This window comes from Asterias rubens, chromosome 12 (assembly GCF_902459465.1).
Source record: "Asterias rubens chromosome 12, eAstRub1.3, whole genome shotgun sequence".
Taxonomy (NCBI): Eukaryota; Metazoa; Echinodermata; class Asteroidea; order Forcipulatida; family Asteriidae; genus Asterias; species Asterias rubens.
In genome coordinates this window covers 15,719,347-15,840,671 of record NC_047073.1, presented here as the reverse complement: position 1 = coordinate 15,840,671, position 121,325 = coordinate 15,719,347, and the positions used below count along the sequence as shown (strand labels likewise).

The window sequence follows — 121,325 nt, the reverse complement described above, 5'->3', positions numbered from 1 at the left end:
TCATGTAATGGGTTTGGGCTCCATTTATACAAAAGGGGGTGTTAGTAAATAAATTGAAAAAATCTGAAGAGTTGTGCTTAATTTTGATTATTGGCTACAATAACATTTAGGCCACATGCTGGTAATGCAAGTCAATTTTTTAATAAATTAACTAATTTATCTTATTTATATATATATATATATATTGGGGGGGGGGGGGGGGGTGGGGTGGTCTTTCACCTTTTAAATTACATATACATTTGTAAACCTGACTAAACTTGGGAAAGACATGTGTGCACAGTATCTGGCACTTATTTTAAAAGATAGGTCTTGAATTCTACCTCCATGCTTAAAGTCACCTCGAAGTGGTATTTTGTCAAAATAAAGCTGTTGCCACTAACACGTGTTTTGATGAGTGGAATACGAATAAATAATTAACTAAGGTTTAAAAAAAATTAGTTTCCATGTTATTTACAAATAAGCCCTACCCGAGAGGGCGCTGTTCGTGTCGTCAATCGAGGCGCGGTTGCATTCAAATAATTTGTCCTTGCAATTTAGATGTTGGATAGGTTGGGTGGCAGTGGGTCAGTTCCATAAATTTACATTTGTAATCAAGAAGCCAAAATGATGTGCATAACACAATATTATTTGATTCAGACACAAAGTACAAGTTCAAATAACCAACAACCAAAACAATCATTATATTTTTTTATTACCAATGTTACAAAAAAATACATCTTTTACGTATTTACAAACACAGATATGGAAAAGTATTTACATCATTTAAAATATACAGCATGGGAAAATAACATAAATTAGGCAAAAGACCCCATGGACCTTTCGCAAAATACCCATTGCTCAAGAACTATTTGTTGAATGAGATGCATGCGGGTCTAGCTAGCGATCAAACTTGAACAGCATGCACCTCATTCCACGCATCACGATTGCGCAAAGGGTATTTGTGATAAGGTCTTTGCATATGTCACAAGCTCAAACAGCGCCCCCTATTGAGGTCAAAGGAAGCAATTTGTGAGTGGTGCGTACACACACATAGGGGTTTCTACTGTTTGTCGTCAGTGATGATGGCAGCCTATATGTGGGGGCATACATTTAAAGGCAGTGGATACTATTGGTAATTACTCAAAATAATTTTTAACGTGATGATAGTATGAAACATTGTGAGAAACGGCTCCCTCTGAAGTAATGTAGTTTTAGAGAAAGAGGTAATTTTCCACGAATTTGATTTCGAGACCTCAGAATTAGTTTTTGAGGTCTCGAAATCAAGCATCTGAAAGCACACAACTTCGTGTGACAAGAATGTTTTTTCTTTCGTTATTATCTCGCAACTTCGACGACCAATTGAGCTCAAATTTTTCACAGGTTTGTTATTTTATGCGTATGTTGAGATACACCAAGTGAGAAGACTGGTCTTTGACAATTACCAATTGTGTTTAGTGTCTTTAAACAGTGTAAGTTTAAAGTAAAGCTGTGGACCTTTGTGTTTTGTGTTGTACAAAAGTACCCTAACCCTTTAATTGAGTGACTGACAATCCAGTGCCATCTAATTAGTATGCTGCCACTCAAGGACTTGACCCTTTAATTGAGTGACTGACAATCCAGTGCCATCTAATTAGTATGCTGCCACTCAAGGACTTGACCCTTTTTCTAAATTTGAATCTTTATTAACCTGATGATAATAATGTGTATTTATGTGCGCGTCAGGTATGCCCTTTAAAGCCATTATACACTTTCGGAACAAAAAAAATAAAATAAAAGTTCACAGATTTACAAATAACTAACAGGGTTTACAGAAGGTAAAGGTAAAAGACTTCTCATGAAATATTATTCCATGAAATGCTTTACTTTTTGAGAAAACATTGAAACAATTTTCAATTCTCGACAATGAGAATTACGGATTTATAGTAAACACGTGTCATGACACGGCGAAACGTGCGGAGACGAGGGTAGGTTTTCCTGTTATTTTCTCTCGACTCCAATGACCTATTGAGCCTAAATTTTCACAGGTTTGTTATTTTATATAGAAGTTGTGATACAAGAAGTGTGGGCCTTAGACAATACTGTTTACCGATAGTGTCCAATGGCTACCGCTTTAAAGCACCTTGCATTGTTATTGCCATAAGCAATCCTAAAACCATCTTGTAAAACCAACTGTGGAAATAATGACATCTCTTCTTAAAGATGAATCTTAGCTGCTTGGTGTTGTTCCTTTGCATAACTTGGCAAACTCCAGAGGCAGTGACAGTCCAACCACAGGTCCCACTGAGCTCAGCCATGTCACAAGGTAGTTCCTGTGTAGAATTAAAAGAAAATAACCACATGAAGTCAAATTGTCTGTTTGGTTACATTGAGTGTGGGAATGGCAAAGTTGTATCCAGGTTAACCCTGAGCTATATTAAAGGAACACGTTGCCTTGGATCGGACGAGTCGGTCTATAAAAAGCGTTTGTACCCCTTTTTTATAAAATGCATATGGTTGGAAATGTGGTTTTAAAAGTAGCATACAATAATCCACACAAGTTTGCCTCAAAATTGCGTGGTTTTCCTTTTACTGTGCGAACTAACACGGTCTATGGGGATGGGAGTCAAAAACTTGACTCCCATAAATGGCCGACCGTGTTAGTCGACAAGGTAAAAGGAAAACCGTTCAATTTCGCAGCATGTTTGTGTGGATCATTGTATTCTACTTTTACCAACATCTTTCTACCCATATGCATTTTATAAAAAACGGTTACAAACGCTTTTCAAAGACCAACTCGACCGATCCAAGGCAACGTGTTCCTTTAAGGGTCACTTCAGAGATTGTTAACAAAGATAGTCAAATAGAGAAACTGTCAACATTAGGGCTGGATAGCTCAGTTTAAAGAGTGTTGGTAAGTTCATCCCGAGGTCACAGGTTCAAATGCCACTGCCCAATTTTTATCTGTTCACCCAAAGAATTTAAAAACAACTCAACAAAGTGATAGTCACAAACAGTGTACAGTATGTGACATTTTAACCTTTATATACACTGTGCCTTTTTTTCTCATTGAGGCTTTTAGTTAATAATAAACATAACAACAACTGTATTTATTTAGCGCAACATTACCACAGGATTATTTATTTTGGTTTTTACCCATACACCGATGTGTGTTAGCACTGTATACCCAGTACTTTCCCCGAGTTCTGTGAAAAAATATCACAGGCATATTACTCGGGTGGGATTCGAACCCACGACCCTTACAATTCTAGAGTAGTGTCTTACCAACTACCGAGGTTGCCCGGTAGCTAGAGGCAGTTCGAATCCTGTTTTGGCAGCGGGTACTGCAACGATATTATAATAGAATGTTAAATTTGCACCACAGGATTAAAGAGAAAAGACAAAATAATGGGGACAACCAGCTGCAGGTTGGGGAACAGGTGAGTCTTGAGACCCTTTTTGGAGGACAGATTAGTCTGAGCGTTTTTCTTTCTTTAAAGTTGCTGTGTGAGGTTGCCAAAGGGCTAGGAGAAACATCCCCTTTTTTCAATTGATTTACTTACTGATGTGATGCCGAGAACGTTCCATCGTTGGTCTTCAACAAATTTTTCATCAAGTCGGCTGTGTGGCAGGGATGAAGTTGGAAAAACGGACGGCCAAGTATCGGATGCTCCTGGAAACATGTAGAAACAAAATAAGTTATACTTTTTGAAATAAGATCTTCAAAATTTGTTGGAACATACTTTTCTAACAATTGTAATATGTAAGCCTAGTAAATTAATACTCAATATATGTTATACTTGCATCAGGAATAAAGAATATTACTTGAGTAATATCAGACATGAAGATGACTAATTGTAAAAAAAAAAACCAAACCCCCCCCCCCCAAAAAAAACCCCCAAAAAACACGACTTTATACAGTAAGAGACTTTCAGGGACACTAGGTGGCAGCAGACGACTAACCAGGTAAATCCATCAAACTCAGAAATATGCACATGCTCGGAAACTACACATTCAATGGAAAGTTACCTAGGGTGTCTGCTGCCACCAAGAGTTGCAGAGTCTTCCTCTATTGGATGGATTATCAAATGAAATATTAACTAATGAATGAATATGCTGTTCATTATCTGAAGAATAGAGAGAAAAAGAAGGCAAAAGGAATGGGAACAATCTTTCTTCATGCTGCCTTAAATGACAACACTGTATCTTAAAATCACTTATTCAGTACAGTCATTTCTTAATCAATTGACTTAATCAATTGACATACACAAGTGACAAGATAACAAGTGCTCATTTTCAAACAAAAACTCTACACAAGATTTCAGTTTGTAAAAGAAATATTAACACAAAATTTCAATGTGCAATGAAAACCACTCTTTCAATCGGCAATACACGTAAAGACATTTTAAGTTTAAGGTAGAAAAACAAACTTTATTTTGCAAAAGGAAAACCAAGTTTCTTTCTACAATTGAGAACGCCATACCTCAATGTGTAGTAGGAAAAAGTCTATGCAACAAAGGATTTTTTTAATATCAAAGTTCAGAGTTTAAAGGGAGGATTCAAGTTGAATTTACTTTTCAAAAAGGAAATGAAAAAAATTGTACACATAATTACGCAATGCAAATACCAAAAACAATTAAAAATAAGCTCCAGATTGTTGGCGATATCTTAAAAGTCTAAAAGTTTCACAAGTTAGTTTTATTATCTACATTTATATAGGAATGAACCATCGAATGGTTCAAAAACCCAAGGTGCTCAGGAAGTGATTTCACAAAACGCTCGAGTTAAGACGAGTAAATCGTCCTGACTGAGGATGGGTTCCATGCATCCTAACATCTATAGATACAGAACTTATGAGATAGGAAGAGATTGGTGAAATACACGGCAATGTTTTCTACCTGCTGAGTGATGAATGACCATCGTTCATTCTGAAGTCTCTCCTGATGATGTGATGGAACTGAACGCCAGACCTCGTCAAGGCTCAGTAACTTGCCATCTGTGATGAGAAAACAAAAGCAATAGTCAACAGTTAATGCTGTAGGCAAATAACCACACGATCAGTCTAGATATAATCGCAGTTTGTAAATAATATCATCAAAAATTTTACTTTTAGGGAAGGTAGAGCCTACGCTTGGTTATCACTCTTAAAATGAATGCCAATGAAAACCTTTGATTAGAAGCCCACAGCAGCTATCAACAAGTATTTTGTGAAACATTTTACTTTAATTTGAAGAAATGTGCATACGTAAAAATGATATCGGTTTTGATGCACCAAAACTTTGATCTTTGCATTAGGCTAAAGCTTCTTAGTTAGTGTATTCATAAGGCATCATCATTCTTTATTTGTGGACATTACATGTATTCACTACGGATTTTCGGTAATATCTAAAAAACGTAACCACAATTTGAAATGAAATTTTCACATGTTAGTTTTATTGAATAGATATACATTGATGTAAGATTAAAATAATCTAACAGTTCCACAACTGATTTGGGGGTTGAACAAAATAAAATTTACCAGAGAAGGATTTGACCAACAACCTACCAACTGTGCTTTCTAGAAAGCCCTATATCATGTTTGTTGGCGGTATCCCTCATTTATGTATTATGACTTAAGTTACATATTATGTATAATATTTTACCTCTTGGTTAATTTTCCCACAAAAAGATACTGACTAAAAGGGATTCATAATGACATGTACCAGCGCATGGTAAGTGTCTTGTTTAAGCTCAGTTACTGGTTAAATAAAAAAAAAAACAGTTTAGATTTCACAGATGATGTAAATTACCAGGTAATGAGGTATTATGCATAAATTTGTAAACTACGATTCCAACATGTACAAAGATGCATCTACTATTCAACAAGGGAATTTTTTAGTTGACTTTCCATGAACGAACCATTCATGCATAACACTGGCTTTGTTTTCCAGCATTGCAAGCCCTTATGCTAAGTAGCAATCCAATCCAAGCTTACTCTTCCTGGCTTTGTTTTACCAGACTCTTGCACAGTGTGATGCAGGCTGGTGTGATGGCCCTTATGCTAAGTAGGATTCCAATCCAAGCTTACTCTTCCTGGCTTTGTTTTACCAGACTCTCTTGCACAGTGTGATGCAGGCTGGTGTGATGGCCCTTATGCTAAGTAGGATTCCAAGAGAGCAATTGGGAATTGGACCCTGGGCAGATGCACACTGGAACAGCCATTCTAAATATAGCTACTTATTTGCATATTGCCTGGATAGGTTTTGTTCCCCCTCTCTCTCCCTGTATCTAATAGAAGAATACATAAATTAATGCAGGGTGGCAGACACCGAGTCCTTTCTCTATGCTGAGATACATGCTAAATATTTAAAAGGAAGGTACATTTTTTTTACAAGTTTGATAATCACTCTTAAATTTAATGACCATATACAATTTGTGTTAGAACATGGAAGCAATGAAGCATTTTCACTTTGAAGCAATGTGGTTATGGAAAAAGAGAACCCCCCCCCAAAAAAAAAAAAAAAACCCAACCCAAAACCCCACAACAATTTTGAATCTGAGAATTAAATAATATCAGTAACTGCCTTAGCTGTTTTTTTGTCTGTTTGTTAGGCTGGGTTTTTTTTTATCCTGGAGGGTCCAGGATTCGCATATTTTGCCCGCATTTTTTATATCAAAATATAAATACTGTTTTATAACATTGTTTTTCTAGACATGCTTACACTTCCCTGTTTATTTTGGCTCCCACATGTTTATTTTAAATGCTCTTTGCTTTTACTAATTAATTTTATTGTTGCATATCTTATTATTCATATCTTACAAAATAAGTAGTAGATGGCCTTAGCTTTCGATCGAAACAGGAGCTTCTTTAGAGGATTTGAAGTAATATCTTTATGTAACGTGCCTAGAAGCATTTTTAATATGGATTTTGTGCCAGCTTGACTATAGTCTTGATTGTTGACGTTCATTTTGATAACGAAGTGCAATGTTGCAAAACTAATTATCGGTACTGGAGAAGAGATATGTATATGTATCACACAAATATTTGGGCTCAATTTCATAAGGCTGCATAAGAACATATGCACAAAATAACAAACCTGTGAAAATTTGAACTCTTGTTTTGGTCGTCGAAGTTGCGTGATAATAATGAAAGAAAAAACACCCTTGTCACCAAAGTTGTGTGCTTTTCAGATGCTTGATTTTGAGACCTCAAATCTGAGGTCTCAAAATCAAATTCGTGGAAAATGCCTTCTTTCTTGAAAACTATGTTACTTCAGAGTGAGCCGTTTCTCACAAAGTTTTATACTATCAACAGCTCCTCATTTCTTGTTACCAAGTAAGGTTTTATGCTAATAAGTATTTTGAGTAATTACCAATAGTTTCCAGTGCCTTTAAGCATCTCCTACTTAAAATCTCCTACGGAAAATCACTCTTTCAACAAACTAGCAGATAACTAAATCTATTTGTGTCAGGAGTAACCGTTCCCCAACCATGTCTTCCTTGATGAATGTTACCCAATGATGCTCTCATGAGATTTAGTAAATTGACAATGAATTTCACCGTGGTGGTTCAAGGATTGCTAAATTGGGACATGGGATCGCTCCAAAAGGTAAAACCACGTCAACTGCAAAAACAAATATGTTGTTCTGATAATCAGCTTTTATAAAAACAAATGTGTTGTGACTGCATGAACATGATGAATGACAAGACCGTGACTTCCGTAACATTTATTCCATGTATTGTAAACAGGTAGAACAAATGCACTCTCATTCTTGATGTTGACCATTAACAATTTTTTCAAATTACTTTATAAGTACTCTTTTTATGGATAAATTTCAATCATAGCAATCATACAGAATTCTATGGTTTAAGAGCATGTCATTCATTGCAACTTTGTTAGGGAACGACTTTAGGCTGGTTCATACTTCATATGAATGCGAAACAAATTTTTACGTAGTACTCGGTACGCACTGTTTTTGCAACAGCGACTCAAGAGTATTCACTTTGCAAGAAGCATTCGGAGGAAGTATGAACCAGGCTTTACCCGTTCATAATCGCCAAGCCGAGTCTCTTCTGAATTTCAAGGCACTTTTAAAGGCAGTCGACACTATTGGTAATTACTCAAACCAATTACTGGCATAAAACCTTTCTTGGTGATGAGTAATGGGGAGAGGTTGATGGTATAAAACATTGTGAGAAACGGCTCCCTCTGAAGTGCCATAGTTTTCGAGGAGGAAGTAATTTTCCACGAATTTGATTTCGAGACCTCAGATTTAGAACTTGAGGTCTCAAAATCAACCATCTAAACGCACACAATTTTGTGCGACAATGGTAATTTTTCTTTCATTATTATCTCGCAACTTCCATGACCGATTGAGCTCAAATTTTCACAGGTTCGTTATTTTATGTACATGTATATGTTGAGATACACCAACTGTGAAGGTTAGTCTTTGACAATTACCAATAGTGTCCACTGTCTTTAAAGGGTAAGACTCATTTATTTGGTAGTCCCACTTTGGAGCAGTTTCGGTTTGAAACTTCTTGGAACACTACAGTTTTTTAATCATCTTTGTAAATTTCGTTTTCTAATTTTGGTTTTTTATATTTGATTGTTTTCTTGTAATTTTAACTCTTTGAAATATGTATATTTTCTTATCTCTGTATAATTTGACTGCAATTCAGCCTCTGGCTGTGATGGTTTTTGTTTTTAATAAACCATTTTAAATATCCAAAATACAAAAACATTTTGTTTTTGTAACAAATTGCTTTATATATTTCTTGTCATTGCTTGTGCATAGAGGCTCCTGCATTATGCGCAATGTCTAATATTATTATGATACATTTTTAGTCTATCATAGTGATTATGTGGAATTTCAACTAAAAAAAATATAAATAATCAAACTTCATTCAATTACATAAACAGTAATAATGCGATTTAAAAATGCTACACAGTGTGAACTGTCTCAAAGCAATGTACTACAAACCGACAACTATGTTAAATATAAACCCTAAAACTGTTACAAAGACAAGAACACGAGAAAACCTTAAACAGGGAAAACAACAACACAAAATTAAATTTGTATGTGTAGCCTTGTCAAGTCCTTGTTTTAAAAGTAAGTGTTGCCACTTAATTTAGGAATTAAACCAATTTCAGTAGAAATTACTTGAATTTCAAGCAAGTCCTGCCCTGTCTCCTTTAAGATTTGTTAAGGAAAATGTGAATCTATTACCCCCAATTTTGTTCTTCCCAGTCTGCTCCAAGGGAAAAGAACACCGTCTACAGTTCTACATGACAAGCGACTACAGAGGGAGTAAGTTCCACTGATGGATATTGGCGGCATCTCCCCACAGGGCAGAAGTCAACAGGTTGTAAATGCATACATTGACCCGTTTCCAGCGGGGAAACTGTGTGTCTACAAACCTGACAAAATGCTGCTGGCACTCTGTGCCATCTTCCACCATATAATTGACACAGATAATTCTTCAACCAAATCTCAATTTTTTTTTCTAAATTATATTTTCTTTAAAAAATTGTTGTTCCAGTAATTATTTAACTAGCGAAAATTAAATAAACAGAACGCCAACCAATCTGGGAAACTGTGTGTCAACAAATGCTGCTAGCTCTTGGTGCGGTCCTCCACCACATTATTGACACAGCTAATCTTTCAACTCAAATCTCTATTTGTTTCCCTCAAAATTATGTTTTCTTAAAATTATTTTTGTTTTGAGTAACTATTAAACTAGAACAAATTAATTGAACAGAACAACAACTATTTGGTAATAAACACTATAAATGTGTCATAAAACAAATTGCACGCTGAAAGTATGATTTGAAACAGCAAAGAAGAAGAGATTAACACAAATGTTAGTTGGATAAAATTGTAGAATTGACCTTTTTCAGTATTCAGATAAGTGCATACATTATCGACAAATGAACTTAATACCATTGTTTAAGCATCCTATGAATCTCTTGGAATAAAAATTGTTACTTTCAGTCTGGCACTAATTTTGTACGAACAACTTCTCTATTCCTTTAATTTTATCTTCTGACAGCAAAGACATACATTGTACGGATTACAAATGAAACAAAGAACATCAAAAACTAATGAAATAACCAAAAATATGGTCCCAGGAATCATCAACAGTAAGAATGTAAAGATGTACCATGGATATATTCAACATAATAAAAACAAAACCCTAAAAACAACCCTGCCCCCTAAAAAACAAACACAAAAAACAACACAAACACCTTTTTGTTCTTAACACCAAGATTGTCATGGCGTTTTATTATGAAAGGCATTAACTTGTGCAAAATGTAAAGAGCTTTATAATGACTGACAAAGAGGGCGCCCAAAACAACTTCAGTGCACCGTGTTGAGAGTGAGTTGTGAATAGGTGCCATAGCTTCATACATGCATGCATGCAAGTAAATACATGTCTGTATACTCTCCAGGGAGCTGAGATGGTTTAAGGAATGATTTAAGGCCCAGTGACCAGGGGTAATAATGTCGGAAGCGCTTTGAGACACCCCGTGAAAAAGCGCTATATAAAAACCGTGTATTATTATTATGTCACACCATGTGGATCTTCATTGTATTCCCATAGTATACTGGCAATGGGAATCGATGAGTCAAGTTTTGATTATCTCTTGTAGATGTTTTATGTTGCGCCCTCTATCTGCACACTGTGCACAGAGAAGAGTCAGTAACAGACAAGCAGGCTTGCCTTATCATAATGGGGCCTTTTCTAAAGGAATACAAGTACATGTTTACAATCTCATTAGGAGATATTTGGACCCAACAATGTAAAGAGATTCAAGTATTGGGTAAAAATTACTTCCTTCTCTAAAGCTACACTACTTCAAAGGGAGTCGTTTCTGACAATGTTTTATACTATCAACAGCTCTTCAGTTTAAATGGTCATTATCCTGTAGAGTAATTACCAAACGTATACTCTATCTTGAAAGGCAGTGGACACTATTGGTAATCACTCAAAATAATGATTAGCAGAAAACCATACTTGGTAATGAGGGAGAGGTTGATAGTATAAAACATTGTGAGAAATGGCTCCCTCTGAAGTAACGTAGTTTTTCGAGAAAGAAGTAATTTTCCACGAATTTGATTTAGAGACCTGAGAATTAGATTTTGAGGTCTCGAAATCAAGCATCGGAAAGCACACAACTTCGTGTGACAAGGGTGTTTTTTCTTTCATTATTATCTCGCAACTTCGACGAACAATTGAGCTCAAATTTTCACAGGTTTGTTATTTGATGCATATGTTGAGATACACCAAGTGAGAGGACTGGTCTTTGACAATTACCCAATAGTGTCCACTGTCTTTAAAGCCAATGGACACTTTCTGAACAGAACAAAAATTAAAAGTTCACAGATTTACAAATAACTTTGTTTACAGAAGGTAATGGTGAAAAACTTCCCTTGAAATATTATTCCATGAAATGCTTTACTTTTTGAGAAAACATTAAAAGAATTATCAATTCTCGATATCGAGAGATTTATTTCAAACACGGGGAAACATGCGGAAACAAGGGTGGGTTTTCCCGTCGGCCTTTGGACAATACTGTTTACCGATGTTGTGCGATTGCTTTAAAAGATAAATTAATGCGAATAACCCAGAGATGATAATACAATGTCTGTTTGGGTATTACTTCATATAACTAAGAGAGGAGGATACCATGTCTAATAGATGTTAGTATTATTATTTTGTTATTGCATCGGGGATAAAGAATGTATTTTTTTAAAATCCTTACACTGATGTGTATTTAGCACTGTATAATCAGTGCCTGTTGATTTTTAACAGAACTTGGGAAAGTACCGAGTATACAGTTCTCAATATGTCCGTGTAAGGGTAAAACCAAATTATAGGATATGCAGCGCTTAATTTTTTTGATCATACGAAAAATGTAAGCAAGTCTTTCTCGAGGGCTAAATGACAACACAACAACCACGATTGAGCAGGTAACACAAAATGCAGGCCATTAACTATTGTTAATATTTAAACTATAGGTCCTTTTGGTTGGTAAGCAGTTTGCAACAGCTGATTCTATTTTCTCAAACTTTATGACTTACCTTCATGGCAGGCTGAAAAATACAAGGTAGGAACACTGTAGCTGGAGCTGAAGACAATGTGGTAGTCAAATCTGCATAAGACGCCAGCTGTCTGGACATCTGGTTGATTGAGAACCTGGAAGAATAAAGATAGGTGTCGGTACATGGTCCACTGATTATAGACCCAGGCTTGTACATTATGCTTCGTTTTTTGAATGGACAAGGGCACCAGAGGTTTTTTCTCCTCGTGGTAAAGGGCACCCTATGAGGAAATTGTAAATCTCTACTGGAGCATTTCAAGGGCACCAAGGCAATGACCAAGGGGCATGGAGGCAATCACCTTTGTTGCCTCCGTGAATTGTCAGGCCTGGCAGTAGTACTTGTTATCTTATCACCCTAATGTTATGAGTGTGTAACACTTGTTTTTGACATTACACCACAATGCTCCATAATTGCTGTACTAATTATAAAATATGCACATGGTCATTGTAACAAAAATGCAATGGTTGGTTTCACAACAATCACTGCCATCGGTCGCCTTGATCTTGGGCCTTTAGGTCTCAGTCTTCAACTTGGTATTGGACCTTCAGGTCTCGGTCTTGCTCTTAGAAATTCAGGTCTTCATCTTGGTCTTGATGTTGAAGTTTCAGGTCTTGGTATTGGTTTTGGACATTCGGGTTTCAATCTTTGTCTTGGACCTTCAGGTTTCAGTCTTGGACCCTAAGTCTCCCCCTTTGTCTCGGAACTTCAGGTTTCGACATTGGTCTTGGACAGTCAAGTCTTGGTCTTAGTCTTGAACCAAAGGGCCATGGTCTCAGTCTCCAACCAAAACATTCAGGTCTTGAACTTCCAGGTCTAGAAAACAACACTGGTACAAAGGAGAAACAAAATGTACATGTACATCCTCTCCCACCCACCAATAATTAAATATGACTTTAAAAAAATGAAATAAAAGATGACTGCATTAGTTGAGTGAGTGGGAGAGGAAACATCCTAAACGCAAGGTCATCCAAAGTGTTGGCTCGGCACCAAAACAGAAACAATGCCAAGATAAATCCATTTGTTGCACTAATTGTATCACTTAGAATAAATAATGCATTAAGAGTTATTATTCTGGAAGGATTATCTTATTATTTGTTTGAGAGTTACAATAATCAAACGGAATTGTCAAATTGCCAAAAAGGATGTCCAAAGACACAACACTTATATCTTCCTGTCAAACACATGTGGACCATCTCATCATGTTTTTCCATTTCCTTTTGTATATATAAGCAATCAATGACAATGATTATGATTATTAATTTCTGGTAATGAAACTAAGGATGCCCCAAAGCAAACTTAATCAATGAACCCAAAACATATTGTGCACAGATTGCAAACAATTCCGGCTGGACAAAAAGCAAACCAAATAAATAATTACAACTATTTTTTAAAATTGTTTTTATTTCATTTTTTAATTTCATTTTTTTTTTTACACATGTCATGACACGGCAAAACATGCGGAAACAAGGATGGGTTTTCCCGTTATTTTCTCCCGACTCCGATGACCGATTGAGCCTAAATTTTCACGGTATGTTATTTTATGTAAAAGTTGTGATACACTTAGTGTGGGCCTTCGGACAACCTGTTTACAGATGTTGTGTGATTGCTTTAAAAAACAAGATTTGTGTGCTTTAAAGCAGCTCTATGATATTTGGCTCAATTTCAATGAGCTGCTTAAGAAGAAAATTTTCTGCTGAGCACAAAGGGAACAAGTTGCCTAACATCATTCTAATAAGCAAAAATAAGCAGGACACCAGTTACTGTACGTGCGACATAGTATATTTTTATTTGACTGGTAACCTTATTCCCGCAAGCATATTTGATTATGCTTAATAGCTACTTCTTAGTCTCAATGTCATAAGCCTTTTTGAGGTAAGGTGTCCACTATAGGAGTACACTGTTTGGTTTGGGTGTATACAGACAAATTACCCAAACGAAATAGTTTAGTAGTGTGTCCACCATATCTCAAAATGGCTTATTGGGACCAGGACATCTTGAACCGGATTCATCAGGGAGAAGACACATGTTTGGTGACTTTAAACACTTTCCTCTCAGTCTTACCGTGTCTTACCACATCTTCAATCACACTTCCGGCCTTGTCTTCCTCCTCCTTCGTTCTCCTCTCATCATTTCCAACGTCTTCACTCATCCTCCAATGCTTGATCTCGAGAAGGCGCCTTGCACTCGTAGTGCCGTCTACGTCTAGGACCCTCAGGGTGTTCCGCTTTACAAGAAATGTGCAGAACTGTTGACTGTAGTTCTGTGGAATGAGAAATAGAACCATGTTAAATTAATTTTATTTTAATTCATTGACCGAATTTAAGTGAGAGGTGAATGCAGAATGCATGATACAAAAAGCTTCCCGTTGGTCATGTTGATAGGCAAGGTTGTCTTTCCGCATTTAATGGTACAGATCCAAGTCAAATGCGTGATTGTTGAACAATTTAGGGTTAACACAGTATTGTATCAATCCGCAATCTTGACTGTATATGTACTGTACTTTACTGACTTAAAGGGATTTTATACCTTTTGTAGATCAAGTTTTTGGCCATAACATTATCCCCTACTCACAATGAATGAAGATGTATGTAGATTATAATTTACCAGTAAAAGGTTCAGCTTCAAGTTGTCAAGTTTTTGAGAAAAAAAAGTGAAAATCAAAGAGTAGTTGTACATCCTAGAATAATTTTCGTCTCATGAGACAAAAATTAGGCAAGGTTGTCTTTCCGCATTTGTGAAATTGTTTTCCTTGTTTCTCAAAAACTACAGCACCTCAGCAAGTAATATTTTTAAGGAAGCTTTCTGTCATCATTATCTTTAAACCGTGTATGTTTATTGTAAATGTGTGGAGGTTTGTGCTCGTTCGCACAAAAAGTACCCTAACCCTTAAACAACATACATGTAGCTAATTAATATTTCATATCCATCACCCAAATGCGTTAAAAGTAAAAGTCTCTGATTAAAACAACATTAACATACTGATTTAACTTTAGGTCCCCAAAGATTTGTTTATGGACATGATGGAGGTTAACAGCATACATGTATGCACACACTACATCACTTGGGTTTAGACTCAAAATTGTTTGCTTGTAAACTTGTATATCTACTTTGCTTATATATTTTTACGGGTGTACTTTTTAAACTTTTCACTTATTGTATGTAATTTTCTTAATCTTTTCTATTTTTACTGTCATGCGCCCTCGAACAGGCTGGTCCTGGAGAGAGCGCAATATAAAATCAATAAATTATTATTATTATTATTAAAATCTTGACAGTACAGTTTGAATCCTATATTTTAGGAGAAAAATATTTAGTCCACCATGCTTTACACAAATTGGTATTTGGGTAAAACAACATTTTATTATTCTTTATCCCTCATGCAAATTGGTGTTACACACATGCTGTTACAGCAAACCATACAAAGAAATTAAAAAGACTAAAAACACACCATTCAAGTGAAACTTTCAGATTACCATCCTATCATGCACTCTTAACTGTAAACCAAAAGTAATGCTATCGGTGCCACCAACTGATAACCTGTTCAACACTGAATGATCAACCGTGTACAAAGAATCACTAATCCACATAAACTAAACCTTTCATCAAACCATCTTCAGTACCATCATCATCATCTTCATTATCTCTCAATCGACAACATCGTGATTCCCAACGCCGACGCTGAGAGAGCAACCTCCGAAGATACAACCCTGTACCCGAGGGGTTAGATATTTCAGCTTACGCCTGTGATAACGCAGCGTTGGTTGCGCGTAATTACATTACACCATAGCTCTAGGGTAGCCTTATTTGGCTGGTAACAGATTGTGGTTAGTATTGGCATGGCTAATATCCTGGTGGCTGATCTATTGTGTGTGAAATGAGTACAGAGCAACTGGGTACATGGCAGGCTTTCTTGGACTGGGTTCCATCTGAGATCTGGGGTCAGGGGAGTGGTTAAGTTCAACAATACTGGGACAATAGGAACAAATTTTGGTTTATACTTTGTGCCATGCACCCAACACATGCACTTGTAAGTACAACATACCCTGGGCTCAATTTCATAGAGCTGCTTAAGCACAGAAAATTGCTAAGCACAACAAAAGTATGCTAACCAGAATAAGGTTACCAGCCAAAATACTAATTAATATGTAGCATTTTTGACTGAGTATCCTTCTCATTTCTGCTTAGCATAAAATTGCTAAGCAATGTTTTCTGCTTAAGCAGGCTCTATGAAATTGGGCCCAATGTCTGTGGCATGTTGCCATTACCTATTTTGGTTTAAAACCCTTAAGAAATTAATAACTGTTAATTTTAAAGTTCCATAGTTTTGAAGGTTAAATGTCACTGAAAACTCCACTTGACAACAAAACTTGTAGCTCCAAACTTTCGCTTGAAAACATTTTTCATGAAAAGATGAAAACTTCTTCCTTAATGTTCTGTGTTTTTTCTGCCATTATTATTTGGAGAAATATCAATCATTAGACATGTTTCAAAAACTTAAATGTAAATATTTTTATCGCATAAGAATCATCAATTAGTATTACATAATGTACCACAAAAATACATGTGTTATTGTTGTTCTAAGAACACTGTGCATTAAAACAACTCTGATTAATTTTGCCTTTTCAATACTGCAAGAAAAATCACATTGGAAAAAAAACAGTATTAATTTTAAAACAAATAATATATATTGTATTTATTAGCCTCCAATAAATCATCTCAAAGAGTCAACTACTGCAAAACTTGTTAGAAATTAAATTAAGAAAACCTTCAGAAGGAAAACAAAATGTAGTGGTTAAGAAACAAATATTTAGTTTTGTTTGGCCTTCTAGCTTCAGTATCTTGCCTCGACAGGGCAGCCTCATCCAAATGCACTGCTCTTGAAGACTGAGAATACATAATTTATGTGACCTTTAAAGAAAAAAACACGCTGGTGGGTTTTCCAGGGAAGTAAAATACATGAAATCCTACCAAGAAACATGACAATCAGTTGACGACTAATAGGGCCTAAGTTGCTTTAAATCTAATAAATATAATGAGCAACCCTTACTGTGTGCTTTTGTATAGGGTGCTAAGTGGGCAAAAATCCTTTGTATGGGGTGCAAAATGGGCAAATCCTATCACCCACCACCACTTCATTATGGCTAGGTGTAAACTGTTGTACATTGAGCTAACAAAAAATAACTGATAGTTTTGAATGAAGGTACATTTTAAAAATGATTTCCATGTGTTTTGATTTAGTGAAAACAAATCACGGAATAAAAGATATAATTAAAGTTGTTTTTAAAAGAAATGTGTTAGCATTGAGCAGTAATTCACATTTTATCAACAAAGTATGGCTGGCATAGCATATGTGCATAGGGAGAACCACACAAAATGTTATAAATGATTCTCAAAAACAGAGTTTGCTACTCAATATTAGCATTCAGTACATGCACAAAATAAGTTCAGTCTTTAATTTCTTGCTATACAAAATTGCTGTATGAAATCGTTCCCTGATTATGCTAGTTTTTAATAATGATAACTTTACTTTAGCATAGAGCAAAGAGCAAGGACCAGTTGCTCTGCATGCTTGTAGCGAGTGCTGCGGATGAATTATAGGATTTGTATACTGTATGTGCACAGCCAAAATCAATGACAATTTTCAATAGTGTCCAGTGTCTTTAAAGCCATTGGACCCTTTCGGTAAGCAGTGTTGTCCAAGGCCCACACTTTGTGTACCACAACTTCTATATCAAATAACAAACCTGTGAAAATTTAGGCTCAATCGGTCATCGGAGTCGGGAGAAAACAACGGAAAAACCCACCCTTGTTTCTGCGCGTTTCGCCGTGTCATGACATGTGTTTAAAATAAATCCGTAATTCTCGTTAAAGTTTTTTCTCAAAAAGTAAAGCATTTCATGGAATAATATTTCAAGAGAAGTCTTTCACCATTGCCTTCTGTAAACCCTGCAAGTTATTTGTAAATCTGTGAACTTTTATCTTTGTTTTCTGAACCGAAAGGGTCCAATGGCTTTAACAGTGGTCCACTGGCTAAATGCCAGTTAAGATGTTAGTCAAAATTTTCTCAAATGGGGTCAGACTGGCTAACTCACTGTTGAAAATGGTTTACAAAAATATTGACAATAGTGAGTTGACAAGCTAACCGGCCCTGCTGGATAGTCACTAAAAAAGTTGAGGGCATACCCCTGTGGACACCTATTCATTTTACTGAACAAAACAGAAACTACCAAGAAACTCATATCCCTGTAAGTCACCTTGGACACAAGTCCATTAGTTTGTGTGCAGACAACTTGATCGCCTACTCTTTACATTCAGTCTGTTTTCTAAATTCTCTGCTTCTTTAAATTTTGTAATTAATGTAACAAACTAATACGTAGTTGCCATCACGCTCAACTTTTTTTTAAACATACACCTATAAAGTGACAATAACTTGTCTTAAACATTGTTGAGTAAATGGTAATACTAATGTCAAAGGTTTATGAATTATGCTTTCCCTTTTTTAGTCAAGCTAATGCCAGCATCTCCTATATAGCGCCCTCTTTGACTTTCATGGACATTTATTCCAAATGTTGGTATCCTGCTACCATTTTTGCAATCATTCGTTTTATATGAAATAAATAGGGGAATTGGTATAATTAAATCAAAATAGAAAAACATTAATTCCTTTTGTTTCCAAGGAACAATTATAGAAAGCAGGTCCACTCCACTATATATCCACGCATCCCAGGCTGCGTGGATGCAATCAGGGTTAGGGTTAGGGTTAGGGTTAGGGTTAGGGTTAGGGTTAGGGTTAGGGTTAGGTTTAGGGTTAGGGTTAGGGTTAGGTTTAGGGTTAGGGTTAGCCAAGTGTGGCCTTGTATTCTATAGTTTTACATTCCCAAAATGAGTGGCAGGATCCGAAACAGGTCAACTCGTACCCAAGTCAACTCGTACCCAAGTCAACTCGGACCAAAAATATTGTACCCCAGTCAACTCGTACCCAAGTCAACTCGTACCCAAGTCAACTCGTACCCAAGTCAACTCGTACCCAGGTCAACTCGTACCCAGGTCAACTCGTACCCAGGTCAACTCGTACCCAAGTCAACTCGTACCGTATAGCGTACGTTGTATGCGGATACGGAGATTCCGTGCGGCGTGATTTTATAAGCGATGGGAAATAAAATTTATGTTCTACTCACTTTTATTAGTAATAATATCGTTTTTAATAATGCACAATTTTTTTTTTTTTTGGGGGGGGGGTTGATTTCTTTTAGATGTTTATGGTAGTATACTTCCAATGTTTTAAACAGTCCATGCTCTAATTTCGTTTTTAATGTTTGATGCTTATTAAGACACTGAGACAAAAAGGGTTAACTTTTGTTTGATGTTTCCTCTCTTTTTTGCTTAAAAACAAACTCATTCAATATAAAAACATACGATGTATAATACGCAAACGTTTCATGGTAAAAATTCATTCAATTAATCCATTTGCATTAGTTCTGATTATCTTTTTCCGAAAGAAAAAAAGAAACTAATTCAAACAAGCCATTTAATTTTTTTCTTCTTAAAAGTGTTAAGGGAACTGCTCCCAACCAAGTAAAAAAAAAACCCCATAACATTATGCCCATTGCATTATTCGCTTATTCTGTTCGTTACCTGCAACATGAAAAAACAAAACAAAAAACAAACAAACGAAATCATTACAACAATCAATGAATAAATAAATGTACGATTTAAATAAATAAATAAATTAAACCACAATATTTATCAGTACGAATTGAAACCCCAAAATTGGGTAAAAATTTGATTGGGTACAAGTTGACTTGGGTACGAGTTGACTCGGGTACGAGTTGACTCGGGTACGAATTGACTCGGGTATGAGATGACCCGATTTCGCAGGATCATGACATGAGGATGCGGAAATCATTCCCGTTCATGAACTTTTTGATGGAGAAATAGAGGACGGAAAAGTTTCCGTATGGCGCCACCACTTTTTCATTCGCAATAAAATAATATTATAGTATCTATTCTAATTAATTTACCTGATTGATATATCCCTTTTTGTAAAAATGAGTGAAAAAGTGGTGGCGCCATACGGAAAGTTATCCTAGAGGACAGTTACAGACAGTTTGACAAATATTATTTACATAAACATAATTTTGTAACTCAAGTTTAATTAAGGATAACTTTCCGTATGGCGCCACCACTTTTTCACTCATTTTTACAAAAAGGGATATATCAATCAGGTAAATTAGATACTATATTATTTTATTTCGAATGAAAAAGTGGTGGCGCCATACGGAAACTTTTCCTTAATTAATGGTGATGTGTAAAGTTTAGTTGTAAAAAGTACGACCGGAGCACTTTATCACGAAACTGGTGCAGTCATATTGATAGATCAATTGCAAATTCGTACACACGTAAGTTTAATGCACTAACATTGAACACTTCAACACCAAATATTCATGAGCTTTACACAAACCTTAACACGCTGTAGCTCCCAGCCATCTTTCAAGCTATCAGAAACTTGCATGAACTCTAAAATATTTCTGTCAAAATCTTCACCACACAAAGTGCCATCCGCCATCTTTTTCTATGAAAGTCACGCGCGAGCACATTCTAATGAAACTTTGCATACGCGCGCGACGCGACGAACGACGAGAGTCCACACGTTTCACTGAACATACAGAGGGGGTAGGTGATTCAAAAGTAATACCAGGGGAATCTTTGCAATGGTTGGTAACTCCGCCCATTTTTTGTTTCATAACGGTTTCTATTTTTTCTTTATGTGCTTTCGCAACCCAGGTTTGGGTATGATACACTTTATAGGAGGCCTAGGTCCTTTGTTTCAAAAGACATTGCTGACTCGATTGAAAATGATTAACAGTGAAAACTCAATAGTGAAACCAGGTTTACTCTCGTGAATAAACTCTAACATAAATTGTCCATGTACATTTGAAAATAAGAAATTAGTGTCTTGCATATGTTGTACGTGAACCACTGTGAAAACTTTCCCAAACATTTTGTGCACAATGATAATGTTATAAAAAGCTTTTATTCAAATTACAAGTTTATGTTTATGTTACTCCATGGAGGTAGACTACCTCCATGGTTACTCACAGTCAACATAAACTATGCAATAATTTTATTTTATAAAAAGACAAATCATATCTGAAAAATCTACAATCTATTATGTTCTCGAGTTGCTCATACATCTTAATTTTTTTTAATGATGGGTGTACTCTTCTTTCCAGGGCCAATATTAAAAATATTATATTAGTTTCCTAAACGAATAATTTTTGGAAAGATCCATATTAATTGTTTTCATATTTCGTAATTAATTGTTTAAAACAATTTTATAAAGTTACATTTTGGTAACCAAAAGGAGAAGAACAAAACATTTACAACAAATATTGCCATACAATTATTCTTTGAGTCGAAACAAAGTTTTGATACTGTATCTTTTTATAGGCCTACAAATTATTATGAATGAAAAGCGTCTTACGATAACTAGCCTGCATCCGACGGTTTCTACAACCCCATAACATTCTTATCAGATGACCAATCATGGGCTGAAAATGAACGGGTCATCAACTTGTTGCCATGGGACCGGGGTCATAGTCAGCCCTGATTACTTGACAGGTGCGTGACATGACAGTTCAGCTCCCCAGCATGTTCCCTAAAGGAAAGGGTTCTACGGTACCTTCAGACAGCCAAGCCAGAGAAAAGTAAGTTTCGGTGTATTTTTTGTACATTTTGACCGTAAATTGTGAATCTACGGGTCCGATTTGATGTGGTTTGATGCCAAAATCGTTGCGATTTGACCCAAGAATCGTACAGAGAGACGTGTTTTGAAAGGGATGCCCCCTCTTCGCGCTGTTCCGTTTACTGTACGATACCCTATTTACTCCCTCTGGTAAACGATAAAAATAACCCATTTTCTCTCTTTTTCTTACTTTTTACAGGTTAGCTCTCTATGTATACGAATATTTACTCCATGTTGGGGCACAGAAAAGCGCACAGACATTTTTGTCAGAGGTGAGTTGGCGATATTCCTGGGTTGTTTGTCTCTATGTGATGGGTACTCTTCCATTTTGGATCGCATTGACTGCACACACTTCCATAGGTTTTGTGTGCATTCAGATAGCGTAGCAAATCCATGTGTGCATGAGTACAATGGCTAACGCCATCTATTGCCCACAGAAATCCAATGTATTGCTGTCTGTGTAGTAAATTCTCCATGTGCATTTCTGCTACATAGTACAGTTACTGTATCAGGGAGAAATTCTAGATCTTTTGTGTTCTGTTGTTGAAGTCAAGGAAAGGGATTGGCCAAATTCTAGCTTTTTACCCCTTGAATTGAATTCTACCCACACAGCTTAGTATAAAACTTGAAAGTATTCAATGTTAGGAATTGGCACATCCCAACAATAACATTCAAAAGTTTCTTTGAGTTGGCTTTTCAAAATGCTAACTGTAACAGGCATTAACAAATTTATAACAATATGCATATATAGGCCTAACAAACTCACCACAAAACAACTTTGTCCCATGTACAATGTCATGACAAACACAAAAATAGGCCTATTTGGTGTTCTTGACACAACTGTTAGTGTTAAGAATAAAACAACAATTGATGAACGGTGAATTTTGATCATCAACAGTAACACAATTGCAATCTTTTATTAATGAGACTATTTTGTGCACAATTAAGCCAATGTCGCACCAAGATTCCAGAATATCTCATGTAACAAATGTGTTGTAAGCATACTGAACAAAATTCAGTGGAAAACAAGAGAACACTCTTGTATTTACTGTACTTTGTAGGCTTGTTTAATTCTATTCAATGGATTGTTCGTACAGCTATGGCTGAAAGGTTATAAATGTTTTGGAGGGAAACTAAAACAATGAAAATTCAAGCGAAGTTGTGTAACACTTACAGTTAAGCCTGCCCAGCCAGTTGGTCAGTAAGTCAGTGAGCGACCACAACTATTTATGCCAAACCCTTTTCACACAACGGAAAAGTTGAGGGGCTTAGGTATCATTTTGAAATTTCACCATTTAATTTATTAATTTATTTATTATATTATAATTTTTTTGGGGGGAGGGGTGGGGTTGTATATTGCTAAGCTTAGGCCTATAGATGGATTGCAATACATGTAGTCGTCATCGGCCGCCATATTTGATGAATTGTGCACGCGTGAAGAGCTATCATTGGCTGAGAGTTACAACAGTGCTATATACGCGTGTACTTTTCCATACATAACAGTCTGATTTTGGTTGTCAAATGTCTGGTCCATTAAATGTCTTTCAGAGCTAAAGTTAGTGTTCTTGTGAATTTTCCCCTTAATAAACTTGAAAAGGAATTTATTTTAGTTCCTCAGCCCTTTTGTAGTTCAGGCCTTTCGACGATTTAACAAAACACTAGGATTAATCTCGAGTTTAGGATGGGTTCAATGTGTCCTAACGTTTTCGGATACGGAACTGAACTCGACCTAAAGGCAGAGTCACACTGCAGCGATAACGAAAACGATAACGATCACGATGCAAAGAGAACGCATTCTATTGGTTGAATTGCTCTACGCAGAATACGCACACGCTCATTCAACCAATAGAATGCGTTCTCTCTGCGACGTTATCGTTATCGTTCTCGTTATCACTGCAGTGGGACTGGGCCTTAAGTCCTAAGATTAATCCTAAGTTAGGAGGAGTTTGGTGAAATTGACAGCTGACCCTTTAAATGTTCCTGTACACAATGTAAAAATATTCATTTCCATCATAAGGTGCCCCCACAAAGGTAAAATACTGCCTTGTATTTTAAGAACAAAGTGGTCAACTTTTAAAACAAGGTGTCCAAGTACAAACTACTGTGTAAAAAGATGCTGTTGACAAATTCTGTGATCATACATTAGTGAACTATTCATGTGTGAATTAACGGTAGACAGGAGTTAAAGCAAAGGTTTGGAATAAAAAAAGAAATCGTGGAGGAGTTGGTTACGCTGTTTACTGTTTGTGTAGCTCGATTAAAACATGTACCTAACGTTGCTTAATAGTTTGCTTTTAAAGCATGCCTTTTTAGGGAGGAAACTTAAAGGACAAGTAAAGTTATTGTCAGCTATATTGCAGTAATTCATACTAAATTATTGTGTGCCCTGGTAGGAGTTGAGATGATAATTACAGAGCATAATGTGACTTGCTGTGGTACATCCCTTCGACCAAAGAGCTAAACTTTGTGCTAACACAACCATATTTTTTATTTCAACTGGAGATATTTAAAATGTCGGAAGGATAGAAGGTTTTGATAAGTTTTGTTTTGAGATTCGACATCGGTACAGCACTCATTTTAAGGGACACTTAAAAGCACGTTCGACTGTTCCTGGGAAATAATAAAATTATGATAATTCTAAATTTGACTTAATGGTGACAAATTTATAGGGGTCGTTTATGGCAGCAGACCCTTTAAAGGCTTTAAAATGTTTCAAGTATTTTCAATGATTGTGATTGACCTTGAAAAGAGTCTGGACCCCTTTTGTTCAAAACAAGAATTCACAATTACAGTACACAGGGAATGTGACAAAGATGGCCGTGGCTGGATATCGGATAGTGGTTGTAACCGCCTCTTTAATATTACCACAGTCTGCTGGTCAGTCTTGTGTATAAAACATTCAGTGCCAAGTGGATGGTGCCACTCAATGATTTTACCATCTGGTCACTAGCAACATGTGGATTGTTGAACTGCATACACCCACCTCTCTATACATTACAATGAAAACCTGCAGCCACTGACTGGCTATGAACTAACCTAGAAATTAATTATCTAGTCTTGCTGGTTGTATTATTTACCTATGTATCGGACAATATGGGTGGAGGACGATTTTATGGTTACATTTCCCCTCCTCCAAATCATAATTTACAGTGATATTGATAACATTTGGAATTGCAGATAGCTTGTTTGTGAATACTTTTTAGGAGTGTTGTTAAGTCAAGTCAGTGAATGACTGCCCTTATATTAGAAGCAGAATGTCACACAAAATGTTGATACTAAAAAAATCATGATTTACTACTCAACTTAGGGATTCAGTGTGCACAAAACAATTCTTAATGTTTTGCTTTGCAGCATTGCTGGATAAAATAATTCCTTGCATTACGTACAGTGCATTTACTTTGTGCTGTGATTATCAGAATAAAAATGTGGTTTTCAATCAGGATGTAGTTCACAACCAATAGACCATCGGGAATCTTTTAATTATGCTGGATTGGATAATTAAAGGCGTTAGTCTAAATGTCATGTTCATAACATCCACATTCTACAGTTTTAGTCGTGTTCCAATCTTGTGTGTGTTCTTACTAACACTGATTCTATTCATACCAAAAGAGTCCAGACATTTTTGTAATTTTAACCGCATTGTGGTTACATGTACATTGACTTAATCAATTTAAAAACAAAACAAGATGGCTTCCACAAGTTCCAGTCTTGTTTAACTAGACTAATTTTGATAATTTTCTGCATTGGTATTCAATTTCAGTCACTGAAACAAGAACAAGAACTCGTGTAACAAACCACAAAGGGAACTGACTGGATTTGTTATTTTATGCAATATTGGGATACATGAAGTGAGGACACTGGTCTTGACAATATTCAAAAGTACATCCTACCTTTAAATGAAAACAAAAAAAGCTGGGAAAATGCTAGGAAAAACATGAAATGGCAGGCCTGTATGCTTCGTTTTTGAACGGGCAAGGGCACCAAGGCATTTTCTCCTCGATAAGAGGCACCCTATGAGGAAATTGTATTCAACTGGAGAATTTCTAGGGCACCAAGGCAATGTCCAGGTGGCACAAGGGCAATCGCCTTCGTTGCCTCTGTGAAGTATTAGCCTGAAATGGACCAAAAATGCGCCGGCTTTATCATAGTCCTTGGTGTCACACCCTTACTAATGACAAAGGAGGCAAATTATTGGACAATTAATGTAAGCTAGTTTTGGTGCGTAAAATGAGCGTGAGACCTCAGCATCCTTGTAGCATTTCGCATTAAGTGCAAGGGGTCTTTAGTTTTTTTGTGGTTTTACCACTGACTGTGGGTACCGTACATTCTGGAAACTGCTGTAATGTATTTGTTTTGGTTTACTGGAAACAATTACAGAGTTTTACATTTGTGGAGTGTTTTAAGAGTATTTTTTGATTCAGCGAACTCATTGATTACCTTATTTCCCCCTTTCTCGTATTCTTGGCCTCGCAGATTAGGTGGGAGAAGAATATAACGTTAGGAGAACCCCCGGGGTTTCTGCATTCATGGTGGTGGTAAGTCAATGATTTTATTCACTTTTTCATGACCAGCATAAAATAGTTTGTATTGTTCCATGAAGATGACTTTTCTTCAAGAAAATTGTCATCACATCATTGAAGACGACTCCTGTCAAGGGATGAGCGAGCAAGAACATCTAGATGGCAGTTCTACAGTTCTGGGCCAAATTTCATGGCTCTGCTTACCAGAAGCAGGGAATTCTGTGCTTACGTCAAGCGTATTTCACGGGTTACAGGGGAAGTACGGCTTGTGCGCGTGCATACTCCATGTTGCTACGCATTCTTCCCTTACTCAGCTAGCGCAGAAATTCAGCGCTTGCTCGTAAGCGAAGAATGGTGATCGTAATTGCAGAATTCTGCAGTATGCAGAGCCATGAAATTTGGCCCAGAAGGGACCGAATATTTGTACAGTTTGGAAAAGTGTAAATCAGGCCTAGATTTTTATCTTTGAGCTCAAACATGTTGAAAGGGCAAGGCCATTTTCATTTTGCAAAGGGCACTTCCATTGAGAAATCTTAAAGTCAAAGGGAATATTTTTATGGGCACAAAGGCCAAGACCAGGGGCAACGGAGGTCATGTCATCCGTGACCTGCGTGTAATTCCAGGCCTGGAAATAGAGAGAAAATAAATGTGAGGGGAAAACAGGTAGCTAGCTTGACTTCCTGATAAACGTTTGATGATTTGGGATTTGAAGTCCTCGAGGGGAAAGTGACTTCCGAATTATTATTGCTACTTTCCACGGGCTAAGGGAATAAACAGCATTGGCAACATGTGTTTGTAACACTACTCTTTTGCATACATGTGAAGCACACGATGTACTTTTCCTGCTTGCATAATTAGAGGTGTTGAACATTTTCAAGCAAGGTATGATGTCATTTTTGTTTACCTTGATACCAGTGGTAAAGCACTGTGTACTCGGAGGTTTTTGAATCTTGGAGGGAAAATGAATATGTTGTTCGGATGGGATTAACAACCCTGACCCCCTCTTTCTTGAGCAGTGTCTGAAACGCTAGACCACCGGGGCTGTCAAGAGGCAAGTTCAAATTCGGTAATTGGCTGAAGAAATTACAAACAAAGGGATGTTTATTTTCTTTCTATTAATTTATTATCACTTCACGGATAATGTGCAGGAAGGGAAAAAATTATTAGGTTTAATCTGAAAGCTGTCTCACTGTAAAATTCATAGCTAAATTTGAACAGATACATTGTACTTATTTGTTCAATTGGAAATTAAAATCCAGTTCCTATTTGAAACAATTCAAAATCACATTGAAAACGTTCAATTTGTTTTATCATGATATAAAGTCACTCAATAATAACAGTCAACACAATTGGATTCAAAACAAAAATTCCACATTTTTTAAAACATACTTTGATAAACTGGAGCTGGTGTAAATCTTGGTTCTTTTAGCAGTTGCCTTTATGGAGAGTTGTAATCAGTTGGTGAAACCATTGAAATTTGCCAACAGAGGGCAGTCTATAAACCAAAGCAATCTATGATAAAATATAGAAGGTGTTGAGTATACTTTGCTGTTGCAGATGCCTGCCACAGTTGGCCAAGTTCAATGCATAATGTTCAGTGCATGCAGACGTTGTGTGTACAAAACTCAATGTACAGAGTCACAGACTTAACCATGGCTACATTGTACGAGATATAGGCCTACTGTACGTATGTGTGCATTGCACCACTTTTCTCTATGATACTGGCAGTAGTAATGTTATGTAGTGCAATGGTTGTACGTACCCCTAGTGCTAGTGAACAACAGTGAACTGTTGGCAAATGTGCCTTTACAGGAATTAAATGCAAAAGAAAGAAGAGATTTATTAAACAAAATGAAAATGGTAATTGTAAAATAATGAACTTGAAGTGCATCTCGTAGAGATTAGAGGCTTGTCCATGTTTCTTCCTATGAAAATCAAGTGTTTAGGTCACACAGACTCTTGGTATCCCTTCTAACATCAGAGAAACTATTAGCCATCTTGAGGATACGGTGAACACCATTGGAGTACATTGTTTGGTTTGTGTGTATTCAGACAGATTTACACGTAAACCGAATAGTGTAATTATTTTGTGTACACCAAAGAAATGGATTTTATATTTAAGTGGTAAATGGATTTTGTATTAAAGTGGTAACTGAAAAATAAAAGGATGTGTAGTGCTTATGGGCTAGGGAGAGACAAATGTACAAGTGTATAAAATGTACATGTATAGACGATGTGACCTATGTTTACATTCAAACCGCCCTCTGTTGACAAAACACTGTATACGTCATGTTTCTCCGGGCAAAAAGACGCGTAGTCATGGTAAGATTGCATACACTTCCTAGCTGGCTGCCAGAACACAAAGGTTTTGCCCGGCGGTATGCGCGCAAATCATGTTAATGGTTTTCGAGTGATGTCAGAGGTCACATCGTCTATAGACATACACTGGTTGATTAGGGTTTAAACTACAATCATGGTTCCTCTATGATCTACCTATCTGGTTATGACCTATCACACAGTAATGTTTGGTATGGTTAGTTGAGTCAGCTCCAACTGTAAACGTACCCGCTTGTACAGTGTGTTGTAATGGATAAATATTTAAGCAAACAACATGGACGGACTTGAGTTTATGTTAATGACATTAGGTCACTTTCTCTTCAAGGGAGGGTATATCTTTGGTAATTACTCCAAAATTAATGACTGTAAAATCTAACTTGGTAAGAAGCACTGGAGCTGTTCATAATATATAATATTTTGAGAAAAAAATTTCCCTCGAAGGGAATGTGGTTTTAGATTAGGGGATTCAAAATTGCGGTCTGAGAATTTTTTTTTTACGATTCCAATAACGTACATATGTATTATTAGATTTAACCACTCAAGTTTTTCAGGAATATCTCAAAATCTACCACCTTTTAAAATGAAATTTTTATGAGTTATGTTTGTTGTATATATACTACATGTATGTATAAAGCATCAAAACAATCAAATGGTTACAAAAACCAAAGGTATAATTTGTCTTTAAAGACCAATGATGGCTGCTGCCTAGACAAAAATTTAATAGTATTTGGAAAGAAATACAATGTAAATGTACAGTACAACAAGAAGTGACTGACAAAAGTATTGATCTGATGTCCCCCCCCCCTCCATTGTATACACATACCTTAGAGAAAGTCCTTTCTTTAAGGTAAACTACAGTAGTGCACAAAGTTTTGCAATGCAGAATTGTAAAGGTACGAATCAGTGTAGCAGGAAAATGGCTACATCATGTACACTGTATGCAGTGGTTGTATGCATTTGTGTACAGTATGCAACTAAATGATCAAAATGTACACAGGTACAAACTGCATTGACCTTTCTGACATAGCTTTTCAGACCGAGCTGACAATTTTCTGGAAGGATGTAGTTTTGAAGGTTGAGGATGGTGGGTCGGTCTCTCATTCCTGCCTATGCCCTAAAATATCACTGAACCCCCACCCGTCCCCCCTGGGAAAAAAAGTAAAGTAGAAGACGAAGAAGACAGAAATCCCAGACATTACTTTGCTGTTGTTGCAGTAAACTTTGTAACAGAGGACTCTGTTTTGATTATTTAGTCGCAAGTGTGGTGTTTGGAACCGCTTTTTAATCTGATCCTAGACACAATTGAAAAGAATAATTTTAAATGCAAATATACCAATTAAATTAAGATTCAAATGATGAACATTAATGACAAATTTTTCCTTGCTCACTTTGATTTGGAAAAACTAGAGCGTGAATATCCAAAAACTGTCACTAGGTCCTAATTTACAGATAATTGTAAGTGAAGGATAACATTTAGTCGGTACTTTAAATATGTAGAAGATCATGTAAAATATGTCTTTTATTTAAGAAAAAATATTTTGAGATTTTTAAGTCTCTGAAAATTAGTTCAGTCTGCCCTATAAATTTACTCTGTGTAACACACATGTTTGAATTTAAACAGATTCACAAATTCAAACGTTTCTGTTTATTTGTGGGGGGGGGGGGCTTCAAAGTATGAAATGTTGCCGTAACCATGGGACTCAATACAACACAAAATGTCAAACAGACTGTTTCGTTGCAAATGTAGTCAGAGATGCAGGGAGAGGGGAGAGATGGAGAGAGAGAGGGAGAAGAAAAAAAACTACAAAGGGTAAAAAACCTTGGGAAGCATCTGATTATAAATTCTGCTGTTTGCTCCACATCTTGGGCGACACTACAAATACAGCCACGGTAGAATCCTGGCTGGAGCGCCGCGACAGCGGTACTATCCCGCCTGACCTGTGTAGCTCGAGATCGAGACAGTATGCAAATTATCCAGTGGGGATAGGAGAGTCTTTAAGGGCAACGACCCCCGTTGTCATTAATCTTTTAGGGCTGCTGTTGTACATGCTCTGGTCCTGCGTTCCGGAGGTGGGGAGAAGTATTGTCCCTTCATCATCCCTATTGACCAAAAACCTACACCATATTTTCAGACAAAGATTGGATTAAAAAAGAGGTATCTATACAGGTGGGAGATGAAGTTGTATTAAAAACTGTACACAATTCTGAAACTTATCATCGTGGGAGTTTGTTTTTGCTGCTGTCAAGTTTGAGATGATCACAGGTGATTTTCTTCCTACTGAAGTCTGATATCAAGAGTTGTTTGGCCCTCAGAAAATTCAGTCACTTTTTTATTAAATAGCCTGAAAATTTGATAAATCCCATGTTCATATAGGTCCATACACTTAATTCCGTTGAGTATCAAAAGATATCAACTAAATAAGACAAATAAGATCAATCTTCTCTTAGGCATTGCTCAAATAAAACATTCGTAAAACAAAGCTCTTTCTCATGAAAATTTTAGCCTTGAGAAATAATTTCTCATCCATTGTGGAATTTTACCAAAAATTCAAGCCCACCACATATTGCCGACCTTAGTCCAGATCAGCTGAAGGTTCATGATTTTTTGCTGCGCGAATCTCTCTGGCATAATGCTTTCATCTTTGCAACGATTTTGATCCACGCAAAACATAACCAAATACATGTAGTCGGCGTCGATACAACCTTGAAATAACCCACAACACACCCTTGGGTGCTGCTCGCTTTCGAAATGTTACCCTGTACAACTTCAATTTGTGTACCCATCCATTGTGAGGTTTCAGTAGAAGTACATATTTTTCTCATTGAAATGCCATTTACCAAACATGCAAGGGTTACAAATTGCTGTGTCCCTTCAAGAATGAAGTTCAAGGACTGTGTGTTCAAATTTCTTAGCAAACTGTGTAGTCATTAATTTATATGTTCACAACATGCACACATCCCTCAGCAACTAGATTCATTGAATAAATACATTCTACATAAACTCGTACCATCACTTTAGCATGGAAATCATATATGTTCAGATTTTTTTTCTTTCAATTTGTTGTTTGCTGTTTTTAATTGAACTTTACTTTCTTGATAACGCAAACAAAAACTGAGCAAATTATTTTTAAATGCGTGAAACAACACATGCCTGATATTTCACGGAGCCTTTAGAGGTAATTGCCTCCATGTCAATGCTCCTAGTCATCGCCTTGATGCCCTTTGAAATGTTCCAGTACAAATTCTCTATATGCACTTTATTCTGAGAAAAAAAAAATTCTTGCCCTTGAAACAAAGTATCGAGCCTTGCATAATGCATGCATTGTCCTTCTCATCATTATTTTGGATTAACTCTTGCTTGATAACTTTCACATCATTTCCATTAAATTCTTATTGACATTTCGTACATACTGCAAATAAAATACACAGGAAGCTAGATAATGTTTGTCAATTAATGGATAAGATACAGTACATGGCCATAAAACATTGTCATTAAGTCAGTGTTTCCCAGAACTGGTTTCGCTGGAGGCACTACTGTGAAACTTAAAGGAATCTTTTCGGACATCCAGTGTTTATGTTAACTTGCCAATTCAAGGAACCGTATTCATTATACATTTCATGAATGATTATGAACAACTTATTTGTAATACTAGGGTAGATTTGTCAGATATGTGATGCAGAGTTAGGGTGGATTTCAGGCGTGGAATTGTCCCTTTGTACATGTACTTGCAAGGCCATTTTCATTTTGCAAAGGGCACTTCCATTGGAAAATATTTTAATCTTGAAAAAGTCTATAGGAAACTTTTGAAGAGGCACTAGGGCTAGGGGCACAGAGGCGATTGCCTGCATTGCTCCTGTCAGGCCTGTATCCTTCATTTGTCAAAGGGCAAGGGCACCAAGGCATTTTCTCCTAGGTAAAGGACACCCTATGAGGAAATTGTAAATTTCTAAGAGCATTTTAAGGGCACCAAGGCACTAGGGGCATGGAGGCAATCGCCTTGGTTGCCTCCGTGAAGTATCAGGCCTGCCGTCGATTTCACAAAACTCTTCCTAACTTAAGACTAATCTTAGGACTTAGGACGAGTCCCAACCCTGCACTGTAGCATGCAGACCTTAAGATTAATCCTAAGTTAGGACGAGTTACTAAGACGAGTCCTAACTCTTTGTGTAATCGACTGCTGCCCTGTGAAGTATCACAGGCCTGTGTAAAGTTTCACGTACAGTACTTTAATAAGAAGTAGATTCATGTTGGGGAGCTCTGTTTTAGTTGGATTGCTCAGTGAGCCAAGCAGCACATTCCACATGATCTGACTTTTGAGACGCTCCCTAATGTTTCAGCCTTCATTCTCTAGAAATTCACCAAAATGTGCACATCCACCATGCAAATGAAGCAATCATGATGAATATAGAGTTCATATCAGTGTGAAGTCATCAAGGTTAGTTTGGCTAGCAATGGTGTTAAAGGGACTGCACCAATGAGAACAAGAGGTTAGTGTCAACTGTGACCATTGTTTTGGCACAGGTTGCATATTTGTGACTTTAAGTGGACTGACAGCCAGTCTACCTGTGTTATCGATTTAAGTGGGGAGACTATTGGCTTGTCTATGCCCTTCATAGTCTATTTTATAGGGAGACTGGTGGTAGCCATCACCCAGCCTACATGTAGGCTTACTGACACTGTCAGAAACATTGAGGAGGTTAAACCAGTATAAACTAGACACAATCAAGGTATCTGAGGAGACTGGTAGCAAGTCTTAAGTACGATTTCTTGAAGTTGAGAGCAAGGAGGTAGAAATAAAAGAGGTCTTTTAGAAACATGCAGTTTGGATTCATATTGTTTTCTGCAGCAAACGGTGCTTAACAATTTCTTTGTTGAGCAAAAACTTCCAATACACTGTTGGCATTTTTGGCTTGATAACCTATTTCTGATGGACAACCGTTAATGTTACATGCTTGACAGTTTTGTGAAACAGTACATGTAGGTCTACATCTAGGTCTACATCTAGGTCTACATCAAGATCTACATATATAGGCATTCAGTTCAAATTAATTAGTCCTAGTCTCACTAGTCTAAGTTCACTTGGATTTCATGTGAAGAGAGTGTTGGCCATAACAACCAGAAAGGCATTTACGTTGGGAGATTGGTAGCCAGTGTACATTATCTTAGGGCAAAGCATTGATGCCACAAGACAAGTAGCCAGTCTACACCCATCCCTATCCAAGACATTCAGAGAAGCATCCATCATATATCAAAGCATTGATGCCACAAGACAAGTAGCCAGTCTACACCCATCCCTATCCAAGACATTCAGAGAAGTATCCATCATATATCAAAGCATTGATGCCACAAGACAAGTAGCCAGTCTACACCCATCCCTATCCAAGACATTCAGACTAAGCATCCATCATATATCAAAGCATTGATGCCACAAGACAAGTAGCCAGTCTACACCCATCCCTATCCAAGACATTCAGAGAAGCATCCATCATATATCAAATCATTGATACCAGGAGACTAGTAGCCAGTCTACACCGATCCCTATCCAAGACATTCAGAGAAGCATCCATCATATATCAAATCATTGATGCCAAGAGACTAGTAGCCAGTCTACACCGATCCCTATCCAAGACATTCAGAGAAGCATCCATCATATATCAAATCATTGATGCCAAGAGACTAGTAGCCAGTCTCCTATCATCCCTATTTAAGAAGTATCCGTCATAATGTAAAGCATTGAAACCAGGAGGACTAGTGGCCAGTCTACACCAAACACTTTCTAAGGCATTCAGAGAAGCACCATTCATAATGTAAAGCATTGGTGCAAGGAGACTAGTAGCCAGTCTACACCCATCACTATCTAAGGCATTTCAATGCCAGGAGACTAGTAGCCAGTCTACAGCCATCACTATCTAAGGCATTCAGAGAAACATCCTCCTCTCTTCCTCTCCCAGGAGAGCTAGTATGTCAGGAATCCTGTTCATCTCTAAGAAAACACATGTGCTTTGGGGTTACACAAAGGTGCCGCCGTACTACTTAACACCACGGAGTAGCCATTCGAGGATTGTTTATCAAAACTGGAGCTGGGCCGATCGCTGTCAGCTCTTTTTCTCTACGCACTTTGTGCAGATATTAAAAAAAACAAAAAAGAAACGCCTTGAGGTTTTTTCTTTGTGTTGCGTTTCAACGCCCACCTTGTGTATTATTAGTGACCCAACTCCCTGCCTGCTGCCAACTAATTTCAGAGTGGCACTCTGAATTTTGGCCTTTTTGTAACTTTGGACTTTTCCACTGATGCAAAGTTCAAAAAACAAAAACACTATTGTTTTTAACTTACTAAATTTCAAAATACAGATGCATTTCCTTTACTTTAAAGTTGAAAATTCTAACCTTCAAATAAACTTCTGCCGATGCATGTAGGTGTGTGCATCTCCTATTTATTTTCTTTGAAATGTTTTGAGCTAATGGGTTATCTTTTGAAGCATTTGTTGCAATGTTTTTGATAGGCAGAAGTCTTTTTAATGTTAATAAACCATTACATTTTGGGGTACAAATATACTTGCATTTTGGGGTACAATACGTTTACAATACACATTGGGGTACAACACTTTACATCTTGGGGTACAATACATTTTGAGTTAGTACATGCATGGAGGGTACATGTAAATATAATACATTTTGGGGTACAATACATACATTTTGGGGCACAAACATCTTTGGGATACTGTTATTTTATAAACCATTACTCCTAAGGCCCACTTGCCTACAGGTGACCTCAATCCTCCAATATTCTCTTCCCTTGTGTCACTCCACACCAACGTTGTTTGGACTTGGATGTGATTGGAATGCTTGACTCAGTGATAAGCAATTGTTATCAAGGGTCTACAGCCATCTTATCCTTCAGAATCCTTCATTTCGGCAAATAGTTTATAGAAAAATTTGGACGAGCAAGGTTTTCAATATTGTTATCACTGGTCAACAAACTCAAGTTTGCACATGTTTTTGCGATACAAATTGCGAAAGCTTTTAGCCATAAAAAGATATGTGTGCAATTAAAATAATTACAAATTTTGTCATTACCCAGAACAGCATGCAATTCATTTTGCAGCTAAACGTGCATGTAATTTTTGCGAATTAGATTATGGTACTTTATGTTAGTGCACCATGATGGATTTGATGTAGCGTTGTTCATAGCTGTAGCCTATCACTGGTTTGCTGGACTTTTTATTAAGCTATTAATGGCAACTGATTAGCCTTCTAATTATCAATGTCAGGTGCTAGGGGCATTGTACAATGATGGATGCTACCTTTTGGTAAATAACATCAATATTTACCTGAATTGATATTTCAGTGTGTGCATCACACATCATTATACTACTACCCTTAAGTAAGATGGATGGTGCATTGTTACAATGGATACAATCTTCGGCTTGGTTTATGGTGAGAATGTCCTTGCCCTGGTGAAAAGATTGTACTCTTCAATTGATGAGGAGTTTATACTCATGGGGGATGTTACTTTACAAGACTGAGATTTTAAGATGAATTGCTTAGCATACCTATAGTGTGTTTTGGTTGGGGGAAACTATTTTATAGAGGGTTAGTGTTCCTCTGGGTGAAGGAGGTAGTAAAAGGAAACTTGCAAAAAGTCAGACCTTTGAAAAATCTCACGCATAGCTGGCCTCTGGACTTGGCATCTCTGAAAAGTGGTTGTTCTTTATAAGTGATCTTTTTAAAAGTTATACGTGGCTTTTGAGAAAGACTCTGTGGGGTTCTCCTCAGGATCTTTTTAAAACCAAGGGTGTATTCTGGACTGACATTTTTGAAGTTTGGCCAAGGTTGCTGAATTTCATAAAATTAACTGTGCCTTATTTTAAAGTTTTCTCAAGCTTTAGAATTTATTATGGATTCATATTTCATGTGATAAATAAACTTCTAAAATCTACAGCATAGCTGTTGCAAATTGCTACCAACCTAAAGAACCGATGGTATAAATGCAAAACAATAGTTAATAGCCTGATGTTTCAACAGTTTTAGCCTTCGAGAAAGACCCTGCTAGGGTCGAACTGTCAGGCCGCTATCTATGTTGTTTCCTTAAAGTTGATTCAGATACACCATGTACATACGTTTCCATACGGACATCCACATGTGCCAACACCTTTGTTGTCCTTGCATGCTGCTTACTTGGTGCCCTTGTTATGTTATACCTTACATGTGTGTTTAGTCAGCGCATGGGTAGATGCACAGCTCTAAGAAATGTAGATGATTTGCCCTTTAAAACCCGATGATCAGCATTGTATTAAGGAGACTACACAACACAGTAGGTGCACAAGTGCACTATGCGCAATGAGCAGCACTACACTGTACAGTATGTGCCCAATCTGTGGTTAGTACATTGATGTTTGTATACAAACATTGTCCCTGTATTTCCAGGAAATCCATTTGTTACATTGTGTTACATTGTAAATATCTCTGCTAGTAGTAGTGTTTAAATAAGTACAGTAATACATTTTAGGTAAATTATATATACTTTATACATTATGTAAATACATTGTATACATTTGTGCAGCTCCTGAGTGTATTACATGCATACATAGTACCACTGTGTTACACACAACAGTACATGTACCAGCATGCTATGTTTTCTCTGTGGAGACATCTTTTGTTCTTTCCTTTGTCCCTGTTAGCATCCTCCCAAAGACTTTGTGAACAAAATTCCATATGGAGCATCCCAGTCTTCAGAATCCCCCTATATGGGGACCTTGTCTGTTACATTGTTGGTCTTGGTTTCCAGAAGGTACTGAAAAACTACTGTAGTTTTTGTACAATAGAATGATATTGTCATTTCTCCGACAGTACAAAAATTATCTAAGCACCTAACCATTTTGCTTACTGGTGCCAGCCAAAATACCATGTTTTATGTGCACATTTTTTGACAGGCTCCCTGCCTATTTTTGCTAAGCAGAATTTTGGTAAGCAATAATTTCTGCTTTCAAAACTGCATAAAAGGTTGGGCCCAGTAGAGGTGGACGTAAGCATGCATCATGCACAGCTCCTCCAATGATAGGCTGTTTTTCGAAACTTTAGCTGAGGACTGTTTGAAGCAATGTACTGAAAGCCAAGCTGACCATGAATACAGAACTTGTTTAAGCTGCACACTAGACCCTGTTTTGAACAGTATAGTGATTAAGAAGAACTCTTAAGCCCGGTATATATTTTCTGCGAATGGGATGCGAAATTTGGTTGAAACAATTATTGGTACTCTCTGTCTTTCCTATTGTGATACAAGAAAGTTCTGTTAGTACAAAGAATTCGCAGGAAGTATGAACCAAGTTTATTAGTCTTAGATTTTGATTTAGTCCTTCTATTTGTCTTGCTTGATTCCTATTTAATGATTAATATAAAGTTATAAATTTATACACATAAAATGTTTAAAACAATTTCTGTAAGCCCTACCAGTAAGTTATTGAAGTATGTTTTTTGATCCATAAGTGTAAAGAGCTTTCAGTGGACCTGCTGACAGTTTGGATAATAAAGGAACAAGCCTATTTCAACAAAGTACACATATTTTTCAGTTCGTTAACCCTGGACAATTTTTCTTGTTTTTTTTCTCTGCAGTGTATTCTGGGATTTGTATTGTGCGGCGCCCGAGAGGAGAGAGACGTGTGAACATTCAAGTGAGGCGAAAGCTTTCCACGATTACGTGAGTACTCTTTACTTAAATTCATCAAGTCTCTACACCCCCCCCCTCCTTACAGTCGGCATGCTTCAAGTCGCAGAAAAGCTTGTGAAATTAAGTGTGTTCCCTGCAGGAGTCCATCGCCCCTGCGAAAGTGGAGCGTCGTATTGTAGTGGAGGAATTCTCTCCAAGATTTGCAGGCATGGTTGTCTTGTCTTGGGGAATTGTCTTACCGTTGTTTTCTTGTACTCTCACTTGAACGATTGTGTATCTGTTGAGTGCAACAATCCATGTTGAGAAGTGTGCTAGGACAAAAATGCCTAATGCAGTTAGGTAACGGTCCAACTTTTTTTGTTCTTCGAAGTAACCTTTTTTTCCTGGCATTATTTAGTACACCTCACTGAATGCAAACTGTTTCCGCCCTAATTCTTTGAAGTGCATCCAACATATCTCAACAGTGAAATCAAGTAAAGCATTTCATCTGTGTGACTGACGTTCTTTTGCTGTAAAAATTGTTTATCAACTCTTGAGTTTACCTCATGGTCTAATTCCTTGTGGAATGCTTGTTGGCGTTTTTAACAGAAACTCTTATTAAACGGTGGTGACTTTCTCTACAAGCAATCTATTAATTTGTTTCTTTTGCAGGGAACATAACAAGTTGTACTGCAGTTTAATGTACAATTAGTGTACACATATTGCCCCCATGTGCCAATCGAGATCCTGCATTCACAGTTTTTCTTGTCATACGTAAAATACTGTTAAAGGAGTACATGCAAATGTACAACAGACTGACACTACAGTTTCCTTTAACTTTTGTAAGTTACTGGGGTGGATTTCACAAAGAGTTAGGACTAGTCTTATCTCGAGTTAGGACCAGTTACTCGTCCTAACTTAGGACTAGTTACTCGTCCTAACTTAGGACTAGTTACTCGTCATGACAATTTGTATATCTCCTAGGACTAGTCCTAACTCTTTGTGAAATCGACCCCTGGTTTGGTACATGTGCATTGTAAACAAAGATAAACAAATGTGTATGTTTACTGTGCGACCGGGGATGCTTCGCCCAGCTCCTGAGATGGTGGTTGGGGGAGTGGGTAGAGTTTGCCCTTAACTTGTTCAGTGACTATCCAGCAGGACAATGTAGCTTGCTGTCTCAGTAGTCCACCAGCTTTTTTGCCTAGTCCATATTTCATATTAAAAAGGAACGCTTTTCAAACACTGAACTAGCCAGCAGGACCAACACTAGCCAGCAGGACCTCTTGGAGAGAATTTTGACTGGTCCTCACGTGTTCTAACTTTCATTTGGCCAGTGAACCACTGTTAAGACAGAACGCTGTTGGGGGGATCTAGGTACATATTCGATCTCGGCATTTACTAAGCAATTCCCCTTCTTCATTCTAGACTGGCAGTACTTAGTGAGCATATGTAATGTACTTTTGTGTACAGTTTTCTAGTAATGATAGAGATATTGTAAAACTTCATTGTTGCTTCAGACTTGTGATCTATAGCTTCTTTTTCTTGCAATTAGACATGCCATCTCTAAAGATGGCTGTGATTGTCATCATCGGAGAGTTGGTGGATAAATCCTGAAATCGTAAAACAGATTATCAGCAAAATTTGAATCAATTTCCTTTGACATTTCTTGATATTGAAGAATGATTGATTTGAATGTCTTATCGTTTGAGTCGGAGCTGAATACTGATACAACATCAGCCTGGAATTACAGGGAGACCTTAGTGGCTTTGCCCTGGTCCTGGCCTTGGCGCCCCTTCATAAGTGTCCCATAGACTTAAAAACCTTCTAATGGAAGTGCCCTTTGAAAAAAATGAAAATGGCCTTGCCCTTTATAAAATGAAATGCTAGACCGACATCAGTAGACAATGGTAGATATATGAGATGATAAACAGTCTGACACCTCATTGTACTCCGCAAGAGCAATGTGCTTTAGGCAATATTGGATTTTGCTCTGAAAGGAGTGATTTGCAGTAAAAGGTCGTGTCCCACTCATGTGACTTTGGCTTCAGCTCTATTTGTAGCCGATGGCTGCAGCAACAGTATTGGACTTGTCAGAGATCTGGCCATAGCCACAGCCAATCAATTTAAAGAAGGGTCGTACTGTACCAAGTTCATATGCGTTAAACAAACTTGAAGTTAAACCTTTTTTATATTTTTTTATTGTAAGGTATGTGTTTTCACTTGACGACATACCAGTACCTTGTGTGGAAGAAATTAACGTGAATATCATTGTTTTATTGTTTTAATGGAATGATTCCAAACTTATTCAGATAATTTGAGTTTGTTGCTTTCGACCTTGTTCGTCGAGTCAAAAAAAAAGAAGTTTTGTTGAGAGTGTTGGTCGTGTTTGTTGATTACAGACTGTATACTAGACATGTTGGCGTCATTTGCATGAACTAGCCGTTTTGGAAACTGTATATGCTAATTAGGCCATGTAGTAGGTTGTCTTCCCCGCATACACCTCATTTCTCATTCCACATGTTCCATTCCAGAAACACCCTGGTTCAAAGCTTAAGTCTGGTATGATACCCGATGCACCCGCTGAGGTACGTTTGAATATTCATCAATCCTAACAACCAATCGGTTTCAGTGTTCTGCCCAACTCCATGAATATTCATGTAATCCCAAGGCTCTCGCTGTTGCATCCATAGTGAAGTGGGTGGGAGCTTACTGACTCGGAGATCACCCATAGAGATTCCCGTCTCCTTGATAATCACACAACACTGAGTGAATTCCTACCCGGAAAAACCCAGCCGAGCGCGTGGGCAGAACACCGAAAAGGTTACAAATTTTAACCAAATTATTTTGGCTTGGAGGTGTAACTAGCCAGATAACACTGCACGAAAACTGTACTAACCAGACTCCATTTTGAATGAATACAAAGCAAGGAGAATGCACACGACTTAACCACAAATTGCACTAATTAAACAAAAAATATCATTTAATCTGGATATTAACAGCTTACCTGACAGTTTAAAACCATGTTGGCAGTTGAGTTTGGAAACTTCAAGCAACAGGCATGTTCGTTGTTCTTTGTACTATAAGAAGATGTATTATTTGAACAAAAATATAAAAAGTAGCCAGGTTTTTTGTTTACTGTATGTTGTGAAACAGATGCATTCTGTATGAAATGTTAACTTGAGATTCATGATTTGTACGATGCACTTTGACATAGCTTATGTCCACTTCCCACTTAAAAGTTTAAAAGTTCCATATTCGCAGTGTATTTATACTTACAGTTGTACATTGCTTTCCTTTTAACATCCACACATAAAGAATAACACTCTGATGCTCTGCTATTCAACGTCATTAGTATTCATGAACTATTAACATATTTACAACTGTTGAAACCTGGCAGCAGGATAACCTCAGGATTATGGAATTTAATGATTCTGCAAAAATTAAAATGATTCTGAAATTATTCCAGTTGTTGTCCACCTTCTTCCGGAACTTTTGACTGTTCTTGCGGTGAACAAACATAATTATGTTCCACTGGATAGCTGACCCACAAAATGGCTATTATTTGTCATCGCTGGCTGCTCATCCATGGTGTTATTTCTCCAAGTAAAATCCCACGTCTTGAAACGGAGGCTTGAATGACAATACACTGTAGTCTGGTACCTTAATAAATTGCGTTCCAGGTACCGCCATTACTCAGTGTACTGAGAACTTAACAAAAATGGCCAGTTGGCCACATAAAGACACTACGAAGCTCTAGGAGTGCAGAGAAAGAGTTCTTTTTCTAGGTGTTTTTGTTTCACCCCTTAGTATTGGGGGGGGGGAATCTGTTCACTTCTCTCCTTTCTACTATCCGACATGTTGGAATTCTTTTCGTGGTAATGGACCATCTTGCACAGGGGCAAATTTCTGGTTTTCAGGAACTCTCGTTGATGGCTTTGACCCAGTGATTATACCCACTCTTTGCGGGGAGGGTCGTCTGTGATGTTCCTGAACATTTTACAATAAATTCATATTCTGGACATTCCGTTTTGGAGAAAAGAGGGGGACCGAAAAGAAAAAAAATGCACTAAATGCAAATATGCAAAAAGTAAATGCGAAATCGTTTTAAATATTTGTTTAATTGGGAACAACTGTGCAAATGGGTTTTCTGTGATTTTGTTTAAAAAAACAAATTGTTTACAATGACCGATTGTGTTTCATTTGGGAAGTTTCCCAGTTTCTTTGAAAGGTTGTTGGAGCTTTGCGTTTATAAGTTCAATTTCTGAAAATCAGCTGGACAAAATGGACAACCACCAAACAATAGAACTAACCGCAATAAAATCAAAATGTATTTTTCAGTGCTTCTTGTTGTTCAGCATTTGCTGTATACACAAGAGAGGTTTTCATATATTTATTTGGAGATTAGAAACTGGCAAATTGTTGGGGAAAAGTGAGACAAATGTGTGTTTATCACTGATTGTTATTGGCAGATTTTAAGTGTAGCGGTCAATAGAGAAACATAAAGAATAGAGATTGCTACTTTGTTTTAACAACTGGGACCAATTTCATGGAGCTGCTTAAGCACAGTATTGTCCTTAACATGTTTCCGCTAAGCAAAGATTAGCAGGACACCAGTCACAAATTGTACATGTGGCATGGTAGTTTGGCTGGTAACCTTATTTTGTTGTGCTTAGCTACTTTGAGCTGCTTTGTTAAATTGGGCACTGGTGTTGTATTTTGGTTGTCAAAAAGAATCCATATAACCTCTTAAAGGTAATTCTCCCAGCCAACAGGGGACGGGAAGACAGGATTTCTTTGTTTGTATTCCACAAATGCGTCTCCTCTATCTATACTACCCTACATAGTCACACACCATCAGTCACTTGCTTTAAGGAGCCCCTTTAAAATGCAGAGCTACATAACAAATCAACTGCAACAGCAGTCCACAAACAGTGCAAAGATGAGGCCAGTGTTACTATGGCAACCCCAGTGTTCATGTAATAAGGAAAACCTTACTGCTCCTCCTGTTGGACATAAAAAGGGGGGGGGGATTTGTGTCGCACAAAATGCAACCACAATTTATATTTCATAGTACACATTGTAGTCTTACAATAACCTGGGAAATTGGATACCTTGCTGCAGCTCCATGTAATGAGGATGTTAAAATATCGAGTGTCAAACAGTTCATTCATTTCTGGCTTGAGCAGGTATCATCCTGGAGCAAAAGTCGAAAATGTAAACTTTGGAGGATTTAACCGAAAAAAGACAAACTTGGGCCTTTATCACAGTGCAGATATATCTTGTCTTTCCTCCATCCAAATTGATGTCTCCAGAACACCCGAGGACCCAAGGTACTAGACCAAATATGGTGGGCAACTGATGCACTTTTATTCAAATGTTGGTCCCTTTTGGTGTAGTGAGAGTGGTTATTTGGACTTAAACACTCATATTTTTCCCCAAAGTTTGAATCAGAGAAATGTTACTGTCAGTTTAAGATCCATTTTGTGAATTCCACATAATTATTATTCTTCTTGCTTGGGCCTAAATGCTCTGGATTTTCGGTGTTATCTCCAAAAACGCTTCCACCTTTTGAAATTAAATTTTCACAGGTTAGATTTATGGAAGCCTATTTATCCACATTAATAGGATTAAAACAATGGAACAATCCAAAAACTCAAAGTATACTTTGCCTATAGGAATAACAAAATAATTTTATGTAAAAGTATCAATCCATGACGACGACCTGTTGTTTAGGCTGATAATTGAGCATCTTATTTTCACAAGGTTAATCATTACAGTGAACTCTCCACTGACTTTGGCATATTCTAATAGAAGCAACAAAGTACTTTGTACTTTGTATCCATTTTCTTTTGTTGATATCCGTCTACCAACCATTACATTGTCAATTACCCCTAAGCTGCCCATCCAATCATGTGTGTTTGTTGACAATCTAGTTAGGTTTTCTTTTTTTTTTTGGGGGGGGGGGTGTTTCCAAAAAAGTGTGACGAAATTGACACTCTGTTCCAGGCCTGTATGCTTCGTTTTGGAAAGGGCAAGGCCACTAAGGCATTTTCTCTTTGGTAAAGGGCACCCTATGAGGAAATTGTAAATCTCTACCGGAGCATTTCAAGGGCACCAAGGCAATGACCAAGGGGCATGGAGGCAATCGTCTTCATTGACTCCTTGCAGGCCTGCTGTTTTGATACAGTGTTACTCTAAAAGGATCTCGTAGTTTTTTATTACCTTTTTTGGCTCGATTTTTGTGCAAAAGACCACATGGCTTATTGCACAAAATGTTTAGGCTCACTGAGCAAGAACAGATTTTCCAAGACCAGAGGGAAATACAAAGATGTGATGTTCTAAACTCTCTGTGGTTTCTCAATGGTTTGGATGTGTAGTATAGGATCTGAAAATCATCTTTCAGGTAAACACGCTAATACTTTGGTTCAGGGGTTTTATTTCTAGACTGCTCTATTGTCAGGATTTATTTCTGTTTTGTACAATCCTACTCTTGAACCAAACGAGCCAATGCCTGCGCTCATCTTGTTTGAATGAGCGGTAAGGTAGAATTCTGAGTTCTTTTCATCTTAGATTGTTAATGAAACTGCAGTGTAGTTCATAATCCACAGCAGACAATGTCCATAGGCGAGATGGTCTAGAACTAGACGGAGGTATTTTATTTGTACATCTGTACAGGTAGCTGTAGGCTGACTGGCAGTATCAAGGTCAAAGTTGTATGCGGCCTACATTTTGTTTACAGTATCACATATTTTTTCAATTTTTCAATTCAACAACATTCATTTCCATTTTTACATATGTGCTGGTATCATGCAAAATTGTGATTTACATAAAAACAGAATACACTAATGTTTTATAATAGGGCAGAGTCAGTGAAATGGAGGCAATCCCCTGTCAGCTTTTGGTTGATTTGGGAATGCCCTACAGGACAAGACAGACAATGGCACAAAAGACAAAAACAATCATCTTTGCTAGAGCAACATTGGGGGGTTTTGTCAGGTTTTCACACTCCAAAGTATTAGGTTATACACATGTATCTCTGCATGAGAGCATCTTGTTTCCTGTTTACTGCATGATGATGATTTTACCCTGTGCAGAGTCTGCTCTTTTGACATTATTTCTAGGGTAAATTGATTATTCTTAGCACTTCCGAATGAATGGAATGTTATCATTTTTGACCTGTGTGAATGAAGGGCATGTCTAATGCATGTTTTAAAAAGTTTTCTTTTAGGTAATTAAATTAATTTTGAAATTCTCAATCATTTTGTTATTGGCTGAATTAAACACATGCTCTATTGACAGTTGTTTTCCAGAAGTGTAATTTTAATTTTAAAAAGCATATTCGAGAAAGCTCATATTATCAAGAGAAGTATAACATACAGGCAACTCAGAAGTTGTTTGTAATTGATAAGGTACATTTGTGAATACTTTTGATATAGTCGCATTAACCTTTGAAATGTAGAAGTTCCTGATCTTTGGTTTAGTAATGAAGAGCTGCCAACACTCCACGATTCTGCTTGAAGTTCTCTGAAAAAATATATATATATAAAATTCCATGTTCTTATGAACTCAGAGTATCTATAGACACTAACTTAAAGGGTGTATGTACTTTTTGTAGGACAAAAAGCACAGAATGTCCACAGATTTACACTAAACTTACACAGTTTGAAGATAATGATAGTAGACAGCTTCCCTGAAAATATTACGTGCTATCTGTGCTGTAGTTTTTGGGAAATGAGTAAAACAATGTCATGAAAATAGTGTTGGTCTCATGAGACCAAAATTTAATTTTAAGCATTTACAAATGTATTTTCATGACATTGTTTTACTTATTTCTCAAAAACTACAGCACCTCAGTAGGTAATATTTGACGGGTAGCTTTCCACTATCATTATCTTCAAACCCTGTAAGTTTAATTTTGAAAAAGTAACCAAATCCTTTAATAGAAACCTTTCCCTGTTCTAAATATCCCCCTGATTGTTGTTCCAAATCTCCCTGATTGCAAGATGTTAATGTTGACAGCTCTGTAATCGTTGCACAAAACCAATCATTACAGAAAGAAATAGACACAACCATTGCAAAAAGTTGTAAAAAATAAACCAATTTCGGTTCGTTGGGGATTTCAGGAGTAACCCTTAGGCAATACACAATCAGAACCATACGACTGCAATCCAACCTGTTAGCAAAACTCACCAATTTTCCCCCATGTCTCATAACAGTAGTCTTTGGACTAATCCCTATATCGTTGTGTGAGGTTTAACTATGACCCAATGTAGAGAGACGGCATCATACCAGAATTTTGTGGCCAGATTAAACATAACCCCCACAGACGCCACTCGTCAAAGCTTTCTACAACTGTGAATTGTACACTGTCTCCTGCCATAAAGGGCATGTAGTACTACTGTATTGTAGAGGGAGAGTAGACTTCTAATAATTGTCAAAGACAGTGGCCCAATTTCATGGCTCTGCTTACCGAAGCAGGGAATTCTGTGCTTACGGCAAGCGTATTTCACGGGTTAGCGGCTAATTTGGGCTTCTGCGCGTGCGTACTTCACGTTACTAGGCATTCTACGCTTACGAGGCTAGTGAAGAAATTCGGCGCTTGCACGTAAGGGGGGAATCGCGATCGTAAGCACAGAATTCGGCGGTAACCAGAGCCATGAAATTGGGCCCAGATCCCAACATACGTGTATACATAAAATAACCAAGGAAGGGGTTTATGCAAGGGGACAAGGCTTATGTTGTTGGTCTTTCACTGTAAAGTTTGATACTGAGTATCCTTGCTCTATGATGTGACTGAGTGTGCAGTTGCCTGCAAACTCTCCCCTCATTTATCCCCCTTTTAAAAATTCATATGTTTGTCTGTTTGTTTGATATCACTGCACCAACAAGGATGCCTAATATATATCACTTAGATTCAACCTTGTCAGTGAACAACATCATCCCTTGTATAGGACAGCAAAATGCTATACAAAAAGTATCAGCTGATACTCAGAAAACATCACATGCTACTCAGTAAAGCATTCAGTGTATATATATATTCATATAAACACATGTTCAATCTATCATTCCTGGCTCGTTGAAGTTCCATTGGTTGCAATGTGCACTATTCTAAGGTCATTCACAACTACTGCGAACATTCACTGCAAATTTAGTGGCTTGAGAAACGACTTTTACTGGACGAAAACCTGATGAATCCAGTGTGTTTTCAATGAACTGAGTTGCATGTCTGTGTTGCAGTAATGCAACAATGTACTGATATATCTGGTCTTTTTTTCCCTTTTTTTGAGATTACCTAGCATCACAAAGCCACAGATGGCCACTTCAAGGTGAGGGCTATACACTTCACTGATTTGGGCTGTCAACCCAACCTTGCCACCTACTCCTAGGGCTGAAACAGGGTTATTCCCTTCACAGTACATAAGGATGTAGGCATGGGTATCATCCACTAGGAGCCGGGCTGGTAGAGCAGAATGCACTACCTTCTCAATGCAGTTATGGTAAAGTGCATTACACAAGGGCACAAGTGCCATGCTTAAGGGCACAAGTGCCATGCTTAAGGGCACAAGTGCCATGCTTAAGGGCACAAGTGCCATGCTTAAGGGCACAAGTGCCATGCTTAAGGGCACAAGTGCCATGCTTAAGGGCACAAGTGCCATGCTTAAGGGCACAAGTGCCATGCTCTTTTCTCAAGCCACTTGCTTTATTTGCACTAGTCTCCCATGCCTAATCATTTTAAGGGGCACCAAGGCAATGACCAAGGGGCATGCAGGCACTGTTATGTATCAGGCTAACTATTGTGGGTGGACTTTATTGTGCCAAAACTTCTCTAGGTTTGAGGCCCTTTTCATCGCACTTGTGTGGCGGTACAGACACAATGGTACATGTATGCGCAACGTTCATAATTATAAAGTTTACACACCTCGTAGTTTATGTCTGCATACGTACATCACACACTGAATTATATCTGAAAGCTTATAGCCATAACACATAGTATCTCATTGTTGTAATGTTGCCAAGCACAGCACTTCACAGCCGATAAATATAAAACCGGAACAATACCAACAAATTCTGGGCATTCTTATTGTCTGGCTGGTGAAAGAGGTGCGTAGGATGACCTGCTCAGGCGTGTCATTTGAACATTTGACCTACAGCAAGCCCTTGCAGACTTTGACACGGCTATTGTTGGGGGCTGCATAAAGTGTAACCGGTATTGTCAGATTTATCTAGCAACCTGTGCATACTTGGTGCAGTCTCTGCGTTATTGCTAGTGTGTTACACAGAACTTGTAAACCCCTTTTCTCCCCAAGTGTAACTTTGGCTTTGTACCGAAATATATGCAGGATGAGACTTCCATTGATAATTGTAATACCGTAATATTTTAGGTTGAACATCAAGGGACAATTTGTCCTGTAACTATGAATTGATTACCTGGGTAGCTAATAACATGTGTGCCAGACAACTTGTGCTATGCCTCAATGGCAACCAGGCCTTAAAAGTCGCTCTTGAAGGGGTGCAGCAATTTCCCTCTGGCAAGGGGCACCTCTACGGGGGAAGTATAAACTTGTACAGGCACCTTGCACAGGGCACCATGGCAATTGTTGTGGGTGCTGTGGGTTACTTAGAGGCCTGGGCATTGAACAGTGCTTAGACCATAGAGTACACAAGGGTTCTTCCAGTTACCTGCCCTTCCTCTTGGAACCTGTGGCTGCCTGCGGTTTTTAATATAACATCATTGACAGAATCCCACTATCTACAAGTTTGTATAATCTCAACCCAATGTTGAATAATATGGATGTCATTTATCAGGCGGTGGTCTGTGTGGGTTTCCTATTTGGGGAATAGTGGGTGTTTAAGAGCAAGTGTAGCTGTGTGTGTGTGTAGTGTACCTTATACCCCTGTGGTTTTGGGAGCAAACTGACTCATTCAGTGATAATTTAAAGAAGGGATGTAAGCCCTGTGACAAAAATTCTCTGTAAAATATTTGTTGGATAGAATTCAGTGGTATACATAATTCCTTCTGCCTAATCGCTTCCAAATATCTTTTTCGGATGTGAATTTTGATGCATAAAAGGATAAAAGGCATGCGGATCGAGTCAAGTTTGTGAGCACAAACAGATTTCACCTCAAATTAATGTTGATCACATTTAAACAGACGAGAATATTTAGACTGGGAGGAGGGGGGGGGGGGGAGACTCTCTCTAAGCATACTGCTACGATGAATAGGAACAGGATTAATCCAATTCCTTTAAGACCCAACAGTAGTAAAGAAGCCCTGTGATTTACAGACTCTTACCCAACATGGGAGCCTTATAGGAAACAAATGTTTCCTGATTCTGTCTTGAGATTTCCTCTGACCTTGGCATCGGCCAAACACTGCCTTCCATCTTGCGGTGAAATGTCGAAGTCACAAAGTTCTCGGTCACCGTCACACTGCCGTTTGAGTCACTAATCAATGTGTACTCTTCGCGTTTGTTTGAAGTGGGCCAGGGGTTCATAGGGCATTGGTGAACAGAGATTAGTTACTCACCACAACTTTGTGTATAAGGGTACACTATTGGTCTTTGATCACTCACTCACTTACTTATCCTGTGAGTGAGAGCAATACTAGTTGTTGGGGTACCATGAAGGATGCATCTCTGATGTCAGGGATCGCCCCGTGCAGGATGCATCTCTGATGTCAGGGATGGCCCCAGCTCGCTGTCCCTTGTCCTTCATGAACGTACTAGGGTGGAAATGTTTCGGGGTGTTCAGTCTGGTTTTGCAAGACCTCATTGATTTCCAATACTTGAAGATGTTTGGTCTGATCATTTTGTGGCCGATTTGACCCCAAAGTTTACGCTTTTATTATTATAGGTTTGAGATAGTTGTAAGCTCTCATCTGAGGTTTTGAACGAAAAAACCCCCCACCAATGACAAGTGGTAGCCTGTTGATTAAAAATTAAAAATTTATTATTGTTGGGAAATTATATCGTGCCTGTCAGCCATAATATGTACAAACAATTTTGCATGAAACTGTAGTTATCACGTTTGCTCAGTGGTTTCTTTCCCTGCTTCTATACGTGTATGTATGTATACCACGCTGATCTATGGCACAGAGGGAGTCAACACAAAAGTTACAATAACACACACTTTCTTTCTTGTATGGAAGTACCCCCCCCCCCTTCAAAAATCCCCTTCAGAGTTCATGAGTTTCCCAAAACACAATACAGAAATAATAAGGCGGGAGGGGGTGTCTTATATTCGGCATGTTTACCAATCCAAGTTGGCTTGCGTGGATTAACCTCTTTTAGGGTCTTCTTCCCACATCTGAAGCTTAGCATACCTTCGTCATCTCTTATTCATTTGTTGGTGTTTGTGCTATTCAATGTGTAATGAATAAATAATGTAACATTTTCAAGGACCAACCTGTGAAAAGCCCATTGAAACCTGGTGCTTGAATCTCTGGTGTGAATAAATAATTGTTTTGTTGTTCTTTCAGTTTGTTAAAGCATGTAGCTTCTCGGTGGACCAGCTGATCTTTTCTTTGTTTTTTTGTGCTTTAGAAAAGTGAAAAGTGAAGGGCGCTTTAAAATCTGTAAAATGTAAGCTTACATTTATAAACCACCCGGCATTCTCAGGGATTTTCAACTCTGCATCGATTTGTATAAGAAGTTGTTTTCAGATATGAAATGTTGTGATTCTGTAAAATAGACAAGTGCCACCAAGCAAGTCAAGTCTTCATCATACAGGAGACTTAGAAGCAATGTTGCATCAGAGCATGGATTTATTTCTACCTCCATGATCAGAGCATCATTAGAAGGACAGATGAGCGCCGTTCAGGTACTGCTAGTCCTTTGCTGTGACTTTTTGACATCAAAAGCGGTAGAACGCTGCCTTTAAGTTGAGTAGGAACCACGCTTAATACTAAGTGGCAATTTTTCTTCTTGAGTTTGTTCATATCATTCTCTTGGTATGTACGCCATGTTCACAGGCGTGTTTTATTGAAGGTACACTCATTGTGCATGATGGAAAAACCTTATCTGTGAACTCGACTCAACTGAGATAGTGGTCATCAAGGAAGCTCTTCCTTTCCTGTGATTTCTTTTAATACATTTCCGGTACACATGATTGAAGGAGTACTTGATGTATGAATTGTGCAATCCTGAAGTCAGAGTCGTATGGGGGATATCCTCTGCATGCTCTCTGTCCTGTGCTGTGTGGGTGCGTTACACACCAGCAATTAGTGCACAGTTCTCCCAGCACATTGTGAGGCTATGATCCTTGTGGGCTTGGGCCATTCAGAACAAAAAATAATAAAAAATTCCCCCTCTAAATGAAAGGTTGGTGGGTCAAAGATATGACAGAAAATGTTAATGTTGTGTTTAGTTGTGGAGGAAAACTCCACGTGGGGAAAACCAGAACCATTGGGCAAGGAAATACATAATGCTGAAATTACCAAATGAAACTTTTGTTCAATTTTCTTTATGTAATATATTTACAAACACAGAAGAACACAAGCAACCCAGCTGGCCAAGATCATTAAAGTTCATTCCTAATTAAACTACAAAGTAAAAGCTGTTTGTTAAAGCCAGGAAAAGCACTTGAAAAATACTGATGTTGGAGATCTTTGATCTAAAATGTCTGGTTCATTTGAGGTACTAATGACTGTGTTCTTATATTCAGTCAGTCATTCAAACTGATATGAATAGATTACTTTAAGAAGCTTTGGCCAAAGTGACTATCCACCTACTTTTGTTCACCCCGCCACGTAGCGACCATTTTCTCCAATGTCATTGACAATCTATTCAACCCTGAACGAAACAGACAAGTTAGAAACAAATACAAATTTATCCAACAAGTGAATGGAAATCTCATTGAATTTGCATCTTGGCCACTTCCTGTTTGCTCAGTTCATTGCCCCTGCTTGATGTCTGCTCAAATAAGAACATTGTGGTTTTCTAGTGGCTGAAACATCTTATGAATGATGTAGATCTGTAGATGTCATGGGTTCGAATTCTGCCAAAGGCACTTTTGGATTTGTCCCTTGGGCCTCTTGAAAAATCATGCAAAGGTTGAAGATTTTATTTCATTTCAGTTCATTCCGTTTGTTCTGGTTGTGAAGCGAGGAATCTCAGAAAAGCGAACTTAAACACTGTATATTAGCCAAGAATATATGGAAAGCAGTTTCAGTGTTAGATGTGGGAGGAAAACGCCACAGAATTATTTCTTGGAAAACCCATGTGATCGTTTCGGGACTAACATCCCAATCCACGTAGTGCCCCTGGTGTGATTCGAACCAGGGCCCCCAAGATGGAAGGCGAGGAAACATACCACTACGCTATTCTGACCATCACTTTGGGCTAAAACTTGATTATTACATATTTTTCTGCAAACATGGGTAGAACTACCCTTTACCCAGCAGCAAGTTTTTCTCCCCTAAAACCTCCCTTACCAACCCCCACCCTAACAGCCACTGTGCACTATAGTCCGTGGCCTCCGTTGCCTCGGTCTTGGCCTTGGTGCCCCTTCAAAAGTTTCCCATAGACTCTTAAGTTTACACTGGAAGTGCCCTTTTGTAAAATGAAAATCCCTTACCCTCTCAAAAATTAAGTCCCAGGCCTAGCACTATGTACAAATGTCTAGCACATTGCAATTAGCATCTTAAGCTTTGGTTGATACCAGGGGCAGTAACACCTGACCAGGCTGCGGCATTTCTCATTCATCTCTTGTGAGGGGAGTGTTTATGCCCTCTAGTGACTGCCCAGGCGTTCGCACAGACGTGGTGGATAATTTGATCCTCTGGCGGAGATGTTGAAATGGATGGGTGTGTTATTTTCATGGGTGCTTGGCTACTGTGTACATCATTGGTGAAGTGTTTGATGTTTTTTTCTCTTTACATTGCTCCCTGTGATCACATTTTTTTAAGGTTGATTCATGTGCTTTATTTAGGGACCCATGTTTGGTGTGTAAGCTTTCTTATTCCTCAAAAGTTTTCCTCCTTGGTTTAAAGGTAAAGTATACCTTTGGCTTTTGGAACCATTTGAGTGTTTTAATCCTATACAAATTTATGCATTGAAACTAACCTGGAAACATTTCATTTCAAAAGGTTGTCATGTTTTTTATGTTTTTTTTTTTATATATAGATATCACTGAAAATCTAGAGCAATTATGTCCCTGTAGAAAAAATAATCAATTGGAATACAAAATTTGAGAACCAATACTGTCACAAAGTCTTCTCAGACTCAAACTGGGGATTAAAAACTGATAAATTTTTGTAACAGCGAAATAATGCTCCAAATTAATGCTTTAAGTTTTGAGAGCTGCTGTACTTTAAACCAATTAGGTTTCCTTCCTAAAATATTTTGTAATAACTGTGAAGATATTTCTATTAGGCGGACTTGCAAAACCACATAAACTGGGCAGAATGAACGCAATGAATTGTTGTGTATTCAGAATACAACAACCATCCTCCACTACCCTGAAAATAATAATTTTTAAACACAGTTAAACAACATATGGACAATTGTTGTGATACGGTGGGACCAAAAATTTAATGCATTTTTGGGGGTCCTGCAGGCCGGTTTTGGATGAAAGTTAAGGGCAAACCTTTCCCACACATAATGCTCGCAGAGAGAACAAAATGAGTAGCGTGATGCATTATGTAGGATTCGTTCATTGGCTGTGTATGGGGTTTTTATTTGCTTCATTACATGTGCAGTAGAATTCTGATAGCCTCTTTGCAGTTGAGCAAATAGTCAGGTGACTATCGCAGCATTTACACATAAACAAGCTTGTATCTTCAGGGAAGAAGACTTGCGTAAAGATTGATAATTGATTGCAAATCAGGATTGCATGGTCTGCTCAAGAAGCAATGTATTTATACATTGTACAGCCATATCTTGTTTCCCTGTTGACCTTTGACACAACGCAGCCATCTTTGTCTGGCTCCCAGTCTTCACACAATGAGGGTTGTTTAATTCACATTTTATAAAAAGGTTACTGGCCACAGTTCGTTTATTGGTTTGAATGGAAGAAAAAACAAGTGGCTGCCATGACATATTGAGGTGAGAGTCTATTGGAATCAATACTGTACATTCAAACTGAGACTGGATTGGTGCAGTAGTCTGACCCCCGGTTGTGTAGAGAATTGTTATCAATAGTACGTAGGGCCTATGACAATTGACATCAACGATAGCAATTCTCTAACAGTATTTTGTATTTCTAACAGGCACAGTACTTCACCCAGTTTCTGACCTAGGATTCACTTTCACAAGCACCCATTAATCTTCAATTTAAGTCAGTACTATTAGTACTGCATATATTAGTCATGTTATTTTGTGGTGGCAAAGTAGTCAGTGACTGAATGCACCTAATGTATGCATTATTAGCTGGTTCCATCATGAACCATGTCCACTGTGCAAGAAGTCAGTACTGTTGCACACTTTTCATCGTACATGTACGTACAGTATATACGAGCTTGATGTATACAAACTGTACACAGACTATACGTATATTATATTAGATGCGTTTCTATGGAGCTGTGTGCATTGATCCCTTTCCCCTAGCAGGGAAATCCACTCATTTCTACGGGCACCTTCCATACATACACAACATAATGTGTGGCATACACAGTGCTAGAAATGGTTGGCAAAACATGTATACTGGATCGAAAGGGTCAATCTTTGTTGTCTACATAAACATCCTATTTTGGAGTTACTGTCTCTACATATCAAAGGTGTTTTTTTCTTGTTAGGGTCATCTCTTCACCCCAGTCTGGATGCCAGAGGCGCCCCGACCCATGCTTGAAATGCTTTGTTCCAGGCTAAAGGACCCCAAGGTCAACTGGAGGCATGTAGGGTTCTTTTGGGCTGGTTCCATTCACTGGGAATAGGGGTGAATATTTTATGTTAAGCTGGGAATTCAGGGATGTGAGACTGTGTGCATTTGTTTGTTTACTTATTTATTTATTTACTTTTTCTTCAAATCCAGCATTACGTGTTGTAATATCCACATGTGTATTGGGATGCTAATTTATAATTTATTGGTTTTTAACCATGTTTAATCTTACATTTATATATTTGTTGCTTAATTAATTTTTTTTTAATCTTACATTTATCTCTTTATATTTATTGCTTAGTTTTTTAAACAAGTAGCTTTTAATATAACAATTACTTTAGCACAGGCAGTGGGAGGCTGAGTGTTATTTTACAATTGTGCATCTTTTTATATTGCACACTTTCAGATATTTAAAGAATATTATTTGTTAAATTGGGTACAACATTTGGGTACAATTTTACTGTGTTTTTAGGAGTATTATTTTCCACTGTTCTGTTTTGACATACACTTACAGGGTGCACACAACATTGGTTAGATTTTCACATATTTCACATCTAACCACATGTAAAAAGATGGCCATTCCATAAAACATATGACTGCTTGAAATGCATAGTTTTTGAGAAATGAGTAGAACAGTTTTGATCTCACACATCCAAAACCTGGGAAGCTATATATCCTCCATCAGAGGAATATTTAGTTAATATAGTTTCAGGTATTGTAAGAAGTAGACATATACTTTTTGTGAAGAAATAGTGAAAAGTATGTATTTTTGGTATCATGTTGCCTTAAAAAGCACCGTTGGCTTAGCTGAACATTCTCTCAGACAGTCCCCCTGTAGGGGTCATCTGCCGACGATGGCTGAATATATTTTACTTGCCTAGAGTCTGTTCTAGATTCTATTTCAACATCAACCCGGTATTGTGGAAGAGTATAGTGAAATGTTTGATATCCATGGCAGCGAGGCGTGAGTGTGGGATGATGAAATGAACATGATGGACAGAGCAACCCTAACATCCACCCTCCCCCACCCCCTGACACCCAGTTGGTTTTCTCCTGATGCATTAATGAAATGTATTCATGAACTTGTCCCACAACTAAACACCAAACGTTGGTCTACATGAAGAGGCTTTTGTGCTGCTAACATTCCCCCTACAAACCAGCCCCCTCCTACTCTGAAAACCCAGTTGGTATTTCTTCTATGTAATAATGAAATGTGTTCATAAACTTGCCCCAATTTTAGCGCAACTGAACACCAAACCTATTAATTTAGGCCCTACCCGGAGAGGCTTTTGTGGTTTTGCGCTAACAAAAGTGCATCTAACTGGTCAACTCATGGAGGTATTATTTCTTTTCTCCATGGTCAAATATTGACACACCAAAGTATCAGATCCACGCTAGGAGAGTGTCACAAAAATTACAAAAGGTTTTTCAAAATGTTTCATGAAAAACATGAAATGTCACAGGGATGTTGCTGGTCCCTCTAATATTATTTCATAGCAGATTGGGGCATTTTCCAAACGCCAGCTTACGCTCAGGCTCTTTGACACAGTGTGAAATGAACACTGCTCCAAAATCAATGATGAGCCAGAAAAAGGTTGCTGGTCTGTCACAGAGGAATAAGAAGATTCCTGCATGGTTAAACAAAGACTTCTTTACCCCCAACTTAAAAACAGTTCTTCCAATAGCCATCCCTGGGCTAAAATTCATTGAGTTGCAAAGGCAGAAAATGCTAATGTTATAAATATCTGCTTTAAGGTGAAAATTTCCAGGGACGAGTCCTAAAGAGTTTTAACACCACCATAGTTTAGCTGATAACTGTTTTTTTCTGGTAAGCGGAATTGTTTTTTGCTTAGCTGGTTTATGGAAATTTAGTTGTTCTTTGGATTATGTAAGAATTGTAACTAGAAAAGTGAAAGAACTGACAATAATCAGCATGTGGCCAAGTTGAAAGAATCAATTTTCAAAGTTTTTGAATGATAAGTTTTGGAACTGTTTTGGGATTGTCAGTTTTGTCAGGGTATAGATTCGCAGCCTAACCACCCCTGGGGTGAATGCATACCTTAAATTGTTATAATGCAGTATTAACACAAAGACACAAACAACAATACCCACAAAGTATGCACTAAACACATCGTTCTTCGTTGGTATAACTGCACTGTACATGTGCTTACTGGACATGCTGTTTGACACATTATGTACTACACAAAATGTAGGCCTACTGTGTACTGTATTGTAATGTACAGTGCGTATTGTAGATACAATGTACCTTGCTTATGTATAGATCTACATTGCAATTTTATTCACCAACGTGTTCTTCACTTGTACTACCCATGGAGGATGGCCTACTACACAAAAAACCCTTCATTTCAGTGGAGTATCCATAACAAACCAGAAATTTTAATAAAAACAATAATATTCTGTTGGCCTTTGGTGAAAATGTTTCAATCTTTTTTCTAGCATTTTTTTAACGACAAATGTGACTAATGCAAACAGTTTACACTTTAAAATCCTAAATAAATTACTTACAGTTTTATAATACATCCATTTTGAAAGTAAGAATTATCTGAAACCTTTTCATAATGAATTGGTGATTACTTTCTAAAAATAAACATACCAGTAGACTGATTTTTTTTATTCCACACATAATTATCATAAAATGTTGCAGTAGTTTCCTTTAAAATTCCTACTTTTTGAACTAAAACAACACAAGTAACATCCGGATTTTATTTTCTTTGAATTGGTTGACGGATGAATTCAAAGCTCTCTTTTGTTTCCGGAGTTTTCACTCATAAAGGAGGCAAAAAGTACCATTGAAGAAGCTATGCCTAGACGTTATGCCTCAACCAGTGAATTATCAAAATCACCCTGAGTCACGTGACAGCGGCATGACATTTTCCAAAGGTGGGCCCCAGGAGTCAGGGCTATACCAAAATATTTTCAGTAAAAGCAAAATAAAATGTGAAAACAAAATCCCCCACAATTTCATCAGCGTTGGAAGTGCGTTTTCTTTCCTCGTCCGATTATGCTGGTGACATCAGTTGACCTCATTTTTTTTGTAAAGTCTTGTGAACTTCCCTCGCCTAAGTCACAGTCAGAGAATTAACTTAACCATTTGTGAGAAGAAGTACTAAAAAATGGAATACACATGCACACACACTGCACAAAATAAAACGCTGATTGGGATGGAAACACCCCTCCAAGGAAAATGCACTGTCCCTACTTGGCACGCATCCAGATTCTCTGACCAGCGAAGCCACCTTCTGTTTCCACCATGAGGTTCTACAACAGCATCAGACCAAAAAAAAAAAAAAAAAAAAAAAGGATGGAAACAAAATTCAAACATATCTCTACGAGTCGCTTTTTCTTCTCCTCAAAACATATTCCCAATTTAAAGAAATTATACTTGAAATTATCCACCTCGTGAGTAACACAGGAGTTATCTCTGCACATACAGCACAGTTGTATGCAAATTGTATGCTAATTATTTCATTGTGTATTCACCAGTAATAAAATGCAAAGCATAAGCAACTTGTTACAAATCATGGGGACATTTTCATAATTTTGAATATCTGACCAAAGGCAGTTCTAAAAGTGGAATGAAATTCCTGCAGATACTATACAAAGTATTGTCTGTAGGCATTTAATTAATAATATGTGTGGGGACAGATGTGCTTACCACCTATAAATATACTATGCTAAATGATTGTCAAGTATAAATTTTAACCTATTGTAGCAAAAATGAAAGATGATACCATGAAACACAAAAAAAACACCCCAAAACACCTTTTATTCCTTAAAGGGGATGGGAGACAATTGGTACTTTTGAAAAATTGGTACTTTTGAAAAAATAAATCATTAGTGGTTATAAAGATATGGTATTAAATTTTGTATAAAAAAATTGTCCCATGTTTAAGTTTGTATTTTCTCTAAGTGCATAGTAGTGTTTTTAAAGTCTCTAGCCAGTCAATTTAAAAGAAAAACTGGACCTCATTAAATTTTAACCAAAACATTTCAGACATCTATTTTCATGGATGTTTAAAAAAAAAAAACATATCATGCTTTTTAAGAAAACATAATTACATTCTTTTTTTCCATGCACAAGCTATCATATCCGGTTTATACATTGGTTTGGGAGCCAATGGCATATACAGAGCATTTATTTAAATGGTTATTATTATTGTGATTATTTTGTATATAAATAAATAAAAATATAAAATCATGAAAAATCCATTTAAAAAACAATTCCAGATTGTACTGTACAGCTTAAATCAAACATAAACATCTGGTGAAAAACATTCACAGAACCTCATTTTAACTCAGGTTAAATAAAGGAAAACAAGGATATCCCTATAAAGGCAGTGGACACTATTGGTAATTACTCAAAATAATTATTAGCATAAAACCTTACTTGGTAATGAGTAACGGGGAGCTGTTGATAGTATAAAACATTGTGAGAAACAGCTCCCTTTCGTGAAAGAAGTCATTTTGCACGAATTTTATTTTGAGACCTCAGATTTAGCATTATTTTGAGGTCTCAAATTCAAGCATCTGAAAGCACACAACTTCGTGTGACAAGGGTGTTTTTTCTTTCATTATTATCTAGCAACTTCGACGACCAATTGAGCTAAAATTTTCACAGGTTTGTTATTATATGCATATGTTGAGATACACCAAGTGAGAAGACCAGTCTTTGACAATTACCAATAGTGTCCAGTGTCTTTAAACCAAGTGAGCTTTCAGAATACAAATATATGTAATAAAAACATGAGACATTTTCTTTTCATTAAAAGAAGCATAATTCTACTTTTTATATTTAGAAGTAGAATATTTGAACACTTCAAAATACTTAAATTCTTTGGTTAACATAGAATTAAATGTTTATTGATATTTAATTTCTTTCTGAATTTCAAATAACTAACGAATGACGATTCTACTTTGAAGTAATCAGTAAGCTGTGTTTTTGTCTTCTTTTTCTACACCATATTTTGAACAGCTATCAACATTTACAACAACCTTATTTTGTTTTTATGGGTGCAAATCACTTGTAGCGGAGCTGCTTATGTTCGTTTGGTTGCCGATGGCCTTTTTGTTTTTCTTCTCATTGTGGTCTGTCTTTTACTTTTTATGAACTGAATGACATGGGCGTTTGACTTTTGCTGGTAGTGCATTAAGTGTTGTACTATTGTAATCAATTACTATTTCAGAAAACAATAGACATTTATGGGAAGTATTTACTTCTTTCATGGTCTATGAACTTCTAGGTGTTTGAGTATAACTCTAACAAGTGTGGGTTCCCTCATTGAATATGCAAATTTTACAAAGACTGATACGTTATATTGTTGATTATTTTTATTTATTTTTTAGTGCCATTGCCCAGAGTGAAAAAGAAAGCGTTTTTAGAATCTTGGTTTCGGAAAAAAAAGGAAGCTGGAGAAGAATTTTTAATTTCATTTTTTATTTTAAAGATGGTCGCCATTCATTTAATTTTTTTTTAACAACCATTGATTTAGTATAGTTTGTTCAGTTTTACAAACCTCCACTTTTACAAGAATAAATGTAAGCGTGTAACTCAACAATCTGTTTTTGACCCTATAACCGACACAGACTAAGATGTATTATTTGCCATTTTATGGTTTTTTAAATCTCACTTTAAAGTGGTGAAAATCAAAATCAAATTAGTGGGCCCCTAAAAAAAGTGAGCTGGCAGGGACACTACAGATATTTTTAAAACTTTGCCTTAAAAAGAAAAGACGAATTATGAAGCACTCAAATTTTGTTTAAAAACTGCACTGTTCATCAATACATTGTATACTACAAGCCACATTGCATAGTTGACTGACATACAATTTGCAAGAACTAGTTTTTGTGGAGACAAAAGACAGGCTTTAAAGACAAGGCTCGCCAAATTCCGCCCATCTGGCATTAGGTTTGGCAAGCTTAAAGGTGTACTTAATAGCATAGCTGTGAAATAATGATGATTCACTAACGCTGTTGAACTGTGCTAACACAGAAAGGAGTTTACACTTCTCAGTGGATTTTTCTACATTTAAGAAATGTTTCGGCTAGAAAGCTTTTAAAATACACCTTTTGAAATAAGCATCTTTATTTCATTTTTTCTATATTCTGTAATTTTAAGCAACTCCAGGTATGTGTTTGTTTAAGCACATTGCTTTTATAACTTGATTATTAAATGGGTAAAAGATAAAATTATGCTTATTTGTTGATAGAAAAAGGCATTAATCATCTACATTTCAAAATAAGACAAGTTGTCTTTGTTTTGTATTCAAGATGTTCTTAAAGAATTGACAAATCATTAGAAAAATAATTGTAAAAGAGATATTACTGAAGCCTGAATGTCTGCTCAAAAAACTTGTAGCACTCTTGAAAAAATAATAAGCCTCTTTCACCTGATGAAATCCCCGTCAAATTTCAAGGATAATTTGTTTTCCAGACATCTTAAAAAAACTGAAGTATACTTTTTGACTACTCAATTTTCTGAAGCAGTTCAAACCCTGGCCCCCTTTTTTGAAAGAAAAGTTCTTTACGACTGGAAAACATGCTGCCTCACTTCATTAATGAGGTTTAATCACAAGATGATGATATTTCCTTTAAATTGCTTCCCACCAAATTCTCCAAACACCCTTGAATCATAAGTATGACTCCCTGGTCATCTGAGATTCTTCACTTCTTCCTTCACACACACAAGAAGAACACCCTAACAAGGGAAATCTGCCAGGCATTGCTCCTCACTGATTATGTAATCAAATGTAGATATTTTTTCCACAATGATTTTGAATATGAATGGGACCTATGGGAGGGTTACATGCTAAGCCTATTACTAGGGCTGGTTATTGTTTGCATGCAAGAGCCACTTAGAGCTATGTGTGGTTGTGGCCAGGTTGGAAACAAAGGATTCAGTAGAGCGTACAGTGATAGCTTATCTAGACTTCAGCTTGTGGTTTGTTTTTGTTCTGGAGATTTGGAATTTAAGAGAGAGGGAAGACAGAGAGAGCAAAAAGACATTTTCAGTTTGAAAAAAAAATGCCCTACTTCGTCATACTAAATACTGATCTATTTTTAATGGATTCTTTCTTTGTCTTATTCTTTTTTTACATAATTGTTAAAATTTTGTTTAATCAAATTTTTTGCAACATGCCGGACATTTGAAAGAGGCTTTTGTCAGAACTGCTTTAAAATGATCTTGTGCTCTTCTTGATTTTCCAATGGAAGTGTCCTTTGCACAACGAAACTCCCCCAGCCCTCGCTCCCTTAAGACGAATTTCTGTTATTGTTTCTACCAAAGAATATTGTTTCTACCAAAGAATATTGTTTCTACCAAAGAATATTGTTTCTACCAAAGAAAGATTTCCCGGATCGACCAAATTTATTGAAGTTTCATCTGCAAACTTTGGATACTAAATGTTATTGTTGTTCTCTTTAAAGCCATTGGACCCTTTCGGTAAACACTATTGTCCAAGGCCCACACTTCGTGTATCACAACTTCTATATCAAATAACAAACCTGTGAAAATTTAGGTTTAATCGGTCATCGGAGTCTGGAGGAAAAAAAACGGGAAAACCCACCCGTGTATCCGCGCGTTTCGCCGTGTCATGACATGTGTTAAAATAAATCCGTATTTCTCGCTAACGAGAATTGATATTGTTTTACTGTTTTCTCAAAAAGTAAAGCATTTCATGGAATCATATTTCAAGGGAAGTCTTTCACCACTACCTTCTGTAAACCCTGTACGTTATTTGTAAATCTGTGAACTTTTTGGGTTTTTTCTGTACCGAAAGGGTCCGATGGCTTTAATGTTAAATTTGTTCATAGATTTTAATTGCTTTTGCTTGTAAAATAGTGGACAAAACTAAAGGGTTCCCCTTAAAAGTTTTGTGATTATTTGGCAATGTCTTCAATAGTTTTCTCCAATGATTGTGTATCCAGCCGTCGATTTCACCAGACTCTTCCTAACTTAGGATCATTCTTAGGACTTAGGACGGGTTAAGTTCCGTATCCAAATACGTAGGATGCATTGAACCCATCCTAAGTTAGGACGGGTTACTCGTCCTAACTCGAGTTAGGATTAATCCTAGCGTTTCGTGAAAGCGGCTGCAGGAATGCTGTCACTATTAAATAGAAATAATTTCGGCTTTTAGTTTTGTAATTGTATTTAATATCTACAATTCTACCTTCTTTTGAGGGTAATAATTCTGGTTCGAACTGTATTCACCAGTTACATTGAGTTTGTATTTAGCCAAAATATGTATTTTGTTTTGAAATTACTTGAAAAACAGTTATGGGAAGTCAGTATTTAATTAGCTTTGATAAAACCTTATCAAGTAAATATCACCTTTTCAAAAACATGGAAAGTACTAAATGTCATCCAGGAAAGGTTCACATAATTTTCTCTAAAACATGTTGCCCTGATCTGGCCTTGACACCCCATGAAAAGTTTCCCATAGGTTTGAAGGTTTTCCAATGGAATTGAAATGAAAATAGCCTTGCCCCTTTCAAATAAGAAATTCCAGGACTGGTTTCAGGACAAATGTTGACAGAACAGTACTGAGTTACAGTTTGCTCAATTTTTTAAAAAATCATTACTGGGTTGTTCCCAGAAACAACGGGTGCTTTCTAGAAGTGATTATGGCATTGTTATCACCCGTGGACTACCAGTTTCCTCTGGATTTTTGCTCAATGACATGCTTTAAACTACTTTGCTATTAAAGGTTTGCTACTGTTCTTGTACTTCAAAGTGTACATTGTATAGTAGTGACTGGTGGTGAAACTTTTCACTATGACGCTTATTTGTTTGGGGGTTTTCATTTTAGATAACTTGATAACTTTTTTTTTAATCCAAACTCATTTGAGCGATTTTGTAGGATCTTTTCCGAACTAGACAAAATCCAACACCGTATTATGGTAACCAAACACCCAAACTGTTGGACTCTGATTACGGCAGTATGCGAGATCCCATATAAATCACTTATTTATTTATTTCATTACACATCCGACATTTCAGGTGCCGATAACAGGATATGAACCAAGAATTGAGTAGAAATAATCAGTTTTAGATGTGGGAGGAAAACCCCAATTGGGAACACCCATGCAATCAGTTAGGGACTGAAAACCCAGTTCGCATCAGGCCTGGAATTTCATCTTTGAGAGGGCAAGGCCATTTTCGTTTTGAAAAGGACACTTCCATTGGTCAAATCTATGGGAAATTTTTGAAGGGGCACCAAGGCCATGACAAGGATAACAGAGGCCATGGTCTCCATGTAATTCCAGACAGAGGCTGTTGCCTCCAGGGGCCAATTTCATAGCGCTGCTTAAGCAAAAAATTTGCTTAAGCACGAAAATAGCTCACTGATTTGATACATGTTACTGGCCAAAATTTCACGCCATATACATTGCTAGTGACTGGTATTTAGCTGTTGTTTACTTAGCATAACAATTGAGTGGAGTCTTGGCCGGTAATCTGATTTTACTAAGCAGGGATTTTTTTGCTTAAGCAAAATTTTATGCTTAAGCAGCTCTATGAAATTGGGCCCAGGGCCTCTTTGTAATCCAAGGCTCTGGTCTAAGATGGGATTCAAACCTAGGTCCATACAGGTGAAAGGCCAAGAAACCACTGAGCCAACCTGATGCCCATTCAATCAATTGTACAGAATGCAGTCAAACAAAATCAAACAGGCTTTTGAAGAATTTTGGTGTTTAGGGTTCATTGATACTGACAAACGTGACAATTTGTAATACGGTAAACAAAATATTTGTGTGGGAAGGGAAGAGGAGTCTGTAAAGGTAGTTTGTATTTCCGTACAACCTTCCTAATTTTTTGAAAACTTTGCCCCAAAACGATGCACATGTGTAAAAAATGTCCCACCCTATTCAAATCATGGAGATGCTATGGGCAAATTGGGTAGGCCCCTATTTCTGTTGCAATCAGAATCTTTACTTACACAGGGAACAAGACAAATTTACTGCAATTACTGTTTGAGTGCACCAAAAACCATAGAGTAAGGACCAAACTCACTGGATATCACAGATCAGCCAATATATCCAGTGTTGATAGAGGGCGCTCTTCAAATTTAGTGCCCCATTGATAACTACTGTGCATCCACTGACAATATCCATAACTGGCAGTTACCCCATTATATTTATTTGTGCACATCACATGGTGTTCATTTTGTACAAATGTAGAACTAAATTGGGTCCTTATTTTCACATGGAAGTGGATTGAATAGTTTCCAAGTCTTTGGAGGGTGTTATATAAATGTTTGTGTTGTTTTCATTACATCTAAACAAAAATTTAGTGTTGTGTTGTTGTATAGACAATCTTGACTTATTCATTGAGATATCACATTTTCATTGATTTACTACAAATACGCACTTCTCTATTTGAAATAACTTGTTGTTTTCAGACAAGTCTAACCCTACTTTTGATTGTTTTTTCTTCTTAATTTAAATTTGACTTGATATATTATTGATGTATATCAAATACATCAATAACATTGTGTATTTTAATTCCTTCGATAACTTTTTATTTGATTGTTGTGAATGAAATAGATTTATTATTGTTGGAACTTAAAGCAGTTCCAATATAGCTTGGTATTCAGAACCATAAATTTACGAAACTGACTTCAAACACATCTAAATTATTCTGAAACTGTCATAGGATCTAAAATAAATACAGAGAGACTTGAGTTTTCCAAAATTACATTCGCCAATATCCCAGTTGAAAATACTGAAACAATTCACAGCTCTTCCGGATTATATATTCAGAGTTGTACATTTGGCATTTATTTGCTGTTGATTTTGTTTGTGTTTGCTGGGGACAAGCCAGTACACATGGATTCCCTATGCACATACTACCTAGCCAAGCCAGTGGGGTCACTTCCAAAGCTTGTGCATATATAATAAGCATTGGCCACCAAGGGCAAACCAAGGCTCTTGAATTCACGGTGCTTACTCCCCTGTGTGGTTCATGCGAAGCTGAGGCCTACCCACCGCTCAGAAGGTTTACGTTTTCGTAGTTCAAAGGGTCAGCTCTGGGACATGTAGTACTAAGGGTGGTATTACATAAAGTAACATAAAGTTAAATATTGCCCTGCAACCTAGCATGGTGGATTTGGGGCTATTGTTATGTGTAAATGTACGGGAAGTTGACTAAACTAAGCTTCGGCCACATGCTACAGTGCTGTGCTTGAAGCAGCCTATTGTTAACGTAGTATTGATTATTATAAAAAAAAGTAGCCAGGATTCAAGCCCCTGGATTTTTTCTGTCTTCATTGAATGGGTTGAGCAAAGTATAGGAAGTCACTAGTGTTTACTTAGTGGCCCTGAATGGGGCTCCCAGTATTGTAATCTCTTTTGTGTGGATAGAACAGATTTTTAAAAAGGGAGTGAGATCCATGCTGATCCTAGGGTTATCTTGTGGTTGGGTGAATGCCTATGTGGCCCAGTGCCATGAGCACCAAGGTTACACCTAGACAAAGTAACTGGTATGCTGAGAGGTTCAATTGAATGGTGGAGTAGCAACTTCCCAGTTAACTACAGACTCCCTGTTTTTATTTATTCAGAACGCTGTTTATGTGTGATTAGAGCAGGCTGATATTGATTTTTTTCACTGACTTGTAGGCAGACCCCTGTAGTACAAGGTGTTTGTAAGCTGATTGGGGTCGGCTTTACTTAAGGGGACTTGATGGGGTCTTCAAAATTCCTCCGCAAACATCTTAATCAAAGAGAGCGGGTCTTTAAGATAAATTGTCCGAAATGATTTATCTCTGGTTATTGTTGTTGCTACTCTGTCACTTTCATTAATGTAATAGTGTTACTAACAACCATGATAATCTATATTTCTACAACATTCACGTCAGTGTTTTTACTTGCAAATTTAGGGTTTGAGTTCTTAGTTTTTGTGCAAAGAGGCTAATTTAAACCTGCATATTACAATTAAGTTTGTTTTAAGACATTACATTTGAATTTGAAACCTTGATGGTACATGTTTTGGGGATCACCCTTATGTTGTTTTTTCATGTTTTCTACATTTTCTTTGAACAAAACACAAATTTAATATTCTTTTACTTGTTGATTTCTCCTCTATTCGTTATTTTATCAGGTAGTAAAATACTAGGGAAAGTGACTGACTGAGTCTTGAATAATTTTGGGTTAGACAAAGACAAATTGGTTAGTGCTGGATATGAACCCGCAACCTCCTGATGAAAGTTCCAGTGCTCTACATATTAATGTTATCTTTTGAAATTAAGTTGATGTCTTCGGGTAAAAGGCTTGTCTGTTATGAAATAGGCCTAAAAAATGCAATATTGAGGTGAATCGATGGTAGTTACAGTTCTGTTGGATATTAAATTAGAGAATTGCAGTTTGACTACAAATTTAAATGCAATAAGGTGATTGTTCCAGTAATTCACAAGATGTGGGAGTAATTTCGCACATTGTGAGTTAGTGCGTTTTTTCACCATAATCATAATATTGGGTGCCCTTTGTCTTGTGTTGAATTTAAATTAGAAAGTGAGATTGGTTTGTTGTTAAATTCATTATGCTGACTTCTTTTTTGCTCAAGTCGGAACCCTGTTAGCGTTAAAACACACTGTCGTCCCCAAATGATATATTGATTACCGGGTATGTAGTACCCAGAAGTCCTACTTTTGGTTGCACCATGCTGATTTTCTAGGTCAACGTTGGTACTCCATGTTGTCAATGACCATACTTGTTGCGTAGGCCCACATCTTATCTGCACACTTCTTCACAGTGGGGTAATTTTCTTTGCCGTCAACTCACTACAAGAAGTCCTTTGCTCTTCCCCCTGGATTACTTCCAAATGCCCCGAGGGGGTAGATATTATTCCTGGACAGTATTCAGTGCCAAGAGGCCCTTAAATATATAAAATTACATGCCAAAGTCCGTACCGATGAAGCCATATTGAATTCAGTGTTTCCCCTGCATTATCTTTGTGTTGCTGACTTCTTTCTTATACTTTATGATTTTGGCTTGTTTTCTGATGAATCTTTAGTTTTTGGCTTGTTTTCTGATGAATCTTAAGATTTCGGCTTGTTTTTTGATGAACCTTAAGATTTCGGCTTGTTTTCTGATGAATCTTAAGATTTTGGATTGGTTTCTGATGAATCTTAAGATTTTGGATTGGTCTCTGATGGCATGTCTTCTTATGTTAGTATTACTGTTACGCTTTCTATAAGTTTTGTTACCTCAAAATCGAATATTAATTATTACTAACAGAAATATTTAAGGTCAGATAATTGTTTTCAGATCTTAACATTTTCCTGATTATTTTGGTTTAAATAGTTGCAGGCATCAAGTTTGTCTGGAATTTTCTTTGATGTCCTGTAACATTAAGATTTTCTGTTAGATCTTTGTCTTGCTTGTTTGGGTTACCAGTCAGATGTAAAACACCATTGATGGGGATCTTCATTTTTTTCATGACTCTCTTATGACTTATCTTTCACAAGTTTCTTATTTCAGGCATATGTTGGTTCTTACAAACTGCAGATACTGGTCTTTGACGGTTACCTATGATACGCCTGAGTGCTTCAAATTTAGGACCCAATTTATCTGCATATTGTCGATTGCCTTAGTCTTGTCACATTTAATGATTATTTGTTGCTTTTTCCCCTGTTTGGTTATAGAGAGGGAGGCCGAACCCACACTTGGATGTCAATGGCGAACAACCCGTAGCACCATTTCTTCACAAGGTATAAACTTTCTCTTCAGTTTAGTTAAAGACGTTTTTGGGACTCTAGGTGGCAGCAGACTTACCAAGTAAATCCATTGTTCCCTGTAATGTGCTCATCAGAACTCTGAAACAATGGAAAGTTACCTGGTAAATCTGCTGCATCCTAGTGTTCTTAAGTCTCCCATTGATAGGGAGGAGTTGTGAAAATTTGTGAAAGATTGCTATACATCACAAGGCCATGGATTGCCCACTTCAAGGTGAGGACTACAACTGTTACCAAGGGCCACGTTGCCACCTACTCCCGGGGCTGACACAGTCCGTAAGGATGTAGGAAGGGGTATCATCCACTAGGAGCCACCTACTCCTAGGGCTGAAACAGGGTTACTCCCTTCACAGTCCATAAGGATGTAGGCATGGGTATCATCCACTAGAAGCCACCTACTCCTGGGGCTGAAACAGGGTTACCACCTTCACAGTCCATAAGGATGTAGGCATGGGTATCATCCACTTGGAGCCACCTACTCCTGGGACTGAAACAGGGTTACCCCCTTCACAGTCTGTGTCTGTAAGGATGTAGGTAGGGGGATCATCCACTAGTAGCCTGGCAAGGATTATAATCATCTGTTTTTTACTTTTCTTTCTACATTGCTCAAGTTGTCGATTGTCAACAACAACGTCAAACCCCTTTTCCTTTGTAAGCGAAATGCCTGGCTGTTGTTTGTTATGTGTGTTTAACAGAAGATAATGTCACATTCCTCACAGCTGATATGTTTTCCACGTCAGTTAATATTGTTTTCACATTTTGAAGTAAATTAGTCTCGCCACAAATTGCCCTTGGTGCCATCATTAGCTTTTAGTTTTCTTGTCTAGTCATGTTAGTGCGTCAAGGTCGTATGTAGCTTTTGTTTGTATACATGTGAGGCTCTAACATTAAATTTGTTTCCCAGTCCAATGCCATTAGTTCCTTGCATGCATTATTTGGAAGGGTTGACAAAGATACGGCTTTGTTGCATATCGCAAAATTACATGACTCCAAAGGCCACAACTTGTTGAATGCAATGACCTTGTTGCTAAGGCGGGAGGGTCTGAGAACAGTCAAATTTATATCATTACCATGGTTACCAATATGGGGTTAGATCTCATCAATGCATGTGAATGATTCTTTAGGGCAGTAAATGTTCCTATTTTTTCTCAACAATTTTTGTGCAACCAAATAAGGAGATCATAGCACCATTTGTTATGTTTTGGTTCTTTTTTATTCAACAGATAAATATATTGAATCATTACCAATAACTTTATACTTAAGAAAAACTTGCATGTGTGCAATCAATTGACCATATGTACAAACAAAATTTGAGGAGGGCTCCCTCATTGATAGACAAAATGAGGTCAAATGAAGATTGCTCATTGGTCTGTCCTGCACTCTGCATTTGTAGTGTTCCTTCATCATGATATCTCTAAGATTGAGAGGTTATGACGTCAGCGCATAAGGTCTATAGCAAGTTTTCCTTTTTGACAATAGGAAACAATTTTGTGAGTTGGTTAAAATTTTAATGAACATGCAACAGGAACAAATGTTCTACCTAAAGACCATTCTATCAATTGGTACCCAGTTTTGCACCAGTTAAAATAAAATGCTTGTCTTGGCCGAAACAACTCTTTTTTTTAGTATCAGAGGCTCAGTCTTATTGCAATAAAAATTCACAACAAGAACAAGCACCAAAGTCGAAGGAAAATAAAAAATTCCATATTTGAGTTTCAAAAGTACAGCATAAAAAAGCTGCTGACACTTCTAAAATACCTTGTTATGTGTGGAAAATGTGCAGTAGAGAAGAATTGTTATTTCTATTAACACAAACACTACACTAGGGGGATAAATCGCCAGCTTTCAGTAAAACTGGGTCACCATCAAAATGAAAAACTGTGGATTTCCCTTAAAGTGCATCCCATCTGTGAGGTGGAGCTCTTACAAAGCCAACATGGCAAGCACATAATCGTAAGCTTTGTATTTGGCAAGGTGCACTCAACCGACGGCCATTTTTGCAGGGGGGGGGGGGGGTTGGAGAACACTTGTGACGTCAGGACCTCAAATTGGCACAAAGGAATTTCACATGGTACAGACACTGTATCAACCTTTGGGATACGTCTTTCTTGGCAACAAACCGATCGGCAATGGCGAATTAGAATCAGTGACGTCAAAACCTGAAACTAGCACAAATGACTTGTGCAATTTAGGACACATATTAAGATATCGTCAGCATTTTCTCAAAGAGACAGTTTGGACAAAATGTTTGTAAAACTTGTAATTTACACATTTTTGAGGTTTTTATTTAAATTCAAATCAACATTTTTTTCAAGTTTCTTGTTAGTCCAGTTTTCATGAAGTAAAAGTTCTGATAATTAAACTAACTGATATATAATTAATAAGGTTAGGTGACAGTTATCGAAACACTGATATAAAAAATAGCTATTTCAAAGAAAGTTGTCCGTCATGACTGTTTCTATACCATACAAGTTACAGGTAAATCTGTGAACATTGATTTTAATAATCTTACCAATGTTGTGCACACCCTGTTACCCACGGTGGGAAATATCTGTTTCTATTTTCACACATCTCTAATTCCATATCCACTGGATAAGGCTGCCCATGTTTTAGGTGTCTTGAAAGTGACAACCAATCATCATAAACAAAATTATCTTAATAAGAGCGAGAGATACGAGGGCCTCTATTAAACGTTGTTGACAGACCATTCAATTGTCGTTGTCGGCACAAGCCTTGACGCAGCTAGAAATGACGAGATGCGGTCATCGCATCTAGGCTGTTAGCCTAGTTTAGTTTAGCGCAAGTAAATACAACGATGTTAGCGTAGATGAGTTGCAGGCCTGACACTTCACAGCGTCCCCTGGTCATTGCCTTGATGCTCCTTTGAAATGTTCCAGTAGAAATTTCAATTTTGGTCGATGAGGTGCTCTTGCCCGAGGAACAAATCGCGGTGCCCTTGCAAGACCAAAGTATCCGGCCTGCAATGTATACGCTTAAATATGAGCTGTCTTTTAGCTGTTACTTGATAACGACCAGAATGGCAAAAGGCTTTTCATATTCATAATTTTGTTTACTTAACATCATGATAAAAACTACCTGAAATATTTGTCTTTGCTTAATATTCAAATTGATTTGGCAACTGATGATTCCAATAGGAGACTTTTCAGACGCTGACGGTAGCAGACAAAACGGTTCTTTTTTTGCGGCTCTGAGCATGCGTGCATGCTCAGTACTGCGCGCAGATCTGAGTACGCGCAATATTATGAAAAAAGGACCGTCTGAAAGTCTCCCATTAGGTGAATGACTAGCAGTTTTTGTTTCTCATAAACACATAAAAAAGCAAAAAACCCTAAACATGTGTAAGATATGTCTGCAAGTCCTTCACAACAGATCAAATATGTTCAAACATTTTTCTGTCAATCTTTAATACCTAATGTCTTTTATCATGATATTTACATGTCCTTGAAGAAAAATTTTACCATCGCTGTTGGTAAGAGGAAAGGAAATAATGTCTGCATAAAAAAAAACCTTCCTTTGAAATGTACACTTGCAGACGACAGAATTAAATTATTTTATTTGAACATTTCAGGGGGCCCCGAGGCAGTGACCAATTAGGGGCAGAGAGGCTTTTGCCTCCAGCGCTTCCTTAGAGTTCAAGGTCTGCTTGGAGACAAAAAAATTGTCTGTTTATGCTTAATTCAAAAGCAAATTTTTAGCAATTGTCTGTGAAATCGCCCGATCTCAAACATCCTTGGTGTTGTGAAATTCTTTTTATATTCACAGAAACCAGCCAGACTTTAGACTTGCGTTTTACAAGAAATTTATTACGGCTGTTGCAAAGGTTAAAAAAAAGAAGATACAAAAATCACACACACTTCTTCACTCCAAAATAACCTAGCACTGTATACTCAGTACTTTGCCGAGTTCTGAGAAAAAAAAATCATAGGCATATTACCGGGGTGGGATTCGCAATTCTAGAGCAGTGTATTAGCAACTAGAAAGTACGGAGTATTCATTGCTGACACGCAATGGTGCAAGGGTAAAACCAAAATTAACGCCCGTTGCAACATTCAAATTGAATCTCTTAACAGTCACAAAAGCCAATATTCTTTATCACCAATGCAAGTTTAACATCTACGAAATAATGTTTTGTTGCTGTTCTTTTTCCAGAGCGGAGCAGCTCCCAGTCCAGTATTAGGTCAGATGCCCCCTAATGATGGAATGCCTCCCAGCGGTCCAATGCCTCCAGGCTTCTTTCAGGTACGTTGATCTCTTGACCTCTGACCTTTGACATTTGTCCTCATTCCATCTCCACTGTATGTAGTACTTGATGTTATTTGCATGGTTGTCTTAGCAACATCCTGTTAAGTAAAACAGATCATATATTATTTCATTGTAATTACATGTCATTAATCTCATTAGGGATTGAGAGATATTGTGGTTTTATCTCTTGCGGTTGTAGGAAGAAACCCAAATTTCATTCAGTACAATTTTGGCTTCTTCTTGTAGTGCTACAGAGCTGTTTTACCCAAAGTTAATTTTACTCTGGCAAACAATTTTTTTGAAATACAATCACATTTTCTGACTTGCTGGGTACAAAGAATCATTTTTACTTTTTGAGGATGGCTAATAGCTGTATATTCTTATTATTTTAAATCGGGGATTGGAAAAAATTATCTCTAGTAGGTTAATCTCTAGTATTGAACAAGGGCGAGCTTTTCAAAACAGGAAACTGACTGGGTAATCTTTAAAAGTATTAGGAATTAATGGTGTTACAGTGCCTTTGTCTACCTATTGGTGTCAAGTTCCTAGTATGCTTTGGTAGAATCATCACATCTACAAGTGAGAGGAACCAGTCTATTTCAGCTTCTTTCTGCATTTAGTCTTTAAGCATTGTGAAAATCCCAACTGGGATTCTATACCCAAGTTAAGATTTAACTGTTGTGGCATTCCATAGTCTTTATGACCCAAGTGAGAAGCTCAACTGGAATTCTATTTTTTATCCAAAGTTTAAAATGTAGTTGCTGAACATTTCAGAATGTGGGGCTTGTTGTTTTACAAAAAAGGTTTTGGAGCAGGCCAGTGTATATCACATGTATTACATTGTAAGAATAAGGCTATTCAAACAGTTTGGTGTACAAGTAATAATAGAAGGAATCGTGCTGTATCCTGTTTTTATCCACATACCTATTGTTAGGATTTTGATAGTCGCCTTGCCGAAGCTTAGGCCCTATGTTCTGCAATTTATGGTATAATGGTAACAGGGTTCTTAGAAAACCGCCCCCCAATTTGTTGATTTGCTACTGTAAGAATAAAGGTGTTCAAGAAAAAAATGGGTCGAGGTTGCAGGGCACGTTGAAGGTTTGAGAAGTTTGATTTAAAGTGGGCTAAACATTATACGACTCGTTGTGCTTTGGGCCGATATTTGTTGATGCGTTAAACATGTCCCAGATAGTTATATGTGACAAAAACTGTTTTCAGAATATTTATTCTTCCACTTGATTATGTTCTGGCAAACAAGCAAATAAAATTATACTTGTTAAAAAAAATTGTTCAGCATTTTCTTTTCCTTCAGAAATTTAAATAATACCTGGAAGTGTCATGTTAACAGAAGTTATTTTGGTTGCTTGATTGATGGCGTTTCATCAACTAAAAAAAAAAAGTATCATATCATGAATGTGATACTTTTTTACAGTTTTATCTTCGGCTGGCAGTGTAGGGCCTATGTTGTTCTCCTGTATCAACTGGCCAAATATATAATAATTAAAATAATAAAAATATTTTAATTGCTTGCATCAGGTAAATTAGGTTTTACACCATGCCTGTATGTATGTGATCAAACATACTGGGAATTAATAGGAACCTCCTCAAATAATAAACTTAACTCACAGAACTAAAATAGTGAGATAATGTAAGCCATTTAGCCATTTACCCAAACAACACCGAATGTCATTTTGCGACTGATTGAAGAAAATTTTCAAAATCAGTACATATTTTTGGGACTAATTAAATATTTTAGAAATTCAGCAGTGCGTCTGCCGTAAGATCCTGGTCATAATGAAGAACCCATTATACCATTACAGAGAACGTACGCATAGACCATTAAATTATTAACCGTGCAACATACAAATAAAAATCGCCACTTGCCGACCAGATCCCCATCTTAGGTAATCAGCGTTCTCAAAACAACCCAGCTTATCGCCTGGCCACGGTGCCTGCCCAGCCACGGTTTCCATGGTAACTGTGACTCAGCCTTCTAGCCCCTAACGGCAGCTCAGCAGTTCATCTGACGTAATACCAGGCTGCCTTGGAATTACTCTTTATAGCTCTTGTCCATTTTTTCCCCCTGTCTCTCTCTCCCTCTCTCCCTCTGTTTCTTTTTGCTTGGCTGGTGTTCGTTGTCATAAACCGTGATCATACGGTATGATTTTTGCATTCTGCTTGAGTTGGTTTACTGCAAGAAGAGGAAGGTGGAGCCTTGTTGACATATTTAAAATACATCCTGGAGGAGACAAATTTGTGTTTTGTTGTTGTTGTTGCTGTTGTGTTTTTTTCACATCAGTTTGGTTTAGGGTGCAGAGTGGTATTTTGCGCGCTACTGTTTAAACCCAAATTAACCTGGTTTTAAACACTTGAATTTATAATTTCAAAGACGTTTCCAATTGTGCCTATTTCCTATTTTAAAAATGCGTTGAATGCAATGAGTTGAAGATACATGGACTTGAAATGATGATGATTTCTTTGGCAGGTATCCTCTTTGATGTGTTATGTACATCATACACTATTATTCTATTACTAGTTCTGAACAGTATTGTATGTTGACTAGCAGTGAAGACAGCTAGCTCTGGGAGATGGGGGGGGGGGTGGGTGTGTTGTATTCCCTTGTGCATTACCGTGTGCTTAAATACTGGCATGCAATATTTGTTAACACGCTGTACAGGCAAGACATTCAAATAAAACATTTCAAAGGGGGTGGGCTATTCTTGTGTAACCTGAGTATAACAATTAAGAGACAGTGCCTGTGTGTTCAAAGGATAGCATGCTTGCTCATAGCATGCTTGCTCATAGCATGCTTGCTCATAGCATGCTTGCTCATAGCATGCTTGCTCATAGCATGCTTGCTCATAGCATGCTTGCTCATAGCATGCTTGCTCATAGCATGCTTGCTCATAGCATGCTTGCTCATAGCATGCTTGCTCATAGCATGCTTGCTCATAGCATGCTTGCTCATAGCATGCTTGCTCATAGCATGCTTGCTCATAGCATGCTTGCTCATAGCATGCTTGCTCATGAAATATTGTTCTGAGTACTTCTAGCCTGTCGTCAGTGAACACTACCATGTGACAGTGTTTAGCCAATCAAGGTAGAGAATCAACTTGAGGTGTTATGTTAACAGAAATAAATCGTTGGACATTCATGTGGAACATTAATGTTTGTGACAAACAGCCAACATGTCAGACACAACAGAAGTACATAAATGCATAATCATCGACGTCGGTTTGGTTGGGGAGAGAGGGGGGGGGGGGCTTTATCCTTACTGAACTATTAGGCATGCACGGCGTCGGGGGAATAAAGTTCAAGTCGCCCACTTGTCTAGCTAAATGTTGTTTTGTCTGTCCACAGGCAAACCCTTCACAGTAATTCGACATAGCTAGAGTTAATCGCTCCCCTGTACAATACAGGGTTGTGTTTCTTGAGCGATTCAAAGCAGAACTTTCCTCTACCGCTTACCATTCTAGGCTTTTGTACTAATTTTGTCTGTACTCTCGAGTATCAGGGGAACAATGTCTAGAAATTTATGCAGATATCCTAGATTAACCCATTGAAAATTTTAAAAACTAAATTCAAGGCACAGTTTTGGCAGGACCTGAGTTAGGAGGGAAAATCTACGAGACCACAAGGCTTGCAGCTCAAAGTGTTTTTTGGACCAGGGTTCGGTTTCACAAAGAGCTCAGATTGATCTTAACTGTGTATGAATCTTAATTTCATACCATTAAGCAAAGTGTGGTGTCACGATACAAATCACTGAGGCAAACTTTGTGGAAATCATCCCCAGAAATCTTTATACACCAGAATCAGCTTGGGAAGAATACAAACCTACACAGTTTGTACACCGTGTAGGTTATTAAAACATAAACTGTATTCATTTGAACATAACACTATGGGAAGATTTCTCTCATTATATGGGAAGTAATTTGTTACTCGCTAAAATTGAAAGACTACACAGAGTGAAATATTATTATGCAGTTCAAAATCACAAGACTACAGGACTTGTACGGTCTTGTGTTGTCCAGTGTTGTCCAGTGTTGTCCAGTGTTGTCCAGTGTTGTCCAGTGTTGTCCAGTGTTAATTTCGAGCCTTGGCTTTTGTCCTCTACACATCTGGAAAATAGTGCCTGGCTTATAGATTCAGAAGGAAAAGTAACAAGTAAATAAAATTTTCAGCCAATCAAACCCGTTTATTCTGACAAAGTATTGTGAAGAATAAGTATGAAACCTTTCAGCCGATGAGTTCATTTCATCATTTTTCTTTTTTGTTTTTGTATAGAGTAAGCCTCATGTGATCTTGCACATAGCCCCCGGTCCAACAATTTTGTTTTCTTCTCAAATGTGACCACTGAACTTGATGACTTGTTTACAGTCAGTCTGCTTGCATGGCGTTTTTATTCATAACTAGAACATGGTAGTTAATTTGTTTGTCAAAAAAACCCTTATGTACAATACCCTTTAATGACACTCCACAAATAGCGCTTTGCGGTCGAAAGTGAAAGGTTTTAGGGAAGGGTCTAGAAGTTCCGATTGCTGAGGTGACTTCCATACAGAAATTATGTTATGAATCTCTCTTTCTTAAAACACACATTAATAAGAAGCAGTTAAGTATGCCGGAACCTTCCAACGTTCAGTGACCACCTCACTAATTTTTTTTTTTTTTTTTTTGGGGGGTGGGCAATATCACCACCTTGCTGTGAAAATTTACTAAAAAGAAAATACTAGTTTATCAAAAGATATTCTTTTTGTGTAGTTTTTTTTTGCTTTTTCTTTACATGTGTCACCATCTCATAACTTGGATGTGGATATTGGTGCAGTTTCAGGGCTACTCTTTTTACGTTTTTTTTTTACATACTTTTGAATTTCCTGAATACAAAATATTTGGAAATCACCTTTCCACTTGTAAATTAGGCACTTTAAAATGATTATTAATCAAAACATCACTTGGTATAAATTTCTTAAGTATTTATCAGTCAAAGGCAACATCTAGGTTGGAATCTTTCATCTTTCATACAGCAGGAAATTGGCACGTCTGAAATTGTTTCAACCTGACTGACTTAATTACAGCTTGTTGATTTTTTGGTATTTTATTTTGCCCAAAGAGAGCAAAGGCTGTGACTTGCGGGAATGGTGCAACTTGTCCTCTTTACTGCCAAGTTCAAGGACTTTGCTTGAAATTATTGAGGTTCTAATTAACGCACTTCCATGGGAACATGAGTTTGGCTTGTCGATGGTTAAAAGAAAACCCACTCTGTTGGCAGATCAAAGCCACAAATCATGATTAAGAAAAAAAAAATTGCAAATTAGGGTGCTCCTCCTCCCCAAGCCACTACTTAGTACATTACAAAACACTTCTGGAGTTGATCCGTAGCCCGTCAGGGTTCTCCCTGTGCAAAAGCTAGCGTATCCGGCAGGTGCCCACAATTGGATGCTGATACACGCACATTTCAGCCGATATGGCCCCAAATCAAATCTTAAATTTGTATTATTTTTGTTATTAATAATTTCACAAAAATTGTCAAACCGTTTATATATAACCCTCAAGTGTGCACATTAGGGCATGATATCTATATTAAAACCACAATAAACACCAAGTAGAGTTTTTTTGAAGACCTCAATTTTATTCAGCGTCCTTTGGCCAAACTTCCAAAATTTGCGTCCAGAATGGGACACAGGTGAGAACCCTAAATGTCCAAGTATGATTACACACGACTGGGCTCCAGGACTATTTTAGAATGTCAGTCAAGGTTTGCTTGTAAATACCAATACCTGCTAAAATGCTATTGGGGTATGTTGTTTGTTTCTGTTTAATGTTAGCTTGAAAACAAAATTATCAATGAGGCATTTCTGAGCAGGTTAGTGGGCCCACATTTCCCCAAAATGCTAATGTCAGAACTGGTGTTTTGATGCCCACCACCCCCTAATGAAGAATCCCGCGTGAGCAGGTGTCGCTTGAGACAGCCAGCCACAATGGTTGGGGGCTGTTTCCTCCGTCGTGCTGCCCTATGGGCAGCAGGAGGCATCAGCAGTGAACTCTGACGCATTCTTATCATCCCGTAACACCTCGGACAATGAGAACGACCGGTGCGGGATGACACGCTTGGATGCGACCCCCACACCAACCCAGTGGCCTTCGGGGAGGTGTTGGATAAATTAAGTGGCTGTGTTTTGCTTGAGCAATCTCCAAAGTTCAGCTGCTTCATTCAGTACAGTGCTGCAGGGCCTTCGTAAAAAAATGGCAGCTTGAACTGTTTTTGAGAAAGAATAAAATTCTCTGAAAAAAAAAAGGTGGAAATAACATATCCTTAGGCGAGCATTAGTTTTTATTGTGTGACGTTTTGCAAAAATTGCAGCATCTATCATTTTGAGAAAGAATAAAATTCTCTGAAAAAAAATGTGGAAATAACATACCCTAAGGTGAGCGGTAGTTTTTATTGTGTAACGTTTTGCGCGCCAGCTTTCAAAAGATCACATTCATTGAATGAAATTATAGTTTTCTAAGGAAGGTCAAGGTTTGACATGAAGGGCAAGCCTGTTATGGTTATGGTACATTGAGCACATGTTTTCATGTGAATGAAACTTGAAGGAGCACGTTGCCTTGGATCGGTCGAGTTGGTCTTTGAAAGGCGTTTGAAACCGTTTGTTATAAAATGCATATGGTTAGAAAGATATTTTTAAAGTAGAATATAATGATCCACACAAATGTGCCTCTAAATTGCATGGTTTTCCTTTTACTTTGCAAACTAACACGGTCGGCCATTTATGGGAGTAAAAAAATTGACTCCCATACGTAAATGGCCAACCGTGTTAGTCTACGAGATAAAAGGAAAACCACGTAATTTCGAGTGATACTTGTGTGGATCATTATATTCTACTTTCAAAATATCTCTCTAATCCTCTAATCATATGCATTTGATAACAAACAGTTACAAACGCTTTTCAAAGACCAACTCGACAGATCAAAGGCAACGTGTTCCTATAAAATGGAATAGCATTCTCTAATGTTATATCACAAAGCTGGAATTGGGAAGAAAATAGTCTGCTTCCATACTGCACTACAGCCATAAATTTAAGGAGACAATATTGGTATCAGACTGATTGGTATCTTGGAACTTCTGCAAATATCCTAATGTAATAACAAACCAACTTAAAACCTAGACTTCTTCCCCTTCTTTTAAAAATGTGAATCCATAATTATTTATTCAAAGCGCTTTACACAAAGTATGACACCATGTGACCATTACTTTTGTCATAAACCAAACAAAATAGAGTTTACTGTATTTTTTAATTCTGTCGGTTATTATCTGGTTTTATTAAAAGTTAAACCATTCTTAGAGATTTTTATTTATTTATTTATTTGAGGGGGAAGGGGAGAAATGTTTTTGCACACAATATTTTGTATGGAATAGTGCATCTGTTTTTCTTTACATTTATAGCTGCCAACGTTAAGTTTTGCACATGCTAAGAACGCTGTCAACTTCTGAAGCCATTGCCCCATTCTTTAACATCCTCTTCCTAATCATATTTACTTCTAAACTTACTCCTGTGGTTTCGGACTTAAACCACACCCCTATTTCATCATGAGAACATGTTCTTCTGGCCCATTTTATGGTTTGGTTAGTTGAAGTACAGCGTTGGTTTTGGAAGTGTGTTTCACATTTGTCAATATCAAGTTATTGTTGAGCTTGTGATTGTATTTCTAGTTGATCTACAAGTATTTTGAGGGATTGTGATAAGATGTTGCCATGTGATAAGATTTTGCCATCTTGGTATGTGTTTTTTATGACATAACACTGTTATAGGGATTCTGTAGATATTTTTATGTAGCTACATTTAATAGTAGATTCATGAAAATCTGCAATTTAGCATCATTTGTTTTATGTTGGTCACAAATCTGCAGAAAAGTTCTCTTTAAAGGGAAGGTACACATTTGGTCATCACTCTTTTTAATTGCAATAAAAACCATTTTGTCTAACTTTAAAATTATCTTGTCGCCAAATCACTTGGTACTGGAGTAGCTTCAGGTGTGTTACCTTTGTTATATTTATACCAAGATGTTTGTGATATGGAAAGGTTTGCGGTAACACCATGTAATGACTATCTCTAAGTGAGTTTGGGGGGGGGGGGTTCTGAAAGAACCGCTGGTTCAACTCTCATTTATAGTCACCCCACCCCAATCAGAACCAAGAGGCCAGTCAGTCCAACTCTCATTTAAAGTCACCCCACCCCAATCAGAACCAAGAGGCCAGTCAGTCCAACTCTCATTTAAAGTCACCCCACCCCAATCAGAACCAAGAGGCCAGTCAGTCCAACTCTCATTTATAGTCACCCCACCCCAATCAGAACCAAGAGGCCAGTCAGTCACATGAGTTTTTTCTCCCTCAATCGTCAATCAGTAAGTTTGAACTACTTCAATCTAACAGCATATTTCCTGTGGACAAACACGAGCCCCAATTGTAAAGAGTTATTCACACAACATCAATTTAACTTGGGTCCCTTGCTTAATTTTAGCATGGTTGTAAATTGTAGCAATGTTTAACAGGATTTGGGAATGAATTGGGGTTATGTGGCGTGGGTTTGGTCTCTGGTAGAAGCAGTGTCAGAATCGCGGCCCCCCCCCCCCCCACCACCTGCTCAGATATATCACATACAATAAAACTAACTTGTGGAATGGGCGGCAGCATAGATATTGCTAATAATCTGCAGCCGATTTCACGAAACTTTACGCAACTGTGTAAGTCCACTTGCGCAACATTTATGGCGTAAGTTGCGCCATTATCGTTGCGCAAGTGGACTTACGCAGTTGTGTAAAAATTCGTGAAATCTGCTGCTGGAGCGGTCGTGCTCACGCGGGAAGAATAATCCACATGGAATAATATACTATTTGAGAAAAGTTTCATGCAGAAACTTTTCTCATACTAAAATGTTTTGAATCTCTCTCTCCAAAACCTTTTTCCTATGAAGGGAATTATTTCTCAAAATGTTATGCCTAATCCAACAGCTCCAGTGCTTCATTCTTACCAAGTAATATTTTGTGGTCATTAGTTTTTGGAGTAATTACCAAAGGTAAACCCCTTAACATCCAAATCCTCCGGATCAACCCTGAAGTGTGCTGGCAGTCTCCCATCCCCAACCCTAATCTTAATTCAGTCGGCTTTGATGTCATACCCCTTCAAAGTTTGTTAGCTTTTGCTGCAAACAAATAATTCAGACCTGTTTTTCGATCAATTTCACAAGGTTCTAATGACCTTATTGTAAAAGTACATGCAGGAACATCAAAGTTGCCATTTATGTGTAAATCTGCATCCGTGAAATGAAACACTGTCAAAAAACAGACACCTGAGAATTCGGACATTTTTGGAGTCATGCCCTCACTCAGAAATTCCTGATCTACCTTTCGATAAAATGTGGATAGCGAATGTGCCATTTTTAGAATAAGCCCCTGCCGAGGTCTTTCCCGGACCAACACATTAATAAAAATCTGTGTGTTTGTGGTGTACTCTGTATCTTGGTGTTTGTAGTTCATTGCCCGTTCGGTCTTTAAAGTGGAATAGTCTAAGAGAAGGAAATTTGGAACATCCAGTCTTACGACCGATTAAGTATCATCCATGCATGTCAACTAGCGAGACTATTTTTTTCTCTTTCGCTCTTTCTTTTTTTCATATTTTAATAAGGGTAGATGGGAGAGCGAGGGAAAATGAGTGTACGATATAATGGATTGAAATGTGGAATATATTGTGTGTATCGGGACAGATCGGTTCATTACTTTGGGAGTTTGTGTCAGTCGCGTGAGTTTTCCTTATTTCAAAGAAATGCATTATTGGATTTTGATTCACAAAATGTTCTCAATAGTTGAGTATAAGGGTGAAAGAACAAAAGTACTGCAGACCCTTGATGTTGTTCTTGAGGGGGGTGGGGAGGGGGTGGAGGGCATGGATTTCCCCTTTTCGTATCAAGAATACAAATAGTTTTATATTCTACATTCTACATTCAAGGTATGAGGAGCTATGTTCAAAACATGAGACCCGTTTATTTACATAGCACCAAGGTGCTGTAGTGCAATACAGTAAAAAAAACAAAAACAAGGCACAAACCTTTCTCCTAATGACAAGTGTATACTGTTTACTTTTACGTTACACTACAACCCATCCAAAGTATGAAGCAATAAGCGTTTTAAAACAAGAAAAGGTCTTGCTTATCAATTTATTTTACAAATTGGAATCGGCCCATGACAATGCTGGCAGTTAAGTTAAGCCCTTTGAGGGTTACAAAAGAGTTGTTGAGTACTTTGTTCATGGGCATGGCCCGATTTCAACAAGTTGTGAAGCAGAGAAAATTTGCTTGGCTTGTCTGATTACTTTACCCTGCTAAACGTTGTGCCAGTTGTACCAATGTTTTATGTATCGTGTATTTTGGCTAGTAACTTGCCCCAGTTGTGATTGAACTTCTGTGACAACATGAAATTTGTACTAGATTTGTGTGCTTTGAGGCTCCATTGGTTCGGGGGGGGGGGGATGTACTCTGTCTTGAGATTTACTACGTAGACTTAATGTTCGTGCTTGTCTATTAATGCCTTGCACCTTTCTAGTTCAGTCAAGCCAAATATGGTAGTACCAGTGCCTTAGTAATGCAAGCCCGTTTCTGAAAAACATGTTTACAAAATATCATACATTTCCCCAAAGACCTTTGCACACTTTAAAAACCAACTTCCTGGTTGCACTCTGTACGCGACGTCCCATGGGTGTGTGTGAATAACTAAATATCCCATTCGCAAAAAGGGTATTTCTGAATAGTTAAGTTGATAGTGTTTTCCTGGCGGGGAGATGCTGATGAAATAGGTAAAGCGGTGTAAGATTTGCGTGGTGTCAACGGGGGTTGCTGAAGAGGAAGTTGGTGGCTAAGTTACTGGCGCCGACGCCTGGTCATGCGTGACCTAAACAGCCAAAGTGGGACACTACCTGAGAGCACCATGATCAGGCGTTGGTTGCGAAGCAAACAACAGGATTCCCTTAATGATTCTTGAACTATTTTTTGCTCTCTTTCTCTTTTTTTTAACTGTAAAAGGTCACAGGCTAGGTCTGCGCTTATAAATATTGGTCAATCTGCGTTAGGTTCTGGAAAAGGATTCTCAAATTGGTTTATCTGAGTGGCGTCAAGGGATAGTCTGATCACGGTAACTTTTGCTGTCTTGAGTTTATGATCAACAAGTAGGTCTATGAGGTTGAGAATGAGGCAACTTACCCAATTAGGCTGGTACCCACATCGTGCTGACCCATTTTGAATAATTGTCTGTTCCATGCCTTCAGGGTGCTTGACACACACATGGCGTGGTGTGAACCGCTTTGCTTGTCCAACAACCAGGACCTGTGGTTTCCGATTCGTAGCTGTTTTGGGGTTCCGAGTTTATTGGCATCAATAGTATCAGATCCTGCCAAAAATAAAATGTGAAAGATTTCTTTGTTTAGAAATATCAAATCTTGTTCCTGCATGGGGTGGCAATTTTTCACATGATTGTAATCTACAACACACTTGATCCGATTGTCTTTAACTTGACAAGTTAAAGTGCTGATGCACTGTAAGTGACAAATCTTAAATGTCAGAACTTGTAAAATATTAGGAAAAGCCCACTACAAAAAACTTTGAGCAAATTATGAATTTTTTTGGGGGGCGGGGTTGAACAAAGAATTGACTAGAGTGGGATTCGAACCAACGACCTTGGGATTATGAATTTGTTAAACATTTGTTTAAATTTATTGAAGTTTTTCATGAGAGATCAACTAACCACAAGCCTAGACAGTCAGTTCAATGCGAGGGCTACAATTAACTGATTTAGGCTGTCGACCCAAATCAACAGCTATACCAGGGGCAAATTGCTACCTACTCCTACTACAGGGTTACCCTGATTACAGTCGGTAAGGATTGTAGGCATGGGTATCATCCAACAGGATAATAAAATAGGGTACTTCCCTCTTGAACTGATAATATCCCCCCCCCCCCCCCGAAAACCCTCTAAACCTTCTTCTTTGAAATGATGCCAACAACTCTTTTGTGCTCAAAGTGATGAGTGAGATACTGTATCAAACCTCCATGTTTTATCTCCCAGTTTTCACCCAAAACAAGATCCTATTTTGGGTGAATAAGAAACTACTTTAGGTCACAGTGGGATGCAAAAGTGTTTGAATCGTTGGCGTCATTTCCAGAGTGATTTATAAACATTGTGAACCTTTTCACCTTTTGGTTTCTTGCTGAATGCCATGGTTCTAAAATACAGAATGAAGTTATGTGTGATACACTACCAATAGGTTATGGAATAGGCTTAGTAAAATTGGTTGCGATCCCTGGTTATATTGCAGTCACAGGTTGAATTTCTTCTGTCTGGTACCCCAAATCACAGATATTGAAAAACAAGGGAGACCACCAACTTTAGGGATAGGCCTACTTGTTAGACTGCTGGCATCTTAATCCTGAGTTTGCTTGTCAAATTCCTGCTCTAGTCAATTTCTCTTTGTTCAACTTAAACTTTACCCTGTCAGTTTCCTATATAGTTTATTACTTGATATTTGTACTGGGGAAAGCAAAGATTTTCAATAGCAAATGTGATGTCTGTAGTACCTTTACCTTTGCTATATCAATGCCGAGTCAAAGCAATGTGATTTATATTTGCACGGATATGGTACATGTAGTTGTATTTGTAGAACCATTGGTAGAAATGTAACCTAGAAAAGTTTGCAGTGGATCATGTAGCTATCTTTGAAGAACTAGGATTGGATCTTTGGAATGGCAGATAAAACTATTACTGTCAAAATTTTCAGAAAAGCAATTCTCTAAATTTTACAAAAGATTGTACATCACCAGCTCTTTTTAGTAACAAAAATAAGAACTGGTGATGTTCTCTCAAAATTGTACAATCTTTTGTGCTTTTGGTTTTTGTGTGTGAGTGGTAGCAGATATGTTTCCATTGCTATGTGCCTTCATTTTTTTGAGTGCAGATTCAGTACTGCCCTTAACCTTGACTGAGAAGTGCAAAAGATAGCACTCCACACAATTCCAAAGAGATAATTTATTTTTGGAAAACAGGAAGTGAGCAGGATACCAGTCACAAATTGTACATGGGACACTGTAGTTTGGCTGGTAACCTTATTCCTGCTGAGCACGTTCTTTGTGCTTAAGCAGCTCTATGAAATTGGTCCTTGGTGTTACTGCATTCCTTTCTAGGTGTTACTGTTTGCATGGTGTGTTTTCATTTGCATGATTTGTATAATGTGCATGCCATTTTCTTTTTCTCTCTCCTTTTGTTGAATCTCCTGTTCCATGCATGGCTTCCTACATTGCATGTTCATCATCCTCCAAACTGTGTGTGCGTTCAACATCCATCATTTCATCTCCATCGGACATTTTGTTTTTTCTATTGAAAATACAAAAAAACCTTAAAAAAAAAACCTTGCATCCCCTACATGATCCATTGGTAGAATCCCATGCGTCACTCACCCTCACACCAGAACCCCGGCCCGGGGGGTCCCCCTGGGTCGCAGCCCTCACCCCATGCTCAGCATCATCACCACAGCAATCCCATGATGCAGCAGAATCAGGTGGGTACTACCATTATCACTGTAGGGGAGTTCACAAGACATTATCATTTTTTTCAGCCATTGATTTGCATAATGTGAGTGCTTCTTTCAGACATTATAAGTAGATGGAACAAAACTACATTTATTTTTTGATTGTGCATGGTGATTGTGTTTTGTAAATGCTACTTGTCTGTTTCATCTACATATTTTTTTGCGTACAGGATAGATTTTCACTTCATGTAAGTTATACCAGCATCATCCATATAGTGTATCAAAGCAAATAAAGAACAACAATAAAAAACCTCAAACACATATATTTCTTCCAATGATCAAAAACTGATAATGTTGAATATGCAAATGTTTTTAATTGAAATGGGCAGACTCTGATAAACTCAATTCACAACTTCACACACAAATTGATGGCAAGTCTATTCGTATCATTTAGTACCAGATTTCTCAAGATTTTTTCCTGATTTTGTTGTTGTCAAACCTCCTTGAGCATTGAAATAAGTAAAAAGCAGTTGTAAATGGCAGAAAGAAAAAGTTGACACTGTTAAAATTTGCACTTTTCTATTTCTGTTGATGCTTAGAGTCTTTAATAAACCCCTGTGAATTGTACATTTTGGGAGGCTTGGTGTATACGATAAGGGGGAACCCAGGCCTGCAAGCAAGAGCAAGTTCTAGTGTGCACAATGGTTAACTAAAGGTTGACCATTTTGACTCGAACCCAGGCTGGTCGACCATTGGTTGACTACTGTGGTCGACCATTTGGAACCAGCCTCGAGCCCATGGTTTCTTCACTGGTCCCAACAGCATGTTACATTCTAACACGTGTTAAGCGCAGAGGGGAACCAGTGACACTTTAGTGAAAAGGTGGAAGGTTGACTAGTATAGACTACCAAACGAGTCGTTTGGGTGAGTACGTCACTGCGCATGTGCGTTGCTAGTCTGTGGTCGACCACTGGTGGACTAATGTGCGCACTCGAACTTGCTCCAAGAATGGCCATGTTCTTTCAATATTATCACTGCAGTTCAAACGTCACATAGGACAAGTTTAACAGGCAACTTGGGAGGCAATCATCGACACTTAAAGATAATAGGAACACTTTGAAGAACTACAGACCTTTTTTTAACACTTATCTCACTGTCCTACATGTCCTAAGAAATGATGTGGAAGTTAACATGTGAATGTTACCTCTTCTTGGAGATTGCCTGGAACTGGTTGCCTGTTAATTGCCTCATGTGACATTTCCCTAAAGAGTGTATTTTCCTGAATGCCTTCAGACCACCAAGAATGTTCTGGACTTGTTTGAAATCTTACAGGTCTGTCTTTGTTCTTAAGAGACCGCAGAACCGTAAATTGTTACAAAACTGCCTTGAAAGGTTAACGATTATGGCTCCTCTGTAACTAGTTTCCGTTCATGGACACTTATAGTTTCACATAATCTGTCTTTGAGGAATGTGTTTTCAGTCAATCCTCAGAACACATAAATTTCTAATGTATAAATGTTTTCCTGTTTTATCGTTTCCTTGCAGTTACCTCAACATCACATGGATGGCAATCAGGTAAGATTACCTTTTTAACAAGCAGACCAGAAACTCAATGGACAAACAGTTTGTCATTGATTGTGCAACGTTGAAAACAGAGATACCAGAAACTCAATGGACAAACAGTTTGTCATTGATTGTGCAACGTTGAAAACAGAGATATCCAGTTGAATAACTTAGCAGGGCTCAAATTTTACACTGGAGGCCAGTGATTTTTGTGTTGGGCCAGTAAACTCAAGTTAGGACAAGTCTGGTGGTATGTTTTGTTAATTGTTTTTAAACAGTTTTTTTTTCAATGGTTGAGTTTTGAGTCTCACAAATATCTTTCAATCGTGGTGAGTGTCACCCATAATATGGAAGAGATAACTCTTTTCTTAGTGTCTCATTGAAATAAAACAGTTTAGTAGATAAAATTGTGTTCTCATTTTGATTCTAGTCTCTTTTCATTTTGATTCTTGTCTGGTAAATGAAATTTCGTTCCAGTAAAGATTCTGAGCTATAAGTCTTGCGGTCTTGTGGATTTTCGCCTAAACTCAAGCACTGCTTAGGCAATGTCCAAATAAGGCTACAGCTGTAATAGAGCTTGAATTCTGGGGAGAAGACCACCGGACTTGTAGCTCAATTCTTTTCAAGACCAGAACTTATTTGCACGAGATCAGAATCTAAATGAGAAAAAGACTTAACACTGTTTTTATTTGAACACTATCAGACAAGCGTTCTCTCATTTGTCTTATTGGTCATACTTAACAAAATTGAAAAAAGATATATATATTTTTTTCAAAACCAAGATCAAAATTTGAACATCGTTCTTTTATACTAAAGTTTGAATGACTTGATTTATAAAATTGTTTCAGTACCCGATGCTAAGCATTCCAACTGCCTCTAGTCATCGGGCTAGCTTGGTGGTGACATATCTGCTCTAGCAATACAAGCAATAGACGAATCAGTGGTCAAACAATTCTTAACCTGATCGTGAAGAGGAGAAAGAAATAACTTTAGCAGAAACGAAACGCAAACTTCAGAGACTATTTCTTCCTCATATTTGCCAAGTTGTGCATTCACCACTTGTTATATGAACTTTTTTGGAGTACTGAAAAGTCACTTACAATTTTGCCTGTTTCATCCTTTTATTCCCATCTGCTCAGTTATCACCTCACCGGCTGGATATGAATCAGGTAAAGACATTGCTCAAAGAACAATCATCCCCCCTCCCCTCGCCAGTAAAATTCCTTTCTTCAATGATGATATTCACCATGTTTTAAAGCTTTAAGTAACCCTTGTTGTGCCCTTGTGCTGTGTGTTTATTTGCTACAAATACAATGTAAATACATGCACTGTGTACCTTAAAGTCACCTGGAAATAGAATTTGTTTTCTTTCAAACATAAGAGTATATGCTTACGAACAATAAAACAATTTTTTTTAGTAATTGTTTGTCACGATTTATATGTTTAAAAAATATATAAAGTTGTTTGGGGGGCTGACTCAGCCTACCCCTTTTGTGACGTCAATCGAGGCAGACTTTGCCTGCAATGCGTATAGTAAACACACGTGTAAAGTACATGTACGTCCAAGTCGTGAGTTTACTTTAGAGACCAGGAGATCCAAAATATGCAAACACACTTTTATGAAATCCGTACCAACTGCACTAACAAACTTATTGTCTTGAGCCGATGATATGTATTTATGATACTTAGGCAAATTTTTGGGAACCATTTTCCTAGAATTTGCATTCCTGATTTTAAGATTCCTGGAAATGGAGGTAGGCAAAAATGCAGAGATGCCCAAAACAATACAATATTTTGCAAATCATATTTACTTATTAATTACTTGTGAAAAATTCTAGGAGAGCTGTTTGTTCAAAGAAAATGGTATTTGTTCATGTGAACCTGTTTTGCAACATGCTGTGCCTTCTGTGAAATCTCAACTAGCTGGCACTGTTTGAACAAAAGAGGGCAGTATGTACAAGATGCAGTGGTTGTATTGTCAGTGCTTGTGGCTGTACTTTGTGTGAAGCCGTGTAGTAGGCAAGCATCTCAGTTATGTTATATAAAGACTGAAGTTGCTTATGTAAGAGTTACATGTTGCTAATAATCGTGTCTGTAGCATATGTTATGTAATAATCATTTATTCATAAATACCCCAGACAGTTTCGCTACTCCTATTGGTGGAGAGCGCGTCACGTGGGGGTGCTTAAACGGTTGATAATGACCAGCTGGAGCTGTTTATAATCGGCTGGCTTCCGCGTGTCAGGCGCGTGCGTATGCCAATGTTATCACGCGGAACGCACAATTCACTTGTTGTGGGTCTAAAACTGTTTGATACCAGCTAAGTTTGTGTTGTCTATAGCCTAGTAAATCACTGTGGGGAATTTGGGTAAAAAATGAAATTGCAGTTGAGGAAATTATTTTAGTTTGTATATGTGTGATGCGATTAAGCAAAATAAGCTGTTTGTCGACCCATGTCATTGGTGTTTGTTATACATTTGAAAAGAGCACAATCTATGCTTTAATGCTGTTAAAACAACAGGTTGATACATTTTTTGGTTGGAAAGTTGTGAAGGAGTAACACCAAGAGAAACAAGAGCATGAAACTGAGATGAAAGAGTTTAAAGTAGAGGTGTCTATGAACAGACATCGACTCATTTTCTCAATGCTAATTGAAACCACCTTTTGATGTTTTTTTGTCAGGAAGGAAGTTGCCAAAATAAGACATAATTTGGCATTTAAATTTAAAACAATATTATTTTTGGTGAATACTTCCCTGCTTTTGGCCTTTTTTGGCTTCTTTCTCCATAATTTTTTTTTCCACAAACGACTCATTTAACTTGATTGACTCACATAATGACTAAGAAGTAAAGACATCTTACTTTCTTGACTGATTTTGGTTCTTCTTTCTGCTTTCTTCCAGCCGTTCATGTCACCCCGTTTCTCAGGCCCGAGAGGTCCAGTCCGAATGCCAGGCAGTCAGGTGAGAGGAACGGTGCGATCAATATCTCCTTCTCTTTCTTAATTACTAACAGTTTAAAAATTAACAAATAAAAGTAGAAATAAGTAGGATTTTAAACTTTGCATCCTGGTGGAAATCTGATACAGTAAGGTTTGCGGTAACACCATGTGATGATAATCTCTAACTAAGTTGGGGTCGTTCTGAAAAGAAGCGTAGGTTTCAACTCGACGTTTCTCAAGAAGACAATCAGAGCATATTTATCAAAATGTTAAAACCTACCGTTCTTTTCAGAACCACTCCAACTCATTTAGAGATTATCATTACATGGTGTTACTGAAAACCTTACGATAAAAGTAGAAATACTTGGAACAGTTTGAAACTCGATGCAATTTCCAGTAAAGACCACTGCAAAAAACCCATAAATTTTGATGAATACCGAGACATAGAAGATCTTTTCTTAGGCTTGAAGCTCAGCATAATAAATAACTTGATTGCTACTGCCAGCAGAAACTAGTCATTTATCAGGCAGTTATCTTCTCAGCTGATTGCTCCGCCACCCATTTTTAAGTGCAATGGACAGTTGTTAATCACCGCACAAAATTAAGTGTTCCCTTAAATTAAAAGTTCCCTTTTGAGAGTGATAATTGCTGAGTTACTCTGTTTAAAAATAGCTAAGTGAACGAATGTTACATGTGGACTTCCTCCTATTAGGCAACATACATTTTATTTTAATCTTGTTTAAGATCATTACTTGTTCTTGATGAAGACAATAATAGTTAGCATACCTGTCATAGTTTCTTAGAGCTTGTCGTCTCAATCTAGGTTTGTTTTAGTTGCTGATGGGATGGCAGATAGAATCCAATGTACCGAGAGTTCCACTAAAACAAAAACAAAACATTGGGGAAGTAAATATCCAAGACATGACTGCAAAATTCAAACTTCGTTATTTGTGCTGGACTATGTTGAACAAAATAATTCCTCAACAAGTCCGAAAAAGTTTGAATTTGTCTTTCTCCAAGGCTATACCACAGGTCATTTTTATTGGTTAAGAGTTTGCTGCAGCAAATTTGTTCATAGGTCTCCACCGCTGTAGTTCATTAAAAAGTGCAAACAAGCTCAAAGTTTTCAGCTCTCCATTGTAATTTGTTAAAACTCATGACCAAGTCGTGTTTGGTGATGTCAAACACCTAAGTTATTCATTCCGCTCTGTAATTAAATTCTCTCTGAATAGTAAAAGGACTAGTCAAATAATTATTTAGACCATTAGACTAATTATTGCTTATCAACTTTCACATTTTAAACATTTATTGTTCAATATATTAAACAGAACTAATTTTAGCAAAAGAAAAATATCTCAAAAGTTATTTTATAAAAGCTTAGAAGAGTACAGACTGTTCAAAAACTATAATATTGTTAGATTTCCACTCGATGTTGAATTGTTATTCTCATGAATATGAATTACCCCCTCTGTTGACAGAAAATGGCAATGTAAGATGATAACAAAATCTCAATCAAAGTGACTGCTGCCCTCTTTTGACAGTAAAATAAAATTAGGAAAGTAAGGCACAAGCACTGACAAAAGTTCTTGAAGTCCGCAAAACCTAAGTACTGGATTGGTTTGCAGCAGCACTGTAAAAATGTCTCCCAAACTAGTATTCACTGATCAATGCTTCAGTTGGCGTATTTTTTCTTACGTTGAAGATGATCTTAACATGGTGATAAACCCGTTAAGCTCTTCACACTGAGGCCATGGAGACCATTGCCCCTTTTGTCCCGGGTCCTGGCCTTGGTGCCCTCTGAAAATTTTCCTATAGACTTAAAGATTTTCCATTGGAAGTGCCCTTTGCCGAATAAACATGGCCCTGCAGCCGATTTCACAAAACGCTGTGATTAATCCTATCTTGAGTTAGGACGAGCTCGCCTTATTTAGGATGGGTTCAATGCGTCTTGACGTCTATGGATATGGATCTGAACTCATCCAAAGTCCTAAGATTAATCCTAAGTTAGGATGAGTTTGGTGAAATCAATGGCTGCCCTTTTAAAGATGAAATTCCAGGCTTGGAACCACTTTTCCGTAGACAACATCCAACCTGCAGTGTGAGAAGTCCAAGGAATTTCTAGCGCTATACAAGATTAGTAATTTGTTGTTACCTTTTACTTTGTGTTGTACAGCCTCCACCGGGTGGTATTCCCAATTCACAAGGAATGATGCCCAACTCCATGGATCCCACGAGGCCTGGTAAGTCATCTCATCTCTTCTGCATGAACAAAAAACAAGTCAATAAATGTACATAATAATGCCTTGCAAACCATAATACTCTGGTGGTTGTTTTGCACGTGTTGCAAGTGTATTAGAATGTATATTGCAAAACACTCAAAATTTGACTTCGCAGAAACATGTTGTGAGCTGAAGGTCTTAAAATGTGCTAACCTTAGAGCTGCCAACACACCCTGCAGCCGATTTCACGAAACGCTGGGATTAATCCTATGCTCGTCCTAACTTAGGATTAATCTTAAGGTCTGCATGCTACAGTGCAGGGTTGGAACTCGTCCCAAGTCCTAAGGTTAATCCTAAGTTAGGAAGAGTTTGGTGAAATCGACAGCTGTTCTGCTAAACGTTCACCCAAATAAACCAATCTTTCCATGTTCTGATGAAAAATTTTACAAGATCTCCCTGATTATAGAAGCTTTGTGGCACATGATATCAAAGCAGCATGATACAAGTTTGTGGAATTTATACATTGTTTTTCGAGATCTTTGTACAGGTAACAAAAAGATACAAGTTTAAAAAACTGAGTGCTATTATTAAACCCTTTCCTGGTCTCAGATTGAATCTTCTAATTAAAGTTGTTGTTCTTTCTTTGTTGATAAACAGTTTGTCTATTTACTTATGAATGAAAGTGGATTATTGTTCATTATTTTAATTATGGTCTTTTCGTAGTGGGACACCACAACAAATATTGTTCATATGATTGGAGCCAACACACTTTTTCATCTTTGATTCTGTTGTAACCGCTATCATTATAAGGCTTTGTGAAAACTTCTAAAAGCTTCTTCAAACTTTTTAAAAGCTTCCTTAAACGTCTAAAAGCCTTTCTCGTTTGAAATGTCAATGATACAAACATAGTTGATTGATTTAAGTGGTTGTTCAGAAAATTCTTTCCTAAACACGTTTTTAGCGAGGTAAGTAATAAGTCACTTGGAAGGAGCTTACATTTACTCTATTCTTGTTTTTGGCAAGAGTCTTGGCCATTGTCACTCATTTCTTATGTTGTTGTTTGTGTCATTTCTATACCAGAATTGTCTTAATAATTGTCTAAGTAATGTACTGACATTCTGCAGGAGAGTGAACATAAACCATTTCTTTGAGCAGCTTCACTGCTACGTGATGTGCTTTTGTCGAGATGTACCGCAGTAATTTTTTTCCCACTTAGGGACATCCTCTGAAACTGTGTAAACATCTGAAATATATCGCTTGTGGTATTTGTTCAAATGATTAATGCATATGGCTTACCTTATTGCAGGCCCGGTACTTTGTTCATATAAAAGGACAAAATATTGTTTTCATTTGATAAGGGCATCTTTCTGAGGGAAATACAAACTTGAATTGGGCATTTCAAAGGGCACCAAGGCAATAACTGTGGGCATAGAGGCAATTGCCCCCATTGCCCCTTTGAAGTATTATGTCTGGTATTGTGCAAACAACATAAAGAACAACTTGAGATCCCTACGTCTCTGGATAAAGCTTCTTTTTGTACCCTCTACTTATTTAGAAAGACAAAACTTGAATCATTTGTAAAGTACCCAATGATAAAGTGCTGTAATTTCAAATGGTTTACCAGTCCTATAAATCAACCTGTTTTGTTAGGGTTCTTATTTCCCGGTTCATCATCCCCCAAAATGAAACAAATAGGGTACAAAGTGTAATTGTTCTACCTTAAATATTGAATAACAGCGGTTACTTATTGGAAGTTGTTTTCATCGATTCACAAACTGCGTCAAATTACCGCGCAGGAAACACTCTTGCACGTCCCCTCAGACTAATGAATACATCTTAAGAAGAATTGATCAGCGTTTTTCTTCCTCGTCTTTTCCTGCTTGCACTTGACAGCAATTTTATTACAATTGATCATTCTAAACCCCTCCACGCCTAACCCGCCTATTGTAAATGTTTCTGAATATGCAAGGTATTTTGATACGGGATAGTCTAAGCCATTGATTTATACAAGAAGACTTGGTCCCGGTTAAGGTAATGGAAACTTCTGAAGGACTGCAGACCCGATTGTATTGAAAGTATGCACGAGGTCTACATCAAAAACTAAATCACTCTTATACAGGGCTGTACCAATTGTGGGTCACTCAATTCACTGATACAAGTGGTTTTATTTTCACCTCTACAACATTAGGGGTTTGTTGTTGTTCTTGTTGCCTTGTACTTGCTTCTAATTCCGATAGCTTTAGTAAATTTGTATGTGGAAAGTTCAACCGATTTTCCCCTGGTACTCATTTTAGATTTTTGCAGTATCAAATATTTAGGAGAAAGAATATTGGTGCACCGCCCAACAGAGGGCGCTCTCATTCCTAACCATAGGATTTATCTAAAAAAGGAGAACTTACATTTTTTAAGGTGATTGCTGGGACGCCATGCTTTCATGTGGAATCAATGGACAATGGTCTTTATTGATCGTTGCAACCGAAAGATTCTTTGGATTTATAGCTGGGCTCTTCAGGTTTCTGGCACAGCTGTCTAAAATATAAATGATCACCAAATAAATAGTTTTAAATCATTGCAAATCCAAAACTATAATTGATGCTGTTTTTATTGATTTAAAAAAAAATCTGTTTATAAAACTCTCTTTTGCTTTTGACATCTGAATTTCTTGAATCTCCAACATCGCTGAATTTCAGAATTATCAAAGCGAATATCTTACAACTGAGTTATATTGTTTTATTAAGAAGAAAAAGCGTAAATTGTCCATGCACCTGAACCTTTGATAAATGGTTCATTAATAAAAAAGCAATTTAGAAAATAGTTTTTTTTCCTACAAAATTGAGGATAGAAAAACGTGGAAAATCTTAACATCTTGTCTGTTGGTATTCATTAAAAAAAAAAAATTGTGTCGGGTACTTCATCTCACAAAGTGTAGATTTATAATTGGATTAGCTCTAATACCGAACCTTTTGCCGTGCTGAAATTTAATCCCAGACATGTTTTATTAATGAGACAATTAGTCTGACTGAATGCTGATCCTCTTGTCTTAATGCAATCGTGATATTTGTTAAATTTAGGAAAAACAACAATTTATGACGGTGTCCACATCACGTTTTACGGGAATACCCATGGGGCCATGAAGCATGTACTGTTTTCAGAGACGTGATGGCCAGCAGGCAATTTTTGGTTTTCCTTTTGATGTAGGGTGCTAAAAGCCCCAGTAAGGACATTACACTAGCAATTGTGCAAACTGAAAGTACTAGAAGTTGCAAAAGTGCCGCGACAAAAATGTCAGCTTCCATCTGCGCAAACAGAGGTTGGGGATAGCTTTTTTTGTTTTAAATGTGGAGAAGAAGTTTGTACCTTTTAAATGTGGAAATGGTTTGCCCTTGAAAAAGGAAAAAGGGCTTGCGATGAATCAATAATTTGGGCTTTTCTGAGTTTGTAAATGATGTATTTTGATGAGTTTTAAGTTGTTTACTCATGAAATAATCGGCCATTAACCGATGGCTTTGTACAAAAGAAATTGTGTAGTATAAAAAGGAAAATGACCCTGAACATATAATTTGCATGATCCTGAGCTATAACTGGAGTGTAAAGCCTTTTGAGGGTACAATAACAACAGACCCAAACGACTTTTATAAACAGCTGTTTTTGCCTGGTATTGTTGTTGTTGGGTAATATTCTTGCATAGGTGATTGAGGCTGGCTTGAATCGATCACCACTTTATCCCCCAGTGGCAAGAGTCATTGCATTGACCTGGGTCCTTGAATACCTAAACCTTAATGTTCTCAAGTTCACACACATGGAACTTGTCATTCCCTCACAGGTAACCTTCTGAAACTGAATTTATTATGTTACGTTCCCCAATTACACTGTACCATGTCGTGTAAATTGAATGACTTGGTTGCGATGTTTTGATTTATGATGGCCTTTGCAGTCGATTCCCACTGAAAGTTGTGAGCTGTTAACGTTTGCTCTTCTCCCATTGGCGTACCGGGGCGCTTCCACCTCCTTCCATGGTACCCCTCAATTCCTTTCCTCTTATTTCTTTACCTCTTGCCCGCGGATCTCTGTTTGATACAGTGACAGTCTTGCTGTATTTGGAGAATGCCATCACTGACATTTAATTATCGGAGATAAACAGTGTAACCTTTTAACAATACCGGATTAGAGAGCTTACCCTCGGGGCTAGTATTGTGTGTCCAATTTACTCAGGAAAACAATCCACTTGCATGCAACCCTGTCCTTTGTGTAAGCATCAGCTGTTCGGAGAAGAAAGAAGACACAACTTTAACACTCAATTGAAAAGTTCAATTTTAAAAGCTCAAGATAATTCTGAATAGATATATTCGGCCTGGAATTACACAGGCCACAGAGGTCATGTCCTCTGTTGCCCTGGTCTTGGACTTGGTGCCCTTTCAAAAGATTTCCCATTGACACTAAGATTTTCCATTGAACTACCCTAAGCAAAACGTAAATGGCCTTGCCCTCCCAAAGAAGGTCGGAAGATTGTTCTACATGTATTGGCATCACCTATACAGTCATTTGACTCCAAACCTAAACACTATTTTTTCCCCAAAAAGTCATGGAGTTGTGCATGGAAATTATGTCCCTATGTACATGTACATGTGTACTTCATTTTAAATAGTGTGCAATATCATTATCACCGCCGTGCAATATCATTATCACCGCCGTGCAATATCATTATCACCGCCGTGCTGTGTATGCATTATTGTCTAAACTGGTCAATCAGCTCATGAAATAGTAAATGTCATAATCCTTAACAGCCCTATGTGCTTTGTTTTTCAAATGGCAAGGGCACCAAGGCATTGTCTCCTTGGTAAAGGGCAATCTAGGAGGAAATTGTAAATTTCTACTGGAGCATTTCAAGGGCACAAAGACAATGACCTGGGGGCACGGGGCAACTACCTTTGTTGCCTCTTCATGTATCAGCCCTGCCTTAACATTATCCAGACATTTTTGTGATTTGGGTTTTGTTTTTGGAAGATGTGAAAAGAAACTGCTTTAAGGACAAGGATGAAAGCTGCTGGCTTGGGTGCTGGACACAACCGCAGTTATGATTCATTAGTCTAAGTGGGTTCACCACTTCGGGAAATTATCCCTGAACCCTGGAAAATAAAATTGCACGTTGAAATCCCCCAACCCCAACTTGAAACATTTATTCATGTAGTGAATTAGCGCAACACTACATCTACGATTTGCACCCGTTGAAAAATGTACGTATATAAATATACATCTGACTTTCCTTAAGTGCCTGCCGAGGGTATGAAATTCAGGAAATTGAGTTATTGAAGGGGAGAGGAAATTTGACGCGGTAGTGGGGGGACAACTGTTAGTTTAGGGACACGAGGAAATGGATTAATAAAAGAGGACTAGGATGTATTGTGATAGTGTTAAGAGCATGACGATGTGGCAACATTGGGCAGATGCCTCCAGGTTATGCGGCAATGTAGATTAGGGCCAACGCAATGAATAAAAGAACAGTAAGTGTTGGTGTTATTAATCATCGTGCTCAGTGCTGTGTGTACGTGGCACGACGCAAGAATTTGTCAACGTTTTGAGGGTTTGAAAAAATAGAAACGCACAAGGACTCTTGCAATAATATGGAATCAATTTCGGGAAGTGTATTTTTTTAAGATGCAAAATGATAATGTGTAGAGGGATCTGTCGATGTTGTGGTGGTTGTTTGAGGCTGGAGATAGCTGCGAATACAGCATTAATGCAAATTTGTTGCGGTTCTGTTCTAAATTATTATACAAGATTTACCTTTTGCATTATGTTTTTGAATTGGAGGATGAGGTATAAACCAGGTGTTGCTGCGTATAGATTTATTTTTCTTATCGACTGTTCGGTAAGGATGAAAATTTTAGATGTGAATTAAGACGTTTTTGTGGCTTCTGGTGAAAAAGGTTGTCATGCTCATGTGCTAAAGAGACCATTTCCAACACCACTTTGGAATCTATTTCCAAAACTTGGAAATGTCAATATTTCAACATCGATCCTATAAACTGCAACCTAGTTTGAGACCTTTTTGTCAGCAATGATTGTCACCCATAGTTGAGGGAGAACATTGTGAAAGCATCATGCATTTCAATGTGTTCATGTAAATTTGTTTTAGCCAGCGTATTCAAGAGAATGTACATCATTCATTGTTTGTGTTTATATTTTTGTTTTTTTCTTACTGAGTTAATTGATTCACATCATTTAGACTTTAATAAACATGCCATTCCCTTCCCACTCCCATTACAAATCCTATACTATGTCTAAAAGTGTTTTTACAATTTCACTCTCATTTGTAATTGGAGCAAACACATAGTAGATGTATACCACAATGGATCGCCATTCAGCTGTGCTGAACAATTTACCACAGTATTAAGTGTTTCATGCAAATGGAACAATTCACAAAACTATCTTTGAAAGTGTGCCGCTAGCATGTTTGGATTGTAAACAAAAATTGCATACTGTAGCGATCTCATCCAGGCAGGAAATTTACTTCATTGATCAATCTTGATACCATCTTCAGATGTTCGCCCTTCTTAAAGAAAGGTTGGACAAGAGCCCTGTGTTTTAATATGAAGCAATTCCCTCACCTCCCTTTGCTGTTTGCAATATCAGATTATTGTGTTAGCGCCTGGAACAGCTTGTGAGAATACAATCAAGATTTCATTTTATGATTACGGCCAAACCTGTCAGCATGAATTCAGCTGTTTTGTATTCATGTCGTGACTTAATTTCCTTGATAAGCTGTGACTCTGCAAGTTGTACCTCGGGTAACGCAACAAGGATTGGGGTTGTACGGGGAATAATAAAGTTGTAGAAATATACGCACACAAACACTGAGGAATCTAGAGTGATTTTGTGTTGTGGCTTAAAACTGGGAAGCTGTTTTGACTTGTAACATTTTGAAAAGAAAATTATTACTTTTTACCAATACTATTTACAGGCATGCATTTTGAAAGGAAATTTGGCGTTTTAATGGCATGCAATGTTTGATGGATAAGCAGATTTAATCCATTTTCTTACTTTTGGTGCCGTATGAAAACTGGAAAACACTGTACATAGTTCTGTGTACTAAGCAAACTCCTCTTAATTTGTTGCAAAAACAAATATCTATGTCAATGTTTTGAAAACAAAATTGGCTCAGCGTTTTTGAACAGTTAAGTTTCTAAGTTATTGTAAAATCAAAAGAACAGGATTTATAAATATGGATTTTCAGACTAGCCATTACTATTGCCAAGTACAGTAAAAGTAATCCTTTCTTAATTGCCTTGTTTTAAGGATTCAGTTCTACATAATGTGAAGCTGAATTATCCTTACTTTGATAGGGGTCTGACATCAGAATCATATTTAGAACAGCCATCTTGTTTTTCCAATGCAATGCAATGTAACCAAATTGAGGCGAATATAGTGGCTGCGACTGTGGCTTAATAGCCATGTAAATATCTGTTACCCATAGAAACATCCTTAGCAACCACTGAAACCACAAATCCATTTGCAAGTTAGATTTGAATAATGCCATACTATAGAGACAGTTGCTATGTCACATTGCTCAGGGCAAGCTTTTGTATAGAAACCTCCAGATGAGCAAACCCTTATATCACTCTGCGATGAACATTCAGTCAAAATTGCATAGTGGCGTTTGCCAACTGTTTAGTAACTATGCAACATCTTGCCCAGAATCATGTGATGTAGAAACTGTCTCTAATAGTATGAGGAACTCACATTTAAGCAGTACCTTGTGACTAAGCAAGTCAAGGTACCAGACATTATTCACATCCAACCCACTAATGATTTTTTAGACAAGGTCTCATGTTGGGAAGAAGGAAAAAAGTCTGGTCCCTTTCTGGTACGATGACACTTAGATTTCACTGTTGTTGTCACAAGATGAAGACAACAAGATAACTGTTTTCTCTTCAGACTCAGGAAGCTTCTTAGTAAGCAGATGGTATCAAAACAGAAGGAAGAGATTTACAACCAACATTTAGATTAAGTGCAGTGGGTGTCAAGTACTGTACATAATAGGGAAACACATTCATCAGATAGTATTATAGCTAGACAAAAGAGAGAAGCAGGGTTTGACATCCTCCCCGGGGGGAGCCCCCACTCTTCCTCTTACCCCCCATCCCCTCAGGCCGGACCCAATATAACTTCACCACTTGATGTTTATCTGGCCGAAACCTTTTGAACGGCACACACATTGAGTCAAGGAGCTCCGAGAAATTGATTTGGAAGTGAATAATAAAATGCTGAGATTTCAGCTTCAGATACTCAGCCGTACGGCCAAAAGGTCAGGACGATTTAATGGGATTTTTTACTTCCCCCCCCCCTTACTCTCTCTTTCTCTCTTGTCTCGCTCATTGATAGGATTTCATTTCAAGCCTGTAAAGGAAATAAGTAGGTTATTGAACTCAGAGAGCAATTAAATCCAAACAAGAAGACAATTATCTTATTTTTGATATGAGATTTTCACGTTGGATTGATTTGGAACCGTTTATCTTGTATAAGCCATCTTAGTACCGACTGATAAATGAGCATAGGTTGCGCTCCAAACAGAAGATTGAAGATTTTTGTTTTTCAATGTAATATGCTTTGTTTGTAACGAGCTGAAGGTTTATGTTTTGGGGGTTTTCTCACAAGGTTTATTTACTAGGGGGAAGTTGTAACAAGGGGAGGGAAAGCTTTTTAAATGCACTTCCAAATCAATTTCTCGGAGCTCCTTGACTCAATGTGTGTGCCGTTCAAAAGTTTTCTCAGATCGTGTATTCAAATAATGGATTATTTTTCCTACTTCAAATTTTCAGCAATATCTTGAATACGCTGCCTACCTTTTTAAATTAAATTTCTCAGGTAAATTTTTGTGTGTATATCTTCACTTATATGGGATAAAAAAATCAAAGGGTTGTTTTTTTAGGGAGAAATTCAAGTCCTGTGGCTAATTATGATAAAGTTGTAAATACAAGTTATGAAACCTCCTGGGTATCAATCAAAAGACCAGATTGAAACGTAAGGTTCTCAATAATGACATAAACATATAATAAATTTACAAAGTAAGCTTTCACTTTTAAAAATGAGTAATGCAGGTTTTTCAATAAAACAACCTTAAGTTATTCCTCATAAACAAAACCTGACATTTATCCATCAAAAAACAAGTAGCCTCACTGTATACTCTATCAATCTTTCCAGATGTGTACAGAAGTGGTTTTGTGGTCCCACCATAGACCGTGGTACAATAACGAAGTTGAGATACATGTTAACTCTGTCCTGCCAAAAGTCTTCAATCCACATCCAGTGACCGCTATCAGATCCTTTAACATTAACCACATTACCCTAATGGCATCTGCATTAACTTGTAATTTACTTGGCCTCATTTTAAGCGGAGCGCGCCCCACTTTTTATCACCAGATTTTGGATCGGTCGATAAATTGAATTTGGCGACCCCATATATATTTTTTTTATGTCTTCCAGGTTCCAAAGGTATATGAATGCCGCATTTAGAAAAGGAAACAATGGTTTGTTTCTCTTTGGCTTCTAAAAGCACCATTAATGCCAATTTTCCTCAGCGCTTTTTCCTCTTTATCAAAGGCACTCAGATTTGTATATTTAACCTCTTTGGGGACAAATCAGCAAGGCAGCTAAGAATACCTCTGTTGTCAGCTTAATTTTTATGTTGACAGTCTGGTGTGTGTTTCTTGTTTCCCCAGGACCTTGTACTGGTAAATGATGTTCTAGATTTGACGTAGGTCTACATTATGTACACAAACCATACATGTACATGTATGTAGAATGAGTAATGCGATTTGACTCTTGGCCTGTCAGAAATAGTGTAGAATACAACATTTCTCAGCAGACACAATTTCTTTGAAAGGAATGCAAGGCATGCAACGTCTCAGCTGATTTCCTCTCCTTTTTTAAGGGCAATAGAAACTGAACAAAAAATCACTCATTGTGGTATGTTTTATGTCGAGGGATCATGGCTTGTTGGTTTTAGAAAACAAAATAGTGGACAGCACTTTGTTTATGAAGAGGGTTTTGGATTGTGTTGCTATATATACCCGAGTGAGTTGTTGAAGCGTCAGTTTTTTAATATTTTGTTAGGATCTTGTCTTCCAATAGTCCCTAGATTTATGAAATCTGATTGCACACGAATAATAAAAACCATCTTGGACGAACTAAAACCAACCATAATTTTGTTCACAAGATTAAAGATGAATAATACATGTGACTGGCGATATTTTGAAGTTTAATTCACCTCCTACACAAAAAAGTTCCTAGAGTGTTGTGTCACTAGTTTATTCCTCCATTGGTACAAGTTTGACATTTAAATTGAACCCATAAGAATAGAGGTACTTTTGGTTTGGTAACAGACTCTGAAAATTTAAGGCAATACAAACTTAATTGGTAATAATTACAGCTGCTTTGGAAATTATAATGCATATTGTGAGACTTTTTAATTTGAAGTACTAAAAAAGTACTTCAGATTGTGTATTCCAATGACCTATTATTCTTCATTACTACATGGACATAACCTGACCACTCCAGATTTTCATCAATATCTCAAAAACGCTACAACCTTTTGAAATGAAATTTTCACTGGTTAGTTTTATGGTGGTATCGACAACTAGATAGGATTGGCACAAACAGCTGGTTCCAATTACCAAATGTATACAATCCCTTTAAACAAAGTCCAATCAGTTTCCTCTGCAATAGATTGCTCTCAACTCTTAACTGTAAATATAATGAAGGAAACGGATGGATCCGAGGATGCATGTAGTACAACAGTTAGTGTTTGTTTAATCAGTGCACAATGTAGTGAGATGTATGTGTTTGTCTTGCCCGGCAAAGCCCTTTACACAAATCCATTAAATCAACCACCTCTCGCTTCACCTGTTTGTGTTTTATTCAATTTAGAAGTAGAACAGATTGGGCCTCAGGGTTGCCAACTTATCCAATGGTTAATGAACACAGTAGAAGAGAAAAATTATTTCGCCCAGTTGGAACATGATCCAAGTTTTTCCTTTCAGAACACATCGCTAAGATATACCTGCCGGGGTGTATCGTAAGCGTGTACTAAGTGAATCAGGTCTGACTTGTTATGCTGGTGATCCCACGTCAAACACGGCTTTCTCTGATTTTTTTTCTCTTCGTTTTATTTTAATGAAATTTATCAAAACATCCGCTGTATCTGAGCCCCCCTTGGACAGCTGTGAGGTGCCTACAGGTGTGAAGGAGAGGTGTGTTGGACGACGGTTATTTTGACGCAGGAATAATGTGTAGATAAAATCATATTCTTCTTAATGGAGAGATATCGCTTGATGTTGCAAGCAATTATTGCAGTTGGTGGTTTTGGGTAGGATGGTAATGAGTTTGCTTTAATTGGAGAGAGCAGTCAAGTTAATTTGTTTGATTTCTGTCTGCATTTCCTATCTGATGATCATACACAACAAATTTGCATTGAATAAAGATAAGCAAAACAAATTTGCATTGAATAAAGATAAACAAAACAAATTTGCATAGAATATAGATTAAACAAATTGTTAACAGCTTGACATCTGGTACTTAGCAGAATCTATCTTCAAGGCTGGAATAAGATAAAGAAAATTTATTTGCGTTGAATATTTGAATTTTAATAAATTGCATTGAATAAAGAAAACATAACACATATGCATTGAATGAAGGTATAGCTTTGTATGGATATAAGATTTTTAAATCATGAGGATGATGATGAGCTTCAATTTTCTTCATTGACAAAGCTCTATACAAAGTGGTAAAAACTTCATAAATTTCATAAATATCATTAATTTGTGGTTAATTTTGCCATTATTTATTATTCGCTTTGATAACTGCACAAAATCAGGTAAGCTGTTATCCTTAACAGAGTTCAAAACACTTTCAGAAAAATATATAAGAGGTGAAGCATCGGATGAGGTTCCTGACAAAGCCAACTGCCCTTTTAAAGCAATCTGTGTAAAGATGTCAACAATACAGCACACAGAACCTTTCACTCCATGTATCAGTATCTTCTAACAGTATAATCCCCCATATAGATCTTGCGCCTCAGGCAAGATGGCTCCATTGTCAAATCTACATAATATGGATATTTCTCAGGTCTTGTGTGATACCTTCTCTCGTATTATTCTTATTGATCCATCTTATTTAGTTACTTGTACAGTGCGCAATTTGATCACCTTGCCTTGATTGCATACTCTGTTTGTCCAAGCAGGGTATCTTCTTCTGGGTTGGGAAGTGTACAATGCAGTGTATTTATTTATTTGGTTATTAATTAAGTTCATCTGAGGTGCAGAGTGGTTGTGAAGAGTGTCCAATGAAGAGATTAAAGGAATATCAAAATTTGGTTGTAACTTTTCGGTAAACAGAATAAACACTACTTCTGACTGTCCAAATGTTGATCTATATAATATGGAAGAAAAAAGTAAAATTTGTTCTAAGGTATTTGAATATTTCATAAACCTATACTGTCAGTGACTATAGGTCTCAAATAGAGTGTGCCAAGTCAGACTTGTTGACCTGTTAACATTTTTCATTCTGTTTCCTTCAAACCATTAAAGCAATGTTCAAATATGTGTGACACTTACACGGTCTATTGCTGTTGTTGTCCATTGCCTTCGCCCCGCTGCCCTTTGAAAAGTTCAAAGTACAACATTAAATTGTTCACAATGTCCTTAACTGGGGGAGAATTGCTGGCACTATTCATGAACAGCAAGGCTTCACTCCAATTTCACATGAAATTGGGCCCTTATATAGAACTACTAAGTGCACAAATTAGCAAAGCATTACCAGAAGTAGGTTACCAGTCAAAATGCTATGTGTCATGCACCATCTGGGACAGGTATCCTGCTCAGTTTTGCTCAGAAAATTGCCATTGCTCATTTGTATACCATAGAGAAAGAACCACATTTCTCTATGGTTTTCCTGCACACAGTGAAGTCAAAATCATTGCAACCGAGGAACAACAACACATTAACATTTAAATATGTATAATTTTGTATGTTGCTTATTAGGGAACAGTGCCATAAGTAGCATAACCTACCAGCCTGGCATCCATGTATAATTCCAAGCCTTGTATTTATATGATCTTGTTGATAATAACTTTGCAAAGCTTGCTGTAAACCTTGTCCCTAATGTTTTTGACCTCTTGCCATTTTATAAAAATGCCTCTCACTCCAACTCAAGCTAACCTGTAACACAAGCTGGGTGTATACATTTTCGGAAGCACCATTCAAAATGAATACACCACTTGTATTTGTTTTCGCTGAAGACCTCAAAGTTATTTTGAGCTTTACGTTTTTGTTTACTCAACGAGTTTGTGTGTGACACCAAGCTGTTTGCTTCTGAAGTTGGGTCTTAGTGCCTTTCCTCCTGCTGACCTTGCTAATCTCCAATTTAGGTTCCATGTCTGATTTTACGGGGCTGAAAATATAAAAGGCTTTTGGCCGCCCAATTTAGATGGGTTTAACACCAGCCAGGCATGAGCTAAATGTGGGTGGTTGCCCCATGTTGGCCTTTCAAGGGAACTGTTTCGTATAATTACTTGGAATTCTAGTAATGAGATCTACTCAGAAAGGACTTGCTGGAGTTTAAATGAGACCTTCCTGTATGTGTTGTACCTTCATCGGGTAGACTTGTTTTTCAACGAGGCGTTTATGCGTTCTGGTTGATGCAGTTTTCACATGTTGATTAAGCAATCTTGAATTAGGTTTTGCTTCTGTAACTGCAAATACAGGTCTTTACAAATAACATATCCCCTGAGACCAGGGCTTGAGGCCAGTGATTTTAGTTTGTGAGCTTGAGAATAAATCTGTCTTCTTAGACCTGTACATTGACAAAAACTATGTATTTTCTATTGGTATTTTTCAAGCAAGCCTATTTTTCAAGCAAGTCTATCTCCTCAACTCTTTACAGCCAGGAATCTACTCGAGGGTAAATTGCAACAATTTTGTAGGCCTATAATGTTTCTGGGTATATGTTTCTCTCAGACTGTATTTCGAGGCCTGATACTGATTACGTCAAGCTGTTATTGCATTTGAGTTGATTGGAATACATTACCCACACATAAAACACACTTTGTAAAGAATTCAACACCTCATGTCTTCAAATGTGAAAACAAGTTAAAAAGAATCCCTCCTTTAGATTTTATATGGTGGCTCAGCAAGGCACGCCTTCTTCCCTTTAAAGGTGTGTGAGGTACACACAGTATGTATGAGGACAATTTATTCAAGATTCTTTGCCATTAGCCTGACAGGAATTAAATGGAAGTTATTACAGGATGCTCTGGGGTGTAATTGCCATGCTGTGGGGTTACAGAGGAAGGGCCAGATGACACTGGGAAATCACCACATTTGGCGATAGCGTAATTTACAAGCACTTCAATAACACAGGATTGCTGGCATGTGGAAGGGCATTTTTCCTCTTCTTCTGGGTTTGGCCGTGGCTTGGAGAGGGAAGATTGTTGTGAGGATGGTTTCAGAGACTGAATGCCGTAGGTTGTTGTGAACATTCTTCAAGGATGTACGTTGTCCATAATGTCATATCAAACTGTGTAATTAACAAATAATGAACCAGGGACCAATTTCATGAAGCTGTTCAGCAGGAAATGCTACTCAGAAATTTTCTTTCCTAAGCAAACATAGAGTGGGGTATCAGTCACGACTATGTAAACTTAATGTATTTATGGTTGGTTACCTATTTCTGTTAAGCAATACTCGTTGTTGTGCTTACAGGCTTTATGAAATTGAACTCAGGTGGGAACATACCTGTAAGTTCTGTATTTTTTTCTACAAATTTAGGCAAAAAAAATGTTAGTGGCTTGACTTTTTGACCCTAGCAGAGTCTTTCTCAAAGGCACAACACAAGAAACCTTTAAACATATACAAATTTATGTTACTTAAAATAATTCTGTCTTGGAATGGCCACTGAGGGAACGATATTGGCATGTTCACCCCTGTACTTTCCCATTGTTCACCCTTAGGTATTGGGGTGTACGCTAGGGGGAATGTACTATAAAATACCGATCAAGACTATTTTATTTATTAAAAAAAGTTCCTGACGGAGAGTTTACGAGCAAAAAAGACTTGCACTTCCGTGTGTTAGCTTTTTCTAACTAGGTCACGACACCTGTCGAATGTTTACATCACTTGTACAACTTTCAGTCATTGTATCAACCCCAACAATAAAAATAGACAAGCAGGGAACCAGAACGAAGGAATTTACAGCTTTCAAAGTCATAGGTTGGCAGTGAGGTTGCAACTAAACAGCCACACCTGTCCACCGAATGCAAAACATATGAAATTTATGTGTCGCTTACATCGTAAACATTACCAAGTGACACCTTGGAGTAATGGCTAATAAAACCATATTTGTAAATAATGATTTTCTGAACAATTGCTCATGAGATTTTTATTTTTTATTTTTATGGAATTGATGGTGTAGTATGCATGACATTGATTTATTAACTGAGTTTATATCTTTTTGTTATAGTCCAAAGGGGAAGGACAATACGGTGCAGAAGCAGTTTGATAAATGCTTCAACTCAGCATAGAATTTATGTTGAAAAAGACTTTTAATTGTTAAAAATCGAGTATGAACTTATGATTTATGTTGTTATTTATTTAATTGTTTATATTGTCCCTTTTTTTTCTTCTCTCCCATTTACCCTCTTTTTTTGGAGGGGGTTCTGTGGGAGTTGGGGTACACGGCTTGAATATGGTGAGGAATCCACAAAACAAGCAGGGCTTGTAGCTCAAAACATTTACTGTACCAGAATTTATTTATTATTACCAAAATCTGAAAGAGAGAAAAATTATTTCATTTATTGTATGTTTACAAGGGTACTTGAACAGAATTGCAAGACATTTATCCGATTCGTATAGGCCTATACATACTCTTTTTCACAAAGATTCTACTATTACACAATTTTTATTTTTATTTTTTTTGAAATTGAAGAACATAAGACCACCTGGCTTGTTCGGTCGTGACTTTACTGGCCCAGGGCAACAAACACTGGCCTGCAATCCAGTGTTAATTTTTAGCTGTTGGATAGATTCAAGCTATTTCTACCTCTATGATTCAAGGATCATTCATATTGCGGATGAGATTGAGTAAAATCAAGATTTTAATTTGACCCATATCCTTATCTCAGTACATTTTACAATATTTGAAAAACATGAATTGCAGAAGTTTTTCCCAATACCAGTACTTTCTCACACACGTAAAAGCTTTCAGCTACACAGATCACCAACAAAATAATTGTCAATTATACCAGAAAAACAGGCAAAGAACTCCCAGTTCCCTTTGATCTTCCCAAACCTTTCCACGACCACTCCGTCAATGAAACTGTCATTGGGTTGATTTCTTTGCAACTGGAGTTCTTTGGATGTGAACATTGAGTATAGATCGCTATAAACTGGGTCCACAATCCACATGTAGGTTTTATAATCTTAGAGACCCACTTTAAATTGATTGGAACATTTTTGTACACTTTCCTCATTGAGTGTTTTACTCTACTTGAAAAAAAAAACAACCTAAAATACTGGCTGACAACCTAACGGCCTATTGGAATGTTTAGGCTCAGGTTTTTATGAGATATTTTTATGTTAAGTTTTCAAAGCTTCCACAATATGCCTGATGGAAGACTAAATTTGTGCTCTCTACTTTATGAACTTGAAACTTATGATTGTGAGTGACTGAGGTATATTAAATGTGCATGTTGAAGTCTCCATACCCATATTACTGCACTGTGTACTTGGCCCATTCAACAACGAACAAACTGTCATAACAAAGCTTCAAACACTGTTTATGTCATAACAAAGTTATTATCCTTGCAGGTGTGTGTACTGCCATGGAGGTAGACTGATGAGTGTTGACATTGTTAAGTTTGATTAATGACTGTAAACAACTTGCAAAACAAAAGTCACAAGGGGTAAAAGAAAGTATGAGCTAATGTCAGGGCAGTGGATGGGGAGATAGGTTGAAACCAACATGTACTATTGCATGGATATGCATTAGTTAACAACACATTCATCGAACACTCTTACCTTCTCAAGTTTTAGAATGCACCATCAACCAGTCCACAAGTCCAACCTTCACAAGCGAATCAGAACTCCCCATACGTCCTCCCTGCAACACAAAATCCAAACTGACACTGAACATCCCCCTGTTCCACCCGACCATTATATTTCATGGGTGGAAATTTGCTGGCTGCAATTGCCACATTTTTAGTGCGGGCCATGATTGATGACCCAATGGAAATTTCAATTTAATAGTGTCTAGGGGGCAGGCTTCCCTCAGCAGGTCTCCTTTCCTCCTCTTCTCTTCTCCTTTTTGGTGTTTGGAATAATTGGTTGGGGAATCGAGGGAGTGAACAGGGGGGGGGGGATAACCTCACCTCATGCTGAGAGGAGTGAGACTTCTCGTTGAGAGACCAGAACACAAATATTGAAAATCTCTTCAGAGTTGGGCCAGGGAATGTTAACTCTTTTTTTTTCTTTCTTTTTCTAAAGCTCAGACGGGTTGTCTGTTAGATTGATCACCTGCTTGCAGTACAACAAAACAGAGCCTCCTTTTTTGTTTTATTAACTGAGACTTGGTGTCAAAAGAAAAAAATTACGAGGGTTTGACAAAAATGTTTGATATTTGAGAGGTCATTGTATTAGCATTATGGAAAGGGATGGTTTTGTGTACTTCCAAGAAACTTTGGTGAGTTGCACATGTTTCAACTAAATGTCCATTTGTGTACAGCATAACGTGTAGTGTGTTTATGCTGTTGAAGCACCATTGAGTCAAAGTTTACATGTAAACTATAAGCAGGTGAGATGTGTTGTTGATTGGGGAAATGTTGATGGCTTTGATGGCAGACCTGCATTTAACAGAGACGATGTAGGCCATTTTGCTGGCATTTGCTTCTGCGACCCCTTAAACAATTTTCCCTCTGATTTTTTAATCGTGGTGACCTTTTTCCATAGACAGCGGAGTCATTGTTAAATAAGAATGAAATTTCGAGCCGGGTTGTTTATTTTGTTTTACAGCTGAGTTGGTTAGAAATGGCTTGGCTTTTAGTGGCAGGACAGTCAACTTTTAACAGTAAAACTTTGCAATAAAAAATAAATAAATAACAAAATGTATATAATAAATGTTTCACTCCTTTAGATCTCCATACCGGGCTACTTTAGCCAAGGAGTATTACTAACTCTTATAGAATCCCAAGTCAAAATTGATAGTAAGGAAAACCACATACCCTAGACAAGACACTAGTCCATGACTTAACAATTCAAGGGACTCAAAGGTGATTGATGTTATACTCACATGATCAGACATCAGAGACACTCTTGGCAAGTCAAAGGTTCATTTCCCAAATCCAGCAGCAGCAGCATTCAGTGGAAGTTGTAGTTATTCCATAGTTATTCCAAAGCTTGAGTTTTCAACCATACCAGGGATGAAGAAACACACACACCACTCGATGACAGAGATCCTTCATTCATGAGTATCCACATTTCCCAGAATCGCAGCAACAACTCTTGATTATCGTCTCACGATTGCATGTCATGATTACCATATTACAGAAGAGCGACCCATCTTAATGAAGTCCACGTTTGCATTGGAGCATCCTCCATGATTGGACACACTGTGTCTGTGTGCAGCCTCTATGGTGACTTTCATAATACCAATCCTAGTTCATATGCTATGGATAGCCATGGTGCAATTGGTATGCCTTCGTTAACTCAACCCAGTTAAACTCTTTTCGGAGGGGGGGGGGGGGGGGGGGTGGGGGTCACTACATGGAATACTGTCTGGTGATATTGCGCATCTATTTGTTTGTTGTCCATGGTTGCTGTGAACCAACGGGGCGAAACATTACTTAGTCCTGTGTCTTGTTATTACCTCAAATTATGATTGATTAAAAGTTTATTGCTCAGATGGTTTGTATAGCATTGTGTGTATTGTTGGAAGTATACAATTGTTGTAATAAAATTTGTGGGTTTTGGCAATGGCTTCTCAGCATAGTGCACTGAAATTACTTAAGTGAGATATGATTAGACCGAGCATATAATTTGGGATCAGTGGTCTTGTCATGCATGTCAGTGAGAGCATCAGCTACAAGTAGAATACAGGCCTGACACTTCACGAAGGCAACAAAGGCGATTGCCTCTGTTGCCCCTTGCCATTGCCTTGGTGCCCTTGAAATGCTCCAGTAGAGATTTATAATTTCCTCATAGGGTGCCCTTTGCCATAGAGAAAATGCCTTAGTGGCCTTGCTCGTTGTCCTTGCTCGTTAAAAAACGAAGCATACAGGCCTGAGAATATTTCAAATAAGCAAAGCTGACTCGACATTCTGAGACTGGTGAATCAGGGGTATTCAAAAGCCAATCTAAGTTTTCTGTATTCATTACTCTACATCAATGTGCATTCAATGTAGCTGAATTTTGGTGACTGCATTTTGTGGCCTCCAAATCAACCGATGGCTTCATTTCATTCCCACGTAACAGAAGCAAGGAATAATATCATTCAAAACTAGAAACAACCATGCAGATGCCCATTTTGGAGAACACTTTCAAAGTTCAGTCCTTCCCAAGGGTAAATGCAAATTTTGAAGTTATCGGCACTCACTTTATCTTCACGGTAGATTTAAGAAGGGCCTCCAGAGGTCGTCACAGGTTTTTTAAGTTGGTTTTTGTGGTCAGACAAACCCTGATGGAGGACTTGTTGATGTATTGGTGGTTTCACTGAATTTTAGTCCCTTGATCCGGCAGGGGGGTTGTAATCACATAGTGTGCACTTATTATGCGTGTAATTTAAATGTGGCGAAATAGTAGTTGTCAGCAGTCTTTTATATTGCAAGGGGGATTGTACCTAATGCAAGACAACTATTAAGAGAAGTGCAGATTTGTTTGAAGCGACGGGAAATGGAAGATGTAATTTCAAATTTGTTTTGAACCAACATTGCACTTTAAAATGTGTACTTGAGTGCCCTTAAAAAGTCTATGAGGAAACAATCTGTAGCCCTCTGTTTCGGAAGTGGCACGGAGAAAGCTGGTGACCATGCAACGGAGCAGTGAAATGGATTGTTATGCATGCTAACAGTAACACCAATAGAAGATCCATTTAGAATTAAGTAAACTTTACCATGGCTGTCTAATCACTGTGTTTGTTGAGTTTCACACATCCATTCCTTTCTGAAATCTCGTCCTTCCTCTGAGGTCCCAAGTAAACTTGCTCAGGAAAACCACTAAATATTTGAACGCCTGTGCTACGAGTAGATTTATAACAGAAGTTGTTTATTCCCATCGTCGCACTGTAGATTCGTGTAGTATTCCAAACCATTATTTTCTCCCCGGCAGAGGACGAGACACCACATTATCCAATAAAGCTCCATGAAGTGCAATGATCACTTTGATTGAGCATGACTATTTTGATGACAACTGGTGGCGAGTGCACTGTACATATCTCCAGATGAATAGCTGTTGATTTACTCATGATTGCCTCGAACACTGGTCCGTTATTCGCCACACAGTCACTGCTTGAAGGTTCAATCAAAACATGAAATCATCTGAAGAATGCAGTCTTTTCAGAATGACAATAAACTTGAGGGGAAACTATCCAACTGTTAAGGAAAGAGATGAGATGAGATTAAGCAGCAAATTCAAGGAATGAATCTGAGACTAATGCATTAAATGTCATAATCATGAGTAACAAAATTGTTGAAGTTTTTTACGTTTTGTAGTGCTGCTTCTTCTCTTTCCATGCAACTATAAAACCATGACTTTTTAGGTGAATGGCAAGGACTTTTGCCATAGAATGTTGGCTGCTTCTGCCATTCAGGCTCTTAAATCATGATTACTCTGAGTTGGGCAGGAAGAATTGGCCTGTTATAAATCACATTGAAAGCAGCTGTCGCCGGAAATCCAAATGAAAATAAACTCAACATTCTATGCACCTTTGCTGCTGTGCTGTGAGAACAAGCAATGTTGATGACAAATATGATGGATTCTTTGACATGTGATTGGATGATAGATTTATGGAGATGTGATGAATATTCATGAGGAGATTCAGTTTGTGTGTGATTTGATGATTGTTTTATGGTTTCAGTTGATGTCTCAATGATCAGATGAATATGCATGGCATCGGGCCATTGTGTAGCGTTTGTATGTACCTGTTTGTTCTGTTTATGGTAATGATTGCCCTATGACAATATTGGAGGACATTATTGTGAATATTCATGGTGTAATTGCTCTGCCTGTGGAGGCATGCTTTGACATGCTTTTTATAAGATACATGTGGCAGGCCGATACTTCATTCATGTGCTTAGAGCAAGGCACTTTCCACTCAGTAAAAGCGCAACTTTATGAGGGCAATGACATTTTCTACAGGAACATTTCAAGGGACATAGAGGCAATGACCAGGGCATGGCTGCAACTGTTTGCCTGGCTGGCCTGCATAGGCCTATAGATCGATGATGCTCTTCAAATGATGGGAATTATGAATATTTATCAAGGGGGTTCATAATGTTGTTGTAAAGACAATATTGCTACATGAAACGTGCTGTCAGTGTCAGGCCAGTAGACTAATGATGATGTTTGGTGACATGTTGAATATCCATGCCATAGATTGATGATGTTGTTAGGTGGTGTAATAATAACAGAGTGCATGTTGGCAGCTCATTTGTATTGTTCGGAAGGCGTTGCTGTGTGATAAACATTCAATTAGTGTGGTAAAGGAGTCTTTAATAATGCTGAATTAATGAAAGGAGCTTATCCCATTATGGGGGCTAGGTTTTCAATTCTGACGGTGCACTTTCCAATTAAAAATTGTAAATGACTTTTTAACCGAACCAAGGAAAATATATTATCACAATGCTTTTGTGCTAGTTATTTGTTGTTATTTATTAATCGTTTGTCTGTTGATAATTGATTGAATGTGGCTTTTGGTATGAAAAGGGTAGTTCAGTTTGTAATAGTTTGTTGTAATAAGTGACATGAGGCTTACCAATTGTACAGCCGCAATTACGGTACATGTGTTTCGTTCCTGTCCATTTTATGAACAACAGTTCGAAAGCCACTTATGTAGCACTTATTTATTATCAATTTAAAATTGCTGAGTCAATGATGAATTAAAGGTACTTGAGCTTGTTGAATAAAAACTACTCAATATTTATCTATACGCCTCTCTTAATATTCATGCATGACGTCACCATTCCAACCCAAAAAGTGGCCATCGCCTTAGCCAGTGCAACTAGGACGTGCGTGACGTGTGCTGATGGTCTCATTATGGGGTAGTATGGTGATGTCATGCATGAATATTAAGTGAGGCGTATTGTCCACTAAGTATATTTTTTTATCAAAAAGTTTACCTATGTGGCGGTGTACCAATACAATAAGGAGTAGCGACAAGTGTTGATAGTGACTGTATAGGCTTTATAATGTGTACAATAGTACATGTATTTATTATATATTATATTTTATTATATATTTATTGACCAAACCAACAGCGGACGAGCCGCCAATTACAGGAAAGGATACCCCAAAAAACCAATAAGAAATATTCATATAGCCTATATAAAAACAATCTGATATGTACAAAGTTAACAATTAAAATAGAATCATCTTAGGAAAGAAAATTAAAGCATTCATTGAAGATTAAGTAAAATAAAATAGGGAACAGAAACAGACCACCATGAACGACTGTAAAAGCAAAAGCCTACATTAAATTATAAACAGAATAAACGATAAAAAGACGCGTAGGTAAACCCTCATGTAGGATAGTAAGATGCTAATAAAAGTACCCTTGACTAACTGTTATTCTATAGTACACGGTAGGGGTGAAGCCACAATCTCACTTTATTAGCTTGCGTTTTTAAAATAGCATCGCCAGAGCAAAAACAATTTAATAATAGAAAGGAAAAAAAAAGCCAATCGTAAGAAACTTGACAGAGCTAATTCCATGCTCTCTCTGTGCACACCATTCTACACCCCAGTGGTAAAGTGCGGGTACGTGCTTCTCCAAATTGAGTGTAATTGTGCCAGCATGGTCAGACAGTGTGGGACAGCAATTTGACTCATTTAGCTGCAATTGTCGCTACACAGGTGGTGTGCTGTTGACGAGAAATTGCTCGTTAAGCGCGAACATGTGCAGGTAATTACTGCCTGGCATTATCCGTTTATGAATAGAGGAATAGCTGTGGGGATTTGATATGGTTTTTTCATATCTGTCATCTTTTTAAATTAGTTTTTGTTGGAGAGTCTTGGTTGTTTTTCTGCATGTTGGGATTGAGTACACAGGATTTTTTTTAATTTTTTTTTTTTTTTGGGGGGGGGGGGATTTAACATTGTATGTTGAAAAGAAAAATTGTCATTATTTTAGCAAGTAGCTTAATGGCCTGAGGTGATTCCTGTTGTTAATTCTGTCTGATTCATCTTGTGTTGAAAACAAGGTTTGTTTGCTTTGCGACTCCCTTGAAATAGCCACAAGTCTAGAAGTCTCAAAGTTTGACTCAAACATTAAGTTTGAACCAACCTTTTCAATGTTGGTGGATGCGTCTCTGATCTGATTTCACACAAGTACCTCACTCATGTCCTTTTACAGCCCGGTTCATACTCGAACGCAAACATGGAAAATGCGAAACTCTATTCGCACAAATGTTTTGCAAGAATGTGAGTGGATTGGTTGCTAACGTGTGATGTCAATTTCACTCCGCTTTTGCATTCACAATATAAGTAACCAGAGAGTTGTTCCAAATGCGCACCTCCTCCCCCCTTACCACCAACATCAAAGAGCATTTTTGTTCTTTATGAACTACAACTTTAAAAAGATGCATTTCTGCAAATTGAATGGGTTCAACTCGATACTGGAGAATGTATGGAAACAGTTTATTTACCCTGTTTATGTTGTACACTTTACATTTTTTGTGCTTGACCTGTCTCCCTACAAAGACCTTGACTTAAAAATATTCAACATTTTTATGCAAACCTTGGGTTTGTTTTGGACGAGTTCATGCAATCCATGTTGATGAGATAACAAGCCAGAAAAGGTGTTTTTGATTTGTGAACAAATTAACTTGCTGATACTTTGCATATATTCAATGTACTAAATGGAAAAGTCACTTGTTAGTGAGTTGTCTGGAGGTGGGGACCTCCACCCTTTTTTCCCATTTTCGATTTCTTCTGTTGATTTCTTTTTTGTTGATTTTGATTTCTTCTAAATGGAAAAGTCACTTGTTAGTGAGCTGTCTGGAGGTGGGGACCTCCACCCTTTTTTTTCCATTTTCGATTTCTTCTTTTGAATCTCAAGAGGTTGTGGTAGAACTACTAGAAGTATCTTGCACAAGGTGTGAAATGTTTTTTGGTTTGTCATCGTACAGTTGTAGATGAACTGAAGGCGATAACACTTAAGAGCAAATACGCTTGACATATCTCATGTCTGCTTTAATATAAAAAACCTACACACCCAATCAATGTCAATGTTAGACTGTTTGCACAGAATGTCCAACCTGAGAAAGCTACACATTTCATAACTTAATTGAAAACGAATCCTTCTAATTAATTTGAATCATGTGCATTACGTTTGGATAATTGTAATATTATGTTTCATGATGCTCAAATTCTGACTGTAGGCTGTAATAGAAAGAAATCTTCTCGTCTTTTGGCATGATACTGAAGACACAGCTGACATGAATGCAGAAGATGAAGGGCATCTTGTTTTCCTGGGGGTCTGGCACCTCGCCTCGTCTTCATTGTTCATGAGGCATTCATGATTCATTATAGACACTCAACATGATGAATGGCTCCCATTTAGCCAGGCCTCTGCCCAGGGCTAAGCGTACAACACTCAATAAGACAACTTTCCTTCACCAGTAATCAAAGACATTTTAAAGTGCACCTCGTTTTTTTCTTCTTGTAAATGAAATGCGCAGAGGTGGACCGGCATTGCGATTGAGTTTTCGTCTCTCACCACGCTGCGGGTTGCATTTGTCTGCTGCAAATTAAAGCCATGCTTTTACCCAATTACCCCCTTCCTCTTTGAGCTGGTAGGAGGCGTTATAAGTCCTACACTGTGGGGAGAAGTACATCTTAAAAATCTTGTGAGTGGTCAATTTAAGGCGCACCCGCTATTGGTTTTTATTAATCACAATTTTGATGAAGGTGTAGACTCAAGTTGATGGGGAGGCAATACGCACTCAGGGGACAAGCGCACGGCGGACAGCAAGTTTTCTCAATTTTGGGGCGAGGGAATAACTTCTTTTTAATCGTCTCCCAAAGATTGTTTGGGAATAATTGTTTAGTTTTCAGATTTTATAGATATGGGCTTTTGTCACAAAAGTGGTGATGAATAAAGTGTACGCAAAGGAAAATTTTACTAAAGATGAGTGTTTTCTGGTTCAAAATAGTGAATTTAAATCATCTGATTAAAAGGTTGCCTGACACCCACTAAAAAAAGCAACTCAACTCAATATATTCTGAACTTAATAGCATGCATTTGCATGTGACAAAAAGATTGTTTAAAAAAAAGAAGAGCAAATAATTTTTTGTCAACTATTTCTAGACTTTTTAGCAATATGATGTGAAAGATGTTTTTATTCATATTAAAATATATCATTTTTTTCTTATTGTCATTACTTAAGAGTAGGAGTTGTGATGAGCAAATCGGTTCCACTCGATTGAGCCATAATATTTTTCTGACACTAGCTAATCAGGCGGGTAACTCCTCATATTTACCTGTCTTCCTGATGTTTAACCACTTCGTCTAGCATTCACTGAAGGCATAAATCTCAGAAGTGTCTTGTCAACTCAAAGGTTCTTGTACTTTTCTTTTATGAGTTTTTTCGTCTTCAGAATTATGAGTTTGTATTGATCAAACACATGAACTTCTTTTGCAGATCGTAAATTATGTATATTTTTTATTATAAGATTGTAAGGTTCTTCAGGAGTTATTTACAATGAACATGATCTATGGCTAAGTGTAACTGAGCTACAAACATGTTTCCTTTTCTCATACTATAATATAATTTGTTTATCAAAATCTAGCCAAGGTATATGTTTGGTAATCACTCTTTAAATTTATTGCAATAAAAAAACTTACTGCCTTAGAATCATTTCACTTTGAAGTAATGTGGTTATGAAAAAAGATCATTTTTTATCGCAATAAATTTTAATCTGAGAAATAAAATGTTAGATAGGTTTCTCAGATTGTTTATTCCAATAGCAGATAATTCTCCTCCCTGCAGCCGGTTTCACGAAACTTTACGCAACTGCGCAACGTTAGGCGCAGCGCCATAAACGTTGCGCCATAAATGTTGCGCAAGTGGACTTACGCAGTTGCGTAAAGTTTCATTGCCATAAACGTTGCCGTGTGGACTTACGCAGTTGCATAAAGTTTTGTGAAATCGGCGCCAGTACTATAAGTCAGTATGTTCAATGCACAAGATGTCAATGTCATTGTCTGGAATACAACACAGTGTAATGCACTTTAAATAGTGTACATACTGTATGTAGTGATGTACACTGTAATTGTTTACGGCACAGTTGTCAGGTTCCATGCGGAAACATAGCTTCCTTTTCGACCCAATGATTATCAGCACATACTCTAAATTTAGAAACGATTCGTTTTTAGTCTGTAAACCTTTTTTACGTTTCAAAGAATGAACATGTGATGGTTTGGAAGAAAAAAAGGACAGTTTGTAAAAGGTGAAGTAAGGATGCTGTCCCAGTTTGACTTGATGGATCATGTGATTTGGATTCAGGAGTGTCTATCGGTGTTATTAAAAACTTGGGCCTGTATATGTTGCCGTTCCAGTTGTTACAGTAATCAGAACGTGAGATGAATAATTGTAAACGAACTCCTCCAGTTTGGATTGGATTACTCCTTCAAAAAAGTCGCAAATTAATTCATAAGATTTCCTCATCGGTCCCCGCCATACAGCGTGCATCTTAAGTGTATTGTGTATAATACTCAGAGGCTAGCGTTGTTACCCAAGGGTTTTCTTATCGGGTGACATTGATACCCACAACGGGAGAAGGGGGATCCAATCAAGGTAGAAGTATTTCCCACTTGGGTTAAGGTTAGGCAACATGAAAACACTGCAAGCAATATGCATGTTCCATCGAAACTTACCATACCATGAAGTGATATTAAGAAAGTGTCCTGTGACTGTGAGCGTACATGACGATGCAAGACATCTGTATTCAACGCAGCTACATTGTACGCCATCCTTGGCGTGTTTTTTATTGGACTATAATCACTGTTTATTCATACCTGATAATGCAGAGAACTCCTTTTAAAGATGATTCAAGTTTGACGATACCAAATATTGCTTTGACTTTGTCGGTTTTTACTCCGGTGACCACAGTTCATAGACAATCCCTTAACAGGCCCTTGGGTCCTGCGCTGAACAGAGCACATATATTCCACATTGAAGCCTGATCATGTTCCGTACTCTACTATATCCATCATGTTATAAAGCCCTGTGACTAGTGTCACTACCCTTTATGCTGGATGGCTCAATGGGTATTGTGCATCTGCTGTTGTGACAGGTATTGCTCACTGCTGTGATTGGCAGAGAGTTTACCCACATGGGGATTTCTGACACTTGACTCCTGTGATAGGCTGCTATTGTTTTATGCTCTAGCTCACACAACTTTCATATAGGGGTGTCAATGCTTTAAGTATTAAACCAGAGCCCAATTTTATAGAGCTGCTTAAGCAGAAAATAGTGCTTATTAACTCGGCTAAGCAGAAATGAACAGGGTACCAGTCACAAATGTTACAAGTGATATGGTAGTTTGGCTGGTAACCTAATTTTGTTGTGCTAAGCATTTTTTTGGGGGGGGATACATTACCAGCTCTATGAAATCAGTCCCAGATTGCCAGCTTGTGAGGCTCTGTTTTTCATATACAGT

At 37.6% G+C, this 121,325-nt stretch overlaps 2 protein-coding genes across 2 annotated transcripts; one reads left to right on the top strand and one right to left on the bottom strand.

Annotated features, from left to right (window-relative positions):
• Positions 1-2,013: 2,013 nt before the first annotated feature.
• On the bottom strand, positions 2,014-20,676 carry LOC117297933 (ubiquitin-like-conjugating enzyme ATG10). The gene is made up of 6 exons (XM_033781124.1): positions 20,503-20,676; positions 14,113-14,301; positions 12,021-12,135; positions 4,854-4,951; positions 3,519-3,628; positions 2,014-2,288 (listed from the first exon to the last, which is right to left on the bottom strand). Exons 1-6 carry the CDS (start codon positions 20,605-20,607, stop codon positions 2,186-2,188), a joined length of 720 nt encoding a protein of 239 aa, XP_033637015.1. The 5' UTR covers positions 20,608-20,676; the 3' UTR covers positions 2,014-2,185.
• A 982-nt stretch (positions 20,677-21,658) lies between these two features.
• On the top strand, positions 21,659-93,482 carry LOC117297807 (single-stranded DNA-binding protein 3-like). Its single transcript, XM_033780954.1, has 11 exons — positions 21,659-21,748; positions 21,986-22,058; positions 26,260-26,321; positions 38,257-38,341; positions 68,767-68,832; positions 73,027-73,116; positions 86,594-86,713; positions 88,229-88,258; positions 89,386-89,415; positions 91,149-91,220; positions 93,360-93,482. The coding sequence occupies exons 1-11, from the start codon at positions 21,672-21,674 to the stop codon at positions 93,480-93,482; spliced, it is 828 nt and encodes a 275-aa protein (XP_033636845.1). The 5' UTR covers positions 21,659-21,671.
• Positions 93,483-121,325: the final 27,843 nt, after the last annotated feature.

Coding starts and splice junctions, on each gene's coding strand:
- LOC117297933 (XM_033781124.1), bottom strand. CDS start 20,607: ATGGCGGATGGCACTTTGTGTGGTGAAGATTTTGACAGAAATATTTTA. Junction 3,629..4,853: donor GGTCATTCATCACTCAGCAG/GTAGAAAACATT, acceptor ACATGTTTCCAG/GAGCATCCGATACTTGGCCG. Junction 2,289..3,518: donor ACGTTCTCGGCATCACATCA/GTAAGTAAATCA, acceptor AATTCTACACAG/GAACTACCTTGTGACATGGC.
- LOC117297807 (XM_033780954.1), top strand. CDS start 21,672: ATGACAGTTCAGCTCCCCAGCATGTTCCCTAAAGGAAAGGGTTCTACG. Junction 21,749..21,985: donor GACAGCCAAGCCAGAGAAAA/GTAAGTTTCGGT, acceptor TACTTTTTACAG/GTTAGCTCTCTATGTATACG. Junction 26,322..38,256: donor TTTCTGCATTCATGGTGGTG/GTAAGTCAATGA, acceptor TTTTCTCTGCAG/TGTATTCTGGGATTTGTATT.